Source organism: Zootoca vivipara, chromosome 9 (genome assembly GCF_963506605.1).
Source record: "Zootoca vivipara chromosome 9, rZooViv1.1, whole genome shotgun sequence".
NCBI lineage: Eukaryota > Metazoa > Chordata > Lepidosauria > Squamata > Lacertidae > Zootoca > Zootoca vivipara.
Genome location: NC_083284.1, coordinates 44,462,823 through 44,607,001, shown reverse-complemented (window position 1 = coordinate 44,607,001; position 144,179 = coordinate 44,462,823). Strand labels below are relative to the sequence as shown.

The 144,179-nt window shown below is 40.7% G+C and overlaps 1 protein-coding gene across 1 annotated transcript; it reads left to right on the top strand.

The window, feature by feature from the left end:
- The first annotated feature begins 26,260 nt into the window (after positions 1–26,260).
- On the top strand, positions 26,261–142,524 carry SPOCK3 (SPARC (osteonectin), cwcv and kazal like domains proteoglycan 3). The gene is made up of 11 exons (XM_035113977.2): positions 26,261–26,381; positions 26,605–26,808; positions 67,576–67,621; positions 84,927–85,041; positions 100,797–100,923; positions 108,885–108,999; positions 127,124–127,240; positions 136,373–136,594; positions 138,792–138,854; positions 139,907–140,044; positions 140,868–142,524. The coding sequence occupies exons 2-11, from the start codon at positions 26,605–26,607 to the stop codon at positions 141,026–141,028; spliced, it is 1,308 nt and encodes a 435-aa protein (XP_034969868.1). The 5' UTR covers positions 26,261–26,381; the 3' UTR covers positions 141,029–142,524.
- Positions 142,525–144,179: the final 1,655 nt, after the last annotated feature.

Here is a 144,179-nt window from a genome sequence, read left to right as displayed (position 1 = left end):
GAAAGAGGGCGTGAAATTCTTCTACCAGGAATTCCTCCTGTATCTGAGTGGCTGGGACCCATTCATTCTGGGACGGTGGAGCATCCTCCCATGCCATGAGGTACTCCAGGCCCCCCACCCCCCACCTTGAGTCCAGGATGGCCGTGGCCTCATTGAGTTGCTCCCTGCCTTCTCTCTCCCCCCCTCCCTCAGGGGTTTGTTCGCTGCCTCGGAGCCTGCTGCTTTCCCTGTACGGCGACAGCAGCGATCTATGAAACACTGGGTGCACCCTCATGTCCTCTGGCAGTGCCAGCCTGTATGCCACCGGGTTGACCTGTTGCGTGACCGTGAAGGGGCCCAACCTTCTGGGCGCCAGCTTTTTGCACCTCCCTCTGATGGGAAGGCCCTCCGAGGACAACCAAACTTTGTCCCCCACCCTAATGACCTCCCCCGGTCGCCTGTGGCGATCTGCCCCCTTCTTGTACGCTTCCTTGGCTCTCTCCAAGTGTTCTCTGAGCTGCTGGTGCACCGTCTCCAGTTCCTCTGCCCAATCCTCAGCCTGTGGGCCCTCCTCCTCCTCCTCCCCCTCCCTCTCTGGGAAAGATCTGAGGTCGCGCCCGTAATTGGCCTTAAAGGGCGACACCCCTGTGGAGACGTGCACCGCATTGTTGTAGGCAAATTCTGCCAGTGGCAGGCGATCCACCCAGTCCGTTTGCCGCTGGCTGACGTAGCATCTCAGGTACTGCTGCAGAATGGCGTTGACCCTCTCCGCCTGTCCATTGGTCTGCGGGTGTCTAGCCGTCGACAAGCTGACCTCCACCTGCAGGAGGTTCATGAGCCGCCGCCAGAACCTGGAAACAAATTGGCGGCCACGATCCGAAATAACCCTTAAAGGTAATCCATGCAGTCTGAATACGTGATCCACAAACAGTTTGGCTGTCTCTTCTGCAGAGACCGCCCTGGCACACGGTATAAAGTGGCACATTTTGGACATGAGGTCCACCACCACCAACACTGCGGTCTTGCCCCTGGAAGAAGGCAGATCTGTGATGAAGTCCATGGACACCACTTCCCACGGCCTGTGTGGCGTGGCTAAGGGCTCCAGCAATCCCGGTGGCGCTGCTCTGACCACCTTTGCCCGCTGGCAGGTGTCACAGCCCCGTACATAGTCTCGAACATCTTCCCGCACCCCTGGCCACCAGAAGTGTCTCATGACTAGGTGAGCGGTTTTGTCCCTCCCAAAATGACCCGCCGTTGGGTTGTCGTGCATCTGCTTGAGGACCGTACGTCTAAGCTGGGTGGTGGGCAGGTACAGTGCACCCTTGTAGAAAAGCAGCCCCCTGCGTTCTGCAAAGTCTTTTGCCTGCTCCCCCCCCTCTCAGTTCTCTGAAGATGCGGTTGGCAAATTCATCCGCTGCCGTCAGTGCTGTGAGTTCTGCCTCGCTCACCACTGCTGCTCCGCAGGACCATGCTGACGGGGGGGAAATGTGCCTGGGTGCCGGTGGCGCCTCCTCCTCCATGTACTCTGGCTTGCGGGAGAGGGCATCCGCCCTGACATTCTGCTCTCCCGGGATGTAGTGTATGGAGAAGTTGAAGTTCGAGAAGAACTCTGCCCACCGTATCTGCCGCTGGTTGAGCACCCTGGCAGTTCTCCAGAACTCCAGGTTCTTGTGGTCTGTGCACACCTGGATGGGGTGCTTGGCGCCCACCAGGAAGTGTCTCCAGTGCTGGAACGCAGCGTGGATCGCAAGAAGTTCCCGATCAAACACCGTGTAGTTTCGCTCTGGCTGGGTCAACTTCCTGGAGAAGAAGGCACAGGGTCTCCACTCTCTGTTGGCGTCCAGTTGCAACAAAATGGCGCCCACAGCTTTATCAGAAGCATCTGTCTCCACGCGTAGGGGCGCGTCCTGAACCACGTGGAACAGGTTCTGGTCTGAGGCGAACACCCTCTTGAGGCTTTCGAACGCTGCTTGCGCCTCTGGTGTCCACCTGAACTTCTGCTTGCCTCTCAGGCAGTCAGTGATGGGAGCCGTAACGCGAGAGAAGTTCTTGATGAACTTCCTGTAGAAGTTGGCGAAGCCTAGTAGGCGTTGGGCATCTTTGCGCGTCCTGGGGCTGTGCCAGTCCAGGATGGCCTGCACCTTGTCCTTGTCCATCGCCAGCCCCTTGTCTGACAGCTTGTAGCCCAGGAAGTCCACCTCCTTGGTGTGAAACTTGCACTTCTCCAGCTTCACATACAGGTGGTTCTCCTTCAGGCGCTGCAACACCTCCCTGACATCTTTCACATGCTGCACTGGGTCATCGGAATAGATAAGGATGTCATCCAGGAAGACCAAGCATTTCCTGAAGAGGAGGGACCCCAGGACGTGGTGCATGAAGGCCTGGAAGCATGCTGAGCCCCCTTGCAACCCGAAGGGCATCACCAGATATTCAAAAGAGCCCAGAGGCGTGAACATCGTGGTTTTCCATTCATCGCCTTCCCGGATCCTGATCAAGTTGTATGCCCCCCTCAGGTCTAGCTTGGTGAAAATCTTGCCCCTGCGTGCCGCTGTCAGGAGATCATCCACTCTGGGCATGGGGAAAGCCACTGGCTCTGTCACTGAATTCAGCCGTCTAAAATCCACCACAAGACGGCGCTGTTGCGTGTCTTTCTTGTCCACCCAGAAGACCGGGCTGCCCCCTGCTGCCTTGCTTTCTCTGATGAACCCCCGCTTGAGGTTCTTGTCGATGAAAGCGCGCAGATCCTCCAGTTCCTGGTCTGACATGGCGTACAGCTTGGCTGGGGGTATAGTTGCCCCTGGCACCAGGTTGATCTGGCAGTCAAAAGGCCTGTGTGGGGGTAGGTGGTCGGACTCCGCTTCGCTGAAGACCTCCTGCAGGTCCCAGTACGGCTTGGGTATCGCCTCACCCCCTTTGACGTGCATGGTGGCCACCGTGGCTATCGGAGGCCCCTCCCCTGGTTGGTGCTGCATGCAATGTTCCAGACAAAAGTCCGACCCAAACGTGATGCATCTCTGGTGCCAACTTATGGAAGGGTCGTGGCGCGCCAGCCAGCTCATTCCCAAAACGATGGGGGGGTCTGAGATGGTCGTGACGTTGAAAGCCAGTGTCTCTGAGTGCCTTCCCACCGTCATTCTCATGGGGGGGGTTTGATGAGTGATGGCCCCTCCCAGCAACTCTCTGCCATCAATGGTGGCCACATGCAGGGGAAAATCCAGCTGCAGAAGTTGGATTTGGTGCTCTTCTGCAAAGTTTCTCGAGAAGAAGTTGGCAGATGCCCCACTGTCAATTAAGGCGAGGACTGACAGGGGGTAGCCATTTGGGAGCGTCAGCGTGACTTCTAGAACCACTCCTGCTCTGGGAGGGGTGGGCTGGCTCTGCTCCTCTCTGTGCGGGTGGGCGGGCTGGGGCTGTTCACTGCTGACTGTGCCTGGCTGCTGCCCCTTGTCTCCTGCAGCCAGGCTGTCTCGTTTCCCTGCTGTGGTGCTACGTCAGTGGGGGAAGGTACAACCGTTCCCGCCTTTCCTTGCCACTCCCTGCGATGAGGGCAGTCTCTGACGCGATGCCGGGGGGAGTTGCAGAGAAAGCAATTCCCTCCTCTTCCCTCCTTGCGTTTTGGCGCCGCCGGGGTTTGAAAAGCCCGCGCGCGCGCTCCCCCGATCTCCATCGGTTCCGGCTCTGGGCTTGGTCTGGGCGGGTCTGGGGGCGGTCCCTGGGGTGGGTTTTGGTGATGTGGTCTGTCCTGAGAGCGTGGGAACCAAGGTTTTGCTGCGCGCGTCGCTTGTTTGTCATACCATCTGGATTCCTGCCTCACCCCCACCGCTAGCGCCGCTTTGCTGAGCTGATCCATAGTCTGCGGTCTAGGACCTCTTGCCAGCTCATCCTTAACGTCTGCATGCAAACCTAGGTAGAAGGCTGATTTCACTGGCTCACTGTTCAGATCCCACCCCAGTTTGTGCACCAGCATGGTGAATTTCGCCCAGTAGTCTCTAACTGTCGATTTTCCTTGTGTTAGGTCATGAAGCTCCTGTTTAGTGGCCTCCATTTCACTGTCGCTAGCGTACATTAATTTTAAAGCTTCTAGAAATAAAGTTGCGTTCTTCATGCAAGGATTTTTTTGCGCGATGAGCGGTCTTACCCATTCCCGGGCGGCCCCCGTCAAATGCTCTATGATAAAGTAGACTCTGTGCGCGTCATCTGGGAATTCTGCTGCATGCAATTCCAGCGCATAATTTATCTCAGTCTCGAATCCGAGGTGATGGATTATCTCAGTCTCGAATCCGAGGCAATTCCCACCCCTTCCCTCCTTGCGTCTTGGCGCCGCTGGGGTTTGAAAAGCCCGCGCGCGCGCGCTATCAATCTGCATGGGTTCCTGGTCCTGGCTGGCCCCAGGCGTGGCTTGAAAGGGTTGTTGGGGGAGTGGCTTCTCCTGCGACCGTGGGAACCAAGCCCGCTTTGCGCGCGTTGCTTGCTTGTCGCTCCACCGGGATTCCTGTCTCACCCCCACCGCCAGAGCCGCTTTGCTCAGCTGATCCATATTACTGGGCTTTGGACCTCTCGAGAGCTCATCCTTCACCTCCTCATGCAACCCCAAGTAGAACGCCGATGGCATTGGGGGTGACTCTAGTTCCCACCCCAATCTGTGCACCAGCATGGTGAATTTCGCCCAATACGCGCGAACTGTCATATTTCCTTGGCGTAAATTATGAAGTTCCTCCTTAGTCTGGTCCATATGACTATCGGACGAATACATCGTTTTCAAACCTTCTAGAAATAGTTTGACATTCTTCATGCAAGGATTCTTTGTTGCGATTAACGGTCTTAGCCACTCCCTGGCTGCCCCGGTAAGGTGCTCCACAATAAACGCTACCCTGTGCTCATCATCAGGGAACTCATCGTGGTGCAGCTCAAGAGCATACACAATCTCAGTCTCAAAGCCCTGATATTCCCTCGGGTCTCCATTGAACTTGCTTACTAGGGTCCCGGCTCTCCTTCCTGGCAGCACTTGGACTTGGGGTGCCCCTCCCGCCTTGTTTTTCTCTGCATCCAGCTTGTTTTGGAGGTCTACCGCCACCGCCCTTAATTCCTGCTCTCTTTCCTGTAGCGCTCTCACCTGTTCCGCAAGTTGTAGCCGGTCGTCCTGGACCTTCTTAGTCTCTTCTTTAGCTGCCTTCAATTCCCCCTGCGCCTGCAGCGACAGCTGCTGCAGTTCTTGCTGGGCTTTCTCCGCGATCTGCCGCCATCTCTCCGCCTCTGACACGCTCATCCCGGCAACTCCAAAGTAGCCCAAAAAAGGATTTGGAGGTTGCTGTCACAGTGGCCGGAGTGGGCTACTTCAGAGTAACGACGCTACGCAGCTCTGCATTTTATTCTTTTATTGGTGCTGCGTATTTACAGTGCTGAAGTCATTGCTATTTACACGGAGTGATGTGGTCAGTCGGTTCCAGAACCTCCGAATGGCTTTTGGCGCGTCTTTCTCCAACACAAAAGCTTTGGCAGACCCATCCTCTTTCCCCTCCTCTTTCTGCGTAATTCCGGAGTTGGGGGATGGGTCTCCCCCCCTTATTCGCCCCTTCCTGTCCCACCTGGGACCCTGGCTCCTCTACCTTGCCTGAGCCTCGGACACGACTTCCTGCTTCCCCATTGGAATCGGAACTCTCTCTGCTTTCCCCTGTGCTCGGGGATGGGCTTGAACTCAGGAGGGGAGGGACTTCGCGATATCCCCTGTCCCTCACAGGATGAATATTTCTGTGACTATTTCTTTGCTTTATGAAAAATAGTCTGTGCCTCTTGAAAAGCACACCAATTTGTGGTGAAGTGTTGAAAGGGGGAGCTAAAAAATGGTCCAAAAAGGTTTGTGGAGGCATTGTGTTGCCACGGCAACTGTACGGTGACACATACTGTTTTGACACACTGGGCAGAAGCCACCATTGCATGGCATGGCTGAACAATTATATTTGGTTCTGTTGCTTTGGCAACAAGGATGTGTCCCCCCCTCACCCCTTATTCAGGGTGAGGGTGGGGTATTTGGTTTTGCCTCCACTGAATTCATCACATTCATGTTGTTTATTTATGTATTTATTTGTTCACAGAATTTCATCACATGTGATCTCAATAGCCAAGTAAACGCAGTCAATGAGATCCACTTAAAAATCACACTCAACCAGTCCATCTATTCCTCTCACAAAGCTTATAACTCCTAGAGTTCCCTGTGAAAAAGGGATTGGTTGTTAAATCACTCTGGGAATTGGCTTACTGACCCCTGCTTACCTTTTATAATGCTACTTTATTGTGTATCTTTTGTGTGTGCTTGTGTATTTCTCAGTGTGTCTATTACACTTAAACATGCTAAGATCTTGAGAGCCTTTGTAGTATAATGGTTAGATTGTTGGACTAGGACCTGGGAGACTAGGGTTCAAATCCCCACTTGGCCATGAAGCTTGCTGGGTGACCTTGGGCCAGTCCCAGTCTTTCAGCTCAACCTGCCTCATAAGGTTGTTGTGGAAGGGAGCGGGGAGAAGCGTATTGGAAAGAAGGTGGGATATAAATGTAAGGTGGGATATAATCATGGGTGCTTCTCCACCCACTGCTCCTGCTGACTGAATGAGACTATGTCCCAGAGCCTCTGTGTCTGCTCTTGTTAACCATGTGTAAGTATGGAGAGATTCTTCCTTTCTTAAGCAAAATGAATCCAGAAATCCTGTTAGCCTCTGGGATGAGAGTCAGTAGTTAAGAGTGTTGGGGGTAAGACTGAAGGTTCAAATTCCCACTCAGCCAGGAAGCTTGTTGGGTTACTATACCTCAGCCTAGCCTACCTCACAGGTTTGTTGTGGGGATAAAATGGGGACTGAGCACCTTTGAAGGAAAAGTGGGATAGAAATACTGTATAGTGAATATTAACAACAATGGTCTGCAGTTCATACTGGATGTGATGGGCAGCTTGGAAAGCCTGTGAAAGGAATCTTGTTATGCAACTGTCACCCTACCTACCGGTACCAGTACCACACCACGAGAAATTCTGCTCTCTGACTCTGCATGTCCTTCCCTTGGCCTATCCATCCATCCCAGCCCCTGAATACCAGGTCTTAACAATCTTGTTTGCAGCCCCAATCTCTTGTGTCCTTTTCCAGTTTCCCTGAATTTGGGATATCTTGTCTCTTTGAACCATGTTCAGTGTTTGCCCAAAGGCTCTGGATTCTATGGTGTTGGCAAGAGTTTGCTAATGGGCCTACCCCTTTCTTATGATGTATGAACCCCTGTTTTCAAAAGTCATTTGAAGCAGCATGCCATGTAAATGTTGCTGCAGAAAACTGGCTCTGGACTTGATTTAGAGAACAACGAGACCTGATAAGTATATTCGTTCCCTCTAGGTTAAAAGAAGCAAATGAAATTGTTTGCAAAAGTGAGTCCTATTAGGGGCGATACAATTGCTACATATTGACTAACGTAGGCTGCCTTTCTGGAATGTTTACAGAATACCTTCCTTTCTTTGAAGATCACAGTTATTTTTAAAAGGCACAATCTGGGTCTAGTTGACAGAGTGTAAGTGCTTTAGAATCTTTATTTTCCATTGTGTCTGTTTAATGTATCTTTTAAACACACAGAAAGATAAAGCTAAAATCACCTTCATGTTTATGGTTGCCAGATATATTTACCTGAACACTGTCAACTTGAGAATAAACTGTAGCAGATCCTATAGATCAGAAAACTAGGCTGAACTGGAATATATCTGGAAAATGTGGAGGCCCAAATCAGAACAATGAAAGATGTTGATACAGGGCAGCAGAAGGCAAAGGACAGATTTTGAGTTATAAATTTTCAAAAACCAATGAACATTACTTTGCATTTCTTCTTGTCTAATTCACATGTCCCACTGAACAAAGGTACAAGCTTTCTCTACACTTGTACAAATGTTTGTGTGGAAGAGCATCCACTAATTTTTACAGCTTAGCTATTGTGTATCTAGGTACACAAGTGAACATTTCTTGAATGTATCATGTAATTATGTCAGTAAATTAGCAAATAACCAAAATAACAAAGAAGCATGAATAATAATAATGAGACATAGAAGTTAGATTAGAACATTTCTAGAACTCTTGACGCTGAAACTCACTTAAACCATCACAAACTAAATCTTTATTAGACCATTTGGCAGTTTAAGGAAGCCCCCACTCCTTTGGCTCATGCAAGCCAGAGTGGTATGGGGGCTTACTCAGTAGGGCTAAGGCAATGTATTTCGATTGCTTGTTCCTCCCCTAAGGTGGGGGTGAAAGAAGCAGCCAAGATACATTCCAGACATTATCACAGTATTTAGCTGCTGATATATCATGATGTTGAAAACCAGATATTGCCCAGTCCTAGATATGGCTAACACTTCTTACATATCACACAGAATATTATTTTTCTTTCTGTCAATGGAAGATTATGCAAAAATGACCCAGGTAGTTTCTCAAGTGCCAGAGCACTGTTTGTACATTTTGTTTAAAGGTGAAATTACACATTACAAAGAACAAAGGGTAGATAGATGCTAAAAACAACAACAGTTGAATTAGCCCAACCGTATCCCTCTCCAGATGTTTTGGTCTACAACTCCTGTCAGCCCCAGCTAGTACTGGTAATGGCCATGGATTATGGGAGTCATAGTCCAAAATGGCAGGGGGATATCAGGTTGGGCAAAGCTGAATTAGCCCCTGCTCCCTGATGTCATCACAGTACCCGTTCCTCTGCCCTCTTCACCAATGATGTGGGGCAGGAGTGTGAAAATCCACATTGCTATGACATCAGGATGGAAAGTAAGCTGAATAGAAGTTTATGAGAAGGACCATAGCTCAAAGAACTGTAGCAGAAGGTCTTGGATTCGATTCCAGGCATCTCCAAGTGAGGCTGGAACTATATGGACCAGTGTTCTGACTCTATAAGGCAAGTTTCCTGTGTTCCTGTGGGGGAGGAACGGAGAGAGGGAGAGCTTGACTCAGAGCTGCCATTGTAACCCTGTGTAATTTCACCCACAAACTTAAATCCCAGTTTCACCTATTTAGAAATAAGATTAATTTAATTCTACATTTCTTCCAAGTAATAGTTTGCTAGGATCAGTTTGCTTATTATACTTCAAAGGTTCAACCCATTTTTAAATTGGCTTCTGAAGATTCAGGGCAACAACTCTGAAGAATTACTGATCTAAGCAAATGCTTTATGCAGTCCTGATTCCAGTAAGTAGAGAAGGGAAATAAAAGGACATTTTTGAGACAATTTGCATGTAATAGAGATGGAAACCTATTAAAATTAACCACCATAGAAATAAAATGACTGGAGTGGGAATGTAGTAGAATCTACAAGATCTTGAACACTGTGGCAACAGTAAATACAGAATGATTATTTATCCTCTCACACGTTACAGGTCAGGAACTACAGGACATCCAATTACATTAACAGGCAGCATGCTTAAAGCAAACAAAGGAATCTTTCTCCCCCCTTTTTTTAACCAGACAGCTCAGTAGCTTGTGGAATGCCATGAATATTTATCTAGAAAGTTAGCAATTAGTCACCACACAACAAAAACCCTCAAAGGTTAAGTCATGAACAAAGGCATGACCAGAAATCCATTGCCCCTTCATGCAGGGAGTAAATGGCAATACAAACACAATTTGACAAATGTTTTAAAGCAGAACACACTATAGGGCTCTGTAGAGCTTGCTTCCAAGCAACTGTGTACAAGAACAGGTCTCTTATTTAAACCCTACATTTCCTCCACAGAGACATAGTCCCCTCAATTTTATATTCACAACAACCCTGTGCAGTAGGGTAAGCTAAGAGATCATTGACTGACCAAGGAACATTCTTGGCTGCAGAACTGAAAGTAGTGTCACATCCACACCAGACTTCTAAAGCACTCTTATACCACTTTAAGAGCCATGGCTTCCCCCAAAGAATTGTGCAGTTTCTTAAAGAATTTTGTCTTTGTGAGATTAGAACCCTTAATGAACTACAGTTCCCAGGATCCTCATCCTAGTCTGGCATTCTAACCACTTGTCATACTAGCAAAACATTAGACCAGGCATAGGAAAACTTGGTCCTCCAGATGTTTTGGGACTACAACTCCCACCATCCCTAGCTAACAGGACCAGTGGTGAGGGATGATGGGAGTTGTAATCCCAAAATATCTGGAGGGCCGAGTTTGCCTATGCCTGCATTAGACAAAAGAAGTAGTTAGCTGTGTGGATTGAGGCTAAGCTAGCCTTCTTGGATTGGTTCACCTCTGTAATGTAAACTGTTGTAGAGTTCTTGGGAAAATGAGTTCTTTTTTAAGTGGCAACCATAAAAGGTAAAGGGACCCCTGACCATTAGGTCCAGTCATGACCGACTCTGGGGTTGCGCGCTCATCTCGCATTATTGGCCGAGGGAGCCGGCGTATAGCTTCCAGGTCATGTGGCCAGCATGACAAAGCCGCTTCTGGCAAACCAGAGCAGCACATGGAAACGCCGTTTACCTTCCCGCTGTAGCGGTTCCTATTTATCTACTTGCATTTTGACGTGCTTTCGAACTGCTAGGTTGGCAGAAGCTGGGACCAAGCAATGGGAGCTCACCCCGTCACAGGGATTCGAACCGCCGACCTTCTGATCAGCAAGCCCTAGGCTCAGTGGTTTAACCACAGCGCCACCTGGGTCCCATAAGTGGCAACCATATCTGAACATAATTACTAGCGTTGACTCTGTTCATCGAATCCTGAGAAACCTCTTCAGACGGCTTCTTCACACTTGCCTATTGCCCCGATTGACAAATGTGAAACTCAGGTTTATTTGGGAAGCTTCATGTGTTGCATAATTATCAGGTGTTGGTTTGTAGCTACCAGAACCACAAAGTCTTTCCCGTGTGCATTCCTTCCCCTCTTCATGCACCCAAATGTTCTAGGACTAGGTAAATGACCTACAAGTGGGACTGGACAAAACGTTGCAGTGAGAAGTGCTTTTTTCTGTGTTTCAATCAGACAACCGTGTCCTTCTCTGTGATTACCTTTCCCATATTGTCTCCCACACACCCACATCAGTATTCTGTGACCACTAAATATGCTCATTCCTCATTGGACAGTTTTGGAATCCCCCACTCCACTTATTCCCCCAAAAGATTGTTTGTACTTATGCCAACTTTGGGGTTATCTTCAACCTAATTATACCTCCCCTCTTGTATGTGGGTGATGCCATTTTGATTGCATAATAAGCAATGACACTCACAGCCTGAACACTGGAAGCGAGCAAATTATTCATAAGTAATTTCTGCAGAAGTCTTTTATATGCATCCCCTGTGATGATGAGATTGTTGATGACCACATTTATGGAATACATTGCAAAAACCAATATTCTCTATTATGCGGGTTTTTTAAAAGTCGCCCTATCATGTGTGGATGCATTCACACAACTGCTCCACTGTTCAACTCCATGAAAATGTAAACGTACATAGAATCCTTTTAGGATCTTTATTTCTACCCTTTCTTTCCTTTTAGGATCTTTATTTTTATTGTAGAAATAAAAAATGTTTAGATAAGTATTGATATTGAGAAGTAGATTTAAATAAATAGTAAGTGTGAGATCTTGTGTTAGGATATAAGAAAAGATTAGAATAAGAATTGTTATATGATATATAAGGTATAAGAATAAGATTTAGAAATTACTAAAGAGGATATACTATGTAACGCAGTTGGAAGGGATTTGAGGAAGCCACCGATATTAGAATAGATATAAGTTGAAGTTTTGGAATTTTTTCTTTTTCTTTGTCATTTTTGTATTTTGTATCTTTTGTATGTTTATGCTTTTGTGTCTTTGTTTGTTACAAAATAATAAAAATATTTGAAAAAAATAGAATCCTTTTAGGATCTATAGGTGTGTTCATAAATAATTGTTAACTTTTGTAAGTAACAAATTCCAGAGAGGTAGCTATTGTAGGAAAAACAATGAAGAGCACCTTAAGACACCTTAAAGACCAACGGATTTATTATGACACAAACTTTTGTGGACTAGAGCTTGTTACATGGTAAGATTTTACTTTGGTTCACAACTGTGTTGGCATGACTAAAGAGTTGCATTTGGGGTAATTACATGTCAGTGGAACTACATTTTCCATTACCTTTTTACCTTACCTGTTGGGTGGACATGACAGGAATCACTAGGAAGATGGGATTGGAATAACTTAATGAAACTATCTGGCTGTCAAAAGATTGCTAAATGCATAGACTTTATGCCTCAGATTTACTGATGCAGAGTCTCTTTAGGCAAACATGGATATCACTTAGGTGCCAATTAAAAGGATGAGCAAAACAATGGAAGCTCATTGCAGGCATCCTGTCCCACCAGGAAAAAAATATGCAAAACACTTGTTTACCAGTAGACACTCTATTCAAGAGGGATAATCCGTTCTAAGTAGAGTTGACCACATACAGAAAGTCATGATCTTTCAGGCAGAAACCACATTTTCCTGCCACTTATCTCAAGTCTGTCTTTTTCCATTAAGGTTGCCTACCTATACATCCCCAAATCCCTCCTTTTATGCCACTTAACCCCTTCTTAGATAAATGCAAATGCTCACCAATAGAACATGGAAACTTTAAAATCAGTTTTTTGCAATAACCATTTCCTGTATCCATTGTTGTTGTTGTTTAGTCGTTTAGTCGTGTCCGACTCTTCGTGACCCCATGGACCATAGCACGCCAGGCACTCCTGTCTTGCACTGCCTCCCGCAGTTTGGTCAAACTCATGTTCGTAGCTTCGAGAACACTGTCCAACCATCTTGTCCTCTGTCGTCCCCTTCTCCTAGTGCCCTCAATCTTTCCCAACATCAGGGTCTTTTCCAAGGATTCTTCTCTTCTCATGAGGTGGCCAAAGTATTGGAGCCTCAGCTTCACGATCTGTCCTTCCAGGGAGCACTCAGGGCTGATTTCCTTAAGAATGGATAGGTTTGATCTTCTAGCAGTCCATGGGACTCTCAAGAGTCTCCTCCAGCACCATAATTCAAAAGCATCAATTCTTCGACGATCAGCCTTCTTTATGGTCCAGCTCTCACTTCCATACATCACTACTGGGAAAACCATAGCTTTAACTATACGGACCTTTGTCGGCAAAGTGATGTCTCTGCTTTTTAAGATGCTGTCTAGGTTTGTCATTGCTTTTCTCCCAAGAAGCAGGCGTCTTTTAATTTCGTGACTGCTGTCACCATCTGCAGTGATCAAGGAGCCCAAGAAAGTAAAATCTCTCACTGCCTCCATTTCTTCCCCTTCTATTTGCCAGGAGGTGATGGGACCAGTGGCCATGATCTTGGTTTTTTTGATGTTGAGCTTCAGACCATATTTTGCGCTCTCCTCTTTCACCCTCATTAAAAGGTTCTTTAATTCCTCCTCGCTTTCTGCCATCAAGGTTGTGTCATCTGCATATCTGAGGTTGTTGATATTTCTTCCGGCAATCTTAATTCCGGCTTGGGATTCATCTAGTCCAGCCTTTCGCATGATGAATTCTGCATATAAGTTAAATAAGCAGGGAGACAATATACAAACTTGTCGTACTCCTTTCCCAATTTTGAACCAATCAGTTGTTCCATATCCAGTTCTAACTGTAGCTTCTTGTCCCACATAGAGATTTCTCAGGAGACAGATGAGGTGATCAGGCACTCCCATTTCTTTAAGAACTTGCCATAGTTTGCTGTGGTCGACACAGTCAAAGGCTTTTGCATAGTCAATGAAGCAGAAGTAGACGTTTTTCTGGAACTCTCTAGCTTTCTCCATAATCCAGCGCATGTTTGCTATTTGGTCTCTGGTTCCTCTGCCCTTTCGAAATCCAGCTTGCACTTCTGGGAGTTCTCGGTCCACATACTGCCTAAGCCTGCCTTGTAGAATTTTAAGCATAACCTTGCTAGCGTGTGAAATGAGCGCAATTGTGCGGTAGTTGGAGCATTCTTTGGCACTGCCCTTCTTTGGAATTGGGATGTAGACTGTATCCATTACATCACCCTATCACCCTCCATTGTTGTAAGATCACTCTATTGAGAGCTAGGATATGTAAAATGTTGCTCCTATCACTGTCCTTTTGCTACAAGGTTATGTTCAACCTACCTTGCTTCTTCTTCTAGAGTTTCTTGTTCTCTTAGGTTAAGCATGCATGCATGAATGTATGTATGTATGTATGTATGTATGAGTGCATTAGTTATTGTGCACATCATTTGTATGCTTTTGCTTGTGATGAACTTTGAGTTTTATGCACTCTGGACTTCAAAAGGCTGATTTCAAAAAGCTTAAGGACCTACCTATCATCAGAAATACAGTACTCAAAGAGAAGGGAGTCCAATATGATGGGAATTTCTTAAAGGTAAAATATTGAAGGCACAAAGGCATACAATTCCAACAAGAAGAAAAAGTGGGAGGCACCTAAAGAAACCTAAAGAAACTGGCGTGGCTGCATAAGGATCTTTCAGACGAGCTGAAATCTAAGGAGAAATTGCAAAGGAAGAGTATACACAAGTAGCCCACAGTTGCAGGTCAGGTGAGCCAAAGCTCAGAATGAGCTCAAGCTTGTAAGAGGGTTTAAAATAATAAAAAAAAATGTTTCTTTGGCTATGTCTGAAGCCAGAAGAAGAACAAACAAATAGTAGGTCACTTGTGTGGAGAAGATGGAGAAACACTATTGGGTGACAGAAAAGGTGGAACTACTCAACACCTACTTTTCCTCTGTCCCTTCCAACTCTACAATTCAATGATTCAGATAGCATTCTGCCTGGACTGGCTTATCCAAAATGGCTGCTGCGATGGATGTGGACACACCGTGTGGGACCAATAGTGGTGCCGGCAAGTGGTGATTCAAAATAAAGAAGTGGAATGCAGTTGCACTCTGGGCTTGGGACATTGTGGTTGACAACTGTGCCATTTTCAGAAACCATATTATGGATCTGTGCATAGAATGTCAAGCTAACCAAGAACCAGCTACCTCTGAAGAATGCACTGTTGCATGAGTTGCCTGCAATCATGCTTTCCACTTCCATAGTATCTCTCGTTGGCTTAAGACTCGGCAGGTGTGTCCATTAGATCAGGGTCCCAAACGAAAGCCCGGGGGCCGGATGCGGCCCAATCGCCTTCTCAATCCGGCCCGTGGACAGTCCGGGAATCAGCATGTTTTTTCATAAGTAGAATGTGTCCTTTTATTTAAAATGCATCTCTGGGTTATTTGTGGGGCATAGGAATTCGCTCATATTTTTCCCCCAAAATATAGTCCGACCCCCCACAAGATCTGAGGGACAGTGGACCAGCCCCCTGCAGAAAAAGTTTGCTGACCCCTGCTAATCAAGAATGGGAATTCCAGCCATAGATATGGGCACTAGTAGCAGAGAGAAGACCACCAAGTTTATTGTTCTTTCTTCAGATAAGCCTTTCACCTTACAAGCAGATTGATGAAGTCTTTGTAACCTAATAGACACTTACCTTGCTTTTTGTTTTCACCTTGAAATAGTTATTGTGAATAGTGATAAACATGTTTGTCTCTGGGGCAGGGGGGATATTCAATGAATTCTAAGTTAAGGTCAATATACAACAGGGCTGGCGTCAGACGTGGAGGCAAATATTTCTCTCAGTTTGGTCCTTCACACTTCTACCCTGGCCACACTTTCCTCATACTTTTGTCTGGCTGAAAGGTGCCCTTGAACTTTAGCAATACCTCTTGCTTGTCTGGATGGAGGGGTCCAAGAAACCTTGGACATCTGTATGCCTGGACTGTAGCCAACTGCACAAAGATAAGAGTCACATTCATTGTCCCACTCAGTACTGGCGTGTGGTCCTGTAATATTTCCCATAAGAAACAAACCCCTAGGGCTTAAAAAAGAGGCTTCTCAGCATGATCTTATGAAAGCTTACTTAAAACCTCAGATCTGATTTAAGTTCAATGTCCTCCTTCTTTGTGATATGCTTAGATTTACATATATGAATGACCAAAAGCAAGGGAATTCAAAACCAAATAAATTTTCCCCCAGCAGCTAATATGGCAGCATCAATTCTCTACAAAAGGGATGGAAGAGTGAGAGTAAACATGGGGGAGGTGAAAACAATCGAGTGAAAATTCATGCGAGTAATATTTTGCCAGAAGTACAAGGAAATTAAAAGTACATTTGCTGAAAACAGTGTATCATTTATCGGCCTTATCATGAGGGCTGTTCTTGCACAAGCAGTCCAAGACATCAGAGTCTCATTCAGTTGGCTTGGATGAAGGTGACACTGATACTATCAAAACTCTTTTCTAAAAAAATACCTAGCCAACTCCAAAGACTTCAGTAAAATTCATGGTGTGGAGGTGTTATCTCAGCCTCTGAAGGATCTAATGTTCTTTCCAGCACAGAGTTCATTAGCCAGCTTTCTACCAGCTCTGAGCCTGAAATTCTTTTCAAAACCTGAAAACAACTAGTTAAAGGGATGTCAATTTTATTTTGGCAGAATTCCTGTGCTTGTAAACAGCTACATTCTTATTATACATTTATTAAGAATATTTATGTCCCACTGTATAGCTCTGAAGGACTCTCTAAGCTGTTTACAAAATTTCACAGTAAAAAAAATCTTAAAGAGTATCTGCCATATGTTCAGCATTTTCTTTCCCTTCTTTTCACCACAAATAAATGCTCCACATCTGATTTTTTTTGGGGGGAGGGGTGTAGACATGGTTGAATTTCAGCAGCCCTTGTAGCTTTTAAAGGCACAGAGTTTTTAAGGGGGGAAATAGCAACCTCACTATTGAAGCAGTGTACACTTGTGATTCTAGAAATGCTTGAGAATAAGTTCCATTGAATTCAGTGTCACTTAATTCAGAGTGAAAATACAGAAAACTAGGCTGCAGAGATCTAGATATTACTTTTCAAACCCAGGGTCCGTAATGGCAGCCCAATTTTAATAACAAAATGCTTTATAGAAAATCTATTGTAATTTTTGATCTTGAAGTTTGGAGGAATGGTCACTTCTTCTAAATTAAAACCTTCATTAAAATGTTTTGGGCAGAGCAGTCTTTAAATTAGGCAAGGAAAGATATGTCACTGTTACTCCAAAGGAATACCATATCTTATAATTGCTCAGCAAAGAATGGAAAGGCACACAATCAAAAGATGGCATAAAAAAGACATATCTGCCCTGGCACCACTGCCATAGCCCATCAACCAGGGACTATGCTAGTAATGACACCCACATACTCTTCATACATGGGGGGGGGGTTCCTAAATGGACCCACAACAATGGGGATTTGCACCCAGCACACTCACAGCATGCAGAAAGGCCACTTTGTGAGTCTTTTACAGTTGAGGAGCAGGATAAAGGTAAAGGGACCCCTGACCATTAGGTCCAGTTGTGACCGACTCTGGGGTTGTGGCACTCATCTCACGCTATTGGCCAAGGGAGCCGGCGTACAGCTTGCGGGTCAGGTGGCCAGCTTGAAAAAGCCGCTTCTGGTGAACCAGAGCAGCACACGGAAACGCCGTTTACCTTCCCGCTATAGTAGTGCCTATTTATCTACTTGCACTTTGGCGTGCTTTCGAACTGCTAGGTTGGCAGGAGCTGGGACCAAGCAACGGGAGCTCACCCCATCGCAGGGATTCAAACCGACCTTCTGATCGGCAAGCCCTGGACTCTGTGGTTTAACCCACAGCGCCACCCGCATCCCTGGATACAAATGTTTTAAATAACATAAAGGTGACACACAGCAATACTCCAGCTCCACCAGTGCCAGAGGCTTAACCAGAAATAAGGCCACTACCGTTAGTTCCCTTAAGAACTTCTGAAACTCCTCGTAAACACTGTGTTCTGTTGGTATATCTGAGGCACTCCATCAGTGTATTTTTCATGGCAGCAGCATAATTAGCATTCAACTGGTATAGAAAGTCTTTTAACAATTGTTTTGGCCTCTTAGCCATCGTATCCCAAATCTAGGACGGTATCTGAAGACGTGTGCATACACACACAAAATCTCATACCAATGACAAACTTAGTTGGTCTCTAAGGTGCTACTGGAAGGTTTTTTTTTATTTTGTTTCCACTAGGACAGTGTTGTTGATGACAGAAATATGGTTGGAAAATGAGGGGGATTGTAACACTGTGGAAATGATGGTGAGGCTTCTTCTTAAAGTTCTCTTTTCATTGTGCAGGGCAAGAGTGTTCTCAACAGCAAACTCTCCAAATTATACAAGCCCCATTTCTTTCTTTGAAATGGAAGGCAAAGTAGACAATGACCTGTAGCCAGGGACAGTGCACTTTCTGAACAGATTAATTAGCATCCCAAAGGTCTTCCAGAAACAACAATTCCCTGGTGGGGGAAGAGGCTGTAGTGTGGTTTGGACAGTCCCCAGTTGGTGCTTTCATGAAGAAATATAAGTGAACAGGGACACAAATCTTCTTAATGCATCCAACCCTCCAATCCACTTAATATGAATTGTTTGTATAGTGAATTACTAGGGCGCCATCTGCACTATACATTTAAAGCATTATCACACCACTTTAAAGAGTCATGGGTTTCCCCATTAATCCTGGGAACTGTAGTTTGGGAAGGATGATGAGAGTTAGTAGGAGACCACCACCTGAAACTACCATTCCCAAAGCAGCATAACAACCAATCCGCCTTCCCAAGGGCGTCTGGGAATTCAAGCTCTGTGAGGGGAAGAGGGATCTTCTAACACCCGTAACAAACTGCAACCCCCAGGATTCTCTAGTGGAAGCCATGGCTGTTTAAAGTGGTATGATTCTGCTTTAAATGCATATTGTAGGTGCAGTCTAGAAGAGTTGCAATCCTATACAGTACAGGCTAAATTGGCAGTATATCTGGCCGAATATCAAGGCATTGGGGTTGCTGTCCTTCAGGGTGAATGTTTCCAATCCAACCCATCAATTTTGAAGTTACATGGCACACTATGGGAAGCGCCGTAGCTCACCTGTAGAGCACCTGCATTGCATGCAGAAGGTCCAGATTTACTGCAGTCCCTGGCATCTCTAGGTAGGGGTGGGGAAGACCCTGCCTGAAACCCTGGGTAGGTGCTACCAGTCAGTATAGATGGACCAATGGTCTTTCTCAGTATCAAGCCGCTTCCTATGTTTCTATATACATAGTCCTTCCAGGTATCTGTTTGTTTTTGGGACTGGTGCTGTTCATGCATGCAAGCTTTTCTCAGTCTCCACATTACATCACTGGCATCAAAATGTCAGCCTATGCATCCATCCCCTTTAAGATATACCTGATAAGTTACAAGCCCTGCTGTTAATGACCCGTTTGCAATATTAAGCCCCCATCTAGAAGCAGCCATACAGAAAGACAGACAAGCAGAGAAGCCTGCAGCCATCAGTGTATGAGCCAGAAAACTCTGGCTTCGATTAAGTATGGTGAAAGCCTCAAAAGGAGAAAATGAGAGATGTAAAATACAATTCCAAACTAATCAAACAACTTATATCCTGGCAAGAAGCCATTATTCAATTAGAGTTACAACTACGGTATAGTCTGTGCAGCTCATGTCAGAAAAAGATATAGCGTTATAAGCATTTATTTCTGCTCAGCAAGATATGAACTTTCTCTCCATGTATAGAAGCCCATGTCTTATGTGTAAGACAAATTTATATTTACACGGTGACTCAACGTTAGCTGCAAGTCTTTGGCTCTGCAAAACAGCTCAGTGCTGTTTTCTTCAAACCCCCAGAACCCTTGCACCTGTTTTGGTTACATCCATCTTTTGTTTTTAATGCGACAACTAGTCCCGAATAAGGCATCTGTGTTCAATGACACTGAATCACTCACCTCTATTTTTGTCTGTATTGCAAATGTATGAATGAAAATCATTAGGTCAGTGCTGTCAAGGCAGTATACAAGCTGCGAGGAATGATGTCCATGTGGGAAGCACCAAATGGTATTAACAAAGCGATCCTATACATACAGTATGTTACTGCAGGTCTGGAGTTTTGCCCCACTACACTGGTGAAATGGTCACTGAACCCAATGCCAACTCAGAATGTTTGAATGTTTTCCACTCCTACCGAGGTTAATGGGAGGGAAATTTCTCCTCCCAGTGTCCTCCTATACTTCTGGTTATGTTAGCGAATCGAGGGAATTCTGCTTCTGCAGCTGCTTATGTATTGCTGGTATGGTATCATGCTATGTTAACCTTTGTAACTTTCTTCCAATGAAGTGCTAAACTGGCAGCATGGGAGTTTCCTGTGCAAATGTATCCTAAAAGTACACATGCACATATTATTTTATTCTGAGTAATAACAGAGAATAACTCCTCTGATAATATCTTTAGCTCCCATTTTATTTGCTCTCACACACTTCTAGTCAGATATAATTATTTCCACATTGCATCAGTACAACGCTATGTACACTTCATGGATGGCTATTCCAGATTCCCATGCCATGGTTTTCAGAATAGTCTCTCTTCTCCCTCTTCCATGGTTATTTGCTATTTTATCTCTCAGCCCTTATAATTTCCCCTCTACTTATTTATTTTTCTTTATGTCTTTACCATTTATGTCTTCTAATTTCTTACTCCCTGATTTAGTTAAACACATGGAATAATTTTATCACCTAGAACAGGGTAATTGCTGTGAATGAAGAATAGAAAGGTGGCAAGTTATTTCAGGGAAGCTATTTAGGTTAAAGAATGTGATCTTGTACAGGTGACTCTAGGGGTGAATCTTGGTTAACACACCAATTAAGATACACCGAAATCTCTGTAGATTATGAAAACTTTAACCTGGTGAGTTCATGTCCAGTGTGTGATCCAGCTGTTAAAGACACAGCACCTTTGTCAGGAAAAAAGGGATAACTTCAGTGTGCCTGGCCAGACTGTCAGTATTTTGCAGGAGGGATTCAAACACAAACTGGGTAGCACCTTAAAGACCAACTAAGTTTTTATTTTGGTATGAGCTTTCGGGTGCATGCACACTTCCATCAGATACGTGGGAAATTAAGGTTTGCATAATTAAAGTAGATTAGAGTGCTCTGTTGACCCAGCACCACAAATCCACTTTTTTAAAAAAGTGACTGGCTTTTAGCAGTTAGGAAAGTGACAATGAAATGTATACAAAAGTGTGGAATAAACAAATGATTAACAGGAAGACAGTAAACACCACACAAGCAAATCGGGAAGAATGCTCAATGTCATATAATCTTTCTACAAACAAACGCCTGATAAAGATAAGTACATTCTTACTGCTGTCTAAGCTTTGTGCAAGCAAACCAGAATGAATGTTCAATAAAGAGGTACGGTAATATGGAGGAACTCTTAGTGAGTCACTGAAGGTATTCTGTGTACCCTTGAGTTTTAATTTATTTCCTTTGGACAAAACCTACTCACAAAATTCAAACTGAAGGCCATTGTCCTAAAAATCCACACCAAACTAGATTTTTAAAAAAAGAAAAACCCAATTACAGTTCCATCACTTTATGATTGATGCCAAAACCCAGGATCTTGAAACAATTTCTTCAAAAGCAGAGTTAAAGTGAACAGAACTTAGTACTGCCAAATTCAATATGAATCAAGGATCTTTAATAATTTATATAGGAAGAATTCGGGTGCCAATTCCTTCTCCCATTGTCATGTTCTTGTACATTTAATAGTTGCATGTCGGGCAGAAATTCAGATGATGAAGTTTTTCACATCACTATATGTATCTCAATGCCAGGAAAACATCAGTGGCTGAACTTTTGTCTGTCATTCAGTTGTTAATGGCCTTGTCAGAACCAAAGTTGGCAACCCTAGTGAATGCAAGACTTTGCCAGAATTCAGTTACAGTGAACTTAAACAAGCATTGAGGTAGTGATGTCACAAATATGCCTGTTGAAAATGCTGAGAAATAAGTTGTGAGTTCTTGCAAAATTTTGCCCTTGGGCAAACTGGATCCCTGTGAATCAGAGGCTGAAGAATATCAGGCCACTGGTGGACTCTTTAACCCATTAAATTGCAACAGTTAAGAACCAACACTTGAAAAAGTATTTTCTCCTTTTAATATATATTTTTTCTGAGAAAATGTATGCGATTTTTCTAATTTTCAACTCTCCCCCAACCCCCCAGATGTTGTTGGCATGTGTCTATCTTGAGAGACAATGGGTACACCTCCAGGGATGAAGTCAAACTGCTGTGTTACCAAAACTGAAGTGACGTCCCCAAGAAACAAGCCTGGGCAGTGTCCTGGGCTGCCCAGATGACTCACTGATGTGGTCCAAAGGAAAGCATAAAAATACGCTAAGCACCAGCCTAGCTTCAGGAGTTGCTGGAAGGAGGCATACAAGGCACCACCATCCAATCGTCCTAGGGACACTGCTCTGGATTTGTGTAGGGTTTATTCCTTATCCCTTTCTTCTCCTGTAGATATCCCACAAGGTAGCAGAGATTTAGGATGAGAGATTTCCTTCTCTTAGATAGGCTACCTTCCCAGGTTGACAAGCCCCATCTGCCCCACTTCTACTCTACAGCATGTGCAGAAACTGCCTTCTTGACCATTGGACCTACTAGTGGACTCAATCTGCTGGAGTATGCAGGGGAAGTCCCTAACTCACCGAGGGTTAGCGTCCCTAACCCAGTTGAGCCAGCCAGTTGAAGTAATTTCCAGGGTGTGGCTGCTGTTGCAAGCTTGTAACCTCTAGGAACCACAGGTGAAAGTTGAGGACAGGGTGGGGACTAATGGTGGACTAATTACCCCAGAAGGAGCACAGCATGTTCCCCCACCAGAGGTACTACGCCTCCTCTAACACTCCATACCCCAAATGCACTTTGCAGAATTCCTGCCATTTTTGCGGTGGTCACCATCTTCTGCACACCCACCCCACCCCAACAATAGCCCAGGACAACATTAGGTCTGGGACATTGTGGAGGATGGAAAATGGGGTATTTTGGGGAAAGTTTTGTTGGGAGTCTTTGCTGTTGTTGATATTATTTTTTGTATCATTATTTTTGTGTGGAAATTGCTCAGTTTGGTTATGCAGTTTTTGATGTGTTTTATTTATTTTTATGACTACTATGCTACATTTGTAACTATGTAAATGTTTTCATATTGTAAGCCGCCCTGAGCATTGTTTTAACTGTGGAAAGGTGGCATACAAATAAAATGATGATGATGCTGATGACGACGACGATGATGACGATGAAAATGGGTAATGAGACTGCTATTGCCACTTGCAGCAGCGGCACCCAAACATTTAGTAAAAAGGAAAGAAGTTGTGTGAAGGCATTCCAGCTTTTAGTTGAGTGGGTGCTGCATTGTTGTTCTGTGCTGCTGTTTTGTTAATTTTGTTGTTAGTTGGTTTTGTAGTTTTTATAATTTTAATGATTTTTTATTATTTTCATATAATTTGTACTTGTTTTAATTGTGCTGTTTTTATAATCCTCCCTTGGACCATTTGCTGGAGGGCAGGTTGTAAGTAGAATAAATAAATAAACCTCAACATTGAGAAACAGTTGGCCAGTTACTCCTTCCCTTGGATAAATTATTTGAAATACCCACTTCTGCCCCATTTCTCTGCCTATAAGCATGGCAGAGAATTTCAAGGTGTAACTTGTGGTTGGTTCTAGTATTTTTATATTTTTCTCAAATAATGCAACCTGTAACATCCTTTTTCGGAATCAGGCTCTTAAACCAATTATGTGCAGACTGATAGACTTACAGATATGAAAAAAGCACTTACAAGTTATTAAATGTTCAGGAAGCTGAGACAGACAAAATTAGAGATAATTGATCATTTAGTTTCCATTGTCAAAAGCGTTTACACATATATGCAAGATCACTTTTCATAAAAATCAGAGGGAAACTTTTGTAAATCCCATACTACTCTTATTCCTAAACACTTCTCTTTCTCTATGATGTATGTGTGCATGCATACACACACACTCACATCTTCATCTAACTCTGCTCTTCTCATTAGGGAATAATTTACCATGTAGGCCCTTTTTACATGTTCAGTGGAGTAAGTCAAGATTATGCTCACTCTGTCCCCTTTTCCAACCCCACATTCCCCTGGAGGTGTGAATAGAGTTTACATGTGTACAAATTGTACATGCCTAAACTCTTTCTGTACTGTTGTGAAAACTGCAAAAGACAAGATACAGTTATGCCTGAGATCCTGCCCCCTCTTACATTCATTCAGTGTATACGCCAAGGCAATTTTTTTTTATGTATTTGTTTTGTAGATGGGATGGAAGCTTTAAAATACTTTAGTTATCAAAATCTCACTTCTGAGAATGATAAAATCAGCTGCTAGAAGATGGATCAGATATGTGGGCTGGGGGAAGGCATTTCATGAGCTGCATTCATTAAAGGTGTGTGTGATCATTTTGCCTTAATCATCCCAACCAGAACTGAAGCAGCTCAATTCAGGGAGATTCAGGAGAAGCAGAACCGGCTCCATGGTGACATCTAGAGAAGAAGAAGAAGAGGAGAAGGAGGAGGAGTTTGGATTTCATATCCGCTTTATCACTACCCGAAGGAGTCTCAAAGCGGCTAACATTCTCCTTTCCCTTCTGAGAGACTTCAAAGAAGTGTGACTAGCCAAAGGTCACGCAGCAGCTGTATGTGGAAGAGTGGGGACGTGAACCCAGTTCCCCAGATTATGAGTCTACCACTCTTAACCACTACACCACACTGGTGTAGTGAGTGAGGAAGTGGAAGCAACCACTCAAGTCCAGTCATTTAGCTTAACCAGTAGAGACTTAATCTCAGGGCTGTGGGTTCAAGTCCCACATTGGGTGAAAGATTCCTGGGCGGTTGGACTAGAAGACCCCCGTGGACCCTTCAAACTCTACAGTTCTATGATTCATCCCTCCTGCCCACCTGCTGCCAGATGGTGTAGTATAGAGAACATAGGAAGCCCAGCATACTGCCTATGGGGAGCCCAGAAGCAGAGACTGCCTCTCAGCTGCCCTCTGCCTCTGGGTGGTGCAAGGGTGGCACTGGGTGTGCTCAGTGAGGAGGTAGTGGGTTAGTTACTGGCAGAAAGAACTGGGCAAGTGATTGCTGCCGGCTGCTGCCTCTCATTGCTTGCACATCCCTAGCAGCAGCACCCAGATGGAAAGGACAGGTGGGTGAGAGGCAGCTGCTCCTTCCCCCGGCCACCCTCTTGTGCCATGTGTCATAAGAGAAACCATGGTCAGAGAGGGGAACATGTCTGCGAGAGAGAGAGAGAGAGAGAGAGAGAGAGAGAGAGAGAGAGAGAGAGAGAGAGTATGGGCAGAGGTAGTTGCTTGGACCATGAAACCGATCTTCCCTGCCCAGGGGGTGAGCGCAGGAAAGGGATCAGGGCAGCCACTCTTTTTCACTCTTTCCTTCCCCCCTCCAGAAGTGGCAAGGCTCAGATCAGGGAGGGGGGGAGAGGAGAGGAGGTTAGAGGGCTTCCTGGCGGGTATGTTAGAGAAGACACAGTGCAGAGTTAAACTGTGGAACTCCCTCCCACAGGAGGCAAGGACAACTGCCAACCTAGATGGCTTAAAGAGAGGATTAGACAAATTCAAAGAGGAGAGGGCTATGATGCCTATGCCTCTACAGTTGGATACCAGCTGTTGGAAAGGACAGGAGGGGACGGTGCTCTTGTGCTCCCATCCTGCTTACTGGTTTCCCACAGGTACAGTATAGGACTCAACGCCCAGCGGCTGAGGTCCCTTCATCCCCCCCCCAAAAAAATCTGAGGGGGCTGCCCCCCAAGTTGATTCAAATGGGGGGCCTGCGTCATGTGATCGATTATGTGGGACGGGGCTTACCTGCCCCCCTATTCCAATATTTTATTCAAGTTGGCACCGCTGCCCACAGGCACCTGGCTGGCCACTGAGACCAGGACGCTAGCCGAGCCGAGCCATGGTCCCGATCCAGCACGCTCCTCTGACGTTCCTCTCGAGTCCCCCGCCCCTGTTTACAGCCTCTGCTACAGCGCAGGCGAGCCCTGGGCTGCCTCCTCCCCGGCAGCAGCTCTTCCTTCAGGAGGCAAAAGAAGCGGCCGCGTAAAGGCGCGCTTGCTTGCCCCATACGTGCCTCGCCTCACGTGTAGCTCTCGGGCCCTCCCGGCCGCGTTTCCGCGAGCGCCTCCGCCACGCCGAGTCTCGCCTGCCGCCAGAAAGGGCCCTCCCGCGTCCCCCCAGTCAGCCGAGCGCCAGCGAGAGCTTCTCCCGCCGCTCGACAGCAGCTGCCTGCGGAGCGGAGCCGAGCAGCAGAACGAGGGGGGAGGGCCTGTTGGGCGGGAGGAGGCGGGGGCGGGGGCGGGGAGCGCGCGCTGGGCGCCAGGCGCTGAGTGGACGGCTCGAGACGGCGGCGCGTGCAGCGGCGGCGGCGGCAGCAGCAGCAGCTCCTCCAGCGAGAGGCTCAGTGGGCAGCGTCGCGCTGCGTTTCCACAAGCAAGAAGCTGAGAGTCCGGAGCGGCGGCGGCGACGGGGTTGGCGGCAAGGTGACGGAGTGGGCAGCGCACGCTTTCCCCCTTTCGACTCGCGCCTTTTTCCCTCTTCTTATTTTTCTCTTTTTTTGTGGCGGGGGACCGGCTTCTCGCCAAGGGAGCCTTCGCTGTGGAAACCCCCCCCTTTCTGTTTTGCGTGGGGAGGGTGCGGGCGTCTGTGTTTTGGGTGCCTTCGGGGGCTAACCCGCCCTGGCGGTGTCTCTCTTCTCTCCCTCAGATGCTCAAGGTAGCCGCCTTCGCGTGTGTGTGGGCAGCCGCTTGGTGCAGTCAGGCGGTGGTAGCGGCGGCGGCGGCGGCAGCAGCAGCAGCAACGGGCGCCGGGGGCAGGTCAGACAGCGGCAATTTTCTGGATGATAAACAATGGCTTACCACTATCTCCCAGTATGACAAGGAGGTTGGACAGTGGAACAAATTCCGAGACGTAAGTGTGCCGTGCTCGCTTGCTCGTCCGCCTGCCTGCCTGATCCTTCTGCCGGCGCTGCTTCTCCTCCTCTTTCCCCTTCCTCTATCTAATTTCTGCTTACCTGGGTTTTCGCTGCGGGCGCGATCACCTTTCCTCTGCGAAGAAGTTCTCCTGCGCTTTTGTGTTCCTGTTTCGCGAAAACTGGCATGGCTCCCTCGCTCCTCTTCCCCGATGCGAGCAGACTTTGTTTCCCCTGCAACGATCTTCATTTCCCACTGGCGGGTGCTGTGATGTCTGAACTTTTTTTCTGGGTGGTGTGGGGAGATGTAAAGGGTTTTATTATTATTATTATTATTATTATTATTATTATTATTATTATTATTATTATTATTATTATTATTTGGTTCCCCACCCTTCCCTTCCCCGCATCGCCTTGAGTGTAAAAAGTGCATCCCCACTGTGGGGAGCTTTCTCGCTGCTGTTAACTGAGTAGTGTAAGGATCCATCCGGTGTCTTAATGGACCCTTTAAAAGAACTTGAAAGTCAGAGGGGGAGGGGGGAGACACGCAGACAATGCTACTTGGGGAGACATGGATGTCTGCGAATGAATAAAAGCCCTGATTGATGGTGATGGGCTGCCTTGGGGGCGGGTGGACTTTCCCACCCCATGCCATCTCTCTTTGTGCACGTGCAGGTCAGAAATATATAATACATAATGTTGGTCTTAAATGCTGAGAACCAGGCGATGGAAATGGTGATGAAAAGGCAGGCTTTTGCTGGATGCAAGGGTGGGGAGGGGAGAGAATAGACATAGAGGAGGTTAAGAGTCATAACTAGAAAGGAGAGTGGGATTTTTTTAAGGGCATGTGTTGGTCCTGTCTTTAACCCATAGTTCGTGGGAAAGTTCCCTTTTGATGGAAGCAAGCTGAATTTTCTCTGGCTGGCTGCTGCTGGAGTGTAGCTGCTGCTATCTTGTCATCTCCGTCCTAGTATTCTGTATTCTCTAACTGGATGAGGAGGATGTGCTTGAGTTACAGTTGCAGCAGTGCTTGTTCACCCCATGGAAAGCAGCTGAGTGAGTTTGGAGGAACATGTATGAAGCCAGGGTCAGATTAGAAGCTAGGTAGGGAATGCAACTTCTTTCTTTCTCTTCTCCCTCTCCAACGCCCCACTCACTTTGGGGCCTGATCAGATGGAGCCCAAGCAAGGAATGTGCTAAGTGAGCCCCAAATCTCACACTTGGGCAGGTCCAGTCTGTGCAGAGAATGCTTCTGAATGAATGGCTAAGGGAGAATGCTAGTACTAGTTGGAAAGCATCGCCAGTCCCTTTAAATCTCCTTGCTCTATCCTTTTCAAAAAGTTATCATGAGACTAAATATAAATTCTTAAGAAACAACACATGTGAATGCTTTGTCATACTTTTTGTGAATTTTTCTTAACTTAGGCTGAGACACATAAAGGTTTGCAGTGGAGACATCTTTGATCTGTGCAGCTTGATGTATGTTGTGGCCTGCGAAACCTTCTGTATAATTGGAAGCAAGTCCTATGTTATTCAGTAAAACTTAGTGCCAAGTTAGTGTGCATTGTATTGCAGCTTCAGTCTGAATATTTACTAGTGAGTAAGCTGCATTGGACACAGTGGGACTTGCTTCAAAGTAAACAAGCATGGCATTGCATTGTTTAGAATCTTATCTCCTTAGAAGCAGTTGAATGATAATTATCACCATTTATTTAAATCTTACTCCTCTAAAAATATCTAGTTCATGCTTTGGAAACTCTTCTCTACGGTTGAATTTTTTTTAATGGGGAAATTTTTTTTTTAAAAAAAAAAGTGTCGAAGTTTTCTTTCTCGAGCAAGCATACTTTGGATTGCCATTGTTTCTTTACTTTGAAGAAAAGCAATAGTTGAATGCTACTTAATTTTTTGTATGCATGTTAATAACTTTGGTTTTAAATTAAACTCCCCCCCCTGAATTACTAAAAGAGAGAGACTGCATACAGTAATATTTATTGGTCATGGTCCCTACACTTGAGTCACTAATACTACAGTATCTTATGACAAATTGTCCATGTTTCATTAGCACTTAATTCTTTGCATATTGCTCTGTGCTCTATACTATTCTGTTTATCACTTTAAATAAATATTTTTGAAACCTCCAGCAAACTCTTCTCTTCTGCTTAAAGTTGCCATAAAGCTGGCACCCCAATAATAAGAGCAATTTCATCCTTTAAATAAAATGAACATGTTTTGGCCCCTCTTTGGGTTCTAATGGTGGTCATAAAAATGACAGAGAAATGAGAGTAGACAATATAGGATAGGGTCCTCACTACTGTTTTACTAGTAAGGATAGAAAAGCGTTAAGTCAAGGGCATGCCATCTTAAGTTGATAAATCATAAACAATGGAATGTCAGAGGTTTTCTGGAAATAAGTTAATCTCAAGCAATAAGGTATCATTTTCTGTATTTGAAATTGGAATAGGTTTTCTTGGCTTATGGATAGAAAATACTAATTTCTGAGTTAGAAATTTACCTTGCTTCAAAGTATTCAAGGGGATTGGTCACTGCTTACATCATATGTTTATATGCTGAGCTCCATGAACTTTCTAAGAAAAAAATGCATGGGAATGGGCTTTGGATTAATAATCAGCATCTTTCTGAATTTGTTTATAGTGAAAGATGGATTTTGTTATATAGCCATATATAGCTATAAGTAAGGAGTATTGAGTATTGTGGGTGTGATAATTAATTGAGGGTGCCTATTACCACTGCAGTGGAAAGTTGCAAAACTTACAGTGGTGCTGTAGGCTGATTTTATCTGTAGAAACATTTTAGTTAGCAGCTGAATTTTCAGTAAGCCAGTGTGTCTCTTTGAATGAATGAATGAATGAATGAATGAATTGAAAAGTAATTCTAAGTGAACTGTTAATAAGCATCCATACATCATGGTTTCAAACTTCTACCACAAATTGCATCACATACACTTTAAACTTTTTTGATTTCCTTGACACTAGAATTTCTATCTCCTCCCTCTCAAAAAGAGAGAAAAAATTTTTTCTTGAGACTTTTAACGGGTCCCTTCAATAGTTTGTCTGTATATGTGATTTAATCTGAAATCATAAGTTTTTCATGCTATTCCTTCTGCATTCTGTTAAAAAATGCATTCTTCCTTAATGTAGAACTGGAAGCTTGAGATTTTCCAGTTCAATAGTATGTGATTATTGTAGGATGTGGGGCTAGTGTCAAATCATTGTATGATATATCCATGAAGACTGCAATCTTGTGCATATTTAAGTGTAAGAATCATGTAACCTACTTTTGAGATGGTGTGCATATGATTACGCTGCTCATGTGTTAACTGATACTTTCAATGCATTATCCCATAAAACTGAATAAGTAAATGCATTGTTGCATTTTGTCCTTGTTGGTGTTGTGTGTGGTATTATTGGGATATTAGCCAGTTGTTTTTTCTGTATCTGAAACAAACAAACCTGTTCTAAGTATTTGGAGAATACTCCCTATTGAGTCTTCCGATAAAATGACCTGATAAAATGACCTGGTATTGTGTCTTTTTAAAATATGGGTTGCTAACCTGTGGCCTTCCAGGAGATGTTAGTCAGCAGTTCTAATTTTATTTCATCCAATTCTACAATTCTTTTATCATTGGCTGCACTAGTGGGGGTTAATGAGAGTTGTAGTCCAATAACATCTGGAGGACCACAGATTACCCATACAGTGGAACCTCGGTTTATGAACACCTCGGTTTATGAATTTTCGGTTTATGAACACCGCGGACCCATCTGGAACGGATTAATTCATTTTCCATTACTTTCAATGGGAAAGTTCACTTCAGTTTATGAACACTTCAGTTTATGAACAGACTTCCGGAACCAATTACACCCATGCTTCAGTTTATGAACGCTTCAGTTTAAGTACTCCGCGGACCCATCTGGAACGGATTAATCCACTTTCCGTTACTTTCAATGGGAAAGTTCGCTTCAGTTTATGAACGCTTCAGTTTATGAACACCGCGGACCCATCTGGAACGGATTAATTCATTTTCCATTACTTTCAATGGGAAAGTTCGCTTCAGTTTATGAACAGACTTCCGGAACCAATTGTGTTCATAAACCGAGGTACCACTGTATAAAGAAATTTCAGAGCACTAGTGATTCAATCCTATATCCACTTATTTGGGAGACATCCCCATTGAACATATGACTCTTTTGTGTTACCTGGGCACAATTCATGTGGAAGAACTTTCTCCATCACAGTAGATTCATAAGACAAACTTCACCTGTTGAATGTTTTACTGTGCAGCAGCTGTTAAGGGCACAGGAGACTCGATCATGAAAGGATGTAGTGATCCTATCAATGCTTACCACCAACATCTGGATTTATTGTAAACAGAGTCTGCATATGTTCATTTTTCAAGGAGAGCTTGTGCTCAATACATAAAAGATGGCATGATTCCACAATCCTGAAACAACTAATTTTGAAGTAGTAGCTGCTGATATCAAAGTGGTTGACTATTTAGGAATATTCTGAAATAATTTAAGGTTATGGTTACAGCTGCCTGAGCTTCTTAATACAGCCTCAGCAAATAGGTGGTGAAGGCCTGGGAATACATTTTTAATACCTTAATAATATAAAAAGTCTTCCTTTATTCATGTCCACTTCTGTAGAACTTTGTCCCCCCCCCCCAGTGTGGAAAGGATTTAGAATGTTTAAACAGTTTTAAAGTGTGTGACAAGCAAGCTTTCTGTAAAATAGGAAAAATCCTATCTCTTTCAGAGGTAATTCTGGTGTGAAAAGAAGTATTTAAAGGCTTAACTTAGAGTTAACTGACAGGATTGATTAATGTGTAAGATAATGACCCTGACTTCTGGCTCATTGGCTCAGCTTTCCAGAAGTGATTTAGAACACAATGGAAGAGAATAGAGAGCTGTTCTGAAATAATTGTCCATAATCGGGGAATGTCTTAGCCCAGCATTGGCTTTACACCATGTTGTTGCAACTTTGCCTGATGTCTTATAATGTTGGCATTACATTAAATTGGATTTTTCACCAAAATGATATCCATGGAATGGTGTAAATTTCTAATAATATTTAGTACTTTATATGAAACTTAACATGACATTTCTGCTTCTTAAAAGACATGAGTTCTCTTGTGACAGTCCAGAAGAAAGTTATTCATCAGCTACATTGCAAAAGCCTTGTGTTACCCTGAAACAGTAGAAAATTTATGTGTTGGGAGTATGTACTGACTTTGTGCTTAATTCCAGAAGACAGTGGTCATATTACAGGGTAGAGAGGCAATCCTGATGATATTTATACTGAAAATTAGCTTGATGGAGGGTTGAAGAGGCAGTATTATTTGGAAGCTTGTTCCCCACAGACATCTGAATCTGGCTTCATGACTGAGCTGAGATGTGAAGCTAGGACACCTAGCTCTTAACCGTGTTACTACACCAGCTGTTTACATTAAGTAAGAAGGGTGATAGAATCTGGAAGGATAATATTCTTGGAAAATGAAATGGACACGGCTGACAACTGACTGACTCTGGTCTTCTAAGTGTGACTCTTATCTGGAAGGTTCCCACAACACAGCAGGATTCCTCAACTGTCAAAAGTTGCCCACCATCAACTATACAGAAAGCTAACACAATTTCCCCAAAACTGGAATAGCCTTGATCAACATTACCTGGCAAAGTGCTGATCTTGCCCAATAAGAAAGCCAGATCCCAGCCTGAAATTTCATATTTTCTTGCACTCCAGATGCTGATGTAGCAACTCTGCCATAGTTTTACCTTTTACTCTATGGTACAATTGCATCTTATGCAGGGGCCTAGTTCTGCGTATACAGTACACAAAAATAGCATACTGTATCTCCAAATCCTTGGAGCCACCCCGTGGCCAGAGAATCCCTGGAGTCCATGTACTGAGCAAGCCTTGCCCAACAAGCAAGTCGGAGCAAATAGGTGGTAAAAGCTGAATATAACCCCAAGTGGATCTGGTACAAAAAGAGCTTTTAAGCTCCCTGCCTCGCTTGGATTTAGCTTGCAGTTTCTGCCTTCAACGATGTATGGTTGAAATTGTGCAAGTGAAATGCATTTAGGATGCAGGCATGCAGTACTCTCTTCCTAACTGAGGTTTGCGGAACAGCAGTCAAGGGAAAGCTACAATCCAGCAAGAAGCTCCCAGTGATGTTATAATGGCCAGAGAGTGTCAACCAGGACACACCTATTTATTTATTTTTTGTGGTGGTTGACTGCAGAGATTTCAGGATGGCATCCAGTAGGATTTATCGGACTGTGCTGTACTGATCTGTTCTTTGTAGGATAAGTGCAGGGTTTTCTTTTCTTTGGTTTTGACTACAGTGGTACCTCGGTTTATGAACACAATTGGTTCCGGAAGTCTGTTCATAAACTGAAGCGTTCATAAACTGAAGCGAACTTTCCCATTGAAAGTAATGGAAAGTGGATTAATCCGTTCCAGACGGGTCCGCAAAGTACTTAAATTGAAGCGTTCATAAACTGAAACATGGGTGTAATTGGTTCCGGAAGTCTGTTCATAAACTGAAGCTTTCATAAACTGAAGCGAACTTTAAAAGTAATGGAAAGTGAATTAATCCGTTCCAGATGGGTCCGCGGCGTTCGTAAACCGAAAATTCATAAACCGAGGTGTTCATAAACCGAGGTTCCACTGTATAGCCCTATAGTATTTGTACATAGAGCTGCCCTTCCCCAGTCATCTCTCCCAAGTTAAACCACAGCTACTACCGTATGTTTCTCAGATTTGTTGCTGAACCATGAAAATCTATAGACTGAAGAAACAATATATACCCTCCGGCAAGGAAACAGAGTCAAGGTCTGAAAGTAATTATTGATGAGCCTGTTGATTACATGATTCAAAAGAGAGTATCACATGGTAAACATAGTTGGTTTTCATTTTTAAAAAAAACCCAAAAACAAACATGGAACATCTCATGGGATTGATAGCCGAGTAGGCTAGCCACCTAACTTGGGAGAGCCTCCCATTTTCTTTTCTCTTTTATATAGACTGGGGGGTAAATGTCCCACAGCACAAGTAGTTCTGTAATTTTTCTTTTCTTTTCTTTACAAAGTTGCTTTTTTATGCTCGGGGCTTTGGCATATGCTATAATATTCCTAGTTTGTACATCAATAATTCTGTTGCAGATTATAGACAAGAGCAACTAGAGGAGAAATTCTGAGGTGACTGAAATATAAATTAACTTAGAAATCTATCCTGTCTTTATACATTTGTCTAGTATTTGTGTCCTGCTAATGAATTCTTATTAATCCCTGATTACCTGTTTGACCTCTAGAGTAGTAAGGGGGAAAGAAACAGTTTAGTCAAATTGCATGTAAGTAGAATGGTCTACTTGTAAATGAAAAGTAGGAAAAGAAAATGTTCAGGTTGGCTAAGCGATCTTTTCTTTGGTCTTGGAAAGCATTACGTTGAGAGAAGCTGATTATACTGCTGGATTTTTCAGAGTTAGAAGAACATTAATATGCTCTTCTTTAGATTGGCCCTTGTAATCTTAGGTAAAGTAGATAACTGTTTCATCTTGTCTTTATCGCCTTTCTCTGAACAAATAATCTTTCTTTTACTTGCTGCAGGTGATTTAGTGGATATGGATATCTGCCATTAGTCTTGTCTTATGTCTTTAATCTTATTGGAATTGACTTTTGCCATCTGTGCCTATTACACTGCAGCTATTATAAATAGTTTTGTGATGTATGAATAGGAGGTGCCAGCAGACTTTCTTCTTGTTTTATATATAACTTGAGGTGGAAAAATCTGGAGACAGAAATCATGTACAGCATGGTTTTAATGCTCAGACTGTTCTGTTTCTTCTAAAAAGGGCAAGGCTTTCTCTGTTCTGCTTCTAATACCTGAGCCAGAAGACTATAAACATTGGTATTTGAATACTATGTATTATACTCTTAATGTGTATAATACATAGTATTCAATGTGTATTTTGTGTAAACTGCCTAGAGGTTTTTACAATTAAGTGGTATACAAATGACATTAAATCTTTGTCTTCATTTCATAGCTGGTAACATAGATTGCTGATAAGTGTTTTTAAGAGGGCCGTTCTATATACAGTGGTACCTCAGGTTACAGACTCTGCTAACCCAGAAATAGTACCTCGGGTTAAGAACTTTGCTTCAGGATGAGAACAGAAGTCACGCGGTGGCAGCGGGAGGCCACATTAGTGGTACCTCAGGTTAAGAATAGTTTCAGGTGAAGAACGGACCTCCAGAACGAATTAGGTTCTTAACCCGAGGTACCACTGTAGTGGTACATGTGCCATGTTTAGCTCACCTTTTCTAAGCTTTCACCTATGAGTCACTTACCTATTTCTAATCTTGTAACTTGGTGATCTTGTTATCAAATCCTTCCATAACATTTCCTTCTTTATTTCTGCCTTAAGTGTTTAGTTTCATAAATCTGTATTTAGCATGTAAGCAATACACCTGTTTAGTAATAGTTTGCATCTACATAGTAATTGTTTTGTGTGAAGTGGCTGTCACTGTGCCCCTGGATTTTTTAAAAAAAGATTTATCACATGTACACAGTACCTGTCAGTCGAGGTAAGCTTTTCAAATGGTAATCTTGTTACTTAACTGCCACTTCAACTAATCAGGTAAGTTGGCCCTTTGTTAGCATGGATTCCTTATGCTGCTGACAGCAAAGAGATTCGTTTTGAGAATTTTATTCTGCTTATGCAATTCAATTCACTAAGGCTTGTTAGCACCATGTGATTGGTGTGTGGTGGGGGTGGAAGTGTTAAAACTCCCTGGCTTTTCCAACCCTTGTTTAAAAGCGGTTTGTGTGGAAATGGGCTTTTGTGCATGAATGTCCTTTTGGCTATGATCCAGGCCATGCAAAAGGTTGCTGCGCCCTGCATGCACCTTGGGGAGTGCATGTGGATGGCTTCTGTACAGTGAAACTCATGGTTGGTGCAACTGTTAGGAGTATCTGTTATGAATGGATTAATTTCAGGTACTCTCTCACCTTGCAGATGATTAGCAGTAGCAGCACTAACCATCTTTTTGAGGGAACTTCATCTTTGGGAGTGTGCACAGAGCCTGCTGTTGTCTGCAAGGAGCTCTAGATTGTCTTTGTCTGGTGCAGCACATACCGGTAGCACACAATCAGGGCAGTCTTGAGCAGGTCGGGTGCCCTGGTGCTGAGGCACGGAGATCACTCCGGCACCCCTGCCCTCGCAGCGCGCAGCACGGCTTCCACGTGGCTTTGCCGTGCAGCCCTGTGCCACCAGGACTATACCTAGAGCCGGCCCTACACACAGTTGATCAACAATTGCCAGCTGGTGTCAGAAGCAGAATTCACTACTGGTGGCACCAACTAAAGGTTCCTAATAGCTTTTGGGGTGACATTGACCTGGTCATTTGTGCTCTGTGTGACACACACCCATGGGAAATAACATTCTTATAGCTTTATTGTGTGCTGTAAGATTCTTAAATGTCAAATGATACCCTTATCTATCCATCTTAGATGCTTTATGATTTTCATAGCAAATTTACTAGAGACAACATGTTACACTTACTAGCTGTCATTCCAAAACTCCTCTTACATTTGGTTATTCCATAATTTAAGGAAGTACTGTAACTTCTTAGCTTTTCTTTTCTTCAGCATTTGCTTCCTGTGAAATCCTACTAAAATATAAGGAATCCATATGTTTATACATAGGATTAAATATGCCATGAAAAAGTGATCAGTGACTTTGGCTTGATCTTTCCCTTGCTATATTTACAAACTTCTTGCAGTTCTCTGAATAATTGCAGATTAGAATATTGAATGTATTAGTTGAGCAGGAATCATTCATTTCATTTTGTCACTTTTTGTTAAACTTTTGTTTAACTCTGATCTTGCCACAGTGTTAAGTGGAAAGCAATTGTAAATTTGCCTGCAATTTAAGTAAGTCTGGGTCAGAGATATTCTTCTATTGGAGATAAGTGCTAGCCTTTTAAAATCAAAATCAAAATCATGAGACTTGTTTAATGCATTTGTAAATAATTTTCATATTAATTATTAAAATGTCTCTACCACCCTTCGTCCAAGGATCATATTCAGTTTACAATATAAAATACAAAAATACATAAGGTAATACTGCAACAGACAAAAACAATATCCCCCTGTAACAGTAATGCTTTACATGTAATATTAATGCTTTTGGTTGCTATATGCAATATAAATTATTTACAGGATGGTGGCCCACATTGATAGGCTGCAAAAGTGTGATAAGTGTCATTGCCTTGCATAACTTAGGTTTTCTTAAGGTATATCATATTTGTTGTGGTACACCTGCTCAGCAATTTTTAATGATGCTCAGAGTTATTGTTATGCATCATGGATTCTTAGCTTTAATGGGACCCTTGATAAGACTCTCTACCCTGTTTCTCATATTTTAAGGCATCCCCATAAAATAAGCCATAGCAGGATTTTAAGCATTCAAGGAATATAAGCCATACCCCGAAAATAAGACATAGTGATAGGCGCAGCAGCAATGCCGGCCGCGGCAGGAGGAGGAGGAAAAAAATAAGACATCCCTTGAAAATAAGCCATAGTGTGTTTTTTTGAGGAAAAAATAAATATAAGACATGTCTTATAATATGAGAAACACGGTAGTAATTCAAAATAGAACCTTTCCTGCTTTTTTATTTTGTTCTCAGTCCACTAATTATTGCTCCCATATGTGCCACACTGAAATAAGTGTGAAGCAGCATTGCTTTGTGGATTAGAATATACATCAATAAAATGATGATTCTGCACAGAGTGGCAAGTGGAGCAAATACAATCTCTTTTGACATCTTATTGCTAAATGTTGGGCACCTAGATTTGCAGCTTAGGTTTCCTGGCAGCTGAAATAATTTAGGATGATGTGCCAATTATTATGTTTTGCTCTGTTGTTGTTCTGTAGATGTGCTCATCTGTCCCAAGATTCATAAACGTCACTATCTTTGATGTGGTGCAATTCCTGTATTTATTCTCAATGCTAAAACAGGCCTGGCCTGGCATAGAAGATTGTAGGACTGGATTAAAGATTAGTACATCTGCAAATGGGTAATATTTGCACCAACTTTAATGTAAATTTCGGCTAGAATGCAAAGGTTGAACACAAACAGTGAAGCCATGAGGAATGATCTCACCTAATTTTTTATTTAGTACTGTTTAAACTACAATTTTGTCATTTTAAAAATGTTGCTACATTTAAAAAAGGTTTCATAATTTTTCACATAGCATAAGCAATTAGTTCTTCCTTCGTGTCTTTCTTGCATTCCCAACTTTCTGTCAAGCTGAGGCAATGAAAGAAGTTCATTATCCTCCTTGGTTTATTTCTCATGCTTCTGCCATCCACATTGTCCTAATTCTTCTGTTTTAAAATTATCCTGAGGGAGTGGTTGGCATAGAGCAGGGGTGGTCAACTCCCAAGAGACTGCGATCTACTCATAGAGTTAAAAACTGGCAGTGATCACCCCCCCCTTCGGGGTTCTGGTCAAATTATTGAGTTTTTTCAGGGTAGAGGTAAAATGTTGAGCTTTTTTAAGGGGAGGCACAGTTGTTCAGCTTCTTTGGGAGAACCATTGATCAACCGCAGATGGCCAGTGATCTACCGGTAGATCACAACCTACCTTTTGGACATGCCTGGCATAGAGGAAATACAGGGTAGTGTGTTTGTCCTAGATCTGGCTATTTAGAAAGCACAAAATGGGCTGGGCTAAAAAAGCCTGCATGGCCTGAGGAATTTGTAGTTAAGATTATGTTGAGTTCTGAGTGCACTCCTCCCCTCCTAACATTGCTAACATATTCTGAACAAATGGCTATTTTGCAATCTTTCTTGTTCCTCTTCTTTTCTGATGTTTTAGTCCATTAGCCTCATTGGCAGGCAAAACCAAGTTTGAATTTTTCTGCTTTTATTGCTTTTGTGATCAACTTTCTTGGGTACTCTTGTAATAATAAAACAATAGCTAAGATGCCAGTTTGAGAACTCTTTGTTACCTGAAATATATAAAGAAATAAAAAAAAGTCAGTCCAACATGGCTACCTACCTGAATCTTTGTTACCTTTTAGTGTTCAAAATGGACTGTGCAAATACTCATTGAAACCAGCTTGTGGTAGATGAGCTGTGCATGCACACATTCCTGAGGAAAGACAGCAGACACTTTTGCAATTGTAAACCGAGAGTCATGTGATAAATTCTCACATTATTGGAAGAGTGAATTCTGAATCATGAAGCAGGCAGAAGTGTATGACTTTTGATTTACTTTAGAAGAGATGTAGCTCATGTAATAATGTAAGCTGAGCAGTCATGGCCTCTATTAATGACTGTAATTTTAGTTGTTGCACTAATAAGCTTGTAAGATGAACAGTTGCTTAATGGCTGGATATATTTTGCAAGCTGAAATTAATGATCTTAGTTATCCAGCTACTAACATAAATCATTTTCCTCATTGATTCTTAAATGTGATGTATGTTATGAAAATAGAAGATCCTGGAGTGAAAGTCTCCCATACTGCTAACTAAGGAGACTGCCACCATAAATTTATTATAAATGAAGAAGAACACTTCAAATAGTCTGTATCTTGCATCGTAGCTTTGTAAGCATTGCTGATTTTAAGAACGGGAATCCTTGTAATATTAGTTGTAATTGTGTTTTGCCTACAAACTCCATAATTCTATGATTCTATGCAGTGGATGATTGGGATCATGTCTGTGTGGCCCTGCCTGATGTGTGCAGGTTTGATCTATTTGGAATATTTGCACAGCCTCTCCATAATTTTAAGGCGATAAACAGCAGTGTCTTGCATATGTGTCCAGGAATCTGCATGTGCATGTATTCACATACATGACCCTTGAAAACAAGCATATGAGAGAGGTAGTATCTTTGCTGGAGTCAACTGTGCACTGCTCTGAAAAACATTCTGAATTGTCCTATACTCAGAAATGTACTGTTACATAGAATTATTCCACAAGGCGTGGTGAATGTGTGAGTTTGGGTACCTTGAGGACATGTAATCAAGAAAGATTACCTCTCCAAGATAGCCTCTTGAATAGATTGAATAGATTTCCTGTCTGCCTGGACACCTAGAGTGAGCTGCTATTCTTCTTCTCACCCTAAATTTACATCTTAGTAGCATCTATGTTTACCTAAGGAGTGCCTGCCTCTGGAGTCTCAGATCTTGCAATCTGCTTCTGATGACCTTTCAATTGCCAAATGGCTTCATTGTTACCATCATAGCAACTCATTATTTTCATTGATTTAATCATTATGCTTCCTGCTACAAAGCAACTTGCTAGAAATGGTCACAAAATAAATGGTGTGTGTGAGAGATTATCCAGAGCATGCTGTTGATTAGTCCAGTCATGAACACAAAATAGAGGTTTAACCAGGAACCCTGAACAGGTGGGGTGAAGGACAGGGAAGTATGTAGAGCCAGGGACAGAGATCATGAGGGAGCCAGAAGTCAGAATATGCAGAGCACATGACATAGACACACAGTTTCTGTGGCGGTGAGAGGAAGAACAGAAATAAGGGCTGGGAGGGGGAAGAAATAGAGAGTTTAAGGGACGGAGGCTCAGGCCTGTGAAGGGGCAACAACAGAGAGGCTAGGGGAGATTTTGCTGTGGTTCATTGCAGGAAAGGAAATCATTTTCTCCCATAAAAGCATGGGGTACCAAATTTGTTTGTGTCACATTTCTTATTTGTGGAGGGTGAGTGGACACAGGGATGTTTGACCAGGAAATTGTGCTTAAGATTCTCCAAAATGTCCTTTATGCTACTGTCAGGTGCAGTTCCTCACTCATTTATGGAACATCCTTTTGCACTGCCTACTTCTTCCTTTACTCTCCCTCCTGCCTCTGGCACTACTAAAATCACCACAGTCATGCTTTCTCTGTGCTGCTAAAAAGAGCAATAGAGACATGGCTTTGTGGCTAGAGCATCTGCCACAGTAGCCACTCTAGGCACACAGCCCCATTTACAATGCTTTCCCCCTCCCTTCAGCCCAAGATAGGATATGGAGGAGGCAGAGTGTCTGGAAAAGAAGAAGCAAGGTATATTTTCACATACTACTAAGTACCCTGCACTGGATTTGATGTAGCTAATCATAGAATGGATCAAAAATCTATGAAGAAATATGCACCATCATTTCTATTCATGCAATGTCTGCTGAAAATACTCATATTTGTTGACAGAGCTGAAACCTAACTCTGCTACTGCAGCAGATGAAATGCTGTGCTACTTTAGGAAGATTAATTGAAGCACCAGCACTGTTGACAGGCCAGTTTATGTCTTTGTATTGTACAAAGAGAAAACCCTGTAAATCGTCAGGCTGCAGGAACAGAGTTAACAATGATGGTGGCTTGAGTGCATCCTTCAATAACACATTGGGCTTTTCGACATGATCATGAAACATTTTTCAGTCTGTAGCCTTGTAACCAGTTAGATCAATAAGCATGAAGTACATATCAGGGATTTACAGGTGCATAATAAGGCATTAGATCAAGGGCCAGCAAACGTTTTCAGCAGGGGGCTAGTCCACTGTCCCTCAGACCTTGTGGGCGGCTGGACTATATTTTTTTTTGGGGGGGATGATGATGAATGAATTCCTATGCCCCACAAATAACCCAGAGATGCATTTTAAATAAAAGCACACATTCTACCAAATTGCCTTCTAAATCCGGCCCGCGGACGGTCTGGGAATCAGCGTGTTTTTACATGGGTAGAATGTGTGCTTTTATTTAAAATGCATCTCTGGGTTATTTTGTGGGGCATAGGAATTCATTCATCATCCCCCCCCCCAAAAAATATAGTCCAGCCGCCCACAAGGTCTGAGGGGCAAGTTGAAAAAGTTTGCAGAGCCCTGCATTAGGTTGTGGTTTTAATGTACTTACATCTGACAGATTGCATCCCCCTTTCAGTGTATCTCTAAAGGTCATACTTGTTCTCATGCCTTGCATCATAACTAATATGTACAAAAGTTTCCAGAGGCTCCTCTGATGAGTTTTGATCTTGAAAACTTTGCGAAATAGAAAAATGCTATCAAACCAATTGTTTACATGTATGTTCGAGTAAGCATGGTTTCCGAATACAATTCGTGTCCTGAGGGTAGCAAAACCTCTTCCCTTTACAGCAGGTGTCAATAGTTTTTGACTCTCCAAACGTTGGACTTCAGCTCCCATCATCTGTGACCATTGTCTACTTTGGCTAGGGCTATGGCAAGTTCTTGCTGGACAACCAGCTGTCCATCTGGTGGCGAAAGTGGATAGAGATGTTTTTCTCCCTTTTCTAACACTTGAACTATGGGGCACCCCATGCTGGAAAATTCAGGAGAAACAAAGTTCCTCTTCACAGATCACATAATTAAACTGTGGAATTTGCTCCCACTAGAGGCAGCAATGGCCACAATTTTGGATGGCCTTAAAAGAGGATTACACAAATTCTTAGAAGTTAAAGCTATTTTCTACCTCCACTGTCAGAGGGTGTATGCATCTGAATTCCAGTTTCTGGAAACCACAGGGCGGCAGAGTCCTGTTGTGCTCAGCTTCTGCTTACAGGTTGATCATTGTGTTGATGACATCTGGTTGGCTACTGTGAAAACTACTGTAGATGTTGGACTGGAGGGGCCACTGACCTGTTCAAGAATGTTATTGCATTTTGTGAGTGGCAGGGTGTTGCATTTCAGTGCAAGTAAGGTTGTCTTGGCATGTGCCAAGTTGCTTTGTTTGCACAACTTGGTCAACTAAGCTGTGGTTTAACATGAGCAAATGAATGTGTGGGTTCCTGGAAAGCTGCATGCTGCTGCTTCGCTCCTCCCCAGTATTTTTTGATTCCTGCACCACGTTGAGTGCTCGCTTCGGCAGCACATATTTTCCCAGTAGTGATGTATGGAAGTGAGAGCTGGACCATAAAGAAGGCTGATCGCTGAAGAATTGATGCTTTTGAATTATGGTGCTGGAGGAGACTCTTGAGAGTCCCATGGACTGCTAGAAGATCAAACCTATCCATTCTTAAGGAAATCAGCCCTGAGTGCTCCCTGGAAGGACAGATCGTGAAGCTGAGGCTCCAATACTTTGGCCACCTCATGAGAAGAGAAGAATCCTTGGAAAAGACCCTGATGTTGGGAAAGATGGAGGGCACTAGGAGAAGGGGATGACAGAGGACAAGATGGTTGGACAGTGTTCTCGAAGCTACGAACATGAGTTTGACCAAACTGCGGGAGGCAGTGCAAGACAGGAGTGCCTGGCGTGCTATGGTCCATGGGGTCACGAAGAGTCGGACACGACTAAACGACTAAACAACAACAGCACCACATTGAACTATGTAGAAGTTTGACTTGGCATTTTGCCTGAATGTGTTTTGTCTACTTGCTAACTATGAGCTCTAGTCAAGAACAACCTGAGAGTTTAACCACACACTCTGGTTTGGCCTTCAGCCCTATAGGCTTAGGCTATAGCATAAGACTGAGAGATCAGGAAATTTAAAAATGAAACAAATAAATTACTTAAAAGCTTTTTAAAAACAATATAATTATTTAATAGATAGGGTTGCCAGACTCAATAGAGGACAGGACTTCTGTGCCTTTAATTGCCCTGCTCTCTTTTGAGTCTAGAAACCTTAAAGAGAAACCAGCAGACCCTTTGCTTGGAAATTAAACAAAGGGTCTGCTGGTTTCTCTTTAAGGTTTCCAGACTCAAAAGAGAGCAGGGCAATTAAAGGCACAGAAGTCCTGTCCTCTATTGAGTCTGGCAACCCTATTAATAGATTTGATAATAAAACTAAGCTTTGGTTGTTATGTGCTTAAATAGTGATGCTACCTTAAAGAAGTATTTGTTCCCTCAAGCTAGTTTACTTTTGTAATAAATGCCAATAGTCTGTATCCTAATTCTCTCCCCCCCCCCTTAGCATTCTTTGGATATCTTATTCTTAAGTCTTCTCATAAGAATGCATCACAGAATTCTTTTAGTTGCTTGAAGAGTTGTAGCTTCTTGAGATTGGTCTCTAGTTTATCATCCGGGTTCAGTTCTCATATAGGGCATTAATGGAGTCTTCCTCTCCCTGCAGACCTTATCAGCTTCCACAGTTTCAGTTGCATTGTTGTTCTGCTTCTGGACAGCTGCTGCTTGTTGCCAATCTGTTGCCCTCCCTAACTATCCCACTCTCAGTTTTGGTTCTTTCTGGTATCTATCTTCAACTGATGTTCACTGTGTCATCCTGCCCTTTTTATTCTCTCTGGCTCCAACCTTCCAGCCAATCACAAATTACATTCTGGTATTCTGACAGCTCATTGGTTTCCTAACTGAAAATCAGTGAGTGAAGATAGAATGTTCCGCCATGAACTTATCCTTGCCTGTCCTTCTGTCCAACCCACCACACACAATTCTACTATCTGGTCTAAAAGCACTATGCAGTATAAAATAGCAGTAAACATCTCAAGGCAAATAGTCAGTTCCTTGGTAAGTGTAAAATTACCTAATTTTAACCTGCTGATTTTTGGCAGGTTGCCAACAGTAGAGCACATATTCAGTATGTTTTCAGATTCAATTAGAAGTAAGCACGTATCCTTTTAACCTCATAGTCAACCATTCACAAACCAAATAGTATTATGCCACAGAAAACATTCTTATTTATAATTTTTTTATTAGACAAACCTTTTCCTTCTGTCCTTACTGATTCTCTACAACTTGAGGAAGTTCCATGCAGCTGATGTGTCACCTTCTCCTGAATTGTGCCAGATTGTCATTTGGAACATGTTTGGATTATTGTACAGTATCTTGCCGTATTAAGCTGAGATAGGCTGCAGACATTTTGGCCAAGCATGTTCCTCCTTCACACAGCACTTTGTGCTGCATAGCAACCAGACAAGAAACTGGGAACAATGGTTATCCTGTGATAAACCAGGACATTTAAAAGAAGTTTGAAGTTGGTTTAATAGCCTGGTTTGTTCTGAAGCTGGAAACCCAAGTTTTGCAGTGTAGGTCAAATGGGGAAACTGGCTACTTTTGGATTTCCTTATTTAATTGTGGCTTATGTATGGGCAGGAGCAAAGGGGCTGTGCATGGAGAGAGAAAACCTCAAGCACACCTTGATGCAATAAGGATGAGATATGAGCATCTGAATTGAGCCAAGTATGTTTCCATGTATTGGTGCATTCTGAATTCTTGGCATCCTGAAATATTTCCTATCTGTATAATATTTGAAACTTTGTCTCTTTATAAAGGTGTATCTAAATTTCAATGCCAGGAAGTGGTTTATGTAGCTAGTACAATACAGTGGTACCTCGGTTTATGAACACAATTGGTTCCGGAAGTCTGTTCATAAACTGAAGCGTTCATAAACTGAAGCGAACTTTCCCATTGAAAGTAATGGAAAGTGGATTAATCCGTTCCAGACGGTCCGCGGAGTAACCGTTCATAAACTGAAGCGAACTTTTCCATTGAAAGTAATGGAAAGTGGATTAATCCGTTCCAGACGGGTCCGCGAAGTACTTAAACTGAAGCGTTCATAAACTGAAACATGGGTGTAATTGGTTCCGGAAGTCTGTTCATAAACTGAAGCGTTCATAAACTGAAGCAAACTTTCCCATTAAAAGTAATGGAAAGTGAATTAATCCGTTCCAGATGGGTCCGCGGCGTTCATAAACTGAAAATTCATAAACCGAGGTGTTCATAAACCGAGGTTCCACTGTACTACAGTACATCATAGCTTAGGGCTGCTAAAGAGAGAAATAATTCTGTTCTTACTGCATCACATTTGTAAATAAAACAACAGAGTAAATATTTGGGAAGCAGTGTTTCTAGTCCAGAAAACAGAATCTTTCCCAGTAACTGAACACCTAAATCTGAATGTGCAGAGGAAATTGCTTCAGTGATGCGTTAAGAGTTAGCTAATGTCTGCATTCTGTAGGAGTATATACAGCAATTGCATTTATTCAAGCAGAAGGGCACAAACAGTTGCATTCTCATCGTCTTGTAGTATGTATTGCATGTATTGCACATCACCTTGTGGGAAGGAAGTCACTTGAGAGACTGTTGGTACATGAATAGCTCTCAAAATTAGTTACTAGGTTCAAGATAGAGCTGTGGCCTGGAAGCGAGAAGGATCTCTAGTGTACAGAGACATACCTTTAAAACAAGCAAACAAACAAAAAAAATCTATGGTGAAAATCTGGTAAGTGAACTGAGACAACATTTCAGTGGTCTTCTGCACCAGATTTCTTATAACTATGTACAACATGCATTTGATACATTTCGTCAAGATTTTAAGCATGCAATTGTTTCTGTAAATGGGACTAATTGTGAAAACAAGGCAAAAGTTTGCTAAGGTACAGCTAGGTAATTGTGAAGTTTTGTGAACAGTGGAAGGAGAAAGGAGGACATTCCTTTGCATTCCTCTCACCAAGACCCTGTTCTGTAACTACGCAGTTTTTGCAACACTGCTGAGTTACAAATAATAATTATTATTGCAATTGCTTACAAAGTATTGTTTTATCATTTAACAATTTTTTGGTAGTTGGTATGAATTTGAACACTGCCCCCGACATCCACATGTACCCTGTGAAGAACATCTGTAGGGAAGGATATATAGTTGTACAGTGGTACCTCTACTTAAGAATAACTCTACTTACGAATGTTTCTACTTACGAACGGAGCTCTGTCGCCATCTGCCGCCGCCCGCCTCACTCAAGTATAAGGGACGCGGGTGGCCTAAGCCACTGAGCCTCTTGGGCTTGCCAATTGGGAGGTCAGAGGTTCAAATCTGCATGATTGAGCTCTCGCTGCTCTGTCCCAACCTCTGCCAACCTAGCAGTTCGAAAACATATAAGTGCAAGTAGATAAATAGGTACTACTGCTCCAGGAGGATGAACAATGTTTCTGTGCGCTCTGGCACTCATCAAGGTCCTCCTTGCACTAGTAGCAGTTTAGTCATGCTGGACACATGACCTGGAAAGCTGTCTGTGGACAAATGTTGGCTCCCTCAACCTGAAAAGCGAAATGAGCGCTGCACCCCATAGTCACCTTTGACTAGACTTAACCACCCAGGACTCCTTTACCTTTTATTATTTTACCTTTAAAACATTTTATAGCAGTTTTGTATTTATAGCGTAGGATATGAAATTCAAAAGTTCTTAGTTTTATGATCAACAAAGAGTGAACTGATATAACCATTAATAAAAACTCCCACAGGGACAGCAGCGGACAAGTAAATGAGATTGTATGAGGTTTCAATTATGTGTCGGGGGGGGGGGAAATTACGAGTTTTTGGGCTTTTAGTGGAAGAATGATTATGAGGTTGGTGGGGAACTAACATAAGGAGAACAAACAACAACAGCTTAGAACTGGCATGATTTTCTCATTTTTTTAAAAATTCAGTATGATCCTGATATATCTGTGTTATGTGTTTCACCTAGTATAAGCTTGTAGGTTTAAGCAATTTAAATTGCTTAATGACTTTTTGACATCTGTATTTTGCTTTTGTTTTCTTTCTTTATAAAAAATACCTTATTCAGTTATTTATGTAGTACTTCTCAGAATATGAATAAAAATGATTTGTAGTTATCTCCATGATGTTCTTAACAATATAAATTAGAATTGCCTCAGAGACAGTGGCTTGCCCAGGGCTATATCAAGCTCAACAGGAATTTTCCCACTTTCCATGTCTTCCACTCCACAAATCTTTATATTTCTTGTCACCTCTCCTACTCCAGTGTTAAAATTTGTCCACTACTTGTCCACTTCTTAGAATATGCTAGGAAGAAGAGAAAGCTACTGTATTGTCCAAACTGACAGATAAACTTCTTTCAATGAAATTTGGTTACGCCCAGACTATTAACTATTTATATGCTTCTATGCTGGTCCTTCTCACACCGGCCACACCCCTGAGGAATCGTATTGTTCTTAGTTACAATGCACTAGTCTTGTTTCTGGAAGCCCTGTCAAAATTAATGCTCCATTCAGCCCAGTAATATCTTTAACATCGAAATGAATGTTGTTGTTTTCAAAAAAAATTAACACCATATGTTTGGCAGGTTTTTATACGAACACTTGAAAACTGATTTTTTATAACGTTTTCCTAAACATGGTTTCCACATATTGTTGATGCTCACCAAACACTTCATAGAGCAGCAACTTTCTGCATTACATAGACACCTAAGTAAAGATTGACCTGTTTGTCTTCTGTAGAATGCAGAAGGGCATTGCTGGCAGATAACCACAGATATCATATTGGAAGATGTGAATTAATGAACTCTTGATGTCATAGCTGACATCATTAGGTCCAGCAGTGCTGTTGTCTGAGTAGATATGGGCACAAGGTTGACATCTGGGTTTGTTAACAATATAGGAATAACCCAACTGGCTAAGGGTCTATCCTGTCATAATGTTTGATTCCTGTGCTTGTGTCCATGCTCTGTGACTTGATGATGTGACTGGCTTTCTATAAGCAAGTACAAATATATCACCCACAGTCTGTGTGGAGGAAAGTATCAATATCCAGGCCTGGCCTCTTCTCTTTCTTCCCTTTTTTTGCTGCCCGAGGCCTGCCTCCCCGCCGGCGGCTGCAGAGCGGAGCGCTCTGAAGCGCCGAGCGCCCTGCAGCACTGGGCGGAGCGCAGCGGCCTGGCTTCTTTTTTTGCCAGAACCGGCGGCTGCAGAGCCGAGCGCTCGGAGCGCCCAGCAGCGCCTGGCAGAGCACCGAGCCAGCGGCCTGCCGCCTCGGTGCCTGGAACCGGCGGCTGCTGCAGCGCCGCGTAGAGCGCCCAGCAGCGCCGCGCAGAGCATCCAGCAGCACCCCCCGAGCCAGTGGCCTGGCCCCTCTGAGGAGGCCTTAAGGTACAAGGCATCCCCTGAAAATAAGACACCGTGTGTTTTTTTGAGTAAAAAAAGGTATAAGACGGTGTCTTAAAAAGGGGGAAACACGGTAGTTTGTTCAGCTCTAGTGGGAAACTGCAAAAGTAGTAATATAGGTAGGAAATGCAGACATGGGAAGGTTATGTAAAAGCAAACTATGAGCTGGCATTATGTCTGAACTAAGCCAGTGATCCCAAGGATAAGTGTTTAGGATGTTTACTCTAGTTCTGATATATTCAAAACTAGCTATTTTCTATGGGAGCACACCAGCTGTTTCTACTACTTCAGAATCTTCATTATTATTTGACCACTGTATAATTTTTCTTTAAATCTCCTTTCTTAGATTAATTTTCATTTTCAAGTTATTTATCTATCTATGTATAATTTACTTCAGTGTTTTGTGTAATGAAATGATTATAACAATGAATATTTGAAAAGGGTGTTAATGACAAAAATTAGGACAAGCCTAGGGGCAGGGAGAGCATCCAGGTGTAGTAGAAATCACTCTGATATAGGCTAAATGCACTTTCAGAATTTGATGAAAACAGTCTGCTCTGTTTTCAGATGTTAAGGAAGGCCATCTTGTATAGAAAAGTATTCACATCTTGCTTCAATTTCTTGAATAGGTGGACATTTTCAAGCTTACAATATATCTGCTCTTAAAAATTAGGTGATCAAATCACTGTGAGGAATTGTATGTCAGGTATGAATACGTAAATTAATGCAAAGATAGCAGTTTGCTAAAATTTGTTAAAATAGGTTTAAACACATCAGTACCTGTAAGGAACTCTTTGTGTATGGGAGGGGTGTTGTACATGAAGCTACATTTGAAGACCATTCAGAAACTTCATTTTGCAAAAGGCATAGCTATTCATTGACAGGCAGGAGCCACCAGGAGCATATCTCAGTAGTGCTTGCTGAAACAACTTTATGGCTTCAGGTAGTTCCCAGAAATTGATATGAAGTGATACAGTTCTGCCCTTGGCAGTCTTCTGCTGCTTGGGTCTGGGGTATTCTGCTTTTAGAGATAAGATAGGTGTCAAATGAAAAGCAATCTCCCGCCTGGTGATTCTGTGGGATAGAACTTCTCCTACAGGTACACCAGCCACCAACAATGTTGTCATTTTGGTGCCAAGTGGAGATGCACCTTTACTGTTTATTCCAGACTTTTAGGTTTGTAATGGATGGTTTGGTTTAGCATTTTTGTTCAGCTGTTTATTATTGAATCTGTACATTGTTTCTTTTCTTTTTCAAGGACCTGTTTTTGCGAGCTCAGATACCTTCTGTCTAATGCAGGGATGAGGAAGTAGTAGCCCTTCAAATATTGCTAGATTATGGGTCACGCTGGCTGGGCTGTTTGGAGTTGGAGAACAACAACAACAACTGGAGGGCCACAGCGTCTTCCTCCCTGGTCTGCTGGGTTATTGGAGTGAGTGCACAGGAGGAGCCAGGCTGTAACGGCATTCTATTTGGGAATCTTCCTGATATAAGAAAAAACTGCTCCTTTTCCCTTTTGGAGTACCCAAGAGCCCATATAGTCCTTTTGTAGGTTCTCTATCAGTAGGAGAAAATAACAGAGACCAACCAGAGAATATTGAGAAGCAAAGCAGGTAGTAAGCCCGATCTTTATTAACTGTTGCAACAGGGTGCTCCCCTACACGCAGGAGAGAGGAGGACCCAGAACAAAGATGTGCCCGCACTTATACAGTCATACCTCGGTTTAAGTACGCCTCGGTTTGAGTATTTTCAGTTTAAGTACTCCGTGGACCCGTCTGGAACGGATTAATCCACTTTCCATTACTTTCAATGGGAAAGTTTGCTTCAGGTTAAGTACGCTTCAGGTTAAGTATGGACTTCTGGAACCAATTACACTCATACCTCGGGTTAAGTATGCTTCAGGTTGAGTACTCCACAGACCTGTCTGGAACAGATTAATCCACTTTCCATTACTTTCAATGGGAAAGTTCACTTCAGGTTAAGTACGCTTCAGGTTAAGTACAGACTTCCAGAACCAATTGTGTACATAAACTGAGGTACCACTGTATAGACATTTTAAATTGCAGACCCTGGAGTCTGAGACCACCCCCAGAAACATCATACATACATCACAGAAGGGGTGTACCCCAAGACCACCCCCCAGATACATCATACCTACATCACAGAAAAGGTGGTCTACAACAGAAATCTGAGTGTGGTGTTTATCTCCTATCTGGCAAGTTACCTGGTTGCATTATCTTTTGTTATTATAACTACTTAATTCCTGAATCTAGGCCACAGGCTCACACCATGTTCATATCTTGAATATCCCTTTGGGACAGGATTTGTGAGGACAGAGACAATGGGGAGGTTTCCCACTTTGACCTTGATCCTTAACATTCTTATAACATTCCTTTTAGCCAACACACACACACACACACACACACACACACACACACACACATTCTGGTCCCAAAAGTAGTGTCTGCATCTCCTGGTAGGGTGGAATCTGCTGCAGAAATACACCCCCCTTTTATGAGGAAAGGAATCTTTACCAATGTCTGCAAGAGGAGTTCTGTACTATGGTCTCCTCCAAAAGACTTGTTAGTTTAACACTCTTTTTGCTTGCACAAAACTTAAGCAGAAGTTATACAATCACTGCTCTTTATTGAACATTCTTTCTGATTTTCTTTGCAGGGAGGTCACACATAATCCCATCCATTGATCACTATCCCATACTTTTCCATAGTTTCCCTATAACTTCCTTAACTGCAGAAAGTCTGTAGTGGATTTGTTGCCCCAGAGCACTTCAATCATTTTTTCATTATGATTTAACCCTTCCTACATACACTGATACTGACAGTCTGGAGGAGACCACTGTCTTTTATCCTGCAGAACCCCACTCTTAGCTCTTCATTATCTGCATTCCTGTGCTGAAGGTTACAAATATGCAAGACAATGGGCCACTGAGAGATGAAGCCAGGCTATCAATTCTAAAAGCTGTACCATCATAATAGAAAGATATTTAAAGTACTTAAGAGATTTTTATCAGAGTGCGAAAAGTTGCAAAGTTGTTTTTAACCTATGCCTTTTCTAAGCTTATTATTACCCATATCTATCTACCTGTGTACTGCCAATGGCTGCTAAGCAATCCAGTTCTATATATAGCATTCTTTGAAAAGGAGATGATGGCATAGCTATATTTAAATGCACAGTAGTTTGAAAATAAAATGCCTGCCCTAAGGAATGTTAGATATTTAGTTCCATTTAACTGTTGAAACCTCACTGACTCTGATTAGCTGTCATATGTTCATGTTATAATTATGTTACATATGGTAGCCTGTTAAGAAATGTCAGAGAATTTTTGAATTACTAGATGCTGTGCCACATTTCCTTAAGCTAGCTGTGTGATTCTACAGCTAGAGGGACTATACTGCGCTAATTGCTGCTTTTAGCTGCTAATTGGCAGTGGACAGACTAGTCTTTGAAACAGAATATTTGATACTAGAGGCACATGATTTTGTCTAGATCACCTATTACAAAACACTAAGCAACTTCAAGAAACTAGGAAACAAAATTGTTAGGGTTAGGAAAGTTTTGGAATGAGTGGGAGTGCATTTCCCACACAGCTGCATGCCCCCCTGTGCCAGCCAGCCAATAATGTATACTTCTCTACTGTATTTGCAGGTGGTGCTGTGGGTTAAACCACAGAGCCTAGGGCTTGCTGATCAGAAGATCGGCGGTTCGAATCCCCACGACGGGGAGAGCTCCCGTTGTTCGGTCCCAGCTCCTGCCAACCTAGCAGTTCGAAAGCACGTCAAAGTGCAAGTAGACAAATAGGTACCGCTCCGGCGGGAAGGTAAATGGCATTTCCGTGTGCTGCTCTGGTTCACCAGAAGTAGCTTAGTCATTCTGGCCACATGACCCAGAACCTGTATGCCGGCTCCCTCGGCCAGTAAAGCGAGATGAGCGCCGCAACCCTAGAGTCGTCCGTGACTGGACCTAATGGTCAGGGGTCCCTTTACCTTTACCATACTGTATTCTAAACTCATCTTCCTTGCCATCTTTGCCATTTTGTGGGGGGTATGCAAATTCTTTGTGCCGAATGGGCAACTTTTATGGATCTTAAGATAGTGATTGGGGGGGGGGAGCTAACAGCCCTAGGTGCTAGGCATCTTTTGCATTGAACTAGCACAGTGGTTCCCAACAGGTGGTCCGCGGACCCCCAGGGGTCCGTGAGCTATGCCAGAGGGGTCCGCAAGATGCTATTAGAATAAAAAATATATTAAATATATTTTGTATGATAACAGATTTTTTGTTTTGGCCGCTTCCTGCATGAGCAGAGTCTAGCGCAAAACTAGAATTAGATAGAGGCAGTAGTTCTGCTGTATGTCGTTAGGTGGCGCTTTACAAACACTACTGTTTTGCAAAGAGGCAGCACGCGCATTCTACTAACGCTCACCTCCCCAAGATGCTTTGCACGCGTCGGCTTCATTTGTGCGCTACTGCGCAGGTACCCTGTCTTCTCCATTCCCCTCCCTCCTCCCTGGCGCGCGCTGCCTCTTTGCAAAACAGTAGTGTTTGTAAACAAAGCGTTGTTTTTCGCGGAAGCTACAGTTCGCGTAGTTAAAAATGGACCGTTGGTTAAAAAGTGGTTCATCTCATTAAGAACTAAAAATTAAAACTAACTGTATACTGATGGAGTACTCTGTAACTGCAAAAAACGTATAAATATAAAATATAAAAAGACTCTTAATTTGGCTCTCACTTTTTAATTTTAGGATTAGGAATTAATGGGGGTCCTTGTCACATTAGCGGCTCGATGAGGGGTCCTCGAGAAAATTTTGTTGGGAACCCCTGAACTAGCATATGGCTACTGGGGTACCAGGTGCCCCTGGCTAGTTATTCTGTGGAACTCCCTTAATTGTTGGTATCTTGGACAATTTCTTGCCACTAATAGCTAACAAATTTCCTTTTGAGTATTGGGAAAAAATTTTTTTTATGTCCTTTAGGTTTTTACCCTGCCTTTTCTCGAAGGCTTGGGAATAAATACAAATGTAGAAATACACTCAATTCTTGCACTAGGATTGCAAATTACCACTGCTGGGTGTGGTAATCTCAAATTTTAGACTAATGTAAAGCAAAGAGACCCAGGTGGCACTGTGGGTTAAACCACAGAGTCTAGGGCTTGCTGATCAGAAGGTCGGTGGTTTGAATCCCTGCAACGGGGTGAGCAAAGAGACCCAGGTGGCGCTGTGGGTTAAACCACAGAGTCTAGGGCTTGCTGATCAGAAGGTCGGCGGTTTGAATCCCTGCAACGGGGTGAGCTCCCATTGCTCGGTCCCAGCTCCTGCCCACCTAGCAGTTCGAAAGCACATCAAAGTGCAAGTAGATAAATAGGGACCGCTCCGGCGGGAAGGTAAATGGCATTTCTGTGCGCTGCTCTGGTTCACCAGAAGCAGCTTTGTCATGCTGGCCACATGACCGCAGCTGTCTGCGGACAAACGCTGGCTCCCTCGGCCTATAGAGCGAGATGAGTGTTGCAACCCCAGAGTCGCACACGACTGGACCTGATGGTCAGGGGCCCCTTTACCTTTTAAAGCAATGCTACGGAGCCAGGTGCGTTTTGAAACTGGTGCGGGTCCAATTGTATAAGTTCAAAGCTGCAATCTTGCATGTATTGGGACCCAATTGAACATTGCAGAAATATCTGAATAGGTGTGTGCAGGATTGCACATGTAAATGTTTTAAAGGGTCTTTGAAAAATATACCTGTGTGCATAGCAAATGGGCTAGTAACAAATTTTATGGGTTGACAATTTTTATGGCCTTGTAAGGCTGGTTTTTATTTATATGACTATGTTTGTAGCTATATCCAGCAGTTTATAAGCAACAACCACCCTCCCTGCCACCTCCTAGTTGCGAACTGCTTGCTTGAATAAAATGCTTCACATCTGGAGGTTGCTCAAACTACCATAATACTTCCTGGCATCGCAGTCTACTTCCATTGCAGCAGAATAATTCCTATGAATTAGGGGAGATTTGTGATGGTTGTAGAAGATGTGTAATTGAATTTACGTTAGTGATGGGGATGAGTCTGCAGTTACATGACACCAAGTCAGTGAAACAGAATAGTGGTGTTTCATAGTCTGACCAGACCACAACACTGATCACTTAGGGGAGAAATAGTAATGTGCTGATCTATAATGCTTTCTAAATAAAAATGAACATTGTTTTAAAAAACCACAACAAAAGAAACAGCTGCATGGTCATTTAAGGATGGTAGATATTCTGTTCATATTTAGCGAGAGGAGTTAAAGCAAGGATTGGAGAAGAGGTAAAAAATCTAGTTCATGCTGAGTGACATATTCCATTTACAGATCTTAAAAAAGTAGACTTCAAATGTCAAATGGAATAACTTTTTATCTTCATGCATATTGTAGATTATATATATATATATATATAGAGAGAGAGAGAGAGAGAGAGTGTGTGTGTGTGTGTTCCACAGCAGCAAGGTTTCATATATAAAGGATATGAGTACAGGAGTTGAATTACAATCATTGTACAAATGTCAGTTTGACCTCTTTCTGAGAGCAGCATTCAGAAACTTTTGGTGCTATTCTCTGTTTGAGCATGAATGGATGATATAATCCATTTTCTTGAAAACACATTGTATAAATTATAGGTTGGATTCTGTGCCAATGCTAGGGGTGTGGGTGTGTGCGTGCACATACAAACAGTTCTTTAAAAGAAACATGAGAGCCCTGCTAGTTGAGACCAAAGGCCCATCATAGTCCAACACTCACAATGGCTTATCTGGATACATATGGGAAGCCTGTATGCAGGACCAAAGTGCAACAGTGCTCTCCCCACCTGTGATTCCCACGGTAGCAACTGGTATTCAGAAGTATACTGCCTCCAACAGTGGAGGTAGAACATAGCTGTCATGGCTAGTAGTCATTGATAGCCTTATCCTATATTCATTTGCCAATATGCTTTCTAAAGCTGTCCAAGCTTTAGAATTTTGTGGGAACAGATTCCATAGTTTAACTTTGAGCTGTGTGTGTGGAGTGCTTATCATTTGTCTGTCTTCAATCTTCCAACATTCAGTTTTATCAGATGGTCCCAGGTTCAAGTAAAAGAAGAAAAGAAAATTTCACCCTATATACTTTCCCCACACTATGCATAACTTACATATCTCTTACATTGCCCCTTACTCACGCTTTTTCTAGAGTAGAAGGCCTCAAATGTTGCAAGCTTTTCTTATAGGGAAGTTACTACTTTAGCACACCTTTGAGTCCATTAATACCCAAAGGCATTCTCTAGCTGGTCAACTGCTACTAATGCATTTTTTAAATAAAAAAATGTTGCTGGTCTTCCTGTTTTTAGCAATATTCTTCTAAAATGTTTTTAGCACCCCTTTTAGTGGTAAATTGCTAATCTGAGATTTGTTAAATTTGTTTTGTTTAGTTTTGTTTTTTGGGAAAACTTTGTGGTCCCCTTTTTCCTCATTTGGATGACACTAACACTTTATGAAGGAAGCCTTTTTGCCTTCAATAGTTTCCTTGGCTTCTTGTTAACTGTATTGACTGGTGGCACTTTCTTTTCCCTGAGCTGCATTATAGCTGCATTATATATTTTAACTAAGCTTCTATTATTGTGCCCCCAACCCACAGCATTCTTGACAGATTTGATCCTTTTGACTTTCCTATTCAACTTCCTTTTTTCACAATCCCCTCATTTGGGGGAACTTTTCTCTTTTTGAAGTCAAATGTGTTAGACTTTGGTTGACAATTGTCCATTTGAATTTGAAAGCACCATGGTCACTGTTCCCAATCAGTTCAACAGCATTTACATCTCACAACAGTTCCTGGGTGCTATTAAGTCCAGCTTCACAGCCCCTTGGGTCAGTTTTTCAGTAACTGTTCTATGGCTATCATTTAGGTATCTAGAAATTTTACCTCTTTGTTGTGACTGGAATATGTATGTATCCAGTCTATGTGAAGGTAATTTAGATCGTTGGTTTTATTAAGCAATTTCTTCCTGGTTTTAGTATGCCTTTCAAGATTTCTTTGGTCAGTTTGAAAAGGAGGATGTGTACAGTATATCTTCAGTAGTAAATTACTATTGGGGCCTGGTGTGACCACACACAGTGATTTTGTGGAGAAGTCTGTTCCTTTCCAGATTTCTAGGAGCATGGAAGTATCTTACTCATGCAAATGAATATATTCTTACACAATGTAGTTCACTGGCACTTGTGTCATAAAACTGTATTTATAGGTTGAACTCTTTTAAGTGTTTTCTCAAGGGTTATAGATCCTTGGAAAGTCAATATTTTAGCCAGCCATATAATAAGAAATCCAATAATTCAATCTGATTGTGGAGCTGGATGAAATGACAAAAATCTGAATACTTATTAAAGAATCCATTTTGTAAAGTCAGATTTCATGCTCAGTAATTTTAATGTGTCTATAATGCACCCAGTCGTTATCAAAATATTTGGTCTTTTTTCACAGCGGTATTGCAATAACAACTACGGGCTGTATTTTTTCTTTATAGGGCCAAGTGTAACACTGTACATTGTTAAGTTGTAGCAATCTGCATTTCTGAATCAACACAAATAACTATTTGTTTATTCATTATTATTAAACAAATAGTTTCCCACAATACTTTCAATTAGTCAGCTACAGTCTGCATTGCATCTTTGTTTCAAGAAAGACAAACAAATTAGAAAAGAAGTAAAAATAGAGGAAGAGGAAAAAATGATAAAGCTGTTGTTTGTGATAGATTATTTCCCTTCATTCTGTTATAATTTCATGTCTGACTGCATTTGACTAAGATAATGTATCTGCTTTGTGTAGTCCCTTTAAAAATATTGCTTAAAATAGACAATAGAGTAAGGCTAAAGTTGGTTTTAAGTTTCACAGAATGAAAAATTGTGAAAGGTTTTGCTACTGTCAATACTTGGCCAATGGCAGTTATTTGTTTGTTTATTGAATTTCTATGCTACAAGTCTGATAAACTTGTTGTATGATGAACCACTTAACTGTAACATCCATAGCTGCTTTTGTTAAAGACGAGTGGGTTTTCTAAAGCTCTCTTTGGACAAACTTAGAAATCATATCAGAAAAGCTTGGGTGAGCCAAAGGGCTCTTGAAGTTTCTTTGCCAGTGTTTACCCCCAAATCTTGACATCCAGTCTTTCACCCCATATACTCCCCCCCCATTTACCTCACAGGTGACCAGATGTGATGGGACCAGCAAGGGGCAGGCATGTGAGGAAAGGAGAGGAGGATTGCTCTTTTCATCCTACCCTCTCCAATATCCTGATGTGTTGGGTTGCAGTGGGCTAGGGCATAGAACCTTGGGAGAAGTAGTTCTATGCAGTGAGTTAGGGCAACAAAGAGTTAGGGTTGTCAACCTGGTCCCCACCGCCTACTAGTGGGCGTTTCAGGATTCTAGTTGGGTGGTAGGGGGTTCTACAGCACAAGCTGAATCCTCCTTCCATCGAACACTGGTGGGAGGTAAGGAAATTTTACCACCAAGAAACAAGGGCGTACCCACCATGCGGCAAGTTAGGGCAGCTGCCCTACTCTAGAAGCAGAGCTGGTGGGCAGAGGCGGAGCACAGCCCGGCGGAGCGCGAGTTCGCCATTCCCGCCGCACCGCGCCGCACCCTCCCTCCAGCTCCCCGTCGCGCCCTCTGGCAAGGCCAAGCGCGGCGGGGAACCAGAGAGCGCGGCGCGGCGGGCAGGAACGCTGAACTCGCGCTCCGCTGGGCTGGGCTCCGCCTCCGCCCACCAGCCCTGCTTCTAGGGAGGGGCACAGCCCGGCGGAGCGCGAGTTCGCTGTTCCCGCCCACTTTGTGGCCCCTCCCCTTCCGTGCCTTGGCCCCTCCCCTTGCCCCCCCTAGTTTTGATCCTGGGTACGCCCATGCCAAGAAAGATGCATTAGTGGGAAGTAGGTATAAAAAGGTTGACTATCCCTGCTCTACACATTCCACTCACCACATGCCTACTAGAGCTATTCCCTCCCCTTCATTTACCTAGCTAGAAGGAAAAGGTGTACTAGCTGGGAGAAGTTAGTTTCTGCAAGCGGTGTCAGGAATCTCTTGTTTTTGATTCAAACTATATGGATTTTATTGAAAAATATAAGTCATTTCTGGCTGAAGTGTTCTTTCTAGGGCTTGCTGGTGTGTTCAGTAAAATCACTTGCCACAGTCAGGATGTTTTCTGTGACGTATCTTTTTAAACTGGCAAGAGATAAGCAGCTGTTGCCTGGCTAACATTTCTTGCGGCATCTCGTTATATTCATGAAGGTAAGTAGCCTCATTAGTTTCTTTTTTCATTTATCACTGATGAGATGACACATGAGTAATTTATTAATTAGGAAGACTGGGAAAAAAAATTAAATTAGATTCTGTGCTTCAGTATTAATAAAGCAGGGTGCAGGCAAATTCCCTAAACAGGGAGCAATTTTCTCAGGGGATGAATGCAAAACTGCTTAAGGAAATTAAGGTCATGACAGAGTAAGTAATCCAAAAATGTGTAGAGGCTGTTGTGCTTCTGAGCAGGTCTGGTTTTACCTTCAAAGTACAGTAGTGTTACAGTAATGGAGCATTTCAAAATTATTGGTAGATGCAGAAAGTAGTTGTGCATCACAGCTAGACAGTTGTAGGAACTGTCAGCTGACAGGGTCAAATAGTGACAACTGCCTGACCCTCCATTTCTTACAGTACCAAGAGGTTTAGGAGCTTTTGCTAGAGTTGTGATGTGTGTCTGTTATGAATATGTGTTTTCCCTTAACCTTATGCCCACAAGTTCTTACACAAAAGGAATAAAGAAAGCATGAAATGAAAGTGACAGAATATATACGGCAAATGCTACTTCAGCCAGCAAAATTACAATTTAAGCAGCAGCAAATCCTGCAATACATACACCCCTTGATCTAAAGAGTGAAAGAACCCCAAACTACGCTCCAAAGCTTGCAGAAAGTTAGCATGACAATTCTGCAGCAGAACCCACATTAAGGGCGGGGGAAGGGTATATCTCTCCTTATGGTGGAGCATGTGTTTGTTCCTTGAGAGTGTTGACTATATTTCTTGTTGTATGGACCAAGGAGAGTTGACTAACCATTGGAAATCTAGAGTTTTGGTACTCATTTTAGCCAATTCATTAAAATGAAGACGAGAGCAGGGCTTTGAGAGGAGCAATTCCTATAATTCAATAGTTCTGTAATTCTATTGAATTTATCCAAGTTTCCTGCCTATTTCCCACTTTGCCCATCTTGCTCCATAAAGTTGGAAGAACGTCCTAGTGAACTGGTTATTCTTCTCAGCCTCCTGAAATGTACATACCCAGAACAAATTTATTTTGACTGCGTCAGACCAACAAGGCTACCTACCTGAATCCTGTCTCAAAAGTTATCCCACCCATTATCTCAGTAGCATCCATTCAGGTGTTAAGTAGATTTTAATGGTAGCTAGATTTACATATGCTGATCTTTATATACAAGACAGTTCAGGATGTCTCCTGAATGCCTTCCAGTACAGGTTTTGAGACCAGACTGGTACATGGGTCAAAAAAATTGGAGTGTCTCCTGTTACTTTAATTTGTGCCAACCATTATTTACAGTAATAAATCATAGAACAAATGCTTGCTGCCTTCTCTATTACTTTCTAGGTCTACTAAATACTCCACTACTTCTTCAACTTTCTATAACACCTTTTTTTTCCAGAATTAAATTTAACACCCGCTACTGTTCATATCAAATTCCTCAGACCTGCCTGCTTCTTCTTCTTTGCTTCTTTTACTCTTAAAATAGTAACTATTAATTGGACTTATGTAATTTCTCTCCCTGCCCCCCTTCCAATGTGTTGCTATGGTATTTGTTTTTCTTTAACAAATGTAATTTGGTGCATGATCTTGTATTGTAGTGATTACAAGATTTACGTTTTCAAAACACACAGGGATGTTTTTGTTTCTTGGCGTTTGCTGCCTGTGCCATTGGTGTTCTTACTATCAATCACACATGAATGACACTCTGCTCTTAATGCAATGCAAAGGAGAAAAAAAGGAATCTATCAAGAAAGGGGTTTTTTTTGGCTTTCTAATAATTAGGACCGATTGTTCCTCACTTAATGCATTATAATGAATTTGAGGCTGCTCAAATGATTGCTGTGGAATTACAGAGATGAATGTAATAGTTTCCATTTTTCATGAGGAGTGGGAATTTCTAATTAGGACTGGTTTTTAAATGCATGTGTGCGCACACACACTCAAAGTTTAAAGTTTGTGCAACTGGAAGCGAAAGAAGCTGAATACCTTATAGGCCTGTTTAAGTCATTTCTGACTGTTAGGGTGCAAACATGTTCTTGTGGGTCTCCCTCTCTAAAGCCTGCTGTGTACTCTTATTGTAATCATTCAGAAAGGCAATTAAAACTATACTAGAAACCCAATGGGATGGTGAAAGAGGCTTCCTCTGCTAGCCTGCCATGTTGCTGGCATGCAACATGTCTTACAAGACTGCATTTTATTTTGTATGATCCCAACCAGCCACTCCAATGAGTAAAAAGCAGACAAATGAACTGTGGACTAGTAACTTTTGTGGGCTGAATTGTAAGGCCGATTTAACTGAGCAAACATGTTTCAGATGGGCCCAGGGAAACTCTGAAGCATTCCCTGGTGGAACATAGTAAAATGTTGTTACCAGTATGCCAGTAAAAGAAACAAGGATACTTTGATATTTATCAAATGACATCTGAGGAATGAAATTCTCAACTGTTTGCTTCCATGTAATTTTATTCCTACCCAAAATTTACCAGACTTCATATCCCACTCAGGATATTCCTTATTTCTCTCCCCCCCCCGCCCCCGCCTCTCCTCTCTCTTTGTGTGTGTGTGTGTGTGTGTGTGTGTGTGTGTGTGTGTGTGTGTGTCCTGTATTGATAGTGTATTGATGAGTTTATTGTAGCTGCCAGGCAAAAAGTAGAATGACACAGTGTAGATGTGTCTTACATAGTTTATTATCTAGGTGGTTACTCATCCCCTAGTGACCTGCTCCCTGAAACATAACATTCTTTACTAATGGGCTGACCTTGAAGCAGTGGATATGAAATATTTATTTTCTCAGAAATGGAGCATATGCATTTTTAAAAGGAGTCTGAAAATGCAGCTCAAGTGTTTGTTCTACAGTTGCAGCTTAACAAGTCTTCTTTGGAAAGGAATATGGGTCAAAATTATGACAGTTTTATATTTGAAAATATTTTAATTGTCTATTAATCATTGATTGGATGCTTGTCTGGATGCAGTGTGCTCTCTATATATGAATGCATTGTTAAAAAGATCCAAAGTGCTCAGTTCCTGTGTGTTGTGTTGGCACTAGATTTGAAACACTCCTGGTGGCAAATCAAAAGGCTAGCAAACTAGGGCATCAAGACCCTAATAGTAGGTCATATAGAATTTGTAGATATGCTGCTAGGCTTACAGTACTAGAAAAGAATGAATGCCAGATGGGCCATAGGAAGAAGTTTTATGACATGCCACACAAATATATTCTTTCATATATAATTTTAGTTCTCCTAAGCTCTGCTTTCAATTGTATCTTCTTTTTTTCCATTGAGACTCTAGAGATGATGGTAAAAATTCAACTGAACTACCGGTAATACAGCATTCTCTAATTTTTTGTTAATCCAATGTGCAAATTGTTGTGGTTGTCCACACACTTTTTAATAGTGTGTGCTTACTTTAAAATAATTTAGATTGTCATTTAGAAAAAAATACAGTAACTATGGTATGATTGCTGTTTTTATATATCATGTTGGAAACCGTCCTGTGATCACTGTAATGAAGAGTGGCCTAAAGGTTTTGTAAACAAATAAATGTCCTCTTAAAAAGCAATAAGCATATCTACAATATGAAGAGCACAGTAGTCATGAGATAAGAAAAATCATAATCATTTCATGAATAAAAAAGATTTCGACATAGTGGAATGTTTTGAAATCACTGGTAATTCCCCAATTTTTTCGGGGGAGACCACCTTCCCCCTGCCACATAATTTACTATTCTGAACTTTGAAGCACTCACACTGCTTAGTGACCTTTAGCACCAGTAATTCAACTTTTTGGGAAGTGAAATGGAATTTACTGATTTTGGCATGTGCCAAGTAAGAATGTGACCTTTGCCCAGTCAACTTAAGTATGTGCTGTTGGTGTGCAGTGGAAGCATATGGCATTTTACATTTCATTACAGCAGTGTTAATCCCCGTGAAACACGTTGCGATGCATTAATATTTGCAACAATGCATAAGAAATAATGTGAAGCGTGTTAAAATGATTTTTCTTGTGATCTTTCTTCTTGTAAAGATGCAGAACCACTGAGGCAGCACTGTCCAAGTTGCCATTGCATTTTAGCAAGTCGAATGTATGGTGGTGGAAAGAAAGAGCAAAGCCAAGGACTGGGAGGGGGAGTAATGCTGAGTTTGGAGTGTGGGTCCATGGGAGAGAGCAAGGCTAGGGGCTGGAAGGGGGCAAAAATTGAGAGAACAAAGGTGAAGTAAAAAAAAAAAGAGTAGGAAAGAGCTGTTCTGTGTTGCAACAAATGAAATCCCACCTCCACCCTGCCCTGGCATAGCACTAAAGCAAAGCAAACTTGTCATGCTCACCTGCTTTAAACTATTGGATCACAATCCAGTTGATCCTTCAGCTAGACTAGTGATGGCCAAACTCGGCCCACCAGTTGTTTTGGGACTACAATTCCCATAACCCCTGACCACTAGTCCTGTTAGCTAGGGATGATGGGAGTTGTAGTCCCAAAACAGCTAGAGTGCCAGGTTTGCCCATCACTGAGCTAGACCCTGTTCAAATGTGTGTTGCGGAAAATCCTCTGATCCAGAACAAAACTGCACCAGCATCAAATTGATTGATTGCGAGCATCAGAATTATATTGGGGAAATATTTTGGAATTGGAAGTGTTTGTAATGGATTTGTGAGCTTCAGTCTAGAATGAACCACTTTATGTTTCCCTGTAAGATCGATCTTCCATGGTCTATCTCGTCATGCCTTTAGAGTTAAAATTTTGGCTGTTTTCCAATATTGTGTTAATAAATTTCTAGTTGCAGACATGGAAAAGATTAGTAGCTGCTTAAATAGTAAATTCTTACTGTTTATTTAAAAACAGATTTAATAAAGCTAGTCTTGGATCAGGTTGTATCACCTGTCCCAAAAGAGAATAAATTTCTTCAAAGGCCATTTCCCAAAATAATTGTGCAGGTTTGCATTCCCACCATATATGTAAATATGACTTGACATCTACTACGTAAACGACTTGAATGAGAGCTTAATCTGTGGCATCTGTGAATTGTATTAAAACTATTTTTTGCCTAATTTTAGTCAGTAATGGCTTAAAAAGCCACTGCCCCCAAGTTTTTGACAGTCTGTGAGTAGTTTCTTGATGGAACAGAATATATTTCATATTTCTCACTCAAAGGAAAACATGTATTTCAGCATATTGGAAATAAGCAGATCAGGCCAATATTGACATTGGGCTTCTAAGCAGAGTTTTTCTTAGATAAAATTGGGGGGTGGGGGGTGGCACACACTACTGCAAACCTTCCTTCATAGCCAGCTGCTCGCATATTGCATAATTCTATGTTTATTTTATTAATAGCTTTTTAGAGCAAATCATTGAAAACAGGAAGAAAAATGTGAGCGCCACTTCCATCTATTTCATATTCTATGTTATCAACTGTCACTTCACACAAATTATAGCTGTTAATTCTAAACAGTCAGCACATATGCTTATAAAAATTAAAGTTGGCACAACTTAGCTTTGGCTTCAGACATGTTTTGTCACAACAAGAAAAGTGTAAATCCATAATCACTGCTAAAACAACTCAAAATATCAAACATCTGTGGACATATTTTTCAGTGGAGCTTATAAGTGAGGTACTAAGCACTCACCTCTAAACTGGTAGCCTTCCTTGTGTGTAACATGAGACACTCTGGCACTTCTTGCAAGTATAAAAACCATGCCTTTATTGAGATACTTCCCTTTTAGTAAAACAATATACAGTATATTCCTGCGTATAAGACTACTTTTTAACCCAGGAAAATCTTTTCAAAAGTCGGGAGTCGTCTTATACACCGGGTCGTTTTATTAATACGGCGAGTATATCCCAAACTCTATATTTTAATTGGAAAAGTTGGGGGTCGTCTTATACGCCCAGTCATCTTATAGGCCGGAATATACGGTACCGGTAGTTGAATCAGGGTTGATAAAATACAAGAGTAAGCTGTAACTGACCGTATCATTTTTATTTTTATTTATTTTTTATTTATTAAAAAGAGCTTTATTTATTTCTTTTAAAAAAATACATAGAAAACCTTCAAATGCAAAATAAACATAGAATAAAGACATGAAAAACAAATCACAAAAATACAAATTATATACATGAAATTATATATGAAATTATATATATGAAACTTAAATGCAAACTAATTACAAATTAATTGCAATAAAGATGAGAAAGAAAAAGGAAAAAGGAAAAGAAAAAGGAAAAAATATAGAGAAAAAAATAGAAATAGAAATAAGAATATAGATAAAAATGCTTCCGATTGTTGATATATCGTTTCTCACAATTCTTAATTTTCCCTATTTTCTTCTTTTTATATTTTCCCACCCCTTGTGGGTGATTCTTTTCCCATTACTTCCCATACATTCTCTTTAAGCAATCCTCAAGTTAATTTAGACAAACTACCAACTCACAATTTATACCTTCTTTCCTTAGGTGATCCTCCACTGACATCCATTCTTTTTGAACTCTCTGTTTTGCTGTGTTTCTTATGGCCGCTGTCATTTTATCCAAATTCATATATTCAATTAATTTAATGAACCAATCTTGGACCGATGGCACCTCAGTCCCCTTCCACTTTTGTGCTATTGTGATCCTTGCTGCTTCTCCTGCGTACAATATTATATTTCTCCTGTCCTTTGGTATATTTTCTGGTAGCATACTTAACAAAAATAAATCTGGTTTTTTTTTCAAATGTTATTTTAAAAATACTTTTCAATTTCTCATAAATTTTATTCCAAAATTCTTGTATTTTTACATTGCCACCAACAATGTATGAATGTTCCGACCTTTTCTTGACATTTCCAACATTTGTTGGATCCTGTCTTATAGATTTTATGTAATTTTTCAGGGGTTAGGTGCCACCTATAGGTCATTTTCAGCATGTTTTTCTTTATTGCCATACAAGCTGTAAACCTCACGCTTTCTTTCCAGAGTCTCTCCCATTGTGTGCTGTATATAATTCTGCCAATATCCTGTGCCCACCTTACCATTGTATTTTTCACTAGCTCATCCTTAAGATTCTGGTTTCTCTTCAGATCGTATAAATCTTTCGCCTTTTACTTAAGATTCCATTCTAACAAGAATTTAGATAATTTAGTAATTTGTTTATCCCCATTTTCAATTAATAATTCCTGTAACTTTGATTTCCCCTCTTGAAATCCCACTTTCTTATGGCATTGGAAGAGACTCTGAATTTGGTTGTATTGGAGCCAGCTTGTACATTCCTCTTTAACCTCTTCATATGTTTTTAATATGTAATGCCCCTCCTCTTTTCTAACTACTTCTTGATATGTTCTCCATTTCTCCCATTTGTTTCTTCTACTCATGGCTGTCATCTCGAATGGGGAGGCCCACCAGCGTGTTTTTGGCTTTAAATTCTTCTATATTCCTCCCATATTCTCAATAATGACCTTTTAATAATGTGATCTAACCGTATCATTTTTAAATGTTAAAAAAAGTCACAGTTCACTGCTGCACGAGCAAGATAGACAAAATGCTCTCTCTCTTTTGTAATTACATTGATTGCAGAGAAGACACCTTTGCCTTTCCTTGGTCTCTGCAATGCCAGTTCTGTTGATGTCCCAAACAAGTTGCTTTGTTTCTAGATTGAACCAGGGTTTGATCAACTCTTGACTTAGGTCAGCTAGATAGAGTGGTGTTTTAGGCTGATCATCTAAGGCAGGGGTTAGCAATTTTTTTTCAGGAGGGGGCTGTTCCACTGTCCCTCAGACCTTGTGGGAGGCTGGACCCACCCTCTCCCCAAAGCACCCCCCACTCCCGAAAGCACCCTGCTGTCGTTGCCACTCACACCACCACCGTCTTTGGCAGTGTTGGCGGCATCCTCTGTCATGGCGGGACACAGAGCCCATGCCGCTGGCCTGACCGAGGGACTGACCAAGCAGGCAGCAGGGTCCGCAAGGTTCGTGGGCCTTAGTTTGCTGACCCCGGATCTAAGGTCTGTTATAGATGTTATGGTCACCTGGAGAATGCTACTAAAAGTAACTTTCATGTGTAGAGATTCCAACCCCCCCATAACATTTATAACTATACAGCACATGCATTGTTAGGCATTTCTCTCCCCTCCCCCAGTTTTTCTGCATTTTGTTACGGCAAATTAGAAAACCAAGAAAAGAGTGGTGCTTCTACATAAGAAATAAAGTGAAAAGAAAGATAATAAATAAAATATAATATACACAAACATATCATCCATCAGCTGCTGAAAATGCCAGTAGAGAGATGGAGGGAATATGATGACCACATGTGTGTTTTAAGCATTATGGCTGAATGGAGGTCTGTCAACCCAAGCAATTTTTCATCAGATTTGTGGATTGGCTGTTAGTTACTTTTAGTTCTTCATTAGCAAAGTTCTTTCTATTCCCTGCAGTTGGTATGCCAGTATGATAATTATATCTTTTTTCTTGTTTGTGTTCCTTTTTGCTGCGTGCCCTTTGCAGGAAGTCGAGGTTTGTATATTCCTTCTGTATTTCTGTTCTTTTTCTTTCTGCATGTATTTATACTTTTTCTGCATAATAAACATACACTTTCTTTTTTTTCTGCTGCAGGATGATTATTTTCGCACATGGAGTCCAGCCAGACCTTTTGATCAAGGTAAGAAATAATCCTTATGTCAATAAAAGGGGTTGTTAGTATGTAAAGTGTGTGTGTGTGTAAGTAAATAAAGAATGTTTTTTTGAATTTTCTCGTTGGGGTATGTGCCAATGATTCCCTTTCCCTTTTGAAAAGTGAATTACAATCAATTCAAGTATAAAAATATAACTGCCAGGTGGCATCACATTTAGGGTTAAAAACTAGCCTGAGCTCATAACTTCATTTCTTTAGAGTACTCTACTTAGTGTATCTAAGGAATAGTCACTGAAGTCTGCTTCATACACAGTATTTTTCCAACCCGGGTATTGTAGAAAAGCTCAAGGTCCATGGGTACATATAAGGACCTCATATGAATCTGTTTTACCACATATATGCAAACTGAGACTTTCTGCCAACTTCATTTTATGATCTACCAACAATTTTTACTTCCAAGCTTTTGGCTGCAGGAGGCCACAGAGCACAGACTCCTACCTACCTGGTGTCCTTCCTATGTTTTGGATTATAACTTTCAACAGTAACAGTTGGGTATGGCCAATTAGCAGGGGTTACTGGTTTCAATAAAACAATACAGTGGTACCTCTACTCACGAATAACTCTACTTACGAATGGAGCTCCGTCCGCCATCTTGGATGTGGTTTAGATAGGATTTTTTTCTACTTACGAATTTTTAGATAGTGTTGCTTCGACTTACGGATTTTTACTCCCAATGCATTCCTATGGGATTTGACTTACAATTTTTTTCTACTTACGAATGTGCGTTCGGAACGCATTAAATTCGTAAGTAGAGGTACCACTGTATACAGTATTTACACATAATCTGGTGTATTCTGGATTATTTGAATGACCACTCACATCATCCCTGTCTATTGAATACGCTTTCTGGAGAATTGTAGTTCAAAAATCTAGAGGGCACTACATTGGGGAAGGCTGCTCCATACAATCATGGCCATCCCCGCAGTTGGCAGAGTTCAGATGCTGCTACACAGAAATGTGCATGGGAGGGCTTGTAGCATTATGTGACCAGTTGTATGTTGTTGCTGTAATAAAGCTCTTCTCATATTTGTTTAAACTTTCTTCCAATATAATGCGGGATGATGTAAAAGAGAAGTTAAGTCGGTTAAAGTTTCTTTATAAAGCCCTTAAACAGCTTAGTGACTTCCCTTTGTGGTTTAATAATCCCATGATGTTACTCCCCAAGTTTATTAAGACTAGCAATTCTCTATTTTCATAAATGATGGCAATTGTAGAAAAATTCTGTAAATAAACTTCATGTGTATTGTCTCCACTCCCATTTTTCTAAATAAGATTGGATTTTTGTGGATTCCAGGTGTTAAAAAATGCATGACTTTAAACATCTATGATCTTGGATCAAACTATGATTGGTATAGTCAAGCTTGGATGGGAGACTATCTATTTGAATCTTGCCGAGAGATTTTGGTTTGGATAATTGTTCAAGATTGAATGCGCTGGAGGAATATATTATGGGCTGAAAGGTGGTTTTGGTTTGGTTGCTAACATGCTTGGAGCAAGTCATCCCCCCCCCATTTTTTTTTTCTTTCAATTGAATGCATTTATTTCTCAACTGCAGTGTCAGACTGAGTTTCCATTTTTAATACCACATGATATTCATGTGTACTGCCATAAAATGGTTTAGGGTGAGATGATGAAGCTGGAATTCTGTTTCTTGAGCTAGTAGTTTCTTGGCAGATCATTTGGGAGATTCTATAGATGTACAGAAGATGATAAATATTTTAAATGCCATATTTGCACTTTTTTTTTTTGCTTGCTGCTGCCAAATACCAGTCAACTGACAATTTAAGGGAAACATAGATCCTCCCCTAATAGTCATACAACAAATCTTCTCTCATTTTCCTAACTCTCACAACCACTGTGTTTCTCCATAGATACGGTAATACAGTGGTACCTTGGTTTACAAACACAATTGGTTCCGGAAGTCTGTACTTAACTTCCATTGAAAGTAATGGAAAGTGGATTAATCTGTTCCAGACGGGTCCGCAGAGTACTCAACCTGAAGCATACTTAACCCGAGGTATGAGTGTAATTGGTTCCGGAGGTCCGTACTTAACCTGAAGCGTACTTAACCTGAAGTGAACTTTCCCCATTGAAAGTAATAGAAAGTGGATTAATCCGTTCCAGAAAGGTCCGCAGAGTACTTAAACTGAAAATACTCAAACTGAGGCGTACTTAAACCGAGGTATGACTGTAATAACAATCTAACAAAATAAACCATTTGATGTTGTCCTATTTAACAGAATAATGAAAAAAAAGAGAGTCAAAAGTGATGGTATGGAGATATTCTCCCTTCCACCACTGCAGGTGAACTTTGTATTGCTTCTTGTTTTAACTGTCATGATTCTTTGAGAACCTTTTAGATGGCCACCTATATTTCTTTTATACTAAAAAATGTGTTGGCCCCTTCCAACCCTCGCCCTGCCTTCCCAAGGCGCTGGGTAAGCTAGGTGCAGGGCTTTGGGAAGGAAGTGCAAGGGCTCTGGCAGGGTCATAGAGCCCTTCTCATCTCCTTTCCAAAGCCAGGCAAGTACTGACTAGGCTTTGGGACGGAGGCAGACAGACATGTTCTCAGCTCAGCACTCTGTGCGGGGGAACAAGTCGCGCTGCCCTAAATCAACCTCTGATTGTAGCAGTCTCACGGTGCTGGAAACACTGTTTGAAAGTGTTGGCATACTCATTCCATAGGCTGTGCACACAGGGAAGCTTGTCTCTTGCCCTGCTGTACTGTATTGAAGCTGATAATCAACTCTGAAGCCAAAAGTATATTGTGTCTATCATGAAAATCAGCATGTATTTTTTGTCATATACGTCCTTTCTCGAAGCTACGAACATGAGTTTGACCAAACTGCGGGAGGCAGTGCAAGACAGGAGTGCCTGGCATGCTATGGTCCATGGGGTCATGAAGAGTCGGACACGACTAAACGACTAAACAACAACATACGTCCTTTCCACATGAAATTGGCAGAATATTCTGGGCTAAGCATCTACAGACATTAGTAACTAACCAATAATGTAAACTTTTTCTGGGCGGGGGAAGCAATTTAACCCTAGCCACTGTGTTTTCAGTTTTCTCAGTCTTTCCATTGGGGTAGAACTGATTGGAAAAGCTGCATAAGTAAACACACCACTAAATTACAAGGCACCCACCAAACACCATTTGATAATTGACACCACGTGTTTGAGGACTACCTGGAATGTAGAGATGTGGAAGACTGACACAAAAGGGATGGATACATAGATGTATATTTCAGTGCTTGACCCCACATGTCATGAAAAAGTTAGAGACGCTAAGCTAGTAACATATTTATTGAATTTAGATAGTAGTGAAATTTTAGATTTTAGGAGATTGACGACTTCAACAAATTTACACAATGTGTTTATAGAAATATCATTTTATTTACTTTTCAAATGGGATCCAGATTTTTTTTGGTTTCCATTCTCAGAATGGTAGTGTGGACAGAGTAACTGAAGAAGATTATTGAAACACCGCTTTTAAAAAAGAATAAAATAAAATGTTATTTCCGCTCTGCATGTAACATTATGTAAGTGGCAGCTGATGGATGTTGCATCAAGTCCAAAATCAACAAAAGCCTTAAACAGACTTTCATTTGATTGCTGGAAAACCTTCCAACAAGATAGCTTGTTTATCAGCAAAACAACCAGTGGTATCACAGTTGCCAAAAGATATGAAAACCAGGTTGTGTGTGTACCCTGTAACTCTTGACTCAGCATGATGAAGAGGACCTTGCCAACAATGCAGGATGTTGGTGGTCATAGTATGGGTCTCACTGAAGCATGCATCCCCAAACTTCGGCCCTCCAGATGTTTTGGACAACAATTCCCATCTTCCCCGACCACTGGTCTTGTTAGCTAGGGATCATGGGAGTTGTAGGCCAAAACATCTGGAGGGCCCCAGTTTGGGGATGCCTGCACTGAAGTAATAGTACCAAAACATCTGATTCAGGAAAGTGAATGTGGACCAAGGAAGCACCTTGTAAAGTTGCATCAATTGCACAAACCATCATTTTTAGCATCAGCTTTTGCTATTAGCTGCTTCTTGTGTTCTCCCTTGGTGGATCAGTTGACAATGAGTAGCTGTCACTGCTGTTCACCATGTTCCAACCAAAATTCATTGTATACTCTGTATACTCTGCTTTTGTCTGCATGTTTGACAGCAACATTTTTTTGTGAGACATTTCTGATCTCTGCGCTACATGCAGTTGCCATATAGCCAGACATTTGGTCCAGGTGACATTTTCAATGCTGGAATGCCCTATGTATCAACCAGAACTTCATCATAGGAACCATAATGGGACTGTAATTGCTGCTTAAGGAAATGCTTGGCAAATTCTTGACATGCATGTATGAATGGGGGGCTTATCAAAGCTTTGCAGCAATTCAATACTATTGAAAACTGAAACCGGCATTTGTTACAGAACTTGTGCATCAGTACAGTACCTGTTAGTCCACCCACATGAAATTACAAAAAGGTCACTTTTATTTATTGAGATACGAAGCCCACCAAGCACAGAAGCACACCAAGCTCATAATATTGCTAGTAGTACCTTCCAGATCTATAACTGGTTTAGACTTTGCAATCAACAGCAATCCCTCAAGCAATCGATGATCATCCATTGGCACCAGTACCTTATAATGCTGCTTCACAGTTAAAATCTTCAAATTCACCCCAAGTTGATGGAATAAGCTCATGTCCAGCTATATTATGCTCTTGGTCATCTAAGAAGGTTTTGTATCTTCATGGTCCATGTTTCTATGTGGTGTTAACACATTCCATTTTTCTGCCTTGGTTGGCCAGGAAAGCCATAGGGTTTCAATAAAAAGAACCATGTGCGGGCTAAAGGAATCTTCAACTAATTAGATCACTAATCGTTTGAACTCTTTAAATCACATGTCCAAGATGTAATTTGCTCTTGTAGCAGAGGGAGACTGCAATGGTTTTGTTGCCATAGCTGCCAAGTTATCCCTTTTTTAAAAGGGATTTTCCCTTATGCTGAATAGGCTTCCTCGCGAGAAAAGGGAAAACTTGGCAGCTATGTTTGTTGCTAACCCAATTAGCCTGGACAAAAACTGCAAATATCTCGACAGGAGTATCATGCATTCTTATCATGGGGTTTTTTTTTTTTTAAAAAAAAAATTAAATTAGCCTCAAGTGTATCAAGGAAGGGCAGGTGAAGTTGCCAGTTGCCTGTTCTTACTGCCCTTGAACAAATAATAGAGGTTCAGTTGTTGTTTAGTCGTTTAGTCCTGTCCAACTCTTCGTGACCCCATGGACCATAGCACGCCAGGTTCAGTACCATTTGTATATACAGTATAGCAGTATCCTCTTGCCACTGAGAAGAGTTTCAAAATCTTTAGCAGGAGTCAATGATTTTCTGGAATACATCACCTAACTCCAGAAAGTTGCTCATCAGCTATCTTAATTATCTTTTTCAGTGATTTCAACTTGTAGGCATTCAACAACAGCCCCTTGGATGCAATCCTTCACATTCAGCTTAATGACAGCATGTATGAACAGATATTGGAGAGTCTTTAAATAAGCCAGTTTCTCTTTTCTGCAATAAAGTCAGTGAAAATAACAATGTACCTGAATACTGCCATTGTTATATGCAGTTTATCTGGTTGAAGAACAAGATGCTTTCCTGGGATGTACAGATAATTTTTACACACAATATCTATATCTATATCCCTGCCCCCACTATATCAAGCAGCTATCACCAACATGTGCATTTGTTTGTTGCATAAAGCAACACCTCATAAACATTGTAATTATTCAAACACACATTGGTGACTGACAGAATAAATAAAGTAAATAAAATTACATAACTCTTATTAGGCTTCACTAGTTCTGCAATATTGCTTTCTAGCCAAGTTTTGACTGCAGCTCAGGTGCTTCTGATAAAGAAGCACAGCAAAAACATGGATTATTCTCTTTTTGCATTTACCATCTTAACTGTTCTTATTAATTCCAACCTAGACCATCGTTAAATACTATAAAATAACTATAAACTTGTGTCATGAATAGTTGCTATACAATCATCAATGAAGTGGTTGTATCCAGTTTTCCGGGCAAGGTTGTCCTTTATTGGAATTAGATCCAATAGTACTACTTCTGTTGGGTTCAAAAATGTACTTTTATGCATCTTATGCATTTTTAATATTAATATTTCTATGCTTGTAGCATATGCTTGTGCTAAATACATGCACATTTCTCATGAAATTAACTTGAAGAAGCCATTCATAAATTAACCTGGAATATTCTGGGCATCTTTCCACCTCCATACATTTAGATTTTTTTTTGTTACTGCCTATATAAAGCTAATGCAATAAGTGGCAAATGCAGTCTAAATTCAGACTGCAAGGTGGGTGAAAATGCAAAAGCCAATGAATGGTGTGAATTATTCTTCTTTATGTAGAGTTTATATTAATATTTAACCAGCTGTGCATTAGAATAAAAGTTATTTCACATTCTGTATGGCTACCATCTTCCTAATTCTGCTCCGTAACAACAACAAAAAAAGCATTCGTTTAGGCAGTGGGGTCTGTTTGTTAACCAGTTTTATCTGAGTGATGTTTGTGGGCTGGAAGGCATGGTTGGTTATGCACTATTTTTCAATATACAGTCATAGAAGATGGGGTGAAACATTTAGATCAATTTTTCTTCTTCATGTGACCATATGTGCAAAATATATTACCCCCAGTTTACTCGGTAGATGCTTTCAAAGCTTAGCGGGAGGGCTATAGTGAATAAAATTACAATACGAAGTCACTGAAGTAATTTCTGAGGTATGGACTCTGCTTTCCTTTGCTCAATATAAATACCCCGGAGGATCAGTGAACTATTTTCATGTAACAGATAAGATATGAAATGACATTTCCATGGAGGATGGGTACCCTGCAGGTATTGTTGTGTTAGTAGATACCATTTATAATGCTTTTCATCGGCCACTCTAATCCATAGCACTTGGCTTTTACAGTATATATACTGTTATCTAAGCATTCAACCAAAAATAGGAATGAGGCAATTTCAGTCTCTTGTATGTTATGCTTTTGTGAGCTATTCTTGCTTTTATCAGTTCACTAATAATATAATTCCAGTGCCTATAGGTTTGCATTAAAGGTTGTATACAAGTTAAGTTCAGTATACTGCTTGTACCTATTTAATTTTGTGTATTTATTATATGTAATGAAATTAACACACACTGTGCTAAAAATACACTTGTGTCTGATGATTAAGATGTATGTTTCTAGAGTGAAATGAACATCACTCGGCAGTAGAGCTCATGTTTTGCATGCAAAAGTTTCCAGATTCGTTCCCCACTATGCCTAGGTAGGATGGGGAAAATTGAGTGAAACTCTGGAAAGCTGCTGCTACTCAGTGTATTGAATCAGATGGATCAAAGATCTGAGTCAGTATAAGGCAGTTTCCTATGTCTCCCAAGGAAAATGCATGCTTTATGATCTGATATGGATATCTCATAGATCTCATAGAATCATAGTTGGAAGGGTTCCTGGGGATCATCTAGTCCAACCCCCTGCAATGCAGGAATATGCATCTGTCCCTTATGGGGATGGGATCTGCAACCTTGGTGTTAACAGGACCACACTAACCAACTGAGCTATCTCTGAAATGAAGAATTTCTAAAGATACAGTTCATTTTAGTGGTGGTGATGGTAGATCAAAATATTTCTGTGTAATTGTTAAAAGTGCTGATGCTTTCTTCAGCATATTCCTGTGTAGCACACCAAGCCTCTTCAAGTGTGGTTGTTTAAAATTAATTTATATCCTTAGGACTTCCAATAACTTGATGTGTCTTTACCTTCTCAAGTCAACTTCGTTATCTTTCTAAGCTTACCTATTTAGTTGTTTTTGCTAGAAGCTCTGTGAACTTCCTACTTATATGTAAGTTAAGCTGTGTTTGGGAAGTTGTAGCTTGTTTCAGTAAAGCTGTAGTAGAGTTAATGTAGGACACAGACACCCCCCCCCCCAGGCCACATTTTCAAGTTCTGGTGACTTTTTATTATTACTCAAGCAATTAAGTGATTTTCAAGATAAAGATTTTTTATTATTTATTGGAAAATCAGAGAAATTATTTTCAGTTGTCCTATTCCATATATTAGGTTGCATAAATAATAATAATAATAATAATAATAATAATAATAATCTAATAGATAAATAGCATAATCTTAATGTGGAACTGAATTAATCTCTATACAACTAGGAAAGTTGCAAGTCATGGACTGGTTTGACTTACTGACTCAGCTATTGCTTGATTGGTTTCCATTTCTAATATATAACAAATCATAATAACATGTGTTGTGCTGTGGTTTAAGCTTCCTCTTTTTGGTTGTTCTAGAAGACAAACCAGTTGTTAGGAAAGTGCACTAGCTAGCAGGTAGACCATTTCCTATTATTATGACCTTAAAATTAGGTTATTCTGCAATGCATCCCACACCACAAGAACCATATTATCTTCACCCTTCTATCTTGTAAAATACAGTATTTACATGTTTGAATGATCTTGATAATCAACACTCAACTCTGCTGCATTGTTCATTTCATTAAGATTCCTACTAAAGTTTCTCATAGTGAATTATGATCAGTGTCTAAAGCACCATCAAATCATAATATGCACAGTTTCAGAAGCTGCACCATAATTAAAATTCTTCTTGGGCTGCTTCACACTACTAAGGATTCAGCTAGATTGGTAAAGAAAAAGTGAGCCTAGGGCTTGCTGATCAGAAGGTCGGCGGTTCGAATCCCTGTGACGGGGTGAGCTCCCGTTGCTTGGTCCCAGCTCCTGCCAACCTAGCAGTTCGAAAGCACATCAAAGTGCAAGTAGATAAATAGGGACCGCTCTGGCAGGAAGGTAAACGGTGTTTCCGTGCGCTGCTCTGGTTTGCCAGAAGCGGCTTTGTCATGCTGGCCACATGACCTGGAAGCTATATGCCGGCTCCCTCGGCCAATAATGCGAGATGAGCGCGCAACCCCAGAGTCGGTCACGACTGGACCTAATGGTCAGGGGTCCCTTTACCTTTACCTTTATATGCATTATGGGGCGCGGGTGGCACTGTGGATTAAACCACAGAGCCTAAGGCTTGCCTACCAGAAGGTCAATGGTTCGAATCCCCCTGGTGGGGTGAGCTCCCGTTGCTCGGTCCCAGCTCCTGCCCACCTAGCAGTTCGAAAGCACGTCAAAGTGCAAGTAGATAAATAGGTACCGCTACAGCAGGAAGGTAAACGACGTTTCCGTGTGCTGCTCTGGTTCGCCAGAAGTGGCTTTGTCATGCTGGCCACATGACCTGGAAGCTGTACGTTGGCTCCCTTGGCCAATAAAGCGAGATGAGCGCTGCAACCCCAGAGTCGGTCACGACTGGACCTAATGGTCAGGGGTCCCTTTACCTTTACCTATATGCATTATAACACCAGATGGCGTTGTGGAGGTCCGCTTTTGCCAACGTGATTTCTCATACAAAGTTTAACTTCTTTGATGTGTCTAGATCCAGCCTAAATTTATCTGCATGAATATGTAAATACTTGGAAGAAGCTTATTGAAAGATGTATTCAGATAAACATTAAGCTGCTGCAGATCTGTAGATACAAAGAACAAAAATTAGAATCCCGTGACTGTCTTTTTTTGCCAGTTTTGATCTGTAGATACTGGCATGCCTCCAGAGACCAGTTGGGTCTTCCTAGAGTATGCTGAGAGAGAGAGAGAGAGAGAGAGAGAGAGAGAGAGAGAGAGAGAGAGAGAGAGAGAGAGAGAGAGAGAGAGGGAGAATGCATGGAAACTGTAGTTGCTGCACAATTTCCTGGAAGAAAAAACATCAAAACAGATTCATTTGTTTGCAAAGATGCTTGTTAAAGAATAGAATATGAGTCAAGCAGCAAAGTATTCCTGAACTCTTTGGGAAAGTTTCTCACTTCTAGTTAAAATTAAATATAGGGGAATGCATGCACAAATACAAACACACCACCTATACTTCCATGTGTAGAAGCTAAACATCATAAGTAGGTGGGGTTGTGTCCTATTCAACAAGCAGGATTTCATTTCCACTGGCCCTGTGGATATTAACTAGTTTGCAAAGTTTGCATATAAAGTGCAACACCGCTAAATCTGAAGCACATAGTAGTACCACAAACCTTATGCATTAATGACTAGTATGTACACAAGGCCAAATGTGAAATGTGTTGGTAACAAAGGGGGGGGGGTCTGTGTATTAAAGGTGGGGAATGGGGGTAATAATAATGATACAAAGGTGTTGATATGGGGGGGGGAAGCAAAGGCGGTTTAAAAAAGTGAAACCGAAAAAGTAAGAATAAAAATAGGGATAAAAATAACAATAATATTAGTAGTACAGGTAACAACAGCAAAAAAAATCAACCACAAAAATAAGATAAAATAGGTCCCTTTTTGAGGTAAAATGAAAAAATAAAATTATAAAAAATAAGAGAAAAGAGACAAAAGCAAAAATCAGATTTAAAAAGCAAAATTATAAGCAAGAGGTGGTTGCAACGGCAGTGCCCCGGGGGGGGGGATCTGTCTTGTTTTTGTTCTGTTTTCCAAATTAGGAGGAATGAAAAATACGGGGGCGGGGGATAACTGACAATAAAAAATAAAAATAGAAAAAATAAAAGTGAAATAAAAAATAAAATAAAGATAAAGATAAAAAATAGAAATAGAAATAAAGATAAAAATAGAAATAGAAATAAAGATAAAAATAGAAATAAAAATAAAACGAAAAACGAAAAGAGAGCTCCTTGGATGATATCAGGCAGTGTTCTTCTCCCGAGGGGAGTCCTGCCTCTCTCTGGGTCTCGGCCCGTTCCAGGCACGCTAGCCGTCGGGGAGGGAGGCCCGAGTCGGGCCTGGGCTCAGCCACACTTTTTTTGCAGCCTCCCTGGCTCTCTCTTACCTCCGTTCTCTTGGCAGGAGCGGCGACGGTAAGCTGGGGAGCTTGGGTGGTCGGGGGTTCCTTCTTTTCTCCTCTCCGTCCTCTTTCCCCTTTCCTTTCCTTTCCTTTCTTTTTCCTCGGGCAAAAAACCGGAGCAACTGGGAGCAGGGCAAGAGGGAGAAATCCTGCCGCGGTCTCATTGAATCAGGCTGGATTGGGCGGCTGGTGGATGACACGTCTGGGATTCTCCCCAATCGCGCAGGACTGGGAAAACATCCTGCGCGCACGTGAAGGGATCGTGCCTGCCCGCAACCCCACCTCCTGCTCAGGCGGAAGTGGCTCTGTAGCATGAGGGGGAGCAGGAGAACAAATAGGGGGGGGGAACCCAGTGTGAATGGGCCGATGGCGTGCATGCCGGGCGTGCCAGCAGTGAGGGCTCTGCGTGTTACGTTTGACACGTGTGTCATAGGTTCGCCATCACTGATCTAGGAGAAGGTCCTCAGACCCTGGTGGCTTGCAGCTATACACATTTGTGAGCGAGAATCCATACCCGTGAAAATCCACGCCAAAATCATGGCACAGTAGAACTTTCTTGCTCATAATCCCCATCAGCTGGTGCTCCTCTGATAACATTGATAGCCTGATCTTTCATTAATTTGTCCAATCCCCATTTCAAAGATGGCCATGTTGATGTTCACACATTCTGATAAAAATTCTGTAGTTTAACTGTGTGAAGAACTAGTTCCTTTTAAATCTATGAAAGCTTGACTAGATGACCCCAGTATTATAAAAGGAGATGAACTACCACTGTCTATCCACATTCATCACACAATGCATACTTTTATATGCTTCTTCCAACCCCCCCCCTTTGTTCTTTGGTTAAAAACAACAATTCCTCTCTTAAGCCTTTTAAACTCTGAACAAGTTTAAAAAGTACTGGTTTCAATACAGATCCTTGGGGGACACCACTTCTTACAACCCTCCTTTGGAAGAACTGATCATTTATTCCCTTTCTTGGCTTCCTGTTCCTTAACCAGTTACTCATATATAAGAAATGTCCCCTTTCCCCACAAGTGCTAAGATTCCTCTGGAGTCTTTGGTGAGGAACTTTCAGTAAAAGCTTTTTCAAAGTCACTCCCCATTCTTATTGAGCCATAGCAATTCACAAAGGTGCTAAATTCCCGACATAATTCTATATGTTGTATGTAGGACGTCTTGCATCTCTTTGCTTTGCTAAACTCTGGGATATAATAAATGCATATATGTGAACTAAAATGTAAATGCATTTGGGAAACTTTTGCTAACTATTAAGTCTAGATTTCATTAAGACAAATTTGACATTTCAGTAATGAACAATGAAAATAATACAGGATATATTAGTAGAATTCCTACTGAAAGTGCTATCAAAATATAGTTTTGCTAAGCAAGCCCCACCAATAGCTCAAAGCAAATAACTACAGAAGAACCTAATGCTATTTAGGCTGCTATATTATACATAGTTTTCCTTTTAACGCAAGACATTTTTGAGTAGACATGCATATGAGTATTTTGTTAGGTAGGTATCTAAAAATTCAGGAAATATCTCCCTAAAAATACTTTTCTTAAAAACAAAACAAAACACATTCAGAACTGCAATAGAGGTGCCAAAGAATTACAAAGAGGGAGAGCTGAATGAGAGACAATTTTACCCTGGTCCCCTGCAGATTGGACATTTAAGGTATACAATATGAGAAAAGGTTTACAGTGGTACCTCAGGTTACAGACACTTCAGGTTACAGACTCCGCTAACCCAGAAATAGTACCTCGGGTTAAGAACTTTGCTTCAGGATGAGAACAGAAATCGTGCGGCGGCGCGGCTGCAGCAAGAGGCCCCATTAGCTAAAGTGGTGCTTCAGGTTAAGAACAGTTTTAGGTTAAGAACGGACATCCAGAACGAAATAAGTTCTTAACCTGAGGTACCACTGTACAACATGAGAAAGAGCCTTTTTGGGGCAGGGAGAAAGGGACTGCTTGCCTCCCACCACAAAAGGCAATGGGGGGGCTCTGCCCCCTGGGATCTCCTGCACCTGCCCACTTTGATTCAGGGTAGCCACCCCATCCCCCGAGTGATGGCCTTTGACTCCTACTTAAACCATTGGTAAAGTTGCTTTGATTCCCTGCGGTCTGTTCCTGGTATTGATCACCCCTTCTCCCAAAGTAGAAGGGGGTGGGGACCATTTTGTGGATTGTATCAGGTGTCAAAATGTTTTGGGCTGGCCCTGTGTAGATCTAATGATTTAGCAGGAACTACCGGTATGTGCTGACCAATCAGGGAAAATGGAATGGTAGACCCAGTGCTTTTTGTGACAGGGACTAGGTCACTACCGGTAGGATATTTATGTCCTTTAACATAAATTGGGTTTGGAAGCCAGTGTAGATGAACCAGAATACATAATTTTTCTTCTATGTGTTCTTTCTTCTTCATTCAGTCATGGGTGTCTGTATGAGCTGAAGCTTTAAGTCAGTTTTCAGGGGTGGCCCCACACAAATTAAATACTAGTATACATTTGCTTAAAACTGCTTTAGTTCTGCTATAGAAAAGAGATTGCACTGTGAGTAAAAAATAAGTGATTGTACTGCAACCCAATCAGTAACTTTTCAGCACAATCACTTCCTGTTTTTAGTTGAACAAATGGCATTGCCTCCTATTGAGACTGATATCTGCCCATATGATATTATCAAAGCATTGTATGCACAGCAAATGGATCGCTGAGTATTCTCAGGTTATATAGGCATGAAATTGTACTGATTTTCATTCCTTCACACAGGTTCTCATGTATTCTGTCACACATTTGTAAATGTCCATTCCATATTTATTGAAAGGCAGAGTATTGCTAGAATCTATAAAACACTGGCAATGTCCCTGTTTTTTATTTTATTTTGAAAATCATATTGTGACAGTGTTTTATCTAGTGAATGAAGTATTTGTTGTCACACATTTCTGGAGGTGTGAGAAACACAATACAGAGTGAAATAGCACAGGGCTTCTAAATCTGACAGCTATCTCAGAAAATGTTTGGAATGTTGTTGTTTTTAGTTGAATTTAATACAGCCCTGATGCAGTGATTTCTCAGTGAGTTCAAAGGAATGAAAGTGAAAGCTTATTCAGTGTTTTGTTTCTATGTAAAACAAAGAACTCCTGACATTTTTTTACTCACTATAATAATTCTCTGATTTCCCATTGACCTTGTTTGCATGCCAAGGTAAACTACCATAACTGGTTTACTGTGAATGCACATTATTATTATTATTATTATTATTAGTATTATTATTGCTACTACTACTAAAAAACTGCCAGTTCATCCAACAATCACAGGATGATGTACAATATAAAAAGACAAAAATATATACTGTAGTGACAAAACAGTATCCTGCCCCCTGTTTAAAAGGTCACATATTATTTAATTAGCCAAAGGCCTGGGGAAAGAGAAATGTATTTTCCTGGAGCCTAAAGATATGTAACAATGGGACCAGGCAAGTCTCCCCGGGGAGAGCATTTCCTCCCTGGGAAGCCATAGTAGAAAAGACACATTCTCATGTTGCCTCAGATGATGAGTGCGAGGTCTGAGTGGGTTCATATGGGGAGAGGTGATCCAGGAAGTATTGTAGTCCTGAGCCACTTAAGGATTTATAAGTCAAAACCAGCATTTTGAATTGGGCCCCAAAATAAATTGGCAGCCAGTGCAGTTTGGCCAGGATTGGTGTTACATGCTGAAACTGTATTGCCCCGGTGAGCAACCTGTATAACAGAAGCCCCACGTATAACACATTGCAGTAATCTAACCTAGAGGTTATCAGAGCATAGACCAGTTTTGAGCTTGGTGTGTCAAAATTTGCCAAAAAACCGAGCGTAATTCGGGTGGTGTGTCACTTCGAGAAAAAAAAACATAATTTTGCGATATTTATAGTTTAAATAACAAAAATGTATAATTGCAATATGTAACTGTATTTAATAAACCAAAAACTACCGTGTTTCTCATATTATAAGACATGTCTTATATTTATTTTTTCCTCAAAAAAACACACTATGGCTTACTTTCAAGGGATGTCTTATTTTTTTCCTCCTCCTCCTGCTGCGGCCGGCATTGCTGCTGTGCCTATCACTATGTCTTATTTTTGGGGTATGGCTTATATTCCTTGAATGCTTAAAAATCCTGCTATGGCTTATTTTATGGGAATGTCTTAAAATATGAGAAACAGGGTAATTATTTAACCAAACCAAACAAAAAAAAACCCTTATTTATCACAAAGTGCCCAGAGTTGTTGAGCTTTTTGGGGGGAGCTGCTGACAAGTTTTGGAGGTTTTTTTGGGTGTGTGTGTGCAAAAGTTGCTTTGCTTTTTGGGGGGAATGCCCCAAAGCTGCTGCGCTTTTTTGGGGGAAAGAGAACAGAAATGAATGACTAATAATACCTTCACTGGAACTAACACGCAGCACCGACATAGTCTGCCAAAGTGCCAAAAAAACCAGCACAGAAAGGGTTAAAAACCAATACAAAAAAGGTTCCGGGTTTTAACAGCAAAGACAAGCTGTAGCGGAGACAAGCTGTAGCGGAGACGAGCTGTAGGAGGAGCAGGAGAACAAATGGGGGGGGAAACAACAACAACAACAACAACAACAACAACAACAACAACAACAACAGTGCGAATGGGCCGATGGGGCGCGTGCCAGCAGTGAGGGCTCTGCGTGTCACGTCTGACACGCGTGTCATAGGCTCGCCATCACTGGCATAGACGAAATGTTAGGCTATCCATGTCCAGATAGGAGCACAGCTGGGCCAAAGCTGATGGAAGACACACTATGCCAACGATGCCACCAGAGCCACAAACGACAGCTGTGGATCCAGAAGGAACCCTAAGCTGCGTACCTGCTCCTTCAAGAGCAGGGAGTATCCCATCTGATCCAGTGAACCACCCATTAACAGTGCCTCAGACCGCTCGGAACTGAGCTTCAGTTTATTGGCTCTAATCCAGTCTCTCTCCTGGTAGAGATCACCATACAGGGCAACCAAAGCAGTTTCTGTGCCAAAACCCTAATTTATATAGATCTAGAAAATCAGTTTCCTCATAGAGCACCTAGATCTGTTCCATGACTACCACCTCAAGAAGCTTGCCTAAGAAGGGGAGAGTGGCAACTGGTTGGTAATTACTGGCCCAGCCACTTGTCCCCTCTCTGCTAGTTTTTACCACCCAAGAGCGGCAAGGGTCCAGAACACTAGTGGTCACCCAGACTGATCCAAGCATTTTACCCTCATCTTTGAGCCTTACTAACTGAAACTCATCCAACACAACAGGATTAGACAGTGCTCTAGACACCCCTTGAGAGTCATCTGCTGTTAACAGCAGAGTCAAGGTCTGGCTAGATACAAGTGATTTTATCTAGTCAGCTTTGCTCCTGTATGCTAGCGCCACCATACCTGGCTTAGCGTTACTTCCAAAGTGCAGTTCTGTAGCCAACGTTTGTTCTTAACGTTGTGGTTTGTTTGAGCAAAACAAATATATGATCCCCATTTTTGAATAAATGCCAAGTCAGGAATCATTCCCTATGCTAGCAGGGAAGAGCAAAACAGGCAACTGGTGTGGTCATGGTATATATACCACGTGAGCTTTGAACTGGACCATAGTCACATTTCAACCCTTTTAAACCCTATGCAGAAAATACTTCTCAAACCACAAGGTGCCACTTGTGTTTGAATTTAGAAATTACTGCATTCTAAGGTTTTGCATCCCTTAATGTGGTAAATCCCACTATATTATGTTGCTTTTAGCATAAGGTGGTACATAGTCTCTGTCTTTTTGAGTTTCTGTCTACTGATAATTTACGCAACCAATTCAAATGTTGATCTTCACATGGTGAAAAATGTGCCCATTTACAAGTAGTGCTCCTATCCAATCAAGTTTCTATCCTTGGCAGTCAACAGGTGATGCAAGTGTCAGATATGATAGCTATGTTTATCACGTGAAAAACAAGTTCCTACGAATCTGTGCCTATGGAAGTTTACATACTACCTGGGCATCAAAACAATGACAACAAAGATCAAACTAGAAACCTTAACAGCAAGAAATTAGGATGCAGTTGATTGAGCACACAATCAGCCATACATATGTGTTATTACGTGTGCTTGTGTGCTAGACTACACCTTTTATTATAATGCAGGTTTCTTTTTTAAAAGTATTTGTTTAATGTAACATGAAATGCATTTAAGAGCCCCCAGTAAGGCATTCATAACTCTACTGTGTGCAACAATTGAGTTTGCTTATAATTACTGTACATCTGTAGAAAAGGATTATTTTAAAAAACATTCTCCTAATTGTTTTTAGCTTTAGACCCAGCTAAAGATCCATGCTTAAAGATGAAATGTAGTCGTCATAAGGTATGCGTTGCTCAAGACCAACACACAGCTGTTTGCATTAGCCACCGGAGACTTACGCACAGGTAAATATCTCCATATTATTGATTAGTTAACAGTAACAAGGTCTGTAACTCTGGAATTTTGCTAACTGCCACATTTTCATCTCATCTCATAGCTGAGGTAAAAATATGTGACCGTGTATATATTTGTGGACTTTCTATGTATAAAAGAATCCTTCATGGACTTAATAAGCTACAGATCTTTAAAAAACTTACTTTGTTATAATGCTGGCATAAACCATTAGTTAAGCAATGGTGCGTGTAGCATCATTTCACTACTCCCTTCCTGGAGCAGGAAAACAAACCTTAGAACGCTGTTACATTTGAACCAGCACTTCTGTTTCATTCTCCCAAGCAAACCATGATCAGAAACTACGGACAAACAAGTCTGCTTAACTGTGGTTGGTGAGCAGCATTGTTTCTGAACATGGCCAGTGAATTGCTGTCAAAATGGCCATATTTATGTCAATTATATACCAAGCAGTTCCAACGTTAACTGTTTTTGCCCCAAAAATGCACTTCTGAAAGCGGTGCTCCCCCCTCTTTTTTTTTCTTGCATGCAAGCATGAATGCACGCACTCCCCTGTAGACAGTCCAAAGTTTCATGTGGTGGTCTGTTCTGAAAAGTGTACATGCATATTTCTGAACTGGTCAGACAGTTAATGGTTAAAATTATATTATCATTTCATACAAATAAAAAGTGTTAATTGTATCATCAATAGTACAGTTGTTATTCTCTCCTCTGGGGAGTAGCAAAAAAAGTGGTAGCAAAAAACTATGTGGGTGTAAACAAACACAGGGAATTCCTTATTCACATCTCATTTCCAAGGGTTTGGGTTTTTTGTTTTTTGGGCAGGCAGGGTAATCTGCACTGTCATATCTCTCCCAAGATTGCTGGGACAGCTTTTCTATCACCGCTTGGTACTTACTGTCTTATTCTGATAATTGTTGCCTAGGAGCAAAACAGTGAAAATCTGACCTGTTGTTGCCTCCCTCCATGCTGCCTAGAGTGAGACAGATAGCTCATACAGGTGGTAGTGAGGTATCAAACACAGTTGTCCATGTTCCTCCTGTGGGAATTCCTCTTGTTCTTTGTTTGTGTTACTCTAAGGGCTCCCTTATTATGTAACAGGTGAGATCCGCCCCTGTGTCGGGATACCATGCAGTAAAACCCTGGGTATATAGGCAGTATTTCACCTTAAGAAGATTAATTGTGGTTGGTTGGGGGAGTGGAGGAAATACAACAAATGAGAGAGAGAGAGAGAGAGAGAGAGAGAGAGAGAGAGAGAGAGAGAGAGAGAGAGAGAGATGAACACTGCTATATTCATTGTGCCACAGTAAAGCATATCGTTTTGACCTTAAATCATGCATAATTCAAATATGCATTTTAATCATTTTTGTTTTTCTTTATGATTCTGGAAACTATGTTCATGTAATGGTGTTTTCTTGCTGTTCAGCATAGTATACTTATTGAGCAGATGGATAATACGTATAACAGCAAAAGTTGTGAGGTGTCAAGTGTAGTTGCATAGCTACTGGAGTTTCTAAAGCTGTGCATTGCATATTGGAGAGAGGGCCAGATGCCATTTTTCTACTAGATTCTCTTGAAAAACAGGGTTATACTTGGAGGCCACAGAGGTGTCTATCAGTTTATGTTAATGGTTCCATTGTTGTTCATAGTAACAATTATGCATTTAAATGTATTCTTGTATTCTGTTGCTTTTCATTTGATAGATTTCCCTCCAGTAATGCAGCTGTTCTATCAAAAATAAAACAACAAAAACTTCTTTCAATTTAAGGGAGAACATTTTCTTGCCAAATTCTGAAGTTTATGCTATCATTGGTGGCTGGTATGGTACAGTTCTCAAAATAGATAGTTTTAATTGAGTGCACCTGCACTGCTTAGGAAAGCATACCTTTTTATAATTTTCCCTTACTTCACACAAAAATATAGCTTGTGTTGATAAATCATAGATTTAATAGAATTAAGCACAATTGGTCATCATGAATCTTTATTCCTAATAAACAGACATCTGGACCATTCAGCACTAAATACCCTTGCCTTAAGAGATTGAAATGAGTAGGAGGCAGAACATATTTTTCCATATATGGAATGCAAAGTCATGCGAGTCTATTGTAGGCCAGCCCACCTGTAAGTTGTAAGGTGGAAGACATCCCTGTTCGGTTGTTGACATCACTATTAGATTGCAACAATGGTAGACTGGCGGGGCAGGGCAGGGCGGGGGAGTTCAGCTATCCTGTGCCATTAATATTAAATGCTGCATATCAATTAGTGCCCGCCTCTTTTTCAGAAGGGATTTAGGGCAGATGAATTTGGGTGGCAACACACTTGTGCCTTGTGACCCTCCATCTGAATACTTCTGAAGTAGAGCACTTTAAGCATTTGATTGCATTGGCTAATATATTTTTAGAAAATGTATGGCTTGAGTGTTGAAATACTTTGTTTCTTAGGATGGCGTTACAGTTGTAATGAGGTATTTGTGATGTGATTTTAAGGTGAAATACAGACAAATACATGTTTTTGAATATGATTATACCAGAAGTTTTCAACCTCTTTGAGTCCATGGCTCCCTTGACCCAACTACGTTATTTCTGCAGCTCCCCTGTGAGGAAACACATTCCAAAGCCTCAGAAGCCAATTTATGTCACCTCTTGACTGCAGCCGACAGTCCTTCACCCCTTTTGGAACACCCTCCCATGAGTCATCCACGCAGCTCCCCTGGTCTCTGAGTCTTCCCCACCCCCACCACAAAGAGAGGTGCCTCCTAAAGCCATCTCACAGGGGCCTGGGAAGAGGATTCCCCTAGCCTTAGTGGCTCAATAGAGATTGGCTGAAGGTGAATGTGAGGCCATCATCTTACTCGCCTTGGGAGGCAGCAGGTGCCGCTGGGCGTGCAAGGTGGAAAGACTCCCCTTTGGCTCCAGACACTCAGCTCCCAGGCAGGCATTACACATAGCCAGCACAAGAAAGGCCAGCTGCCTGCCTGCCCGGCCTCCCAATTGTTGATCCATCAAGTTGATCCATTATGCTCATCAAGCTTTCATTTATTTTTAGTTTGATTAGAGATTTTGACAATCTGTGTGCTTTTGCACATACCCATAAAATATTATGATACCATGTATTTAGCAATGCAAGGCTGAGCAATCATCTTTGATTAATCCTTTCAGGATATTTAACGGGTAGATTTTAGAGAATGCTATCACAGGTTAGGTTTCTTCCCATTGACAAGCACTACTTCAAAGAATTGGCCATTATGTTTTATTTGCAGTCATCATATGAATAACACCATTATCTGTATCCACATATAATCTCATATCAACACAAACTGAATTGCTTCTTGTAAAGATTTTGGGGTTTTTTGCTTCAAATATCAGTAATTTTTCTCACCTTACCTGTTATTTACAAATGCCTTTGAGATCAAACCCACCAACAGATGTAGCAAATTCTAAAAATAGGGCATGCCACATATATCTTATATCAAACTGACCTGGCCACCCTTTTGACATTAATAGCAGCCTTCTGATTCAATGTACATGTGGCATTGTAATGATTCAGAATCATGAAGGGGGAGTGCGAGGGAGCCCTGGCTGTATATCTTTTAGAAATGATTGCTGCACTCCATAAATCCCAGAAAGTTGAAAATTTAAAAATCTTATCTTCATTTGTTGCACTTCTTATATTCTTTCCCCATGGGGAGGAGGGAGAAATTTTAAATGAAAGGCGACAGGGGTGGTATCTGGACACACCTTAATTTTGGAACTTAAAGAATGAATAACATTCCAGAAAGCAGCAAAAATTGCTTTAAAATCGGCTATTGGATCTGTTTCATTTGCTTATCCTATTGACCCTAGCTTTGGATATATAGCTATAGCTAAGGAGTGCTTTCCCCCCTTAAAAGAATGTCCAGGGGTATTCTCATTTTCCTACACATATTAAAATACTGCTCCTCAACGAGGCCAAACTTAGAGTCACAAAATGTTTAGGGGTATGGGTAGCCCTGCATTCCCCCCAGAATAAAGTACTAGCTATAAGACCTAGTAAGGGGGGGGGAGAGAAATGTAGACAGAATGGAGTGAAAATCCATTAATTTTGTTTTTTATGGTGCTTTCCCCGATTTCCTCCCTAAGCTATTCCTGATTTGTGTGCTGTAGTAACATAGGGGAAAACATTTCCCTTTCAGCTTTCAGGGGTGATCAGCTCTGTGCCCTGGAGCATGGTATTTGGTTACCCTTGTCTGTGATGGATGATGTGACAGAAGCCTGGAAAAATTCTGAAGTGCTATAGAACTGCAGTAGTGGCTCCATTATACACAGCACACAGAACAATATCACTTATTCAAGCTGTTCTTTGGCACTGCATCTTCAAGACTGAAGATTTCACGTTAGTATTTTTCTTTCTCTTTTTCGAGACTTTACTTAAAGCATAGTGCTTTGGAAGATGCTTGATAAAAACAAACAAACCTTATCTCTTGAGTAATTCATGTTAAGTAATCATATCAGGAAGGCAGTAAATGTGTTGAGATAAGTACATATGTTGAGATAAGTAGTCTTTGAGTTGGAGTGATATGAAAAATTCACCTGATGAGATGTCTGATAGGTTCATATAGCTTGACTTTCTGTGAAACAGATTATGGGTTAGAGAACAAGGAAGGATACATTTCTTAGTTTGGATAATGGGTGGGCCCACAGTAACACATTCATATTCATTCTCTCTCACTCTCTCTCTCTCTCTCTCTCTCTCACACACACGCACACACCTTCATTTGCCTTTTAGTAACATCAGCAACAAAATAAATTAGCACAGAAAAAGAAACATAACGTAAGCATTGATTTATTGGTTTGCCTATGACCCTTTGTCACCAAATGCTTAATGTACTGAAAGTGAATTCATAGGGAGCAGATGCTTCCCTAATTATTTGAGGATGAGACTGTTTTGTTAGTAATGGGAAGGAAAGTTGGGTTGGGAGAAACAAAGAGTGCAGTTGCTGACGAGTAAAACCTACTGAACTTCATGAGTCTTTGGGTGAATCTATACATTGGGGAAAAAGTCGTAAATTAAATCGTGGATGGATCTCTACATTGGGTGGATCTATACATTGGAAAAAAGTCATAAATTAAATCATTATAACAAAGGAAAAAAATGTTATGTAAAAGCACACATAAAAGATTTGAGCTCTACAGGGCCATCTGGTGTTGCATGTTTATAACACATTCAAAACACTGTTTTTTGACTAATGTAACTGAGTCATTACTGCTGAGTAAATATCGCAGAGGATTTCACTGTAAGCTATTTATAGGATATCTAAAGGTTTTCAATTATTCATTGAATACTGAACACAGAGTACCGTCCAGAAGGATTTGTGTAATATCCATTCATACCAAAAATACTGTGTTCTGTAATGGAATAATGTGTTTGTGCTGTACCAAAAGACTATATGGGTTGGGATCAGAACACATAGGTAGCTTGCTTAAAATCGCTGCGATGTGAACTCTGAGAAAATATTATTATACGCAGAGAGTATTAATTTTAAAGAACATTGAAGAGTTTTAAAGCTATAAGATCAGCTTTACAAGGAAGGCAATTTCTGAGTTAAGCTGCTTAAAGAAATAGATTCGCAAGCGATGGCTTTCATTTTCTGCATATTGAATTGAACTTGATTTTGTGCTATGGCTAGTATTTAAAATAATTATTCTGATGGCCTGTGTGTAGGAATTTACATGGTGCAATGAAAGTGAACAGGTTGGCAAACTTTGGGTGCCCCTTTTCTCTTTCTTTTCACTTTGGAGTTTCTACCTTGAGAAGAAGGGAAGTGTTCCTTTATTTCCACAGGGCCTGCACTCCTGCCAAGTAGACAGAACCCCAGGCAAGTCAAGGTTTGGAGAAGCAGGCTGATCTCTTACTCTCCCTGAGGAAATTGCTTCAGTGGATGGTAGAATGGTGAAGGGGGAGGAAAGGTAGAGGAAGAGAACACAGGAAATGGTGAAACTCTCCTGCTTGTAGAGCAGGATATCACTTAGACCTGTGTAGCCAGGGTCTTTTCCACCTTTGCCCACTTGGGCATTCAATGCAGCACAACCTCAGACTGGAGACTCAGTGGTGTGTGTGTGTGTGTGTGTGTGTGTGTGTGTGTGTGTGAGAGAGAGAGAGAGAGAGAGAGAGAGAGAGAGAGAGAGAGAGAGAGAGAGAGAGAGAGAGAGAGAGTTGCCATAGTTCATAGATTTTCTCACTTACCTAGGATATCTCTCCATCGGGAGCTGGCCTTGAGGGCAAAAGAGACAGATTGGAGATGCTGCTAGGTGGGTGGTATTTGATGTTATTTTCTCTGGTTGTTACTACAGTTTAATAAATGAATCTGATTTAAGTGTTCTCTACCAAAGTTCAACTTCTTTGATTATGATACATGATTATGGACAAGATTTTACTGTTTGCTGTTTGCTAATCAGTGGAATTGTTATGCAGCCAGAAGTTTCCAAGATCCCATCCAATTTTAAACTGACAGAACTAAATAGACATAGACATTGCCTTGGATCTAGAGTAGATTAGTTATGTTTTTATTCTGATTAAAATCAATGAGACTTAAGTTAGTTTTAAGCATCAACTACCAAGATTAATTTGTCCCATTGATTTAAGTGACACTAAAACACAACTAACTTGTTCTGAATCTAGTCTATTGGCTGTGGAAGAGATTCCACTTTTATGGTTTCCATTGAAGTATATTAAGATTAACAGAAGTTCATGGTTAACTTTAACTCCCCACACATACAGGGAGTTAATGGTCTGTGAAACTTCATTTTTATTGATTTGTGTTGTCAGAATTTCAACATGTTCTTCAGCACTGGAACTTACAAGCTAGAAGGAAGAGCTACTGAATAAGGAATTATTATTATTATTATTATTATTATTATTATTATTATTATTATTATTATTATTAATACCCCGCCCATCTGGCTGGGTTTCCCCAGCCACTCTGGGCGGCTTCCAACAAAACATTATAGTACAATGGTCTGTTAAACATTAAAAGCTTCTCTAAACAGGGCTGCCTTCAGATGTCTTCTAAAGATGTCTTCTATATATTTGTTGTTGTTGTTTAGTCATTTAATTGTGTCTGATTCTTTGTGACCCCCATGGACCAGAGCACACCAGGCATTCCTGTCTTCCACTGCCTCCCACAGTTTGGTCAGACTCATGTTCGTAGCTTCAAGAACACTGTCCAACTATCTCATCCTCTGTCGCCCCCTTCTCCCTGTGCCCTCATAAACTATGTCTATATATAGAATGGTATTTAATTTTGGAATATTTCATACCATTACCTGTCTGGCCAACAACTGGGATGGTGGCATGATTATTCTGCGCTTAACTTAACATAGGCAATAGGTTAGAAATCTCTCATCTTTCTTGATAGATTTTCAGGCATCTTGTTTTGGTGACTTGCATGGCAAAACCAGGTTTTTCAGCTAGTAGCCTAATTATTCTTCTACTTAAATAAGGTTCATTCTGTTATGTAATGCAAAATATATAATAAATTTACTGGTAGAACTATCAAAATTATTCTTCCGAGACATAGGTTTGGATGTTTTAATATTATATTTGAGCAAAATATACAAAACTATATTCTTCCTTTCCTCAACTGAAGTGTTTTATCTGTTATGTCTGAACAGCAATTTAATTAAATTGGCATAAATTGTGTATGTATATATTGAATGAATTTATAATAGAATTAGAGCAAGGTCTCATATGATATGCCAGTGAAGCAATTAGAAGAGAGGATAACCAATTGCAAAGGTAGCAAACACTCTAAAATGCTTTAAGCATGTGTGTGTATATGTGAAATTAGTATACAGGTCTCACCATCTTCTTGATTCTGTATCTTGTAGGTGTGTTTCTCAGAGAAAAAAAAGACTCAGAAAAGAGTTAGCTGACTGATATGGATGGGATCTCCATTGATATCCCTCCCATTAAAAATATAAACTAGGGGAAGACCTCATATTCGTTATGTAAATTCATGTAAGCTATAGTTTAATTTGATAATACATCAACAGGGCAATCCAAGCCTCCAACCTGCCATGCTGCAAGGGGCTTGGATGAGACAGACCCAGCTGTGCATACATCTGTCACTGGCTAGGGGAGCAAATGGCAGGCAGGTGGAGCCGTAACCTGTAGTAGCCAGCAGAAACTAGTCCTTTTGGCTTTCTCAATTCCATCAAGTTTCCATTGTGCCCAATATATCTCTGCTCTCCTTTGACACCATGCACTCCAGTTTGCCTCCTTAGTGTGAAGACTTCTGTCCTTAGTTTATATATGGCATATCTCTCTAAATGTACAGTGGTACCTCGGTTTATGAACACAATTGGTTCCGGAAGTCTGTTCATAAACTGAAGCGTTCATAAACTGAAGCGAACTTTCCCATTGAAAGTAATGGAAAGTGAATTAATCCGTTCCAGATGGGTCCACGGCATTCGTAAACCGAAAATTCGTAAACCGAGGTGTTCATAAACCGAGGTTACACTGTATTTGGAACATGCTGTACATTTTTCTCTATAGGAAATATAAATTGAATGTGAAAATACATTAAATCCTTTCAGATTTTGTTCATTCTGCTAGAAGGAACTTGTTTCATCTGATCCCACTCAAGTTTCTCAAATGACAAGATTCTTGAGTCTGAGATTATTAATGACTAGGCTCACTCTGAGCCCATACAGTCGAATTTTGGTCTTATACCATTTTCATGATTTCCCCCCACATTAACTTGCTTGTGTATTAAGAAATGCTGCTGCTGCTGGTGGTGGTAGTATGGTCATCTTCAGGTTCCCCCTCAGGGAGCTGCACATTATGTGGAGATGCAGGAGAGAGCCTTTCCTGGTTATAGAACACATTCCCTCCCTGGAAGCTTGGGAAGTGCTAACTTTAAATTCTTTCGGCCATGAAATTATACCCATTGCTGTTTCATTAAAAAAGATCATTCATTTTAAACAATACTTCAAAGAGATTTTAATAATTGTTTTGGAAGAATTATTGATAACAAATGCTCACAGTCTATGTAGTACCTTCCTGCTTATCCAAGTACTTCAGGAGGTTAGCCTAAGTAAGAATGTCTGATATGCTAGTGTGTTGTTTCTTGATCCACTTAAGCTGCCATGTGCAAATCAGAACATAATAGCAGAACTGTTCTTGTGGGTAGAATGTTTTTGAATACTTTGTTGTTCCTGTTTAAAATCAGGCCAGTGTATGAGGAAATGAAGAAATAATGCAAATACTAATGAAATAATAAGTCTCAGGGTTATGTGACCCTCCTTGCTTTTATAGAGGTATAGAGGTACTATTGAAACTGTTCTCTGTAATTCCATTACTGTCTGGTATGGTACAGCCTCTAAGCTGGATAAGAAGAGGCTCCAACGAGCAGTAAGAACTGCAGAGAGGGTAATTGGTGTTAGTTTACCTCCAATAGAGACACTTTATGCTGCTTCAGTCAGGAAGATAGCAGAGAGAATTGCTGTAGACCCTTCACATCCTGGTCACCACTTGTTTGGTGGACTTCGGTACAGGACTCTATATACAAAAACGTCTAGGCACAGGAGTAGCTTTTTTCCTTGTGCCATCAAATTGTTGAATCTGTAGTTGTGGGCGGAAGGGAGGCCATTTGGTTGTATGGGGTCTTTTTGCTGTGCTGTTGTATTGTGAGGGGAATAGTGGTTGTATGAGGTATGTTTTTTCTTTACATTGCAATGTAGTCTTAGCAAGATTCCAAGTATGGTTGATGCTTGGCCAATAAATTATTCTATTCTATTCATTTTTTATTTTTTATTATTTTAGGGATCCTGGTTCTGTCTGCCATTCTGCAACCAATCTTTGAACTTAGTTGGCTTAAGCATGTGTGATGGAATGTGGGTTAAATCCTCACACAATTACTTTGTGCGTGAACATCTCCACTAAAATGTGTGATATAGTTGTACAGATTATAGCTAGTTTTTTTTTTAAAAAAAAAATCTGATTTGTACCATCAGTTTTAAGATGCAGCATCATCTCTTTCTCAAGGTAATCAAATTAGAATATGCTGAAAAATAGGTCATGCTATGATCCCCTGCTCTAAACTAAATAAAGAAACAAGGATGGGGTTCTCTGTCCTTGACCATTTCCAGTTATATGATAACAGTATTGCTTTTTGAATTGTAGTCCTCTCTTCCTTCCTTCTTTATAAAGGCATGTCTTAGACAGATTGCACTGAAGTTGGAAATGAGGCTATTTAGAATGTGATCATTTTGCATTATAACCCTGCTCTCTGAAGAAGCCCAGCTGGTGCAGTTGAGCCCCTTCTTGAAATTTTTTAGTCTGCTTCATTATTGTGATGTGTACTTGTGTACAGAAACATTTAATCATTCTTACGCTCCAAGCTCTATTGAATCTAGTGAAAGCTTTCTGTTTCTCTGCATAATTTGCGTTGCCAGTCTGCCAGCTTGGAAAAGTTTCAAGCTTGTTGCATTATCTATGTTTGTTTGCACAGGAAGTGATGCTGCACGTAGGCTTGAATTTACAGTAATTCTTTTGTAATGGGCTAATGAGCAGGACTACTTTATTCACAATGGTAACATTATATAGCTTTGATTAGTCCAATTACTGTGGAACTGTGCAATTGTGATGATTCTTACACTACCCTGCAAAGTACCCCCCTTCAAAAAGCAAAACAAAAAACCAACCCACGGGATTTGCTCTACTGTGCTTTAATTTTGCTTGACAAGAAAGCAGTTGGAAGAAGTAAAATGCAGAAGGATATGTGAATGTACTGGAGACTTTATATGGTGCAGCAGCTTTTTTAATTAAAAAAACCCACAATATCACAATTAATGTATGGGATTGCTAGTTCTAGCTAGTCTTTAAGGAACAAAATACAATTCTTTGATAAGTATAACTGGTTGTGTAGCTAATGTATGGGATTGCTAGTTCTAGCTAGTCTTTAAGGAACAAAATACAGTTCTTCGATAAGTATAACTGGTTGTGTAGCCACAGTGGGGGACAGGGAGGGTAACTAGCTCTATTCTTTTATAGGCTTGTATGTGGATGATGGAAGTTAAGCATCAAAAGGAAAATAGGACCCCATGGGGGAATTGTTTTGTGCTTTTTTCATTAATGATTTTCACTGATACTAATAGAAAATGGGCAGGATTGCATGAGAGAACTCAGATTGCCGACTTTTAGGTTGTGGGAGCTGGCAGGAATTGTTTGTAAGCTCTGTAAGCCTACACTGGTGGCACATAGAAGTGCTTTCAACAGAGGACCACCATTGACTAAAGCAAATTTTGGCTGGCTGCTGTGGCTATCTCAACTTCTATGACTTCTCACCTTGACCACCTACTTCAAGGGGCCAAGATAGGCTCAAGTGTGAAGTGTCAGTGAGTGTACTTTTAAAAAGTTGGGATTCAAATATGTGTTCATGTAGTGGTGGTAAACAACGGTATTTCAACACTTTAATTTAATTCTTTTGAGACAAAGCTTCTACCCCACTTTTTTTTTCTACTACAAGATATAGAGTGGGGAACACCATGAAATAAGCAAAAGAAAATTAACGAGGTTGCGTTGAGTTGGATCTGCTATTTTATACAGGATGAGTCCTTTAAAAGAGGCCCCATGGAAACAGAATACACATGTTCCACGGGGCCTCTTTTAAAAGACTCACCCTGTACATATTAGTTGTGCACTTTAGCTGGCCTTTAATCTTGTTTTCAGACTTGTTTTCTTCCCTCCCTCCTCTGATGCCCTCTTACATCTCTGCCTCACAAAAGCTTGCACAGCTGTTTGTTGCAGCTGCTCAGGTGAATGGTGACTCTGGGGCTTGCCAGGGGGTGCTTCCCAGATCCCTGTGAGGCAGTGTGAGAAAGCATCTCTCTTTGGTGCAAGGGGGGCAGCTCAGAGACCAGGGGTGGCAGCTGCGGCTGCCCAGAAGACTTCCAAGGAGAGGGGAACAGGGAGGAGACTGAGGGACTCCATGAGGGAGGGTTCAAAAAAGGACGAGGGCCTTCCAGCTCTGCAGGCAAGGCGTGACATAACTGGGCTCCTGAGCGCCACAGGAGTGCCACAGAAAGAATGTAGGTATCCAAGGGAGTCGTGGGTCCAAAAAGGTTGAAAACCTCTGCTGCATTGTGATGGTTATACTGATCTCCCTGTATCTAGTCCTGATGAGAATCATACCTTGTGGATGCTGGAAGAGGCAGGTTACTCAATGGTCTAGATTAGAGAAGGAGAAGGCTAACGGTCAAGGAGTGTATGTCCACTTGAAGTTCAAGAAATTGTTTAAAGATGAAACATTTTGCCCCTTCCTGAGCTTGTCTCCCCTAAAGCCCTGTCTCATTGTTGAAGACTGCACATCCTTAAAGGGGAAGCTCAGTACTCTAGAACCTGACACTCTGTGGCCTTTACATTGGTTTGCCAGGCACAGGTTTGGCATGTGAGGCCTGGCTTTGTATGTGCATGTTTGGTGGCTATGTCTGCTTGGCTACTCACTGTTGGCAGGTGGTCAACTATCTTTGTGTTCCTTAAGTCATTCCTGCCATTTATTGTCTTAGAATTTGTTTAAATGTAAATTCTCCATCCTTTGCTGGAACCATTGATCTACCCAGGATTTTCTCAAAAGTGCTTTTGTCCCCCCCCCCCCCCGGCCCAGCCATTTCCCAACTTAACACTTCCATTGCTGTTGGAAATAAGTGGTCATTGCTGTGTTGTGAGGTGAATTCTCTCCCCATGTTACTTCATCAGAAGGCTGCATCCTGGAGAGGTGATATGATAGCAATCTTTAAATATCTAAAGGGCTGTCACATGGAAGATGGAGCAAGCTTTTTTGTGCTCCCCCACAGGATACAACCCAAACCAATGGATTTGAATTGCAAAAAAGGAGATCCAACCAAAAATTCAAAGCTCTTTCTCATTGTAAGAGTTGTTTGACAGTGGAACAAACTACCTTAGAAGGTGGTGGACTTCATTGGAGATTTTTAAACAGAGGTTGGGTAGCCATTCTGAGGGATTATTTAGCAGTAATTCCTGCAATGCTGTAGGTTGGACTAGACAACCCTGGCCCTTTGGTTCCCAACTCTACAATTCTATGGTCCTTTGATATGATTATGATCAAGCTAGTAATCCATCATTGGCTGAGATATATGGGAAATGTTGAGATAATATATTATTCTTGATGTTAAGACAGGCGATCTACACCTCAGTAAAATAAGTGACACCCTTATAGAACTGTTTGTGAATGAGTAATCAAAACTGGTACAATGAAGTAGCTATATTCTGTCTTGCTCTTTCATCCAGATTTTTTTGGCTGCACTTGGATATTAAGTTTTCCTGATTATAATGCTAGCACTTCTACTATAATGCTAGCACGTTCATTTTCTACTGCATTACACAACTGTTCCCATGCTGTATATTGATGGCAAAGAACTGTATGCCAGAATATCAACCCAATTTTTATCACGTGATATCACAATACAAAACTTCCATTATTTCCCAGGTTAACAGGATTGCAAATGGATTTTTCTGAAAGGAAATAACACAGAAACGAGTGCTAAACTTCAGCTACAGTTGAGTTAGTTTTCCAGAAGTGGCTTTTACGTCATGTGAAAGATTACATGAAATGTGAAAATTATCATCAAGTAATAGAACATCAAGAAATTGGCACAGAGTGCTGCCTGAATTGGCATGAAATAAGAAAAACTGTCCTTTATGTGACTGCTACTTGATCATTTACCAGTGATCATGATCTTCTAACCATATGTAGTTTCCCCCCATAATACTGTAAGCATTTCCTGCATTTGTGTGAAGCTTAGATTTTTCCATCTGAGTGGTTTTTGGAGTTGTTGATATATCAACAGGGTAAGCTAACCAGAGAAGGAAATAGACAACATGGTTGAAGAAGGCCTCATACTTATTGAAAGCTCTTTGGTGTCCTCTATAGCTTGGAATCCTAAAAATTCTCTGTTGTAATGAGGTTCGGAAAAACTGGCCAGAAAAACAGAATGCAAGCTATTTCCCGTTTAGCTGTCATTTGATATATCCCCCCAAACCATCCATCCATAAATAAATAAATAAATAACCAACCAACCAACTAACCAGATGAAGCTTTGGAAATAAATATGATTGCCTAAAGGGAGGGATACAAAGGCTAATTCAGGAGTGGGCAAGACATGGTTTAGTGTGATAAAACAAAGGCTTGTAAGACTTACTTGTCAATCTAAGAATTACATTCAAGTATTCTCCATGAATTAGGGAAACTGTAATTGCCTTACAACTTGGTCAACCCCCCCCCCCCAGCTAAATGTGTTCAAACAGTCCCCTCCCCATTGGACTCTTATTTGTTTGAAAACCTATTCATCTCAAAAAGCACACTGAATAAATAATAATCTAGTGTCTCTCATTCATCTCAGTCTTCTGTGGCTTTTACCAAGGAAAATAAAATTGTAGCTTCCAATAATTAACCTTTAAAATGTCCTTTTCAGTTTCCTAGTCCATAAATTGTCTTTTGTGTTAGAGAGGTTTTAACACACTAGATGATATTTTTCAATTACATTTTCAACACCACGTGTCATATCTCCCTCGTGCACTCTTGACTTTGTGTCTTCTTGACTTTGACTTCTTTCATGATCCCCCATCTGCTAAGAACAACTTTCTATTTCATGTTTGATTTATATTGTACAGTTTTATATGTTATGGCTCCAGAAAAAGACTTTCTTTTTATCAATGGCTCCATAGAGTCCACTATCTTGAAATATTATAGAGTGGAATGCAGTTTCCTAATGGTTTAGTCCCATTAATACGAAGTACATTTGGTTTTGTGAGGATGTTATAAATTGCCCACCACTTGCAATTTTAAACTTCTTTATCTCCCAAGGTTGAATGTTCAACTTTCTTCAGGAGCTCTGTGGCACCCTATCTAGCTGTCTGTGACACCTCTTTTAACCCCCCCCCCAAAAAAAAACCCCAGAGCATTTAGCGTGTCTGGAATGTTTTGCAGTTAGGTTTATGTGTATATAAAAATCATATGAATTAGAGGATTCCCTACCCATTCTTTCCCACATGCCTGAAATTCGAAAAATGGCATATTGAAAATATACGTAGATTTATGAAGCTCCAAATAAAACTAGACCACACATTTCTAAACATTGTTCGGTGAATCCTCCTAAGTTGCAAAAAGCATTGAGACTTTCCAGGATACCTGTGTATAAATTGTACAGAAGCTCCCTGGTCTCTCTGGTGTGACCTGCTCAATCTTAAATAGACAGAATGCAATGATGGGAAAGTACAGTGGTACCTCATGTTATGTACCGCCCCCCCCCCTACGAATGATTCTGGTTACGCGCACCGCTAACCCGAAAATAGATGACCCTCTTTGCGAACTTTGCCATAGGATGTGAGCGGAAGTTGCACTCCAGTGGTGCGGCAGCAACTGGAGGCGGCTCATGTTATGAGTGGTTTCCGGTAGCGAACAGACCTCCAGAACGAATTAAGTTCATAACCAGAGGTACAACTGCATTAGGACATTGCAACATTTATTCTCTCCATATGTGGGACATATTGCTGATACTCGGGAGTGCGATTAAATGTCTTACAATTGTCCAGGGAGGCAGTGGGAGAAATTGCACCATCTAATGAGTTTAAATGAGGCCAGTGAAGTTTGTATGCTCACACAATTGTCAACTTTTTTTTAAAAAAAATATTTTCACAGCTTTAAAAAAATTTTATTGCTCATGATGCTACATGCTTTGTTTTCTTTCAGTATGAAGGAGGCTGGCTTAGGCCATAAACAATGGAGAGTTGGTCCCTTGTCATCAAAATGCAAGCAGTGTCCAGTGGTTTATACTAATCCTGTTTGTGGATCAGACGGTCATACTTATTCCTCTCAGGTATGAATAATGGCTGGGGTTTGTCCACCATCATTATATGTTATATAACGTTCTACTGTCAAATATTATGTTCTGTATATACAAGCTCTTCTAAATTCTATAAAACACACATAATCAATCCCCATTTCAAAAAAAAGCCAAGAAATCACAGTATCATTTAATTCAATTAAACAAGTAAAATTGTCATTCAAAATAATGGGTTTTCAATCAAAGAAATCTGTATTAACAATTGATGTGGCAAATTTTTATAATACTATACTGATGATGCAGTACAACAGTGTTACTGGGAAAGATAAAAAATACAAATGGTACAAAATAGTTGGAAATGGTACAAGAAACAAGGTGCATGTATGGAAATATGGTGGTCATGTCATTTTGTACCACAATTTTGTGGTATGATTACATATCAGACAATATATACTAGGACAGCTTTAGTTCTTTCAATAAATTGGAAGGAGGAAATGAGAAAGTGACTGTGAGGAGTAACAAGTAACCAAAGAGTTAACTGTGTACTGTAGCACCTGACCACTGAGGAATATCATGTTACAGAATGTACCAGAAGTGTTTCTGTATGTATCAGTTGGTTTCGTTTCTGCCTGGGAGACGGTCGTAAGATGTCTGCGCTCTCACCAGGTTGTTTGTTATTTTTCTCTCTAGAATAAACTTAAGTAGTTATTAGAACACCTTGGACTCTGTGTGTTCTTAAGAGGCTTTTTATCCAACGGCTATACAAGCTTTCGCTGTGTGAGAAGAAGAACTCTGCTGTGTGTGTTTTACTGCCAGCCCGGGTCTATGGAGCAGAAGCGCTAGAGAAAGCGCGCCGGGCAGATAATTAGTGGCTCCTAATTGAGTCATAAACAACTCAACGGAGCCCTATACTCGTCACAGTGACAACCAAGGAACTAATAATATTTATGTTAATGGACTCTTGTAGGGAAATAACAAAAAAATGTCAACTGCAAAACTTTTGTATTTTAAGACACAGTAATCAAAAAATATGCCTAGATGAAAGAAGAAATGTCAAGATTAAACCTAATAAGATTAAACAGTTCCTAGCTAGATTAGCAACCATTTCCAATTAGTGGCCCAAACAAGTTTTGTAGGCTTTATTAAATCTGCAACCTTTAACTGCCTTTACCCAAGAATATAGATGGCTTGCATGGATACAGGAATCAACACTACATGCAAGCAAGGGGCAGGGCAGGACAACTTGGTCATATCGCTTCTAATTATGTTCAGTAATATAACTGAAGGGAACATGTGGAAATTATGGTTATTCTGGGAATTGCTTGGAGGACCACAAATCTTATCTGGGGGCTTCTCGTTCATCACCTTACGAAGACAGCTTGAAAGCAGAAGCAAGGCAGATAACAGCAAATTCTCAACCTAACCCTCATCATCTCCCGCAGTAATTAATTTGCACATTAAAGTTCACACCCAAGCTTCCTGTTTGTTTGTCTATCCTGGTAAAGATGTATGCCTTGAAAAACCCATTCAGACCACATAATGTTGGTTTATAAACCCAAGGTTATTTTGAAGGGTTGTCAATTTTGAAATTGACATTAAAGACAAATATTTTTGTTCACTCCAGGCAAAGCTTATTTTTATTATATTGTAAAGCTTCAGTAAGAGTTTGGCATTGTTGTTATGATATACTGTAGTTACTCTCCTTCACTTGCTACAGCATGTGTTTGTCAATGACTTCTGCAAATTCTGCAGTACTTTGAATACATGTCAGTAAACTGTATCAGTCTTATAAAAATAATTTCTGCAGCACTATAGAGGTTGCTATGGGATTTCCATGTCATGCTTTCAGACTCACTAAATCCATGGTGTTTGGTCAGAATATTATAGGATTTATAACAAATGAATTGTATGAATGATAGTTCCAAAAATCTGAGAAAATAATAGAGATTGTTACCTATGAGGCATTACGATGAAAAAAAAGCTTTGAATAGCAAATGCTGAAGTTAGGATTCTTGTGATCTTGTCTATTAACAAATAAATATTTGTCAACACAAACACCCTCCATTGCAGATCATCCTCAAATCTTTAAATCATCTAGTATTTGTTCCTAATTCCTTTTTCATTCTGCAATCACACTACACCAACAATAATGTTTTTGTCTGGAATTTTTTAGGGTAGACTTTCCCTAATTCAATCAATATCTGATTCAGCATTTTTACAGGAATGTTTCAGGGTGTGGGAAATGTAAAACAATGAAAGTGCGGAGCAAGGTTATTTCTTATCAGAAATGAGAAGAATTGTACCTATACATTTTGTCTTAAATAATATTTGAGAGCCAACAAATGCTAGAAAATCACTCTTTGTAAAAAAATGAAAGATGGGAACCTGGGAAATATGGTTCATTGGGAGGGGAGGTAGTAGCCCCCTTGCATATTTGTTGATTTACTTTAGTTTTACTTATTCCATGTATGCTGTTTTAATTTTATACAGTTTATAAACAAATATCTGAACATTTCTTCAGTAGTCCAAATTAGTTTAATGGAGAAACTTGATTAGATTAAAAAAAGAAAAGAAAAGTACACTTGAGTGCAATCCATTAAATTATCAAGGAACTACATAAAATGATAAGTCTGTGATGATCTCTCAGAGAATTGTGTCCTAGCAATCATGAATGTTTAGGTTCTTTATGCAAACAGCCTCCACATCGGGAAAATGATCTCTGATGGTGTTATGGTGCACCCAACTCTGCCACTTTGTATTCACCTGCAATTGCTTCAACTTTGGGGAGAGCATGCTACTTCGGTGCACTGAATCCACGATAGGTCAACAATTTTTAATCATTATTCTTTAATAAATTTATATACCACCCTTCACCCATCAGGGCACTTCTTCACAAGATAAAAATACAGAACATAGAACTATGTTTTTTCAGCATGTGTTCTGAAATGCACCTTTGCCTGAGATACATGGATCATATATTCATCATCAGGACTCAAGGACAAGAGGAACTTGAGAAGTTCCACCAGGACTTGAACAACCTTCACCCCTCCATCACCAGTCCACAAAGCAGGTGAAATATCTTGACTATTGTGCAACTACATCATGGGACATTGACCAACCTTCACCCCTCCATCACCAGTCCACAAAGCAGGTGAAATATCTTGACTATTGTGCAACTACATCATGGGACATTGACCTACTAACTGCTTCAAAAATCTACATGTTTCAAGCTTCTACCCAGAACTCACCAAAAATCCATTCTCTTCAGCCAAGTTCTACAATACAGTTCCATCTTTCTTGGCTTGCCAAAGACATACACCACAAGCGGTTAATTCAGGCATTTCTTAAACCACAATACCCACTCATTGAAATGAAAAAGCAGATCAACAATGCCAGACTGGTGCCCATGAATAATCAATTCCAGGGTAGAAACAAGACCGAAGGTGACAGAACACACCTTGTTTCCAGCTAAAGCCATTCCATCATATTGTCAGTGATCTACATCCCTCTCAGAAGCCTAACTCACAAACGGCCGCCTAACTAAAAACAACCACGGTACCTACTTGTGACAACAGGCTACATAACAGTGACACAAAGACTGCAGGAAACCCATATGCCAGCTCTGGATCTATATTGCTGTTATAAATGTTAAATGGAGAAAATATAATTTAGTGCAAAGGAAACTGCTATTTTTTTAATTGGTAGCTGCTTGTCTGGTAAGTGGTGCAAAGGTGGAAGTTGGGAAAACAATTATCAACAGAACCATTGCCTTCATCGTCACCTTGTGGGATTCTTAGTTGCACCTGGTTGCCCACTGTGGGAAGCAGTATGCTGTGCTAGAGGGACCTCTGATCCCGATCCTTTCCCATTCTAATGTTCACACAGGGACCTTGGCAATATGCCACCCGGTGCAAAGCTATGGATGCCCTCCCCCCAGCCCTCACGGCGGCTTTGGGAAGGCGGCACAGGGCTCTGAGGGAGTCCTATAGACCTTCTACCTCTTTCCCAAACCCTGGCAAGTACCTGCCCAGCTTTGGGAATGTAGAAGAAGAACTCTAGCTCCCTGTCCTCACGCCTCCTTCCTGAAGCTGGGCAAGCTCTTCCCAGGCTTTGAGAAGGCGCCCTCCACGGCTGTTTGCCTAGTGCGACCGTACTGCTTACACTTCCCTAAATCCACGTCTGGTTCTTTGTCATGTTGGAACACAGAAGGTATTAAAGCTTGAAGTATATGAATCCCATTACATGTAGGATTTCTACTTACAATGTGTGAGAATGTTGAGGATTATTTAGTAAATAAATGCAGATTAGTCCATGCCTGCAACAACATATGCCAGTCATCCTTTTATTTATTTTTAAATGGGGGCAACCCATCCTTCTGTTTTCAAAATGTTCAGAATTAAATTTGTTGTCACCATGGTGAATGTGATGACATAATGTGTGGGCTTCTAGAATTTGCTACTTAGTAACCCAATAGAAGTACAGTGGTGCCTCGCTAGACGAATTTAATTCGTTCCATGGGTCTTTTCTTGTAACGAAAAAATTCGTCTAGCGAATCCCATAGGAATGCATTGAATTTTTTTTGAATTTTTTTTGCCCATAAGGAACGCATTAATTGAATTTCAATGCATTCCTATGGGAAACCGCGATTCGCTAGACGAAAACGAATTCGTCTAGCGAGGCAACCTCCGCTAGAAAAAACCTTTCGTTAAGCGAAAATTTCGTTAAGCAGGGCATTCGTTAAGCGAGGCACCACTGTATTCATTTCTAATCATATCGCACACAGGTGTCATATGAATGCTAAACATGTATGGGAAATGCTGTATCTCCTGAAGGCAATCTTAAACACTAAGCCCTGCTTAACAAATATTCTTAAATCAGAGATAATTGTGAAATTGGTCCGATCAGCAATTGTGTGCATCTTTGTGATGTGCTCACAGTTTTAGAAATGTTTTAATACATCTTGCAATATCTGTGGGTTTTTTTGAAGTGTAGACAGACGCAGCAGTGCCGAAATAATGATTTCACCCCTGTTTCTTCCTTTCTAACAGCAAATTCATTTATAGTCCACAAAGTAAGAAATTTTTTGAATCATTTCTTATTTGTAACATAAATATTAGCTTTAGATCCCCACATCATCAGCCTATTTTGTTAGGTAATACATACCCAGTCAGTCATCGATCATGCTTTTGGCACTCCCAAAAGTTAGGACTTATCAAACCTAAAATTTTAAAGGTACCGTATATGTTTATGTATTAAAAAATATCCTTCCAGCAGCACCTTAGAGACCAACTAAGTTTGTCATTGGTATGAGCTTTTGTGTGCATGCACACTTCTTCAGATACACTGAAACAGAAGTCACCAGACTATATATAGTGAGAGGATGGGGAGGGGTATTGCTCAGAAGGGTGGTGGGGATGGGTGATTGACTGATAGGTGTTTGTGTGTGTGTGTGTAAAGGAATGAATTACCCATTCTGAAGCCTACATATGTCTCCACTGGTTTTAATGGGAATTCTTCAAATGGTCACTGAAACTTTGTACTTTGGAGAGTTCTAGGTTTTGAGTCTACCCATAGCATATTTGTTAAATATGTATAATTCATTGGTATAATTCATTGGTAAAAAGTTGAACCAAATTTTTGTGCACATTTTGGGCTTTTCTGTGTATGTTACATTTTCAATGGCTGCGGTCCTATGCACATTGGAGAAAGTCCAATTGAACTCTTAAGCTTTCTTCAAAGAAGACATGAAAGGTATTTCACTGTAACTGCATCTATACCATTTGTGAGTGGATTAATCATGTCAGTGTTTAATAAAATAACTCTAGAGTGAAATATTGCACTGAAAAGTAAAGGAGTACATAAAGGGACCCCTGACCATTAGGTCCAGTCGTGACCGACTCTGGGGTTGCGCGCTCATCTCGCATTATTGGCCGAGGGAGCCGGCGTATAGCCTCCGGTCATGTGGCCAGCATGACAAAGCCACTTCTGGCAAACCAGAGCAGCACATGGAAATGCCGTTTACCTTCCCGCTGTAGCGGTTCCTATTTATGTACTTGCATTTTGACGTGCTTTCGAACTGCTAGGTTGGTAGGAGCTGGGACCAAGCAACGGGAGCTCACCCCGTCACAGGGATTCGAACCGCCGACCTTCTGATCAGCAAGCCCTAGGCTCAGTGATTTAACCACAGCGCCACCTGGGTCCCCCAAATGAGTACATACATGACTCTATTTTAGTTTTTAACCCAAGTAAAACAATTTGCTAACCTTTTCTTTTTCAAAGCAGCAAGAAGTAGTGTGTCTGATTATGTGTGTTGTTTTGCATATTCCTCATAATTAAATACTAATGAGCATGCCCTTTATGTGATATTTTAGTTCACTTATAACTTTATAAATATTTCAACCTTGGATAATTGAGTAAATTGAACTTGATGAATTAGCAATGCAATCAGTGGATGTTGTTTAAGAAAAGAGAATGCATCAAAAAGTCAAATTACAATGCATCTCTTATGGTACAAGAAGACATTTTAAACAAATTATTTATTATAAAAAACTTGTAGAGTGAGGAGGAAGAAAATAACATAAATTTTATCACTGTATTCCATAAAATAAATTCAACAACCTGAATCGTTTTGCAACAGAGCAGATTTTTTTGGGGGGGGGATTGCTATACATTTCCTCCAAATCAAAAATAATCTTTAAAAAACCCTTTTAAAAAATCTAACATTTCCAAGCAGATTTTCCCATTCCTCTACTCTCCATGCAGTACTGCATGCTCACTAAAATATTTTCTGGATCATCTTCCAACCATTTAAAGCAGATTTGGGGGAATATATAGGGGATTGCAAAGGGAAGGAGGAGAATATGCTTTTAACTGTTAACATTAGCTTGGAGCATAGCTGTCAAGTTTTTCCCTTTTCTCACGAGGAAGCCTATTCAACATACGGGAATTTCCCTTTTAAAAAATGAGAACTTGACAGCTATGGCCTGGAAATGAAAGAGTCCTCAAATGCATCACAGTTTAGAACACACTAATGCCAAATGACAGGATAAGAATGCTTTCTGACCACCTTGCTTCCTCAACTTCCCCCCTTCGTCACAGCATCTTGTAGCCAAGAAAGTAAGCTGTGAACTAACATTTAAGATTTAAATCTTAGCTCTGCCATGAACCTATTCAGTGATCTTAGGCAAACTACACCTTCTCAGCCCCCAACCCCATCTGCAGTATAGGTTATTGCTGATTTGCCTTACAAGGTTATTCTAGGAATAATTGAGATTACGCATGTGTGGCACTTTGGGTGCTGGAAAGAACTGTTTAATTGCATAGTATGGGGTCATCGTAGAAAACAATCAAGTCAGCTGGAGAGTGGCAAGAAATATGCCAAAGCAAATACAAAAAGGGTTTGTACGCACAGTCCAGTGTGGCATCAGCCATTCTTTGTTTTGTAAAAGAATTAGTTATCAAGGGTGAGAAGTTCTGTTTAGTCAAAGGCACATATTTTTTAGCACCGAGATGTGGTCTTCCAGATATTGCTAGAATTCCAAATCTCATCAGCCCCAGTCAACATTGCCCAGAGTTGAGGTTCAGCAACATCTAGGGCAGGCATCCCCAAACTTCGGCCCTCCAGATTTTTTGGACTACAATTCCCATCTTCCCTGACCACTGGTCCTGCTAGCTAGGGATCATGGGAGTTGTAGGCCAAAACATCTGGAGGGCCGCAGTTTGGGGATGCCTGATCTAGGGGTTCAAAGGTTCTGGACCCCTGCTTTTGTAAATAAATAAATAAATATGTCCTATTTTTCTATGTCATGGCTTTTAATGAATTACAGCACTTCTCCACACAATTCATTCAGAGTGTGGTCCTACAACATTTCAGGATGGGTGGCTTTTGTAGTCCTTTATGATCACAAATAGAAAGTGACAAATGGGTAACCCTAATCTCTTTCAAAATATAAATGATGCTTACACTGAAGATTGTCATTCTCTTTCTATTGTAGTGCAAACTAGAATATCAAGCCTGCGTCTTAGGAAAACAGATCTCAGTGAAATGCGAAGGACATTGCCCCTGCCCTTCAGATAAATCCACAAGTGCAGGCAGAAATGATAAAAGGGGTAAGTACTGGCACTTATAATAGGTCTGTCAGTGGCAATTTCTTCATTTATACGCATGCACGTGAAAAAGCATTGTGACTCCTTTGTTTTAAGGTAGTTTACAAAAAAGATATGATAGTACACCGCTGTTTCTTTAATGATTTTGCATACCTTTCTGCTAACACTGGGTTTGACATAAAATTGGACATGTTTATAAAGACCAAAACCTGAACACTCCAGGGGTTTTGTATTCAGATTTGATATAGGAGATCTGTGATTGAGGCTTCTGATGACGTCTGTTTTACTAATTAGCCATACTTTGAGGATTGGGGAAATAGTGCTCTGGGAGACTGTACTTGTAGACAATTCTCTGCACAATTACTTACATGAAATGTAGAGCCGAACTTCATTGTCAACTGGCTCTAAAATAGGGATATATTATTAAGAATGCCAGCACACCTTGCTATTCCTTCAGATGTCAAGGAAATAAACAACTACTGTAGCTGACTTTTAGAAGACATCTGGACAGCCCTGTTTAGGGAAGTTTTTAATGTTTGATGTTTTATCATGTTTTTAATATTCTGTTGGGAGCTGCCCAGAGTGGCTGGGGAAACCCAGCCAGATGGACGGATTATTATTATTATTATTATTATTATTATTATTATTATTATTATTTCCTTTAAAAATTACAGTTGAAACAAAATTTCTCTATCATGGGCTTAGCGACTGGGTTTAGACATTTCACTTATCTGTCAGCCTGGGTTTAGACATTTCACTTATCTGCTAATCACCCGTACAACATGAGCTGGTTCCCTTCTTCTTCTTCTTCTTCTTCTTCTTCTTCTTCTTCTTCTTCTTCTTCTTCTTCTTCTTCTTCTTCTTCTTCCACCATAGCCATTTTGGATGGTGCAGTTTGATGTTACAACCCGTTATTTTGTAGTAACTCAATTCGCGCTTGTATATTCAGGCTATCCCAGTGGGTGTTCAGAACATGCAATAGGTAACTAGCTGCACTCTATATACAGTTGTACCTTGGAAGTTGAACAGAATCCATTCTGGAAATCCGCTCGACTTCCAAAACATTTGGAAACCAAAGTGTGGCTTCTGATTGGCTGCAGGAAGCTCTTGCAGCCAATCAGAAACCACACCAGATGTTTGGCTTTTGAAAATCATTCGAAAACTGGAACACTCCCTTCCAGTTTTCAACTGTTTGGGAGCCAAAACGTACAAGTTCCAAGGCGCTCTGCAACCAAGGTACAACTGTACCACCATTTTGGGTTTTGCTCTAATTGGTAGATCATTCCATGTACATCCTGCAAGTATGAATATTCTGGAACATAGAATTTTTGCTAGGAAAGTATGGGTAGGGTTGAAGGCTAGAAAGTTGGGGATGTGCAGTGATGAGTATAGGCCTGATGCCATCTGTTCTGTAAGTGCTTATTTCTGTGTGGCAGAGTAGGCTGTACTTCCTCATTGGAAAGGGAACATTTTTACTATACTCTAAATGACTAGAAGAAATACTTGTTGGCTGTCAAGCTCAGACAAAATTTGTCAACCTCTGGCTGAAATCTGTTGTGAGTAGGTCAGCAGTGCAGCCTGAAAAATACAAACCAATATACACGCTGGAGCTTGTAACGTCAATCCCCCAGTTAGCTCTGTAGTTTAATTTTATTATCCAAAGTGGTATCTTAATCATCATCTTAATCATTTATGTGTATGACACTGACTGTATTCATTGAAGATTTTACTTGCTACCAATTTTATTCATTTTGTCTTAATTTATTTTGTTAACACTCATATTTATGCAGATATATTTGTTCTTTAAATTGCTTGTAAATTCCTTCTTTATGTATACAATGTAAAAGAAACATAGCTGGGCTATTGTGTAATAATTAGGACTGTGACACACACACACACACACACACACCTCCGATCCAGCTTACCCTGGCATTGCCCAACCTGGATGCAACCCTGGATCAAATCTGGGATCGGACCAATATTTCATAAAGAGCTTTTAGAACCTGGCAGGCACCATCACCTCCCACTTGTGCATGTTCAGTGTACTGAAATTCACTCCAGCTTCTAGGCTTTGGTTTATTGCGGTGGGGTGGGGGTGAAGACCGCATACTCCTTTTTGGTTGAAAAAAAACATTGTTTGCTGTATAGCTGGTAGTCACTGTTTCTTCTTCTTCTTCTAATATAAGTACAGAAAGTGTAATGTTGCTTTATAAGTAGCGAGGGAGCAATTATATTTATGTGTGCAATTCAATATAAGTTGTGGTTTTCTAGATTGACAGTTCCCTTTTTAAACAAAAAGCTTTTAAATGAAGCATTCTGCTACTGTATACCTAAAACAGAAAACTAATGTTCAAGCAAAGGCAGAATTTATGTTTATTGATTGCAGTATTTGTTGTTCACTTCACAGTAGTTTCTAAACAGTTTTGCAAAGGGATCAGAACTGTAAGATGTATGTTTAGCAATGTGTTTGCTTTGCTAAGATGTTATATCCTTTCTCCAAACTGCTGCTTTTTCTAGTTTCTTTCTTCTTCAGAATATCTGAGAGAAAAAGAAACGTGAAGGATGATACAAACCTTGTCTCTGCTGGCTGTTCAGCTTTGCTCAATAAATGTGACAGCTCTAATTATAGTAGAATTACTTCTGAAAATGTGTCCAACCTGTTCCACAGCCTTATGCCACATTAACCTTTACAATTAACTGCAGTCTTCTTGTCATTTGTAAAGAAATGGTTAGAGATAAATAGCTGATAATTTGCAAGAAAGAGAATTAAAAATAAAAACCCTTTATCCTAAAATCAGCTGCATTCCTCCCTGTTTATTTTTCTCAGGGCAGTTATGTGGTAAACATTTGATGTTGGCTTTTTATAAATTTAGAATATAATTATATAGATAGGGACTTCCTAAGCCCTGTACTGTGTGATAGGGGCTTCCCATATTTTGGGGCTAAACCCTTTTAAAAGTACAGCTCAGAAGCTGAGTTCTAGGGATGATAAACCTGGAGAAACATGTTTCCAGCTCTACCCTAGCAGGGAAATCTTAAGAAACTAGTAAACCATCCAACCAGAAACCTAGATTGCATCCCATATTGGCAGAAGGAGTTAAAAAAACTCACACACCTAAAAATCTAAAATACAGTTCCAAATAGTACAGAACTAGCTGGAGGAAAAGTCTGTTTAAAATCTAAACGTGTTGTTTAGCTTTCAGCAGAAGTTTAGTGTAGGAATCAGTTTCAGATTATAGACTGATGTGTCAGTTTAAAAGTTGAATTTCTGGTTCGATCAAACCAGTAAAAAAAAAAAAAAGGTTAGTGTTAAACTTCCACAGAGAGAGCCAGACCTTTGCATCCCAGTGTACCTATCGGCATCATCTATATAGACAAATGAATTCTGACATTTAATTCAAATTGGGCCCTTAAAAGACTCATTGTGAATTAGTTCAGGAATGTTGCAATGTCTAGCAGATTTGAAATTATGATTATCATCTATCTACTATACCAGGGGTTGGCAACCTAAAGCCCATGGGCTGGTAGCGGCCCACAGGGCTCATCTATCTGGCCCATGGTGACCCCCGCCACCCACTCTTACTAGCGCAGCACAAGGACCAACTTCCAGGTTGATGGCGCCTGTGCACATACACCCGGGAGCTCCTCTGACCCGGATGTGGGCCAGAAATAGCGTAATAGCGTGTGGCCCATGCTCATGCACACACGCTATTTCCGGCGCACATCCGGGTTGGAGGAGCGCCGAAAATAGTGTGTGCACATGCGCACGGGTGCTGCTCCAACCCGGAAGAGCGTGCATGCACACACTCCGACGGGCGGAGCGTGGACCAGCCCATCTTCCGGAAAGCTTGCCGACCCTTGTACTACAAAATGCAGCTGTGAAGCATACCTTTTCTTTAGCCTCTGACAAGGATGAGGAACCCTTCTTTCCTTTCAGGGGTTGCATTCCCACAGCATTAATCCCACTCTCCCCCTACCCTTGCACTTTTTGTTCCATGTCGCCACATGAAATTAAGCTGAGGGCTGCAGTTTCCTCATGCCTTGCCTACAAACTTAGGTTCAAACTCAATTTATGTTGATCAAGTTCTGTTGTGTCCTGTTGTATTCTCTGGGAGTCTTCTTGCATTGGTGAGAATAAATGTTTTATATTTAATTCTGTTTTATTGTTATTAGTAATTATTATTAATACTAAAAGAATATAAAATACATATAATATTAATAATAGATATTATGTTTGTGTCAATTTTTGGTGCATAAAGTAATTTGTATTCCATAATACAATTCATTAAATTTTCCTGTTTTCAAGTAGTCTGCAGGTTTTTATTATTATATTATACTTAATTTTTAATATCAGGGACAAAAGGTGTTTGACACTGTGACTTTGTACTGATGCAAACTGCACATGAGCTTTCGTTCAGGACTGATGGCTTCTAATGTATTCATTCCATTACTCTATTTTTAAATTATAGCTTTTCACAGCATCCCACTTCTATGTTTTATGATCTTGATAATCAGATTCTGGACTATAGTAGTAATTATCAATGTCTTATTTCTTAGTAGCTTAACTACCTTGTATCTCATTTTCTGCATGATAATTCTGTAATGGAGAGTGCTATTGTTTTAATTAGCACTTTTATTGGCTTTGTGATTCTTACATCAAACATATAATTTTATTAAGATAGTGGGACAATCATTTTAGCAATACCTATTTTTTTAATTTAAATCATTATTGTTTTAAATAGAAGAAAAGTAATGTGATATATAAAATTAAATTGATTATGCAATAACGGTTTTATTATTACAGTACATCTGTATACAAATGTTGTTTCTTATTCATGCCCGAGATTGCCATACATTGAAAGCTATAATGGCGTCATGTTTTTTTGCTTATTATTCCATTTCGTGGTTCCAAGCTGAAACTCGGGATCAGAAGAATTACATGTTCAAAAAATATATAGGCATTCTATTTACGTGCAAGGTGTTTCAAAGTATTTAAAACTTGTTTGCATTCACAATAAACTGGAATCTTTGTTAATATGTTACAACCTGACTGAGGGGAAACCTGGCTGGTGGCAGTGGAAGAGAATAGACGTGGTGGCACAGGGTCAATAGTCCGTGGAACGACCGGGGGGCTCTGTGTGAAATACAAATTCAATAAATAATAATATTAAATAAAAAGGTAGGAAAAGGCCTGCTGCATCAGACCAAAGGGCTATCTAGCCCAGCATACCACAGTGGCAAATCATATGCCTTTGGAAATCCCGCAAGCAGGACATGAAGGAAATAGTTCTCTTTCACTGTTACTTCTCAGCAAATGCTAATTAAAAGCGTTCTTCCTATCGTCCAGGATGTAGTATACAGTCATCCTGACTAGGAGGCACAAATTTGTATGATCCATGAATTTTTATGGTCCTCTTTTAAAGCTATCTTGTTTGTGTCCACCACCACATGCTGTGGTCGTGATCCCATTGTTTTACTATGTCCTATGTGAAGGAAGTATTTTCTTTTTTATGTATGTTCTGAGTCTTTCAGCATTTTGCTTAAGTAGATGACCCTGAGTTCTAATATTATGAGAAAGGAACAACAACAACAAAAGTCTATTCATTTTTTTCTATAAATAACGACACATAATTATATAAACCTCTGTCACGGTACCTTCTCTCTCTCTCTCTCTCTCTCTCTCTCTCTCTCTCTCTCTCTCTCTCTCTCTCTCCTCAAAAGCCCCAAAGAATGTAGCCTTTGCTCAAAGAGAAGTTGTTCCAACCTTTCTGGTCCCATGATATACTTACCTAGCTCTGCAATATGTTTTTTTGAGGTGCAGTATTTCATAAAACTGGAATCCTAAATAAATTATAGAATATTAAAACTGTTTGCTTTTAACTGCAAATGGTGTAATTGCTTTTATTATGTTTATTAATGTTGTTTCCATATATTGACTGCTGCATGCTATCTGAAAGTGGTTTGAAAGCTCTGTAAATGGTAACTTGATTTAAAATATTTGTAAAACCACACTTCATCAAAATATGCCAGGTAGTGTACAAAAGTGGGAATAAAAACTAATTTGCAACATATAAATACAACGTAAAGCCGGCAAATAAACATAACAAGATACCAGACAAAGACAAATTAAATCCCAAACAACTAAAGAGCAAACTGAAGCAAAGCAAAATAATTAAAATGACAACATTCCTGGGCAAATCTGAAGCACTTCACTGATCCCTAAAAGCTTGTAATGTCTGTATACTTCATCAGTATTTCAAAGTCAAGGCATCTGCAGAAAACGCTTTCTTCCCTGTAGAAACATGTATATTTACAAAACATAGCACATGGAGTGGGGTGTCTGCAAAAGAATTGAAGACATGAACAACCTGGTGTAATATGCTCCATCAAATATTCAGATCCCAAGAATTTTTGGATTTTTAAATACAATTAAAAGTTCGAATTAGATTTGGATCTAATCTTAAATGTAGATCTTTCGAAATATGTGTGTTATGAACAACTCTGGATGTGCCCATCAAAATTCTAGCAGCTAAGTTCTATACTAATTTGAGGTTACAGGTCATTTTTTGAAGTCCAGACCAGTTGTAACCCAACTGGAAGATGCAGTCAAATTAAAAGACTACCAGTGCATGGATCACCATACCTAAGCCATTGCTACCGAGGAATTGCCACAGCTGGCAACCCATTTGAAGCTGGTAAAAGGCACTTGAAGCCACTGACACTGGACCTCATGTGCCAGTGCAGTATCAAGGAGTACCCCCAAAAGACATACCTGGATGGAGGATGACAATATCATTGCTGATGAGCAGGCGGGTTTTCGCCCTGGAAGATGGACCAAATATTAACCCTGCACCATATGGCAGAATAGTATGCCGACAAAGCCCCAACAGTTCTTCATGTGGCCTTTATTGACCTTAAGCAGGCTTTTGATCGAATCTCCAGAAAGCAGCTATGGACAAAATTGGCTGCTACAACAATCCATCGCCGCCTCCTTCACCTGATTATCAACCTGCACACTAACACCTTTCTGAGAATCAGGGTAGACAATAATGGCCTAGTCTCCAACCCCATTACCACCTCTAGGGGGGTAAGACAGGGCTGTCTATTGGCTCCAGCATTGTTTAACTTTTACATTAACTCACTGGTGACTCATATGGCCAATGACGCTTTCCACCCTCCCAAATTAGCAGGCCGTTCTCTGAATGTTCTCCTGTATGCAGATGATGCCGCCCTTCTCGCTAGATCCCCCATTGGGTTGAGGAGAATGTTACAAGCTTTACATGAATACTGTGTTCAACAGGAGCTCCAACCTAACTATGCCAAGACCAAGATTATGGTTTATGCTGCTCTGGGTGGGGATTGACGGTCAATGTCAATGTCAATGTCTCAGATCCTATATACTTGTACCAAGCTCTTTCTCCAAACATAGATCATTATGTAGCCAAAATGACAGCAGTCATACACAGTTTTGAGGAAACCCTAAGATTTGAAGAAGTACAGTGGTACCTCTGGTTAAGAACTTAATTCGTTCCGGAGGTCTGTTCTTATCCTGAAACTGTTCTTAACCTGAAGCACCACTTTAGCTAATGGGGCCTCCTGCTGCCGCCGTGCCTCCAGAGCATGATTTCTGTTCTCATCCTGAAGCAAAGTTCTTAACCTGAGGTACTATTTCTGGGTTAGCGGAGTTTGTAACCCGAGGTACCACTGTAAACAAAATTGTTGTTGAACGAGGGGAGGGAGGCTGGATATGGACTGAGCATGCTCAGAGGGCATGAAATGCTGACTGACTGCTGTAGAGGGAGGGAGGGAGAAGGGAATTTCATATGTTGGTTACAGGTATGGCTGCCTGCCTGAATATATGAAATCCAAAACTGGAGGAGGGAGGAAAATGGATTGGAGTATCCTGGATTAAGGGCTGGCTGGCTGGAATACTGAGCAGGAGTTCTGTCCTATAAAACTCTTCAGAGCTAGAACCTAACAGTTCAATTAATCCTTATTTTTAAAATTGTTTTGCTAGTAATGTCAGGTTTAACTTGGATACTAAGCCAAGGCTGCAGCCATAAAACCAAGTAACAACTTTTTCCAAAATAGTTTGTTCTTCTCTGAGATTACGCTAGATACTTTTTATACTTTTGCCTTTGTAGCAGGATTAGCCCTTATCTGGATTTAGGGGCAGATGAAAGCTTTTAAGCAGGTTTATGTGCCTGTTATGTTTGTCAAGAAATTTCATTATTTTCACCTCTCTTATCCGTTAGAGGTGTTGATCATTCCTAGTAGTTATCCTTAAAGAATTCAGGAGGAATGTATTTAAAGGATATCCCAGAGGTCACAATTCCTTCTGTTTTGCTCAGTCACTTTTTTCCTAAAAGCAGCCTTTCTTCAAATAAAAATGGAAACTGCATGCACCTCTTAACAAGGCCCAGACTGAATTTACAAAGCTTGGAAACACAAAAGGAAACAGAATAATTTTTCTGTATTCTTTTCTTTTGAAGCAGTTAAAACACTGGAAACATACAACATGAGAAAGCTTCAAAAGCGCAGTGCAGAGGACAGATTTTTCAATAACATTTCTGCCTTTGAAAAGTTTTCTACTGAACAGCAGATGTAGTTGTCTGAATCCATACATTTGTTTGGCTCCTTCTCATTTGCAAACTATCTCACAACCCAAGTAGCCTTTGCTCTGAAGGAGAGGAGACAACAACACAACTTTTATTTTGATACAAGTAATCCTGTACATTGGTAAAATTAATGCAATGATACAGTTTAGGGTGTTAAGCATCTCGGGATGGGGAGAATATAATAACCAACCAGCACTTAGATTGGTTAGACTGGCACTTAGACATATTGGATGATCTTACTCACCACATAGCATTCTGGAAGACTGTCATTGCTGTGACATTTGTGCTATTCCCTGGCTAACCTAAAGGCAATGCATGGTGTTAATGCCTCTTGCCTTCACCCTATCATCTCTTACGGCATGAGTCCACTGTACTAGGGCTGCCACAGAGTTAGAAAGAATAATGTGTATCAGAATAATCACTAGGATCAAAGGCAAATAGGCTACCGAGAATACAATATTCTTTGCTGGCTGATAGATATTTTCCAAGTAAACTCAGAAATACGTATTTTGAGGACTGGAAGTTTGTCATGAGAGGCTATCTGGTGGATGAGAATTAGCCTCAGAGCTATAGATTACACATGAATACACAGCCAGCTGGTGATGAACCTACCTGCTCACTAGCAGAGTCATGTCATGGTTCACTGAACATTTTGTCAAAAATAAAACAAGTGTTTAAAATGTGCTATAAACTGGCCAGAGAGACAAATACTTAAAAATACTGAGTGATAATTCAGATGTTAAACAGCTTCCTGCTTATATCAGGTTATGTTTCACTTTAAATATGTTCTCTGGGTGATAGCCACTGTTTTGCAGTGGAATGCACTGGTGAGATGGAATGTCCCCTGAATCTCCTCTGGAAGGGCACCCATTCATGTGGAGAAGACTTTTATCAGGCAAGGGAAGTCCTGATTCACAGAAGTCTGTTCCGATGGCTCAGTTGGATATTGACATCTGCGTGGTGTGCCCTCATGTTCCCTTCTTCCCCTGCACACGTGACTTTTCACTCCCTGGTTTGGAGGGAGCCTTAAAACATAAGTTGCCCAGTTCATAATGAGAAACTGCTATTAAATAAAGGAGAATTGTCTTCACAGCAGTACATATTGCTCTTATGGAAAAACTAATCACCGAAGAAGCGGAAGCTGAAGACTATACAAACGTTTGGTGGACTTTTATATCTCAGTAATGGTCCCCATCTCAAAATAGTCCCAGCTAAGTACCAATTTATTTGGAAGTACCTTTTAAATGGTAAAACTGCAGCTTATCTTGCTAGCTTGGTCTCCTCTCCCCCCCCCCATTGTCAGTACTAACAACTCAGGAGTGTTGGCCAGGGGGAGGGAGCAGAACTTTCAGTCTTAACAAGTCATCTTAGGATGATTTATGAGTTTTGTGCTTCATTGTGCTTCCTGTATAACTGTACAAGCAGTGTATGATTGCTAAGATGTCCATGGCAGTTAGTGGTACAGTCGAACTCATAAACAAGGTGTATGAGACTCTTATAGTTCCTTATTCACTACCTACATGTTTGCTTCCCTCTGTGCTTGCCTCTGTTGTCTATGCATTCCTAACATTGGAGTCAATTTTGAAGTACTGTTTATCCATTTCTGAGACTAAATCCTTTAACTTGTCAAGGCATGATAAAATTGTGCAGTGCTACAACATTGCTATAGTAGTGGGTTTGCTTTTTGGAGATTTTCTACATACTGTTTTCATGAAGGGGATGAAAGTTGTATGCAATTGGCATTGTGCCACAATACATCAAAAATGTATGGAGTTATTTGCATGATAGCTGCTGCATTACTTACAAGCTAGCATAACAGGCAACAAGAAACGATCTTTATCATATTAGAATGCAAAACATTACATTATGAGAAAAATCGAGGATATCTTTAGCAGCATTATCAAAATACACTTGGATATTACAGGAAAAAGTTGAAACATTTATTTCTTCAGGCATCAGCTTCTGACAGATTATTTTCAGACTTTCCCTGACAAAGTGCTGATGTCATCATTGACAGTTTAATCAGTCTCAGTTTCATGAATCTTGTAAGTAGTACAGAGTAGTGATGCAGTTATTAGAGGAAATAGATGTTGCTAGTCTAAGATGCAATGGGGAAAGAGGCTCACGGTTGATGACATTTGACAGTTCCTTTCAGCTAAAGGCAATGGAGCTGATAATCAACACATCCAGTTAGTTCAAATATATTTCATACTTTATGAATAACAAGCAAATTTATGGCTGAATAGATTACTGCCTAGCAGCTCATTGTCCATGTGTGTGTGTGTGTTTTCCATGGAAAAATTATTCGTCAATGTGACACTAAAACGGCTTGATATACTGTAAAAATGTTTTAACAGGGAAGCCAATAATTTGTTTTCAAATATGTAAGCAGTATAATGGTTTTGCTGTCAATCTTATGATTATTAATAGCTGCATTCATAATAAAATTTTGGATGAAACTATAATTAACAATTCTTCAGGAAACATTAATGGCATGGTCTATGATGGTTGCTGGTATTAATGCCATTATAAAATGGAACATAGTGTTACCATCCATTACCAGTCCCTGAGTATTGATAAGGTTTAGGGATCCTACATGTACCTTAGATTTCTTTCTGTGGAAGATATAAAACATAGATTCTCTGTATACAGTCTAAGCATGAGATGGACGTTCACAACACTCCCAAGAGCTTTTGCTTCACATTTAGGTTTCTAGGGGACCCACAATACTCTAGCACTGGATTTATCACAGAAAAATGAGCCAGGCCTCTTATTTCTTGCTGACTCAGTTTCAGGACTGCCAATCTTTTGTTCTCTTCCATACACAGACATATTGATGGCAACATCTTTACCCAAGGAATGGGGGAAAGAAATACATGCCCCCTTCCAAAAGAATCACCATTTGTTTAGTTTCTGTGGCAAGACATTGGCCCCAGTTTACATAACAAAGTAGATACTTAACAGACCTGGCCAGGGTGACATTTCAGCAGTCTCCCCGTTCTGCAGACAGGTCACACAAATATAGAATATATTTTCCAAGAGCACATTTAGTTCAGTTCAACACACACACACACACACCATTACAATAGCACGAGGTGGTTGACTTTTACTACCGTGTTTCTCAAAAAATAAGACACTGTCTTATATTTTTCCTCAAAACAAAAACACTATGGCTTATTTTCAGGGGATGTCTTATATTTTTCCTCCTCCTCCTGCCGTGGCTGGTATTGCTGCTATGCCTATCACTGTCTTATTTTCGGGGTATGGCTTATATTCCTTGAATGCTTAAAAATCCTGCTATGGCTTATTTTATGACTACGTCTTAAAATAGGAGAAACAGGGTACTTTGGAGAGTTGTTGTGGCTTGGCTCCCTTTCTTCCATTGTGAGCCAGATTTCAAAGCCTGAAAAATCCCATAATGCTTTGTGATGTGTTTGCTATAAGTACTATAAATCCCACAATGCAGTGCAGCTTAGGAAAACATGGGCCTGCTGAATTCTGATATCCAGACATTCCAGAGAAACTGATGCTTATGAATGAGTAGGTCTTGAAGCAGTACTACTACAGTGTGAGGACATAGTCTTAAATCCGAGTATAACTAAAGCTTCTGTCTTATTTACACTTAAGCCTAAATCCCCTTGATACCAATGAGACCTGAGTAAATGTGTGTAGAATCAGGTTGTATGGTGTGGACCAGGCACCCCCAAACTCAGCCCTCCACATGTTTTGGGACTACAATTCCTATCATTCCTGACCACTGGTCCTGTTAGCTAGGGGTGATGGGAGTTGTAGTCCCAAAACATCTGGAGGGCCGAGCTATGGGATGCCTGGTGTGGACAAAGCTGCAAGTCATTGATCCTCAGCAGCAGGTATGGCATTTGCGTGAAACCCATGCAAAAGGCAATACCCGAGGCTAAGGAATTTGGCTTCATGAAGGGGTATGTGCGCACAAATGGGGTCAGTTACTTGGGGTTGCCTTTTTTGTCTTAAGTATGTGTTTTGTCACAGAGAGATATGTTAAAAGCGGCAAGTAGTGGAGCATTGGGGAAAATGAAATTAGCTTATGAAATGCATCATTTGCTGAAGAAACTATCTGTTACTACAAGAGGAATCGCCAAAATGTTTAGCTTTATTTTGCAGACTAGCTTTATCTTGCAGACTAAGAGTCTGATCCTAGCCTCCTTGATGAGGAAATCACTTTAGTATCAGTTACAGGTAGGTAGCCGTGTTGGTCTGAGTCGAAGCAAAAATAAAAAAATTCCTTCAGTAGCACCTTAAAGACCAACTAAGTTTTTATTTTGGTATGAGCCCATCCCATCAGCCCATCACCCATTCCCCACCCACCCACCCCCACCCTCTGTATATACATAAGGGACTGACGCTTCTGTTTCAAGTGTATCTGAAGAAGTGTGCATGCACACGAAAGCTCATACCAAAATAAAAACTTAGTTGGTCTTTAAGGTGCTAATGAAGGATTTTTTTTACTTTAGTATCAGTTTGGTTTGCTGGGTGAAAGTGATGTGCTTAAGATAGCAAGATGAGGAAGGGATAAACCAAGAAAGGAATTTGATGTCTGAATGCCTTTTTTAAAGTGTTAGCAGTGTGTGCAAAACATTTGGGGTCCACGCCTATCAGAACTTTGGATTGCAGCTCAGGCTGATTGTTTCCCACAGGACCTTTCTATATTATTCAGCCACTTTTTATGAACGGCAAGCACCTTTGTGTAATTGCTCCCCCACTTGGCACACATTACAGCACTGTGTGACAGAGTGGAATCATACAAAGTAGACCTAACTTACTGTCAAATGTGGGTTGAAGTTCTAGAAATAGAATTCACACAAACTCAAGCCACTGTATGAAAAGAAGCAAGCAAAGCAGGGAACTATACTTGGTGAAGGAGTGGCTCATTTCTTCCCTAGTTCATCAGTTCCTCATGTTGTAAATCTTGACAATCTTCTTTGGCCTTGATGACTGAATGAGGGCTGCCTTGACAATTGTATGGAGACAATAAGACTAGACCTCTCTTGTGAATATATAATTTAATTGAAATCATTTTAAATTTTATGATACATTAATCATGGACAGAATGCCTCTATGGAACATTAATTTCAAGCAGTAGGAATAAGCAGCTGTAGTTCCCTGATATATCAGCAGTATTTATATTAATTATCTCATAACATGGAATAACTGGAGTATAAAACCCATTTGCTTAGTTAAGCAGCGAAGAAATCAAACTGCATTTATTTGTAAATTTTAAGGTGCATTCCTAAAATCAGACTTATTAAAGGTTAGCAGATGGCTAGAAAATGCATACTGTTTATAAAAATGTAGTATTAGATGTACTTCTATTGACAAAAGTTTTATCCCTTAATAAAAGGTCAGGCCACAAATGAAATTAAGGAATTGATCATCTTATTTTAGACTTAACCTCCCACCCAAAATTGTTCTAATAAAATATAGCAGCCATGTGCTGATCAAGTTCATTGTATGAAAACATTCTGCTCCATAGTAGAGAGGGACAGAACTTCATCTGAAAATAATAAGATAAAGTGGGGCACTTGAAAGAAGGAAATAGAATATTCTTGGAAACAATGTTTAAGGGGAGTTGAATGCCATCCCAGTTAGTTTCAGATAGACCAATGACCATCCCACTTATTTTCAATTGGATGTAATAGTTTTCTGGCATAATTATCCCATTTCATTTTTCCTGTCACTCTGAAACTGTTTGGGTTGCCTATTCCTGGCCTTCAGAGGCAGGATATAGTGAGGTCTGTTCTATAGTTCTAGCCCAATACTGGGCGGGGGGGAAGGACCTACTAAAGCTGCCACCAGCTGTTTCTGCTGTCAGTGATTCCTCTGCTCTCTTCCCCCAAACTTTAGGGAGCAGCCAGATCAATGAAATACCCTAACTCTCTTCAGGTATTGTCTAGCTGTACACTAAACACAGGGGGAGTGGGGGGGGCAGACTATATTTTTTTGGGGGGATGAATGAATTCCTATGCCCCACAAATAACCCAGAGATGCATTTTAAATAAAAGCACACATTCCACTCATGTAAAAACACGCTGATTCCCGGACCGTCCGCGGTCCGAATTTAGAAGGCGATGGGGCCAGATCCAACCCTTATTTGCCCTAGTTTGCCTACCCATGTTTTAGCCCTTAGCCTAGCTCAAAGTTGTCATCTGAACCAGCCATATGTTTAACTGATAATCAATCACAGCCAGTACAGTACATCATTTGAAAAATAAGACTTTAGGGCTGTCTTGCCGCAAAATGGCAACTAGACATTCCGTTTTGGTGACTGTAACTTTGGAGCCATTTGGTGCCTAGCTTATGTATCTGAGTTTCTGACATTGCTTAAAAACCACCTCATTCCCCTTTTCTCCTCCCTCTTATGGCCCTGTTTAGAATTATTTTAATGAACAGGGGAGTGGGTGGATAGTTAGGAATCTGAGGGTAACAAGAAGGTTGAGAAGAGATACTGGTCATTGGTCATAATGAAAAGATGGATCAAGCAGAGTGTACTGTTTAACACTAGAGAGATGTTACTGACTAGTACAGGAACAGAAACTGGGGATTAAAAACAAACTGTAAACATACAGGACTAGCCTGAGGCTTATCATGGGTACAAAATAACATTGGGAGCAACTGACAGAAATTATTTAAAGCAGGCATGTCCAAAGTCTGTTTTGGGGGCCTAATTCGGCCCCCAGGCCGGTTTTACCAGCCCCTGTGGCAGTTTATTTATTGGGGTCAAATCCTAAAAAATAAAAGCTGAAGTTCAATCCAAAAAAAGCTCAACAACTTTGGTTGGCCCGCTTGGAGCAGTACCTATTTATCTACTTGCACTTTGACGTGCTTTCGAACTGCTAGGTTGACAGGAGCTGGGACTAAGCAACGGGAGCTCACCCGTCGCGGGAAAACCTTCTGCCCTAGGCTCTGTGGTTTAACCCATAGCGCCACCCGCGTCCCTTCAATGTTCAAGTTCTGAACTCATTCAGGGGTTCTTGGTTAATTCGTTCTTGCCTTTCTGTGGATTACAGTCACCAAGACTCCATTTTCATCTTAAAAATGATTTGTTAGTCTTCCAACTTGAAAGTCATTTACTGGAGAAAATTTCGTAACGTTCTCCCCTTGTTATTTGCTATTGTCTAACAGAAATGGTGCAGTGTAGAGCACAAATACAATTACCACTTAATTAGCAGCAGGTTTGCCCAGATTCTGGCTTAGACAACCCCTTTTTGTGTGTTGTTAGATGCATATTTTAGCATAAAACCTTAATATATTTTTCATTCCTGCTCTTTTGATTCAATTGTATCAAAGGATACAATTAGCTTCTGCACTGAAAATTAAAGCGGTGAAGGAAAATATGCTGATTAGCATTTCCAGAAACTCTACTTCCAATCAGTAAATTATATTCAAATGCCAACTCCACAAATTGTAGCATTTACTTTATGTGAAAACAAATTCAGCACTTGGTTTCTCTTTGCATTTATATATTATGAAAGTTATTTATGAAACATGTATGAAGGGGACTTTAAATTCATTCATTTATCCATAGTTAAATATGCTGATTTTTGTAAACCAAGTCAGCTTCTAGCACTTTAAGATGATAGAACAAAATAACCTTTGAGCTAGAGACTTCATTTATCCATACTAATTCTTTTAATGGCTGCTAGAATTGATTGTAAGAGCAAGAGCGCCTGTAGTAGTATTAGACAAAGGGAAAAGCACTTCTTGGCAGGTTCCTGAGTGGATTCATCTGATTTAATATGCATTTTTTTGATTACTGTCTAACCTTCCACAACCTTTACTGTCTGTCTTTTGTCATTAAAGATTCATCTGCCAACCTATTGGGTGAAATAATAGTCTGAATTACCTCATCTTGACCTATTTTAAATCAATGCAGGCCAATATGTCGTGTATAATAGTAGCAGCACGCCTTCATGGGGAAAAAAGATATTTCATTTTAGAGAGATAGATAAATGGTGCGATTTATGCCCAAATTTTAGCTAGCTGGTTAGATTAAATCCTTGGTAACACTGCAACCTTGATCTGGTGTTCTGGCAGCAGTACAACCCAAGAGCTTAATTGAACTGCTATCATGGGGGGGTTAGCGATCTGCATTGTTGTACTTACGCCATGGGGAGCAGATTGTAATCTCTTATGTGCAATGCTGTAGCTCCCTTTGAGTGCCAGGACTCCAAACATTCATACCTTCTATCCTTAAGCTGTACCAGTTGCATAGGCTTCTGCCCAGCCACCAATCTGTAGCCTACTGCTTTGGACATTCCAACACAGTTTCTCACAGTTCACTTTGGACCCAAGGCTCAGCTGATCTTCCAGCCAAACTGGCACCCCAAACAAGTAATGGGGTCCCATGGAATTGGCAGAAAGTAGCACAGCTACTCTTCCTAAACCAAGCCCGTTCTCATTTCTCTTGTTAGGGCCTGGATTGGCTGTGCACTCAATGAGCTCTTGATGGGTTTGATTTTCTTGGAGGAAATGCAGCAGGCCTGTATATGCTCCCAACAACTCAAGCCAAACTAAACCGTTGTCCTTGGTAGCTGGGATCTGCTAAAAGATTGAAGTAAATTATTTTTTAATTACAAGCCAGTTGGAAATTTCTTCCAGCAAACTGAAGGTTCCAATAGATTTTGAGTAGAAATTTGTCCCATTTCTTCATATTATTTCTAAAGTGCACAGATACACATCCAGAAAAATGCCCCACATGCTTACTGAAGAATAAGAATAATGAGACCTCTTATTCTACAATAGAACACAGGATATACCACAACGTAGGGAGAGAGGGTCACAGGTATTCCTACCAGTAGGGAAATTGAGAATAGTTTTACTTATTGTCAGAGGTTATTACGGCTACTCCTGAGTAACGACTCTCCCCCAACTTGTCTTTCAGAGTCTTTATTGGTGCACATTATTTACAGTGTGATGAGCTGTCGGTTTCATGTCCGCTATTCCGTGTCAGAATCCGGCACTGCCCCTTTTCGCCCCTTGGACCAACATAAGAGCCTGGGGACAGCAAATCTCCTCCCTTTTCTCCTCATCCTTAATTCCGGTGCCGGGTGAAAGGGTCTACGCTCCGTCTTTTCCCTCTCCCCCCTTTCCGTCTCTCTCTCTCTCTTCCCGCCTGTGGAGCAGGGGCTCTTCCCTGCTGCCGGAGCCCTGGCTCTCCCTCTCTGCTTCCTGACTAGCTCCTTCAGACCCTGCGCTTCCATGGCTGCTTGGGGAGGAGCTGCTCCTGATGATAGGGGGAGGTTCTCTATACTCTCTCCCCCTTACACTTATGAAGAACAATACATAAGACATTTTTTCAAAAGCAGGATGTAAATTGTATCTTTAAAATACTGAGGGTTGTAAACAATATTGAAAGAGAAAATAACTCATAAAGAAAGTGTTATCTGTTAGTTTTCATTTGTTTACAACAACATGAAAGATTGAATTTATATGCAGCCAAGGAAATTTAAAAAGCTTTTCATTTTGTTTTTCAGTGTGCAGTGACCTGGAGTTCAGAGAAGTTGCAAACAGATTGCGAGATTGGTTCAAGGCTCTTCATGAAAGCGGAATTCAGAAGAGGACTAGAATTGTACAAAGACCCGAAAGAAGTAGTAAGCAGTTGCATCTTTTGATATCTCTTTGAAAGAATGCATGTTAAGTTTCTGGGGGTTTTTAAATAAAAAAACACATCAGTGTTATTTTTCCAGTGAGTCTCAAACTGAGCTTATAACCACTTGCTTCAGAAACATAAACATGCCTTCCACAAGTTAATTTTTTCTGCAGCTGTGGTGCCCTCCAGAAAATCGAGCCAAGGCTTTGTATTGATGTGCAACAATCTCTCCAGGCTTTCTTCAAACGATCACTTAGTTCAGAACAAGCTAGTGAGTTTTGTGTGGGTTGTCATTCACAAGTCTATTGTTCAGCCAGGTATGCAGTTCTAAGAAATGGTTCGATACAGGCTGATGATTAGTTGCCTTGAAAGGAGAGGATAAAAAAGTAAGTGCTTCTCTTGAGCTGAGTGGCAGATATACACTCACTGCAGCATGGTAGCCCATAACCATTAGTGAATGTTTCTACAATTACGCAAAGGAGGATACTGACAAGCCCATTGTATGAATGGAATAGTGTATGAATGATCAAGCTTCAAAGGGGGGGGGGGAACCGACCCAACAAGTGAATAGTGATGAACTATTAACAGGGCAAATCCTTTGAAACTTTAAAAGATTTTGTTGCTGTTGCATCAAAAACAAGTGGAATATCAGGTTATGTAATTACTGGTAGGATTTGTTTAAAAACAGCAATTATTATATGCAGTGATACATTTTGAGAGTGGTTTCCCACTGAGGAGTCAAGGCAAATTAGATTTTGTAAGCGCTGAACTTGGACCCTTCATTAACACAACAGGCCAACTCTGTGAATTTCTCTCATGTCTTGTTTAATAGAGCTTGCCTGCTGCTGACTGCCTACCTTGATACCTTCACTATTAACATTTTTTAGATGTGCGGGAAATTTTTTGTACGTTTTTGTTTTATTAGGTCTTCTACCTTCTGCAAATTTGCATTACTAAGAAATCCTATTGTGTTACTTAACTGAAAATGTTATTTCTCTGTGTGATTACTCATGCTGAAGCAATAATAGCAAATAGTAAAAATGAAATAAAGATGGATCTGTATTTATGTAGATTCGTTTCTCTACAATAAATAGAGTGGTACAGGATGTGAAAGCTGGGCTGCTACATACTTCTACATTCTAAAGATTTACAGTAGAGTTGGCGCACAAGCCAGTCAATGCAAAATGTAAACAAAACAAGCTTAAACATCAGTTGTAATCAAGAAAACAGAGACTTGTGCACACACAATCCAGGTTTAAGATTCTTCTGTAGGGACCAGAAAGAAAACATTTGATAATACTCTTCATGGTCTCTCTCGGCCTAGCTTCTTTACAACCACAGTTTGTTATGGGTAAATGGTGAGGTATAGTGCTGGAATAACCAGGGCCCACTCTGTAAAATATACTTAAAATGCTAAATATTTTTGATGCATTGAAAGAAATATAAACTAGGAATGCTTACATTTTTAAATTACTGTTGTGTTCCTCGTAATTTTACAAGGAATATTCTTACAGTTCATTTCTGGAATAATGTGTCAAACACCAACATTTAAAATGGATTCCATGTGAAACAAAATGCATATACAGTGTTACCTTGGGTTACAAACGCTTCAGGTTACAGACTCTGCTAACCCAGAAATAGTACCTCAGGTTAAGAACTTTGCTTCAGGATGAGAACAGAAATCGTGCTCTGGCGGCGTGGCGGCAGCAGGAGGCCCCATTAGCTAAAGTGGTGCTTCAGGTTAAGAACAGTTTCAGGTTAAGAACAGACCTCCGGAATGAATTAAGAGGTACCACTGTAGAGGAATGTTAGTAAAATGCAAATTTCATAAAGCATGCCACTCCTTCACCTAACTTTGAGTGTAGTAGCATTATCACTCAGTGTAGCACTGCACCATGTGGCAAAATGTTTGTGTGAAGTACAGTAGCTTCCAACCCAGTCCTTGCAGCTCCCTTTTGTCCAATTGCAATCACATGGTAAATATCACCAGGACTAAATATGGTGTCCTACAAGCAGCTTCCATATTTTGATTTTTCTTGTTGTTTTGTCCAACTCTTCGTGACCCCATGGACCATAGCACGCCAGGCACTCCTGTCTTCCACTGCTTCCCGCAGTTTGGTCAGACTCATGTTGGTGGCTTCAAGAACACTATCCAACCATCTTGTCCTCTGGCATCCCCTTCTCCTTGTGCCCTCAATCTTTCCCAACATCAGGGTCTTTTCCTAGGGAGTCTTCTCTTCTCATGAGGTGGCCAAAGTATTGGAGCCTCAGCTTCAGGATCTGTCCTTCCAGTGAGCACTCAGGGCTGATTTCCTTCAGAATGGATAGGTTTGATCTTCTTGCAGTCCATGGGACTCTCAAGAGTCTCCTCCAGCACCATAATTCAAAAGCATCAATTCTTCAGCGATCAGCCTTCTTTATGGTCCAGCTCTCACTTCCATACATCACTACTGGGAAAACCATAGTTTTAACTATATGGACATTAGTTGGCAAGGTGATGTCTCTGCTTTTTAAGATGCTATCTAGGTTTGCCATTGCTTTTCTCCCAAGAAGCAGGCGTCTTTTAATTTTGTGACTGCTGTCACCATCTGCAGTGGTCATGGAACCCAAGAAAGTAAAATCTCTCACTGCTTCCATTTCTTCCCCTTCTATTTGCCAGGAGGTGATGGGACCAGTGGCCATGATCTTAGTTTTTTTTATGTTAAGCTTCAGACCATATTTTGCGCTCTCCTCTTTCACCCTCATTAAAGGGTTCTTTAATTTTTCTTATGGTGGCCTTTTAAGCTGCATTGGTGACTCCCTTGTTAGTATACATTACCAGATCACCTCACCCCATACACCCTCAGTTCATTACTGTGCTCTGTAGGTGAGGGACTCCTGCAGATACAGGTACCATCTTATCAGGACCTCTGTTTAGACCTACCTTTTAGAGCTGCCCTTGAATATTAGTCACACACACTTTCTGTTGTATTTTTAGTGCCTACCGAAAACCTTCCTCTTTCAAAAAGTCTTTTAAGTTGAGATCTTTCCCAGCCTTCAGCTGTGCTGTTTTTCAGATTTTTTTAATGACATTATCACTTATCTGCCACACTGGGCTCCATTATGAGGAAGGGTAGGGTGCAATTTAATAAATAAGTAGCATTTCTATTGTAAGGTTTAGGGAACTCAAACCTGTTCCTTTGTGATACTATATTGCTGAAACCCTGTTGTGTAGGCTAGCATCCCAGTGGCCATCAGAAAAGTGGCCTGTCTAAATTACCTAGTATTATCCAGCTGAGTTGAGAGATGAACCAGGGACTTTGTAGCTCATGTGCCTAACTATATGTCATGTCTCCAGATGGGATCAGGGCATAAAGGTTCATCTTGCACCTAATTTCTGTGTCTCAGTTCATCAACTGCAGCATAGAAGTAATCGGTACTTAATCCTCTTCCCCTGCTTTGCTCTCCCTTAGGAGTCTGACAACAAATGAAGCTCCTATGTATTGTTAAAGCTTTCCATAAATCTGAACATGTGTACTTTATTTTTTTTGGAGGTTTATATCTTCACCATAAATAAAATCATGGTGCCTCTGGCATACTTGCTACATCAGTCCCATAAAGTGTTCCAACACAAGTCAGAGGTCTTTTACTGAACTTTAGAAAAAGAAAATAGAGAAATTCTGAGTCATTTTACATGTCATGCTTCTGGTTGTTTCACACATGTGTAAAATGTCATTTTGAAGAACTGTCGGCAGATAACGAAACTTTGGGAAATTGTCTTTAAAATGATATAGAGAATGTTTACTATATGTGAAAATGAAAAAAGGAGTCTGCAGGTTGAGATTTTCATGGAATTACCCGACTTATTTTAGCTTCCTCCTTATTCGCATGCCAAAGGAAGGAGAGTAAAGTTGGCACAGCTTTATTTGTCAAACATGTATTTTGAAACACTCAGGATTCAACATTTATCCCCAGAGAGAAAACAAACATATTTGCCGATATACATTCTTTTTCTTATAAGGTTTCGCTGGTGAATTCCTAGTGGAGGAAATGCCAAGCACTGTGAAGTGCAAAAGACATTTATGGCGATGTGTGGAATTCAGTACTTCCTTTGGAACTCAGCCCAATGGCGGGTTTCCTGGAAGGAGGAAAAGCTTTTAATGACCCTGTATGTGTGCCAAGTTAGTAAATAGCCAAGTGGTGCAACCTAAGCCAAATGAAAGAATATTCATCTGTGCAGGAGTGGGCAGGGAGAACCCAAATTAGCAGTTTAATAGTTGACAAAAACATTTCTGTTTTAAATCTGGTTGGTCAAGGTTCTTTCCAGAGGGGTAAAGCAGACTTCTAATCATATTCGCAACTCCTCCCTGCTTCTGTGTGTGCTGGTTGTTAAATTTGCCTGAACAACATAATGTGAAAGGCATATATTCTCCGAATTGTCTCAAATGGTCAGTAGCCCAGTGTGAAGGGGGGGGAGAGAGACTTATCCGGTGCAACCTAGTGCAAAAAAGAGAGAAAAAAAGTTAGGCAAGTGGAAGAGATGATGTGACTAAAGTAGCCTACCAGATCGACAAATTTTGCCATAGGGGCAGAAAGTCTGAACTGTTGCCTCCTCCTCCCTGACTATGAATAAACTTTCACATTTGCAGAAGACCACCAAGGATTTCTGACTCTCAGATGTTTAACAATAGCAGCAGCTCCAAATTAAGCTGCTGACATAAAGAAACCTGAAGGGAAAACCGGAAATGGATTTTTTTGTGTAAAAGGACTACGAGATCAGTTCTAGGCTGAGATACAAGTCTTCTCACTGTTTTACACATAGATCTTGCTGGTGGACTTCAGGGAAGTATTGGAAAATGGGGAGTAGATCCTATACATTTCAAGTCTACCTATTCCAGGTGTAGGCAACACTCAGCTATGTGGGCCAGTGACCTCAATATAAGGCAGCTGCCTGCATTTCTATGTGGCGTAGTGATTAGAACATCATACTAGGACCCAGAAAACTGGGTTCAAATCCCACCCACCCCATGAGCCAGGAAGCTTACTGAGTTACCTTGGGCCGATCACCACATCTCAGCCGAATCTGTCTCACAGGGCTGTTGTAAGGAGAGCAAGGAGAGGGGAAGAGCCATTTGTGCCAGGCTGAGCTCCTTGGAGGAAAGGCAAGATATTGATTCAATAATAAATAAATAAAACTGTCCATTTAGTGCCCTGTAGTGTGGGTGAAAAAGACCAACAACTGAATCCGCCACATGTGGGGGAGGTGATCATCACCTGCCACTTCCAGCTGCACACTGTCATTGGCTGGGTTTAATTTCAGAGACCTCTGGCTCAACTGGGTTTACATACCACAGCTCAGCTCTGCAACGTATGAAGACAACAACCCTTTCCTCCCATAACTACAGCTGTTGCCCACACCTGGCCCTGTCTGCACTGTGCATTTAAAACAGTACCATATTATTATGGGAACTATAGTTCCTTAAGGATGCCGAGAGTTGTTGAAAGACCACATTTCCCTTCCCTACGGTTCATATGTGGCAAGGGATTTACTGCCTTTTTTGTGCTATTGGTTGAAAACATCATTATATGTGCATGGTAGGGAGTGTGGCTATCAGAAAACTGAATGAGAGTATGGAATTGTTACTTTGGAAAGGGTTATTTTATCGGAGGAGCACAATAAAGTAATACGGAATGGTTTTGTTTGGTTCAAAGTACCAGCAATTGGACCAGAGGCCATATTTCAGACCAGGTTTACATTTCACTGGCTGCTATTTGCTCCAGAAGTAGCTTTTTTACAATAAACACCACCTTCACACAAATAGTAGCTAAGAGGAGAAATTTCTAGCAGGCAACTGGCACACCTCAGATTTTTTCTTTGAAATAAAACTGGCTCGTTTAAGCCACATTTTAGAGGAGGGGGGGAGTAAGGTAAGTTGTCTTTTGACCCTAAGCAGTTCCTCAAACAGAAGAGGGCATACCGAAGATAGGTAACTTCTAAACATTTCCGCCAACCTAAACAATAAATAACATAATTTTTTGGTGAAGATTTTTCAGGATTTGAAACCACAAATAATTTCTTCTTGTTGCTAGCAAGTCTATCTGGCAGTTATTTTATTCTGAAAATGGGAAAGCATTTGAAAACAGAGGTCAATATAACTCTTTCCTAAGAGATCATGCAGCAGATAATGTATATTTTTGTGTGTTTGATGTCTTCAGGCATGGCCAGGAATTCTCAATTTCCTTTCACTATCTCCAGTCACTGCATCCCACAGTACCTCGTCTAGGCTGTGTACAGATCCTTCTCAGCATGGTCAAAAATATGTGACTTTGGTATATTTTAACAAGAGATGATAGGAAATGATCTGTAGACACTTTTAATAAATATTGAGCCAAGTTACCATGCTTTACTTCAAAAGTATGTTGCAAGTTGGTTCGCTTAAGCCAGTGATGGCGAACCTATGACACGTGTGTCAGACATGACACGCAGAGCCCTCACTGCGCTACCGCTGTTAAAACCCGGATCCTTTTTTGTTGTTGCTGCTGTTGCTGGTAGCCAGAGATTGGTTCTTTAACCCTTTCTGTGCTGTTTTTCTGGCGCTTTGGCAGACGATGATTGGGTGTAACAGCGTTCGTTTTTTAACCCGTTCTGTGTTGGGTTTTTTTGGCGCTTCGGCAGACTATGTCGGTGCTGCGTGTTAGTTCCAGTGAAGGTATTATTCTTCATTTATTTCTGTTCTCTTTCCCCCCCCAAAAAAGTGCAGCAGCTTTGGGGCATCCCCCCCAAAGCAAAGCAACTTTTGCACCCCCCCAAAAAAAACCTCCAAAACTTTGGTCAGCAGCTCCCCCCAAAAAGCTCAACAACTCTGGGCACTTTGTGATAAATAAGGGGTTTTTGGTTTGGTTTGGTTAAATAATTAGTTTTTGGTTTATTAAATACAGTTATATATTACAATTATACATTTTTGTTATTTAAACTATAAATATCGTGAAATTATGGTTTTTTCCTCAAAGTGACACACCACCCGAGTTATGCTCGGTTTTTTGGCAAATTTTGACACACCAAGCTCAAAAGGTTGCCCATCACTGGCTTAAGCAGATGTAATTGGGTCTGAGTTCAGTGTTAATTAGGTCAATCCATATTGTGTTCTGGCTTGCAGTCCCATATAGGCCATTGGTATTTATTCAGCTAGCCACAGCCTCTTACTTCAGTAGTCTCAATTTTGTTTCTACAGGAACAGCATTCAGTAAGAGTATTTGAGAGTTAATAACTTTGCATCCAAACAACATTTTAAGTTTTATACCTCTTTATACTGTATTTAAATACTCGGCTGATGTATATTAAGCAGTTGCGTTTTGCTGCAGTTTTGTATGAATATCTTCTCAGCATTCCCCTTCCTATTGTGATGGGTGCTTGGTAGACAATATGGGCACTGGATGTGAGATTAAAACTGAAGGTGACAAAATTCCCTTCTCTCCTTAAGGGAAAGCTTTGGGCCATTTGTGCCTTTTGCTTGATTTTCTACAGCATTTTTGAAGTTTCTATCTTTAGTTCCCAGCCATTACAGGATTTTAGTTCTTCACATCTTTCTGTTTACAAGGATGAATCTTTTTAGGATTTTGCCATGTAATAGCTGTACAGTGGTAACTCAGGTTACAGACGCTTCAGGTTACAGACTCCGCAAACCCAGAAATAGTACCTCAAGTTAAGAACAAACAGAAATTCCAACGGTGGCAGCGGGAGGCCCCATTAGCTAAAGTGGTACCTCAGGTTAAGAACAGTTTCAGGTTAAGAACGGACCTCCGGAACGAATTAAGTTCTTAACTTGAGGTACAAGCTGCACTGGTGGTGCATACAGGGAGCAAGTGCATGCTGAAAACATCCATGGAACTTTGCATGAATTGGCTTTTGATATGGTCAGGTGTCGGCATGTATAATTCTTGCTTTGCTTGTGACAGCCCAGCTTGAAAATCTTGTTCTCTATGATTTCAGTTTCTTGATATTATGAATAATAATAATAATAATAAACATTACCTGGAATAAAAAAATAAAAAAAATCCCTTCCAGTAGCACCTTAGAGACCAATGACAAACTTAGTTGGTCTCTAAGGTGCTACTGGAATGAATTTTTTTATTTTGTTTCGACTACGGCAGACCAACATGGCTACCTACCTGTAACTATTACCTAGAATATTTGCCTGCTTGGTACTTTTAACACAGGACTCCCCCCCCCCCCTGGCATCTTATTAGTGATCTCCGGTCCCACATTAGTGACAGAAAATTCAGGCCAAGAACATTTTGTGTTCAAAGTAGGGAATCATACTTTGGCCAAGCTAGATGAGAGAGAGTAGATGAGTAGACAGGGCCGGCTCTAGGTAAGGTCCCGGTGGCGCGGTGCTGCGCAGTAAAGCCGGGCAGAAGCCAGGCGGGGCGCTGCGTAGGCAGGGGCGCTGGAGCAATCTCAGTGCCAGGGTGCCCGACCTGCTCCAGACTGCCCTGTGAGTAGACTATCTCTTGGTTTGTTTGTTTGTTTGTTTGACTGAAATGCGGGCTGCAACTTAGAGCAATGTTTTTTTATCCCCTACCTTCCCCCCACCAAAAAAAAAAAAAATACCCAGGCCAGCTTAGTCCAATCTAGCTCTCCTCAGTCTGATTTGCTTGAGAGGGAGCAAGAAGGGAGATTGGCATACCTTTCTAAGTAGGAAGCCAAAGTAGCAGCACAATGCTTTCTTTATGGTTCCTTGTGCCAGGCTCCCCTGTTTTTATCTGGACTTTAGTCTCCCTTTCTCACCAATTTTATATAACCATACCAGTCTTCCAGGGTACATGCCCAGTCTTACTCAGCTACTTCTCATTTCATGGATGTCAACATTGCTGGAGTCAGGGTGCAAGAATTATTTCCCACTATTGCATGGCTAGAATTTTCAAGCAAGCGTATGTTGTCAAGTGTCTTGAGATTAAATGCTATGTCAAGTAATAGATGCAGATACTCTTATTTTTATGCAGTTTGCATGTTACTTTTACAAGCTGGTCATCAGCACACACTCTGAATTTATTTTTGACTGATAAAGATGTTTCCATGACTTCCTTGGCTTTGCCAAGTTGTGAGCTAGCTGAATCTTTCTCTCATTCAATTTGTTGTATTTCTGCCTCTTAGGATTTGATACCAGCATTTTGCCGATTTGCAAGGACTCTCTTGGCTGGATGTTTAACAGGCTTGATACGAACTACGACCTCCTATTGGACCAGTCAGAGCTTGGAAGCATTTACCTTGACAAGAATGAACAGTGCACCAAGGCATTCTTCAACTCTTGTGACACTTACAAAGACAGTTTGATATCTAACAATGAATGGTGCTACTGCTTTCAGAGACAGCAAGGTACAATGCTAGAACAACTTGAAAATCTTGATGTTTAACTCTTAGTTGTCTGTTGTGTGTGTGTGTGTGTGTGTGTGTGTGTGTGTGTGTGAGAGAGAGAGAGAGAGAGAGAGAGAGAGAGAGAGAGAGAGAGAGAGAGATTAAATCTTATTAAAGGTTATGGAAAAGTAAGAGGTTCTGTGAGAAATCCACTTTTTAAGGAGCTGTGAAAAGTTACAGTGGGCAGAAGCCAGAGAACCATAAAAGGAGTTGTGATAATGCAACAGAGTTTCATTGTCTCCTGTTTCCTACTGCAAATTTGTTTCTAATAGTTGGGTTTGTCTTCCGATTCTCTGGCTTCTGTTTGATACTTTGTTTCTCAATTTACTATCTATAGAATTGGTATATTTCTTGTCACACGGTCACCCCTTTCTAAGGAGGCAGTTTCTAAACAGAATCTCCATAACCCACTCAAGCATTTTGTTTATCTTTCTATTTTCCCCCAAGGTAAAATTCAAAATCGAAAATGAAGGGTAAATACAGATTGATCTGCATAAATAGTCAGTCTGTATTTCAATCTGTATTGATTCTCTCATTTGCATGACTAATGCACAAAAGGTTTATTGATGTTTGAAGTCTTCTGCAACAGATTTTTAAAAAAATCATAAAAATTGTTCTATATATATACATATATACATACACTGAACAGATTTTATGATTGTGTATTCCATTAAAAACTGCAGAATTTGCAACAATCAGTAGCATTTCAGCATTGTTTGGACTAAACAAGCAGTAACACAATTTTAGTCAATTGTAACCTTGGTATAGAATAAAACAAAATCAAAGTAACATAGACTTAGTCTTAAATTTAGTTCAATAGCAAAGCTATGACAATAGAGGAAATCAGTGAAAGTGATGCAGCTGTTGAAAACACACACGCACACAGCTCAATCCAGCCAGTATTAAGAACTTTTCAATTTCAATGCAAAATATTTAAGTGTGTGCTGAACTCTTCTATTGAAATGAACGGGACTTTTAAGATATCTTTATTGTCATTGTCCCCTTTCAGGAACAACGAAAATACTCATTTTATTACTTGAAAGTATTTATCCTTGTACTGTGCTCAAGGAAATTCAGATTGGTGAAATACGCTTTCATTGTAGAGTTACTCTAAAGACACAGCATTCTAAAGTACTTGTATTTTGAGACTTTTCTACTGCTTGTGACCCAGATAATAGTTATTAAGCAAAAACATGTATGCACATGCATAAATAAATAAAATCGTTTCAGGATTCACTCATCCAATATTATTTTAGTAGAATTCTGCTGATCAGTGACTGCTGAGAGTTAAACAGATGAATAGACATTAAAGCCAAGATTGCACAGAGTTAAAACATTTTAAATATTTCCCCATCTACTAAGTGCAAGGATGCTAATAATGGGGCGGGGGGGGGGGAAAACCTTAGATGGATAAAGATAAATGTTTCTCCCCATAATGCTAGGGTTCATGGTGAGAGTATGTTCACAAAATATTATTTCACACTTCACAATATTTAATTTATGATTTCCATTACTTAAGATAGCCTGGAAAAAAACCTGGAACTAGACAGGGAACCAGTGCAGACTTACTATGGTCAAACTGTTTATTGCAGTTCATCATCATCTGGCAGTTTTCAGACTGTTTTTTTAAAAAAGAAAATACTACGATAGCCTTAAAGAATATAATACGAGATATCAGATGGTGATTATCAACAGCCTAGGTCAGAGGCGAAGGGTGGTATTCAATGAATTTTAAAAGAGAGCAGACCCACTTAAACTTGTAAACATAACTCACTTAGGTCCATTAATTTCAGTGGATCTACTTTCAGTAAAACTTTAATACCATCCCATGTATCTTCTTTTTAACAGATGTTAGTTGTGAAAGATTGCTGACGCTATCATGCTTTGCTTACAAGTGTCATAGAGGTATCTGGAGGAAGACCTCTGATGAAGTCAGAATGCTGGGCTAGATATGTGTTTGTTCTAAAACAGCAAAACTGTTCTTACATTCTCATTGTAGAAGAACTGGCTTCCAGATCACATCTGTTAATAATAACAATGTCAGTGAGAGTAAGCCATTTCTAAATCCTATATTTGAAGTGAAATTGTAAGCAGAGCAAGCCATTCCTAAATTCTCACACACAACTGAAGTTTAACTTATCTGATGTCATCATTCTAGACCCACCTTGCCAGACAGAGCTCAGCAACATTCAGAAACAGCAAGGGGGAAGGAAGCTCCTAGGTAAGTCATAGATCATTCTTTTGAAGCTTTTATTGCTTACATAAATAACTCTAGCGAAACTGCAACAGAAAATCAATATGAATCCTAAAATGATGGACCAAACTAAATTCCAGTAACAGAATTTATAAAGTCTTTGAAAGCCATTAAACTTAGTTTTATTACCTTATCAGTTCCAAGATATTACGTATGTTTTATTACAGTACCAGAATGTCAGTTTTTACACTTTATAAAACCTACCACGAAAAGAAGGGTTAGATGATTCAGTCGTAAAATAACATATGGTTTTAAATGTTCTGTTTAATATTTCCTTCAAATCTCTTATGAGAATAATTGTTCATTGAATCTAAAAGTTTGCATAATTATAATCTGAGTTAAAGATTTCATATTTTAAATTGAAGCAATTTATCTCCAAATTTGTTGCATATGTTACAGTGTTTAAAATAAATTGTATTCTTATACTTAATAAACTTTAGTAGAATTGGGCAGCAATCCTGTACATACTTACCTGACAGTAAGTCCCATGGAACTCATGAACTTTTGAATTCAGTTAGGCTTTGCCACTGTTACTCTTCCATGGCAACCAACATGAAATACCTCCCTTGCAGAGTATATTAGCACTATTCAAACATGTGAAAAATATAATGTGAATTAGGTATCAGTAGAACAATGAAAGGACAATCTAGACATTCCTTTTCTGGTAGAACAGAGAAACCTTTTATGGCAAGCAATTGGGAAATATGCTTTGATATTTATTGAAACCTTTAAAAGTATTAGTACTTACCTGAGAATGAAACAAGAGATACAACTGAAAAATTGTACGCATATTCACAAGTTTCATAGAATCGTAGAGTTGGAAGGAAGCGTAAGGGTAATATAGTCCTTGCAATGCAGGAATATTTTGCCCAATGTAGGGCTTGAACCCATAACCTTGAGAGATTAAGAATCTTGTGCTCTACAGACTGAGCTACTCAGGCATTGCTTGGTTGAAGTCAGGACATTTATGCTGCAAGAGTGACTGCACGTTCCTGGTAATGTTTTTGTGTATTGCACAGGGCAGTATATACCTTTATGTGATGAAGATGGTTACTATAAGCCAACTCAGTGCCATGGAAGTGCAGGACAGTGCTGGTGCGTGGACAGATATGGCAATGAGGTAACAGGATCCAGAACACATGGAGCTGCAGACTGTGGTAAATCACATAATTCCATTTCCAGTTGTTTGGATGAGAAAAGTTTGTCAGGTTGCCTGCCCGCCCCCCCAAGCAGCTGATAATCTTTGAGGTCTGAATTTACTACCTAGAGTATGCCCTGCTATCTGATTTCCTTGGTATAGAGAATTTGATTCCTTCTTAATCCATGGGTGATACTTGCTTTTAAAGCAACTGCATTAAAACTCATCATTCATAGCTGCCTCCTGCCCAGTTTTTCTGTTGGTTAGGCAAATTTCCAAGTAAAGTATTTGCTGAGACAGGACTGTTGTGCAGAATCAGTCACGCCCCCGTTAGATTGTGATCTACACCTTCACAATTATAAGCCTATTACGTAATTAAACACAGCAGAACTCAAACATCATCTCACACTTTTTTTGGTTTCTTAATTAGAAGCCGTTATTTTCTGCTTGTTTCTTGCAATAATTAAAATTAGTTTTGACAAGCCCATTTTGTATTTTTATTTAATGACAAAATATATATCTCCCATATTGAGTTGTCAATATTCCTTAACAGTGTTTTTAAAACTACTAGTCTTTTTCAAAATGCATTTTGCAGTAGATGGTTAAACTTGTGCCTTGGAGTCAGACAATAGTATTGTCAATTGCAATGAAAGCAACTTTAGGATGCAGCCTTGGCAAGACTCTGGAGGGGACAGGAGCACTTTGAGTAGTTGGGTTCTGAACTCCCATGGGCCAGAAATATACCCACCCCCCAAAAAAATTATGAAAACAATTATCTTACCTATAAAAAATAGCATTAAATAATACTTGACACAAAGTAATGCAGCTATATTCTCCTTTAGCTATTGATCTGGAAACATCAGGTGATTTTGCCAGTGGTGATTTCCATGAATGGACGGATGATGAGGATGACGATATGATGAATGACGAAGATGAAATTGAAGATGATGACGAGGATGCAGGGGACGACGATGATGACGATGACCACGAAGGATATATTTGATGCTTATAGCTGTGACTAAATGGTCTCTTTCTACAAGATGACGCCCCAGAAAATTCCTATACCTTCGAAGGTCAAAAGGATTCTAAAACAACATGTATATTTTGTATGATTATTTGAAATATTGAAGCTGGAGTCATAGACTTCCTTTGTTTAAATGAAAAGCATTATATTATGTGTTGTTTTTATATGCCGTTGAGCAGAAGAAAACACACTGGAGTCTAGCCTGAAGAAAGAAACATATGTGTGCTACTAAAAAAAAAAAAAAATGTGCAGATAATCATAAGGACAACCAAACTTAAAACCTTCCATGAAAAAGACATCTTCTGTTTGGAAATGTGTGTGTATGGCCGCTTCCAGCAGGCACTCTGTGATAAGTAAGGCAACTTAAACTTTAGCAGTGATTTAGGCCATGTGGACTTCTTTGCATGGGCACAATAAGGAAAGTTTGATTAAGGAAATAACCTGTCGCCAGCCTATAATTTACCAGAGGAGTGGAGAAACTGTGACTATAGAAGAAATGTCAAGTCCTCCTTTGTATTTGCAACTGTTATGTTTTTGACTCTGAAATTACCACCATCTTGAAATGACATTTTAAATGCAGTAAACCAGGAAAAGTATAGATTCTGCAAATCTCAAGTTTTGTTGTCCTTTTGTTCTTTTATTTCTTCCTTGTTCATGTCAAAATCATGTAAGCTTGTGAAGCGTGCAGGCGGCCTGATGATTTTACTTTTATTTCTATAGTATTCTAACCATAAAATTTAGTTTAACATATTTTAATGGGAAAACGTTGCATAAAGAGTGTGTTTTTATATTACTGTATTGGAGAATGACACATGCCCTAAGAAATGCTTTTGAACCCTAACTGTGACTTTTTAGTTTCCAAACTCAAACTAATTTTGCATCTCTCTCCTTATTCATGCCCTGTTCTGTTATTAGTTCGAATTTTTAGAGGAGTTATTGTAAGGTGCCTTGCAAAATAGAAATAGAAAGATTTATAGCATGCATACCAATATAAGATTATTAGGCAATAGCCGAGCATTACCAAATTCCAAATTTAATATCAATATAGGTACTGCTGCTGGAATGGAGAAATACGTTATTTCCCACCCCCACCCCCCGCCCATTGTTATGTAATTACCATGTAGAATTCATTATAATTCTTAAGTAGGGTTGCATTCAAAATTGACTGTAGAGAAAATTATTTTAATCACTATATTTATGTTAGCATGTTAATTAATTGTGTAGACGTTCTAAAACTCCACTACCTTCATTCATATCAGACCTGTGGCTTTGTGCCATAATAAAATTGAAAGAACCTGTGTAATATTATGCAAGCAGTTGTTTAATTTCAACTGTGTGTTAACTGTTTTCCCTGATTTTTATCTGCAGTTAATTGCAAGAAAAAATGGTTTCTTCTTTGCATTTAATTTCAATAGGTTTAATAACTAAATTTAATGATTATCTTATGTAACATTAAAGTATACTGCAGTTTTCTTTTTTATGTTAATGTATAGGTTGCAAAATAAAGACTCTTGTAACCAACTTTTACCCTGAATGCTCTAATGATTCTTATGGGTATAGCTGCCTTCAAACCCTTGGCAACATTTTTCTTTTGAGACAAATAAAAAACTATACCCAAATTAGGTGAGAAATGCAGGCCACCAAGCAGCAATTTTGGGCAACAATCCATAGAGTGTTCCGTAATTTCAGCAAAAGCATTATTGCTATGGAATGCATACAAGCCATAGCCAACTCCCCTGTCTCAGAAGAGGAGCAGTACTCTTAAGTGAAGAGGAGCAGTAGTCTTGGTCTATAGGGAAACAGACTCTGCTGGATCCTTCATCCATTTGTTCTAAGAGCTGCATATGAGGTTTGTGTAAAAAGAGTCACTTCTTCTCTTTGTCATCTTCGTCTGCAAGTTTGCTCCACCACAAGTACATTGGATACTGATCACTTACTGGTGTCCAGATGCAACAGAGCAGATTCAATTGGCTCTATAATACAAGAGCAGGAGTTCAGGGGTGATAATGTCAAGAGCCGGAGCTATTAGTATACTCCACAAATCAGCTAGGGCTTCAACAGGAGCACCAGTCATATCAATCAGAAAATCCACCAGAACTGTCTGGAAACCAGTTGGATCAATCTGCCTCTGACTTGCAGAAAGCCTATATCTCAGCAGAAGGTGATCTGACCATCACAAGGAGCTGACATTAATACCCCCCTTCTCTTAGATCACATTATTCCTGCCTGTCAAGAAAAGCAGATCAAGTGTGGCCCACCCAATTGTGTCATGCAGAAAATGTGTTGGGACAGCCCCGTGGTTGTCATGGTGACTATGAAGTCCTAAAAGTGCCTCAGAAGAAATGGATGTTGAAGTCCTCAAGAACCAGCAGTCTAGGAGTCTTCAACGCTTCCTCGGAGACCATCTCTGTTAACTCAGGCAGGGAGACTTCTAGGGAGCAAGGCAGGTGATAAACCAGCAGAATCCCCGTTCTGTCCTGATTACCCAGTGCCAAGTATAGATGCTCTAGATCCCCAATGAAGCAGACAGGAAGCCTGAGGAGAGAGAGAATTCCTAGAGACTGCTGCAACTTCCCCTCCCTGACTCTCAAGCCTTAATGGTCACCAATCTCCGGTGTACCTGATAATAAAGACTCTGATTAGCTGTGATGATGTGGTAGGGGATGATTCCATAAGTTCAGCGACTTGTGCAGTCAGATTACTAACTTCATCGGCTGTGATTATTGATACAAGATGCTTGTATGGTTAACATTTAACCCTTTAAATGATGGCAGTCCTCCGTGGTGTAATTCTTAAATTAATGCACTGCTATTTTCACACAATTCACCAATGAACCAGTGATGCAGCTAAGGTCAGACCTTGAGACAATTGTACTGGACCCCATAGCCCAGGAGTGCCTGGATGACCATCCCATGTGCTGCATGGTGGGGGGGGGCAGCAGCAAACAAGTCTACCTCAGTACTGGGTTGGTATGGGCATGGCAGGACCTATCAAGCCTGCCATTGGTCACATCACTATCCTTATTTTTAAAGACCATTCATATCCTGGGTAGCTGATCGGGCATGTAATAGTCACAGGTGTTCTTTTTATTTACAAATATATTATGCATATTGCTAAGTGAATGTGTTTA

Excerpts from the sequence above, each read along its gene's own strand:
- SPOCK3 (XM_035113977.2), top strand. The coding sequence starts at position 26,605 with ATGCTCAAGGTAGCCGCCTTCGCGTGTGTGTGGGCAGCCGCTTGGTGC. Across the intron at positions 67,622-84,926 it reads AGCCAGACCTTTTGATCAAG|CTTTAGACCCAGCTAAAGAT; the intron begins GTAAGAAATAAT and ends AATTGTTTTTAG. Across the intron at positions 140,045-140,867 it reads ACATGGAGCTGCAGACTGTG|CTATTGATCTGGAAACATCA; the intron begins GTAAATCACATA and ends ATTCTCCTTTAG.